The sequence below is a fragment of the Rhamphochromis longiceps genome, linkage group LG15, assembly GCF_057381845.1.
Source record: "Rhamphochromis longiceps isolate RC_006_pf linkage group LG15, R_longiceps_female_GT1.1, whole genome shotgun sequence".
Lineage (NCBI taxonomy): Eukaryota > Metazoa > Chordata > Actinopteri > Cichliformes > Cichlidae > Rhamphochromis > Rhamphochromis longiceps.
Window position 1 is genome coordinate 42,766,290 of NC_140571.1, and position 140,491 is coordinate 42,906,780.

Below are 140,491 nucleotides of genomic sequence, written 5' to 3' on the forward strand. Positions count from 1 at the left end.
GGGGATGTTGTGGCTGCTGATCCTAGTGTATTTGAGCTGGTGTAAAGCCCACAAATATGTTCCAAAAGAAGAAAGAGTGACTTTAAGAGCTGAAGCAAGCAAATTCAGTAGACGGGGGTAAGTAGGTGCAACAAAATGAAAAGGTTGCAGAATAAATCCTCACTGATTAGCCAATAACGGTGTAACAGATAAGAAACGTTCTCATCCCAGGTCATCAGTCACTGCTGTTCTGTCAGATAACTGCTGGTTATCATATTATGTTATACTGGACTACATAATAAATCGTCAGCCAGCTGATTGCAGTTTATGTCATACTTGGTAACATTTTTTACACTTACTAAAACAACTTGGTTAGTTTTAGAAAAGAGTTTAAACCTTGTCCATTATTGACCGATGCCACATGACATCTTGTGCATCTGACAGTGTTGACAAAAAGAACAGGCTGCAACATATTATTGAAAAGGCCTGCAGAACATAGAGCTGGTGTCTTTATACTAAATAACGAATTTCAAGGCAGAGATCAAGAAGTCAGTTTGATAACAAACTGTCTGTGCATGCTGGATGGCTATGACAGACATCCAAACCTGGACTTCAGTCAAATTTGCATCCTTTACTATAGTAAAAGGTTAAATTAATAATGTTAAGATGTATTTTTAGTGTTTAATTCAATGTCAGTGAGCCAGTAATTGCAGCTTTTTTGCTGCCTTTCTCTCAGTACTTAGATGCTTGTGTGTTTTGTGATGCTGGAGCGATCTCTATCTCTCATACACTCATCACCCCTCTCCTCCTCTCTCTGACTCATCGCTCTGATGCTCTCCTCTGCTCCTGAACCAACCTTACATGGTCAATGACGTGGTGGCAGGATCTCCCTACGTAACACACCAACGTGCCATTCAGCACAGCTTCGGCACCTTATCTAATATAGAGACCGCCGCCTGCCCAGCCGTCCAATCAGTGCACTCCATCTGTTTCCAGGGTGACGTGATGTAGAGAGTAGGGAGCTTCCTCACCGTTTGTGAACAGAAATAGCTGCTAGAGTGACACACTGAGCTTCTTTTTAAGTCTTCTAAAAATAACGCCGCTATTCTTGAGCTTTGGTGATCTGATGAGCAGGTCAACGCCACCAACGCCATCAGGAGCGCACATATCAAACGTTGCACAAGGGGGACGTGGGAATGCTGAACGTAAATGGCACAAATAGTACATCAAGCTTTCATAAGAAGCAACAGAATTTTCTAGATTCAAGGTAAAAACAAAAAACAGGGACAACTTCAGTTTTGTGTTTACATTCTTTTGCTTATGATGGCACACTTGCATGAATGAATGGAGAGCATTATATAATCTAGTGTATGTCTGAGACAAGAAGGCAAAGTTTGATCTATAATTGTTTAATCTGTGATCGTCATAACAGGCTGACAGAAATATTGTGTAATGGAAATCAAAACAAACATTTCCTGTTTTATTCTTGTTTCACTTCATTCTGTTCTGCTTGCTGACGTTGGCCCGTTTCCATTGTGTCCTCTTTGACCTGATGTTGTGATGTGTGAGTGAGATGTGGAGTCACACTTGGAGTTGTAAGAGAGTCAAGTATTATATTTACAAAAACCTCACATATGTTACAACACTGGTACAAAAAGAAAATATGCAACACTTTTCAAAACTGTGGACATTTTTAAAGCCATTTCAATGTGTTTATTACTGTAAAATGTCCTGAAATAATCACATATCAATTATTTCAGGACATTTTGCTTGTTTTTAGGGTTTTGCCTTTATGCCTGGTGTTCTGCCAGTCTGACTGCCTCCATGCATATATGCACAGCCTTGGACTGAAAGATTTGGATTCGATATAGTGTCATCAGATAAGCACAGTTGTGGAGGAGTCGGAAGTCTCGACATGTTGATACTGCAGTCAAACTGGATTACTGCACTGAAGGTATTTCATTGTGTCCTTGCTGTGAGGTATTTACACTCCCAGTTTCTTTTACTTAATGCACACACGCACAGGGATATCGTTGTGGGTGTGTAAAATGATTAATGCAGGCGGATACATTTCTTATTCACATCAGGGACACAGTGACCTCTGTGCTGCCACCACTGACGCCTCTGGATCAGATCAGTTTGCCTGCTTCAGGGCGTGAGCTCCTCATGTGTAACCCACTGCAACTGCACTTGCTTAATGTTAATGTTTACATAGTGCTGCTTTCATAACCGAGGATGACATGGCAGGCACCTGTAAAAATAATTGTGAATAAAACAAATTATAACATCTTCATACAAACATCTTAACTTTCAGCATGAATAAGTTCAAGTCTTGTCCAAATTGTGCTCAATTAAGCTGCACTTGCAGAAAATTATTCTAGCTGCTGAAAATAAAATTCACTGATTAAACTTCTTGGATATTCTTCTTGGTGTTTGGATCACCACATCACAGTGGAGTTGTTAAGATCAGTGACTCAGCAGACAGGTAGGTGCTTTAACTGCATCTGTCAGCCTCACCTGAATGAAATCACTCCTGTACCACGGTTTTATGAAGGGGGAAACTATCCATGTTTATTTCTGATGTTGATTTGAAGATTTTAACTTGGTAGTCTATGAGGATTGACTCATTTTGACTCTCTCAAATTATATGATTAGAGGGTTGAAATTTATTGGAAGCATAGTTTCAGTAAAAGGTCTGCAAACGAGTGTGAGTGAAAGCTGGACAGCACAGAGCAGATGCTTAACGTCAAGAGAAACTAAAACTTGATATTTGACATTGCACGGCTCAGATTGAAACAAGGATCAGAAATGACACCATCAGAGACGAGGTGTGAAAAAGCTTCGTCACAGCCACTCCATGACAGTGTGAGCAAAACACTGTGTAAATCTGAAAGCACTTATATGCCTCGTGTGTTTTGCCCAATGCAACTTGGCTTCCAGTCAGACAAGCTGACTGTAAACTAGCAGGACAGAGGCAATAACTAAGCTAGCATAGCACAGACGAAACAAAGCCTTTTTAGAAGCAAGTTTTCCCTTTTTGCAACCTCATTCACATGCCTCTCTTGTCTTGGCAGTTATTTTGATACAGCATGTTTAACTATAATTAGTAGTGTTCAGTTCATGATTCTTAGAATGCCGTACATAATGTCTCTAAAGACAACTGCAAGCAGAGAGGCTAACTGCACTATAACTGTACATGCTGTATTATTACACTGTGTGCGTCAGTACATTTCATACAATTCATTTCGTACAGTGCTATGTAATCAAATCAAATCAAATCAAATCACTTTTATTGTCACATCACATGTGCAGGCACACTGGCACAGCACATGCGAGTGAAATTCTTGTGTGCGAGCCCCACAAGCAACAGAGATGTGCAAACACAACAACACAAACGAGCAAAATACAAGAATGGCCAACCTGAAACTAATAAATATATGTACAATATATAATAGTGTATGCATTTATGCATGTACTGCCTTTAGCAACCAGCTGATCATGTCAGGACTAAATTCTTGCCGCACACTGTCTGAGCTGAGCTGCCAATCACCTGAAGAATTTGGGAGTGCTGGCTGTGTCTGGCCTTCAGGCCCCAGCAGGGACGGGTCGCTGCCAAAACAATCAAACCTGTGGCGTCAGCAAAGTGGTGGAGTCCCCATCAAATCCATAAGCGGGAGGAGTAACAGCAGGATGTGACATCAGGATGTGACATCATGGGCAGAACTGGCTGCAGGCCCAGCTTTAGTTTACTGCTCCGATTTCACACAGGCACACAACTGGAAGAACTCGGTGTTCTTTTTCATACACACAATGTCTCGTAGAAAAAGGTTCAGTATGCATAAAGAAGCCAAGAAAACTCCAGGGAAGTAGTAACAGGCTGTTCACATCTATTTTAAATCATGTTTGATGTCGTGAAATATAAATAATGTCAGAAATAAACCACAAATGTTATCAAAGAAGTATCATGTTAGCCCATGAGCTAGAGCCTTGAGTCCAGCGTGTAGTGCATTCAAACATTAATAAAACCCTGCTCCAGACCTCTGATATTTGATAGAGCAACATGGTCTAGGCTTAAAACACAGAGGGTCAGTACTTTCACTGTTTTAGACCCATGCTGTGGAAAAGGTTCTTCTTACTATCAGATCAACTCAATAAGTTCTCCATTCAAAAAAAACCTTCAAAACCCACTCGTGTAGACTGGCTTTTGTATAACATTTTATAACGTCTTGCCGGTGCTTTATACTGGTGACTTCTTTATTTTTTATTGTTTTTGTTTTTCATTGTTCCCCTGGTCAGACTTTATGTAAGTTATTGCTGCAAAGAACAGCATTAATAAAGCTTAAAAAACAAACAAAAAGCCTTATTATTGTCTATATCTTATCTTCTTCTTTTTCAAGCAAGGCAGCCACAAACCCACAGGACAGGAATAACCTACACACCGTCCAAGTATCACCATGGAAACCGAGATGGTGTGAAGATGTCCACCGACATACTCCTCCGTGTTTTCATCCATTTTTATCCTGCAGAGTCACAGACAAGATAAACCATTTATATGCATCATGCAAACAACTTAAAACCTAAGTTGGATTAACTACAGAACGGCACCACATTTCCACATCAAAGGCATTTTTTTGTCTGAAAAGTGGATGCAACAGTTTTCTAAGAAGATTTTCAAGGAAGCATTTTCCCATTGAGCTGCATCAGCTAAATGTAAAATCCAGATTATTTGTAAATGATTGCACTGTTTGCACTGGAACACTGTCAGCATTTTACAGATGTGCTGAGTTTCATTTAACCTCCTAAGACCCGAACTCTTCCACGGCATGCATTTTTGATTTCTCTTTGATATTTGGGCATATTTGGACCCAATGAATGTAAAAGAATGACCAGATTTTTTTTTTACCTGATTTTTGTTTCTAAGAAAAATGAGAGCCACATATGAGGATATTTGTTTAAAATTTCGATAGAACAATAGTAGTATAACATCCTTGTAAGTGGATATCAGGCCCTTGTAGAGCAAAATTCAGTATTTTGGTCTAAATAACCCAAAATGTGATGTCCACATATATGGACGCAGGTCCTAGGAGGTTAATATAGTTGAATCAGTTCTCTGATGACAAGATTGTGATACCAAAGATGTCCTCTGCATGTTTTTTAGACCAGTAGGACACGTTCAGAATAGAGAACTGAACCTTGTGCGAAATTAGTGGAATGTCCTTTAAAGAGTCCCCTTCATGGGGCCAGGAATAGATCATAATTTGAGGTCCACACTGATACTATCCAATAGAGAAAAGGCCACCATGAAAGAGAGATAGGACTACAAAAATTATAAGAATCAAACTGGACCCAGAACCATTTGTCTTTCTACAAATATAGGACCTTAAGCAGAACTTGATAAGTTTCCTGTGGAACTTATGGGGCCAGAATTTGTTGATGGACCCAACACTGCATGCTAGTTTTTCTAGACATTAATTCTAGATTCTGTGACAGAACTGTCCTCCTATGCTTCAGAAATGACACAAGACCCCTTTAAGGTAGTAAAACAAACCCACACTCATACATACACACTTCTTTTAGATGAACCACACAAAAATCGATTATATTTCCATCAAAACTTTATTGACCAAACAGAATAAGTCACAATGTGGTTTCACTTCTCACTTGTGGCAAATCCATCACATCAAGCAGACTCATATTTAATGTATTTAGATACATCAGTGTGTAAAATCACATCATGACAAAAGTTCATGTGCAGCAAACAGGTAAGCAGAACACCTGCCACACCTGCAGCGCAGATAGTCGGGAGCTTTACATGCAGCTCTTCAGTTCGTTCATGTGACCTCCATTTGCGTCACTCAAGTCCTGGTATTTCATCTTCACTTCCCCCTCTGCAGCTCCATGACTGAGACTTCCTGCTCAGTCTGGTCCAGCTTCCACAGCCACTACCAGTACCGACGTTTCACGTGCTCCACGAGGACAAAAAGACCTCCCCCATCGGGCTCGGATTTGGCTCGGTCCGGCACAGCACAACAACTCATACCGCGTTACTTCTGCGCAGGTTTGATTGTTTTCACTCTTTTCTCACCGCTCCCCGGCGGTCTGATTCGGTTTGGCTTGGCCCGGTTCCAGTCAACGATCTTGCAGCTCCAGGCAGGGCACCCACTGATTGCTGCATCGACTCTCCTCACAGAAACTGCCGACGTCTTGCAGGGCTTGGCACTGCAGAGGCTGCACTTGAGGGTTCTGCAAAACACGGTGGGGACGGACGGTTAGATTCTCGGAAACATTTTTTTTTTAAACTTACAAGAGTATAATATCATGAACTTGTATCATTTCTCGAGTAGCTCAAAGCAAGTTTACACTTACATTGACCAGAATGCAGTGCAGATCCCGGGGTTCATTGCTGTTGCTGTCCTCGGTGTCCTCCTTCAGCAGCTGAGCCAGCCGCCTCATGCCTGACACCCGCAGGATGTTGATGTCGTTGTCGCAGCAGAAAGCCTGCAACAGCGTGAAATGGATCTGCAGCGCTATGTCGTCTTCATCCTCCTCATCAGTTGCGAGGATGCACAGTACAACGCTGTCTGGGTCTCTGCATGCGGGACAGAAGGTGAAAGACCCGGTTAATGTCAGCGTCATTACATATTTCTCATATCAAAAGCTTTGGCGTGGTTAATTAAGGTGAGGAAAATCAAACTTATACTTACACATTCATGAGTTTGGCGGACTCGTAGACTCCAACCGTGAGACAATCCTGCTGCTGAGCAGCGACCAGTAGCTCCTCCAGAGCTTGACTCACCGTCTCCATCCTGCAGAGAAGCGGAGGCGGTTAGAAATGTGCGAACGACACGACTAAACTGTGGCAAACAACTCTAAAGTCTACATATAAGCATGCAGATGCAACCTTTAAAGTACAAGCCGGGATTATAAACTCAACTAGAACGCGATCTGTAATGTCAGATCAAATGTGCCAATGCGTAATTGCGCATCACACACAGCCGAAACTTACTTTTTTTCGGTGCTGTTTGATCCAACGACCTCTTCCAAAGTCATGTTGAAGTCAGTAAAATAATCCACAAGATCCAGGATAAGAAGAAATATCCACAGCGCGGGGATACGGCTGTACTATGAAATTCCTGATACAACGTCCAAACACAGTGGTATTCCAGATCGTGTAAAGGTCCTTTCAGAGTCCGTTAACTGAGTAACAAGTCCGATTACTGCGAGACCGCGAGCAGAAAGAAACTGTGCCTCTCTCAGCCGAAACTCTCTGTTATATTACTGCTTCGCGACCGTAGGCGTGGCCACGCCCAGCCTCTCGTTCGTTCATTGGTTTGCCGCTATGAATACATCCCCCGTTCTCTGCGCCTATTTGCTGAGAGCCAGAAGACGCTGGTGATCCCACGTTGGTGGTTTCGGAGAATCCCCCGCTCTCTCCCTCCTTTTCTTCCTACGCTTCTTTCGCCGCTCTGTCCCTCTCTCTCGGTTTGTTTACCGGCAGCTTTTCTTTATGAGTGGAGGAATTTCCAGAACTCTGTCCCCCCCCCCCCCCCCCCCCCGCTCCCTCGTCCCCACTGGCCGAATAAAAGAAAGCTTCACCGTGGCAATGCTCTCGCATCGTGTTCGTGCACAAACCCCCCAAATACACTTGCACACCCGCGGCGACGCACATGAAATTCAAATATATTTCAAATTATGTTATAAAAGGGAAGCTGGAGCAGCTGACCAGCCCCGTGTGCGAGCACGCGCTGAGCGGACATTGTGTAACGGCGTTGTGCAAGAGCAAGGTTATAAGAAATGGGAAAAGGCGCTGTCTGATAAGCACGAGGCGAAATTCACGAGAATCTCAGATGACACTGATGTTTCTCTTTTATATCACACATATTTTTTTTATCTTTTTTTTTCTTGCAAACCATTTGAGGCGCTATTGCAGCTGCAGAGCACGTGTTGTTCTGAAGCTTCAGCTCAGCACCACTACCTCCAACAGGATAAAAATAATCCTTCGATATAGGATCAGAGCTGTTTATCTGCTGAAGCCTGCAACAGCAGCGTGCAGAACGGAAGTGTGTTACAACAACATTCAAAACTGTTATCATAACCTTCATATTTCACATTCATGAAAGCAGGTTCCATTTTTCTGTCACATGCATTTTTAACATCACACGCAGAGCTGTCACACGCCTGATCGGTGGCCCTGTGTGTGATCAGGTCCACTTCACCGAGCCTGATATGAACTCTCTGCCCATTAAAACCAGGTCTCAGACTCCCTCCAGCGGCTCCATAATGCATCTGCTGTCAGCGGCGAAACCCCCAGAGAAGGCATGTTGGAACAGCACCCTGCAACAACCGTTTGGGTCACGCGCAGAGCAAGAGCGAGTCCCGGTCTTTGGAAAATATTGGGAATTCCTAAAGGGGAGGTTTAGTGAAAAACATTTTTAGGGGGTTTGATGTTTTGTTTTGTTTTTCGGGGACTTCCTGGGTCTGAATTTCCACGAAAATAAAATTGAAAACGAAACTATTTGCAGGCTTCACTTTACTATGTGCAGCAATTTATTTGAAATTTATCAAAATCCGCCTGTAATCTGTGCAAACTCTGTGTGCATAGGTAACAGGGCAGCCGCGGCTAAACAGTTTCAAATCCATTTATTAGGAACATCCACAAATATGTAGGATTGTTTAATAAACAATGAAATGTTGTCTATTGTCGCTTACATTGTAAGCACTTAACTGATTTAGCACTTGTCCACTGAAAGGCGCAGAAAATCTGTTGGCGTTGCCGTATGAACAGATTTTTCTGATGTTACTGCGCCACCTGGTGGAAAGATTCACACTTTACGTGTGCAAATAATTGTGTTATGGTTTTGTTATATTTTATAGTGTTTTCTTACAATTTCCAACAGAAATAGATACTAGTTAAATACATTAAATTATTATATTTATTGATATATTTAGATATTCATGGAAGAAAACAATATAAAATGAAAGAAAGCAATACAATAAATATTTATACACATAAACAATATGCCCACTACAATTTTTACTAAGCAAACATTGATGTGTTATTTTATGGATAAGATTAGTTTAAAAATGTAAATTTTTCATAGTCTGTGTATTGTTTTATGCAGATTTTACACTCCAGAATTCCCTCAATAAATAAGCAGTAACTAACAAATTATAGAAATATGGGTTTGATATAAAATCTCTTTTTCTGTTTCATTTCTTTCTGAGCATCAGTTGAGATCTGGTGACCGTGAAGGCCGTAACATATGATTTGTATGAGGGCTCACCAATAACTTTACAACAGGTATGCACTTTAAAGACGATATTTCTCCATGAGACTGAAATATCCATGAAACAGTGGAACAAATAAATGAAGCAAAGCATAACTTTAATGTTAAATAAAGTGCTAAGGGCAAAGTATTTTCATTCTTTCAAGTACATCATCAGTAATTATACAATACTACGATAAGTGCAAAATCTGCTATAAAGCATCCAAAATTCTCACCTTCCTATGATCTAATTACACTGTACTATTCAGGGTACCAGCTTTATTAGAAAGTATCCAAAGGGGCTCTTCAACTGGTGGGGAGGCTTTTACATCCTTGCAGAAGTTCACTGCTCTCCGGGAGTTCACTCTGCAGGTGGGAGAGAGATATAGGAGAGATGGAGAATGAACTTAACCTGGGTGTCTATTGTCTTGTGTAGTCTGGGAGATGAGTGGATGGGGTGGGTGCGGTTTTCTCTGTGGTGGGGTCGGGTGGGCTGCCCCGGATTCTGTGGAGCTGGGCGGTGCTGCTAGCTGTGGGCCCCGGTCCAGATGGGCCTGGACCCCTTGCCTTGGTGGGTTCCAGAGGGTGGGGGTGCCTACTAGGGTCAGCAGGGGAGCTGGCCCCAGGGAAGGACCATTTGCCCCTCCCTTCTTTCCCTCCACATCCCTGACTTCCTCCCTCTTCCCACTCCACCACACCCACCCACGCATGCAGGGCCTTGGAGTGCGGGTTTGTCACCAGGGTGCAGGGGAGGCCCCCCCACCCCCATTGCCCATCGGGGGGGGGGGGGCTGGGAGGAGGAGTTGGCCATCCGATTGGGGTCTGGGATGTGGGGCCTCCCTGCTAATGCGGAGTCGGGGGCGATCTGCTTGTCTCCACTCTGGGGAAAAGGGTGACACCTCCTGGGTTAGGGTGCATTTTCCCCCTCTAGGGGCAGGGGTACCTGGATCTGGAGTACATTTGGGGAGTGTGATTGTGTGTACAGTGTCTATTTATGTCTGTCTCCACGTTGGGTGAGTGCTGAGTATTTGCATATGTGTGCATGGGGGGGGTGGATGTTCGTATCTGTGTGTGCCTGTTCGTCCGTGTCTATATGTCACGTCGGGTCTTAGACGCCACCTTTCTGGGGACATCTCAGGCCCTCCAAGTTATGGAGGCCTATCTCCCCCCACCACTCTCCCTGCCGGTGGCAGATGCCCTCAGACGTCGGTGCATTGGTGGTTCTTGGTGTCCGGTGCTGGGCGCTCAGGTACGCACCGGCTCACTCCCGGTGGCTGCTTGTCGGGTCCTCGCGCCTGTGGCTCGGTCGGGCCCCTTCGGGGGGTGGGGTGCCCTTGGGCTCTGGGCCTGGGACTCGGTCACTCTGGCACAGCTGGCTGCTGGTGGAGCTCGCAGGCACATCACTGCAGCCCCCTCTGGCTTCTGCTCCACGACTGCTGGGTGACCCCTCGTCTGGGGCTCTCCTCAGCTCTTTCCGGGAGAGTGGCACCGTTGCCCCTTCATTGGTCTTCCTTGGACTCTTGTGCTCTGGGGGTCTCTGGATGTCTGGAGCCTGGATCTCCTCTATACCTGCTTCATGCCCTGGAGGACGGGGCTATGGCCCCCACACCCTCTAGCAGATCGTTACATAAAGAAACCTTTTGAATACAAGCACACTGATCCACACAGGTGTACACACAAACTGTATGGGGGAAAAAGTCCTCAATATGTCTCCTGAGAAAAAAAGGTTTTTATATAATTTTTTTTCTGTAGGATGTTGGATTGTGGCACTGTGTGACGGCCATCTGAGCCTCAGATTATGATCAGTGTCAGAAGAACTGAAATACATTTTGGTGCAAGACCAAATAGGCCTTAAAAAGTCTAAAGAATAGGTCATTAAATTCATCCATCCATTCGCTTCCGCTTATCCTTTTCAGGGTCGCGGGGGTCATTAAATTCAAATAAATAATAATGCTTATACAAGAAATACTTAATGAAATATTTGCAAGAATAATCTCCAAGCTTCTTGAAGGTCATTCAAAGTTATTCTTTGGATTGTGGCTTTTGCTCTGGGGAGGCCAATCCATGACTGAAAGTGTTCCATTGTTTGTTTGTTTTTCTCCTATCCATGTATGCTTTTACTGCATCTGTAGTATGTTTAGGATCATTGCCATAGTGAGAGATGAATTCATTGCCAATTAGATGCTTTCAAGATGGAATTACATGGTGATTCAAACTCTGAATCTGCTTTTGTGTTCGTAATACCATCAGATTTGGACAAAAAAATGTCAAGTTTGCATTCATATGGGAGGGGATAGCTCAGCAGGTAGAGCGTTCACCATATGATCGGAAGGTTGGGTTTCAAATCCAATCGAACCGGAACCCCTGAGCAAGGTGCCGTCCCTACACACTGCTCTCCGGCCACTTGATTGGTGGCTGCCCACTGCTTCACTGAGTGAATGGGTCAAATGCAGAGAGTAATTTAGTACTTTAGTAGTAGTAATTTAATACAGGGGATTAAAAAAGTATACCAAAAAAAGCATTTTACATAACAATACATGTATGAAGCTGATGACAGTGGAACAACTGAATATTTGTTGTACCTCCCGGAAGGAATAATGGAGTGACCCAAGCCACTGGACGCCATGCACTGATGGTTGCAAATCAGCTACAAAAGAAAACATACCCCATTTTGTCCCAGGAACACAAACATCTCTTCTGTTTTTTGTTTAAGGAGCACAAGACTAGGGATGGGTATCGTTTAGGTTTTATCCGATACCGGCGCCAAACCGGTACTTTTGAAATGGCGCCGGTGCTTAAACGGTGCTCGAACCGGTGCTTAAAGAATGGAGAACACAAACTTTGTCCAAAAACCTCTTAGAGACTTCTAAAAATAAAAACCTTTTTCTGCAAAATGATAACCAAGTCAGCCTTTTCCATTGATACAACATACCTCTTTTGGTTGGAACCGGTGCTTAAACAATGGAAAACACAAACTTTGTCCTAAAACCTCTCAGTTTTAGCTGTCTTTATTTTGTAAAAAGATAACAATGTTAGCCTTTTCTGCAGCTATAGGGCATATATGGCATCACTCAATCAAACAAGAAGACAGCCGAATGCAACTACGACGGTGTTTGCTAGTTCACCTTACATGCATTAATGTAATAACATATGGCTGGCTGTAGCTCAGGTGGCAGAGCAGGTCAGCCATTAATCAGAAGGTCGGTGGTTCGATCCCAGACTGCCTCCTGGCTGCATGCCAGGCAAGATACTAACCCCGTGTTTGCCCACTGGTGGCGCCAGTGTCCGGCAGCCTCGCCTCTGTCAGTGCGCCCCAGGGCAGCTGTGGCTACAATGTAGCTGCCATCACCAGTGTGTGAATGGGTAGATGACTGAATGTAGTGTGAAGCGCTTTGGGGTCCTTAGGGACTAGAAAAGCGCTATACAAATGCAGGCCATTTACCATTTAGCCTACTCAACATAAATTACACATGAACAACATGAAGCTACTCACGCAGAGAAGAACGGCTGCTGCTGCTGCATCATCATCCTCATCATTTCTGCTACACTGGCAGGGCTAGGGGGCAGGACTCTCCTCTTTGGGTTCTTGGGGGATGTTGCTAACTCCGGTCCGATAACAGGCACCACACCCGCAGCAGATGTGCTCGGATCAAATACGGTGCATTTCTCGGCTTTTAAAAAAAACACCAGGTGTTTCATCGGATTCGAGGTGTTACCTCCTTTGACACAGTATCAGCTTAAAGCACTTGTTGCTGCTGAGTTTGCATCTTTTGCTGTGAAGTACAGCCAGACTTTTGACCGCTTCGCCTTGGGCATATTTAATCTGTAGCTCTGCTCTAAAAGAACGTACGTACCTGGGCCCGCCTACTATCCTTGGAAACGTAAAATGATTGGCTAGAATCCAAAGTGTATCACAACTCAAGAAAAAAAAAAAGCACCAAAATAAAGCACCGAAATGTGCGCTGCTTTTCGGTCTGGTTACTACAGTTTATGTCAGAACCGGTGCCATGATACCGGTACCCATCCCTACACAAGACAACTTGTAAAAATGGACACACTGTCCCATATTAATACAACCCCTAACGATCCTCTAGGACAGCGGTCCCCAACCCCCAGTCCTCGGACCGGTACCGGTCTGTGAGTCGTTTGGTACCGGGCTGCGAGAGTTGAGGCTCAGGTGTGAAATGTATGGTTTTCAGGGTTTTTATCGGTTTTCAGCCTTATTTTGTTATTGTTTTTATCGTTAACTCTGTTTTCCTGGATCTTTTGAAATGTGTTATGAATAAATCTTTTTTTCGGTACCGGTACTAGTTTTATTGTGAAAATATTGTCGGGCATAAACAGGTCCGTGGCACAAAAAAGGTTGGGGTCCGCTGCTCTAGGGCTAACACACTCAACGATGTGCTAGCAACCTGTCCAGGGTTTACCCTGCTTCCCACTCTGTGACAGCTGGAATAGCTGGAAGAAATAGTTTGATCCATTACGTTAGCAGGGTTCTCTGCTGTTACACTGCAGACTGCTTCCCCTGAGTTGGGGCTGTCCCAAGCAAAGACATTTAAGTATCGATCTACTAGTCTACATGCCAACCATTACCCATGGTCATTAGCTCTGGGTAACTGCTGAAAAAAATGGACTTGAAATGGATCTTTACCCTGGTCTTCATCCTGTTTCGGGATTCTCTCTTTTTTGTGACATTGTTGCAGACTGATCCAAACAAAACAAAACAAAATAAAAAATATCTCTATCAAGAGCATAGCCACAGAATATTGTATGATCAACTGATGATATAAGTGATAAAATACACTGGCACGTGAGGGTGGTTCAAATACAAGTAAACTTCAATGAAGTTCTCAGCAAATAAGATCTTGCAATTTGCCAAATGTAACCAAAAAAAGACCTCACCACTAGATGGTAGTGTTTCACCAAAATGTTTTAATATGGTGGCCTAAGAAAACCAAGCATTTGCCCTGAGACTGTTGTAATGGTTAGCACTGTCGACTTACTGCAAGAGGGTTTTGGGTTCAAACTTCCTGTTCTTCTAGCGAAGTCTGCATGTTGGTGATGAGAGTCCAGGTGCTGCACTGTAGGACCCTATCCTCCTTTGTTCTTCTTCTTCTGCAGGGCTTAGAGCAGACTGGTTACCACACTGACTCACTAAGATAAAAGTTGGGGTTGTACAAAAGTTCACACTATTAGGGTGAATTTAAGCCAATTTCACAAACCAACTGCATAGAAGATGTCTCAGTTGTTGAATTCTTGATGACACGAATGGGACATTTTAGCTGTACTTACGATTATAATGTATAATTGCAGCTTTAAACGCATTGGGTCTACGTGTGTAACTGGATCTTGAAGTTATTTAAAGGAACAGTTCCGCTTCAAAATACAATATACCTTTTTCCTCTGGTCTCTTTCCACTTTTTTCCCCGTATTCTACGTTGCGTTATATTCAAAAGAAAGCGAATGTTTCTACATCTTCCAAACCGGATTATTATATCTTTTTTGTCTAAGTACTTTTAGCCCTAAAGTCCGATGCTCCTGCTCCTCACCTCTTTTTTTGTTAAGCTAATCGGTTCTGGTAATGATAAAGCACGTGTTCTTTTATCAGGTCCTCATTTTGGTTTTTAAAACAGGTTGAATGGTTGCTAATAGGCCTCATAAGGAACAAATGAGAAGCTTTCCACATGGAAAGAACCCGGGAGTGTCCCGTTATAGCTTCCATAACGAGCGGCCAGGACTGAGTCGAGCTTGGGCAGAAAGATAGCATTTTGTGGGAGAAGCAGAGGTGGAAAAATAAAACAAATAAACAAAAGAAAAACAAAATAAAACAAAATATTTGTAATAATGATACAAAGGAGTCGATGCCCTCTCCTAAGGCAGATTCATTTCTGGGACTAACAGATTTTCTTTTTTAAGTATGTATATAAAGTACAAAGGGTGATTGCTCCCCAAACTGGGCTTTGTGTCCATCTTTCTTTAAAAACACAACCAAACAAATATTTACAGGAACAAATGAAGTGATTCTGTCCATCTGCAAAGTAGCGTTTTCATTTGGGGAAACCTGCAGTCAGCCGAGACTGAAGAAGTCACCTGGATGAGTGACGAAATGTTTCTCCCACCGAAAACGCCATGTCCAGATGAACAGAATCGACTTGACCTGACCTGGACGACTGAGCATGCGTCCAGACATGTTTAAGTTTAATGCTTTCTTTTTATCGTGTGCATTTCCGTGGGTCGATATTCAGTACGAGCTACACTGTAAAAAAAATTGTAATATAAAAGTATTTTACGGTTTTGTACTGTTTTTCTAGAATATTATTAAATTTACATAGACTGTGATTTTACATTTCAAATGTAAAATAACATAAAATCACTGTAAATGTAATAAAACATCATTTTCTTGTTTGTTAAATGTATCTGTCTGTACATATGCATATTTAGATTGTTAAAATACATTCACAAATGTATCATAATTTCACAAATATTTGTCCGTTATTTGAAAGATTGAACTGTTAAATTCAAATGTAATGCTATGGAAAAATATATAAAATGATTCTGATAAACTTTTTTTTTTTTTACATCAAATAATGTTATTTAGGACGATCGTGGCTCAAGAGTTGGCAGTTTGCCTTGTGATCAGAAGGTTACCAGTTCGAGCCCCGACTCGGACACTCTCTGTCCTTGTGTCCTTGGGCAAGACACTTCACCTACCGGTGATGGCCAGAGGGGCCGATGGTGCGATATGGCAGCCTCGCTTCTGTCAGTCTGCCCCAGGGCAGCTGTGGCTACAACCGTAGCTGCCTCCACCAGTGTATGAATGTGAGAGTGAATGATTAGTGGAATTGTAAAGTACTTTGAGGGTCTCAAAAAGTGCTATATAAATGCAATCCATTATTATTATTTAAACCAACGGTTAACTGTATATTTCTGTAAATTTAAGTATTATTATTCATATTGCCGCATTGACCTTGTTTATAGGTAATTTCATTGTTTAATCATGTTAAAATGTTCCTAATTTAATGTTTAACCCTTTAAAGCCGGTCGAAGCGGCATGCTCTGTTTTGCATAACTATTTTTAAATAGTTTTAAAAAGCTAGCGCAATAATTTTTTTTTGCATATGAAACCGGAGGAGTTGTTCTTACGTCTTATGCCATCAGCTTGTCCTAGGTCACAGTTTCCTTCCACATATAGCTTTGCAAAAACTGCATAAAAAGCACTTGCAGCAACAAAAACATAACATTCCAGAAACACTCTTTGCCGATCTGATCAGCTGTTTGTAACACTTTCTACGTCCATCAGCCCGAACTATCACATGTCCACCATGACCTGCCCGAAACCGGAAGTGATGTCATTTTTGCGGAAAATGTAGTTTTCCGCAGTTTTCCGCAAAATGACTGTGCAAATTCCCTGCTGACTCGGCCTCAGGATGTCTAGAGGCAAGAATCAAGCGCACCCAAATGAGGGCATCAGTGATCATGTGCGCATCACGCAGAGGGAGAGTGAGAGACGAAAAGCAGCAGCAGAGCATGGCAGTGGTATCAGTTTATGTGATTCCGTGTGCGTTAATGAGACTGTAAGTGTTATTACCTTTGACAGGTTAACTGGTATGATAATAGTTATAGTCGTTTGTGTATGTTTAAGCTAAAGTTATGCCTCAGTACACTGCTACCACGTTAGTAGGTTTATTTAATTAATTAGCACTAAGTTAATACCAGTGGCCAGAATCTCCCCCAATGACTATATCCCGCGGTTAAGGGATTTTTCTGTTTATCGTTTAGTTTAACTGTTGTTAGCTTGCCACATGCTTGCCTTAGTACTAGCAACTGGGAAGATATGTGCTATTTAGCCAACTTCTGGTCTTACGGCGACCCCTTGTGGACATTGTAAAATATTGCTGTGTCTGAGTAGATGATGTGCTCTGATTGTTGCTTAGTTATCTTTGACCCTGCTAATTATAGTATTACCAGTTTCTGTTTCCAGACAACCATGCCTATAGTCACCTATAGTGCATCTGCCACGATTATAAGTGCATATCTGGCTGTATCATAGTTGGATATATCCTGGCAAGCCCTGCTGTAACCAGTTCTTCTGTGAAGCTTCATTAAAGACGGTGAACTAAACTCCTGGACTGCTGCAGTCTTTCTGACCGAAGACTTAGGCCAGACTTGTATACCCAGCACTTCCAATATATATTCTACAAGTGGTCCTTCGAGCCGGATGGTATACAAGCTGCGCTATGGCTACACCCAGAGAGTTCAACGACAACCAGCCTGCACTGAGTCCCCGTCCCAGCAGGCGCACCTCGCAAACAGAGGGCGCCCTTACTCCCAGCAAATGGGCGATAGAAAACCGATCGGTGCCTCTGCCTAGAGCAGGGCGATATGGCCAAAAATATTTATCACGATATATATTTGAAAATTTGCGATAACGATATAACTGACGATATAATTGTGGCGAGACAAAATACAACTCCACAACATTACTAGCGCAAAAACACAACCTTCCATTTATTTTCACTTAAACAAGAAGCTGGTTTTTATGTACATTAAAGCTTTATAAAAATGTAACAGTGCAAATGCAAATTCCTTGCTGAAAGTTTAACCAAAAGGCATTTCCAGTAGAAATGGGCTGACATGTCCTGAGCATAACCATGTATAATATCCACTGAAGTTAAAAAGAGGTGCTTTGCAACATTAAACTGCAGTGTGCAGTACGTATTTTTCGGACCATAAGGTGCACGGGATTATAAGGCACATTAAGCGAAACAAAGCAGTCAGATAAATCAAACTTTATTAAACTCATTCTTCTTGCTTCCTCCACTTCTGTACCATTGATTCATTAATGTTGAATTCTCTGGCAGCTGCTCTATTCCCATGTTGTTGCAGTATATTAATGACTGATCTCGTATTGTGGATGGATTATCTCAGTTGTTCTTCTGACTGAAGTTTGGTCCGTTTACAGCATCCTGCCATGCGATTGCATTTGTCTCTAACTATCAGAAACCTTAACGTTAACTTTTTTAAGTGGAAAAGTGTTAGTGTTCGTCCTCCAGCTTCACTGTTTATATTATGCTAACATAGCTGTGTTGCTAGCGATCACATAGCACATCATTATATACCAGCTAGCCCAACTTCAGTAACCCTACAAACGTCACTGCTGTTTAGTTTCCTGTCTTCATTTATGTAGGAAGTGATAGCAGAGCTGTACGTTTGATTTTTTTCAGAAATCTGTCTCTCAGTCAGAACATGCTAGCGAAACTAGCGAGCTAACTTCCGCTAGCTTCCGCTAGCTTCCTGCTAACTTCTAACTCGTTAAATGTAATAAATTTTGTTTTCATGGATGCCTGGAAGTTAAACTTCATAGTTACACCTGGTAAAGCAGCAATGCTGATCGTTTTATTAAAGATGAAAGAATTTAGACAGTTTTTAACTCTCAGTGATGTTGCAGTGTTCATTTGACCTGAAGGATATGGAGTTTAGGACCCAGATTACTCCCAGATTTAAGAGCATCTTAGTCCGACAATAACGACGGCCGCTTGCATGTTCTGCAAAAAAATGTGCTTTGTCATGTATCTGACGGACAAACACCAAACCAGTTCCACATCACTGAAGTTGCACCATTTTTACAAACCAATTCTGGTTCATTTGTTTCACTCAACAATCGGCCATGTGCGTATGAAAACAAAGGCACTGCGCATGCGCGTTTTACTCATATTCTATCGCGATATTTCTTTTTCCTATCGTTGCCTAACATTATACCGGTATTACCGTGAACGGTATAATATGGCCCAGCCCTACCTCTGCCATTCCCAATATGCCCTGGCTGATGTCGGGGCAGCATGAGTACCAGCAATTTTTTTTTTTTTTGCCGATGCCCGTGATGCCGCCCCGTGTCGCCCCTATCAAAAACCACTACTGGTCGCCCATATGTAACTATCAGACATTTACAGGCAGAGACAAAACCCAGAGGAGTCGTCTGGCTCCAAGGCCCCATTGATGGTTCTGTGACAAAGTGGGTGAGAAGACCATTTGTCTATATTCTTAGTTAACCATATTTCACATGTAATCAGCAATAGGCAAACATCTACTATCCCGGGTTTGTTTATGTTCTGCACTTTTACAGATTATATAATATAACATCTTGGTTTAAATCAATTCCTACAAGTTTGTTAAGTTAACATGTTCTTTATTTCAACTGTTAATTTGTATTGTTTAGAACTTACCTTACCTACCTGTCTTGCAAAAACAAAAGGAGGAAATGTAGTTTTACTTCCTGCTTTATACCTTCTGGTAGTGATGGCCCGCTTGAAGCTGGCGCTCCGGAGCGTGTGTCGAAAAAAACAACACACTGGTTCAGAAGCACTGTGTCGAGGCTTGCTTCGTTTGGCAAAAGTCACGTGACCAGTGACGTCCGAAGCTTCATTACGCACGTAACTGCTTCGGTACCTGATTTAAACGGATATAAGGAAGCGAATCATCCACGGGATTCGTGGAGTGTGTTGATGGTGACAGAGAGCGAAGAGGTGATCATTCCACTGACAGATATGGAGCCAGCGAGGAAGAGAGGACGTTCTGGCGTGTGGAAATATTTTGAGTTGATTTTGCTCAATTTATTTTATCTGCCGAAGTGAAAAACTTGAAATGTCCAAAATCATGTTTTCATAATGTAAATATCATTACAGCATATGACTTCAGGAACACTTCCATGTGAATTAAAGCTGATGAAGACTACAAAAATGTATTTGACACTATACGTACATGACATTGCTACAGTTTAGAAAATCATTTTGTTTATTGTTTTTAGGTGATAGTCTGCAGGACCCAGGAATACCTGCATATCTACCAGCTTGCAGTGTAGTTCCTGCACTCCACAGCCTCTTCTGTTCCATGCAAGTGGATTTTCTCCAGGGCAGGAGAAACTATTTCTAAGAAAAGAAACAGACTCAGCCAGCGCACAGTAACACTAATCCTCTTTTTAAATGTAAATAACAAAAGGGCTACCTTACATTGATCATGTTTTTACTTTGCAAGTTCTTGATTAGGGGTGGGTTTTGATTATCGCCTTTCTGATTACAATCCATGCTAAATTGAATAAAGTGATATTGATTCATTAAAATCCCGTGTCGATTTGTAAATTAACGTTATTATGCTTGAAACGCCAGCATCTCAGGTTAAACCTCACAACATGTCGTCAAACACCATGCAGCTAAAACAGTAACTGGGAGCAGGTTTACGGATTCTGCATACAAACGTGAACACAGAGCGCGGACCCGACGCGTCAGAGTCAGATTTTGATGTGTCGTCGGGTCCGCGCTGTGTTTGCCTCTTTTTTTTCGCTGGCTTCTGCAGCTGCAGGTTTCATAACTCTCTGTTTACATCTCTAATTAAGTCTCACATGTGTCAGCTTTCTTTTAATAGATACGAAATTATGGATATATACTGTTAAATGATCAGAATTTTAATATTTCTGACTGAGGCAAAACTTTCCAGATTCCAATCAAATTGAATCGGATCCTGTATCGAATCAAAATGATTCTACAAATCAGTGACGATGCAGCCGTACTCAGCTTCCTAAGCATTTTCCCTTTCCAGTTCACAATCAATCCCACCCCTAGGTCAAAAATATGTATAGGACAATTGGCCTAATCTAATATTTTGTATGAACCTGTCCAGCTGTCCAGTGATTAAATGACAAGTAGATGGAGGCAGGACTTCACAGCAGGGGCATACTCCATAATGTGCTGTGCACTCTCATATGTATATTATATATATTGCTCACTTGGAATCTGGAAAGTTTTGCCTCAGTCAGAAATATTAAAATTCTGATCATTTAACAGTATATATCCATAATTTCGTATCTATTAAAAGAAAGCTGACACATGTGAGACTTAATTAGAGATGTAAACAGAGAGTTATGAAACCTGCAGCTGCAGAAGCCAGCGAAAAAAAAGAGGCAAACACAGCGCGGACCCGACGACACATCAAAATCTGACTCTGACGCGTCGGGTCCGCGCTCTGTGTTCACGTTTGTATGCAGAATCCGTAAACCTGCTCCCAGTTACTGTTTTAGCTGCATGGTGTTTGACGACATGTTGTGAGGTTTAACCTGAGATGCTGGCGTTTCAGGCATAATAACGTTAATTTACAAATCGACACGGGATTTTAATGAATCAATATCACTTTATTCAATTTAGCATGGATTGTAATCAGAAAAGCGATAATCAAAACCCACCCCTAATCAAGAACTTGCAAAGTAAAAACATGATCAATGTAAGGTAGCCCTTTTGTTATTTACATTTAAAAAGAGGATTAGTGTTACTGTGCGCTGGCTGAGTCTGTTTCTTTTCTTAGAAATAGTTTCTCCTGCCCTGGAGAAAATCCACTTGCATGGAACAGAAGAGGCTGTGGAGTGCAGGAACTACACTGCAAGCTGGTAGATATGCAGGTATTCCTGGGTCCTGCAGACTATCACCTAAAAACAATAAACAAAATGATTTTCTAAACTGTAGCAATGTCATGTACGTATAGTGTCAAATACATTGTTGTAGTCTTCATTAGCTTTAATTCACATGGAAGTGTTCCTAAAGTCATATGCTGTAATGATATTTACATTATGAAAACATGATTTTGGACATTTCAAGTTTTTCACTTCGGCAGATAAAATGAATTGAGCAAAATCAACTCAAAATATTCCCACACGCCAGAACGTCCTCTCTTCCTCGCTGGCTCCATATCTGTCAGTGGAATGATCACCTCTTCGCTATCTGTCACCATCAACACACTCCACGAATCCCGTGGATGATTCGCTTCCTTATATCCGTTTAAATCAGGTACCGAAGCAGTTACGTGCGTAATGAAGCTTCGGGCGTCACTGGTCACGTGACTTTTGCCAAACGAAGCAAGCCTCGACACAGTGCTTCTGAACCAGTGTGTTGTTTTTTTCGACACACGCTCCGGAGCGCCAGCTTCAAGCGGGCCATCACTACTGGACAGCATCAGTCTCCTGCACTTCTTTGACCGCTTAAGTCGAGTCCTACCACAGGTTCTCTCAGGTGAATCCCTGTAACAGTGAGTCAGTCTGGCACTTTCCAACCTGTTTTCTTATCTGTCTTACAGATAGATCTTTATTGTCACTGTTTGGCGTCTCTCTGCAGCTTTTAGGTTTTTGCATTCAGATTTTTCGGATAAGACAATTAGATTAATAAAGATAAAATACGTTTAAGAGGTACCTGCACAGGGAATGTATCTACACAAAAGGACATGCACAAGTTATATACAGAAAATATAAAATAAAAGAAACGTTAATAAGTGGGTGGAGTGTGTTTCAGTGTGAAAACAGTCGTTCAGCTGAATTTGGTACTGAAAGAGCCGTGACAAATTAAGTTTCATATTTGCTTTGAGGTACACTGTCGGTGTTTGCGCTGTTCAGGGTCAGGGGGAACATTTGTTTCATTTTAGCTTTTGTTTTGTTTTTTTATGTTTATACATACAGAATTTCTATAACAAATGTAATGTATGAATTATTATTTAACCTGTAGAAGGATCTTTCTGACCCCAGTAGCAATTAACCTGTTAAGAAAATTTAAAATAAATAAGAGCAATAAAATTTTATTTTCCGTGCATTCTAAAAATTGCAAGTTGTTTTTTTGTTTTTGTTTTGTTTTTAGAAATATGACAAATAAAATGTTTTATTTTAAAACGGAAGTGTTTTACATTGCTCTCTGGAAGTCTAAATATTGATACTTGTAAGATTTGATTAATTCTCCTAACGGAAATGTTTAAACATGATGTTAAACATAACAGTTTTTTTTTCTTTCTCTTGGGGTGTTTTATTTATATCATTGTAAATCATGAAGTTGAATCCAGGAAACCCCAACCCATTTAAAAACCTCAGGAAGTCCACAAATGCACAACAAAAGAGAAAGAAATGAAACACTCTTTTATTGAATTATACATATGTTCATCTCACAATTCCAAAGACTAATCAACACGCATTTACGGAAACTGCTGATCTTCAATTTCGAGTTTAATTTCCTACACACTTCATATTAAGGCAGTGTCTAAATTATTTAGGGGGAAATGAGATCTGCAGAGACAATGCAGAGAGCAAGGTTCTCTGTCCCAGTTACACCCCACCACCGGCAGGGTGGGGGTAGGGGTCCGAGACCTGGTGTTGCTGTACGAAGTTCAGTTCAAGTCTGTAGGAGACGAGGGGGTAAGGGGGACGCACAGACATGTTTGTTTGACCTCAATTAAAGTTTTTATTTTACTTTTTAATTTCCAATTGTCGATAAATATTAGAATAATCGTGGGCTGGGTGCCTGGTCTAAAAGTTTGCTTCGGTCGAAGTAAGGTCAGGTAATTACACATGATTATAGCTGTATAACAGTGTCAGAACCTCCCGTCCAAAAAAGTGTAATTATACATTTCTTCCCGTTTAAAGAAGACATTTTCTGTTTCGGACTTTTGAATTTTGTACCAAGCATTCGCACACGTGACTTGCAAATACATTTTTAAAACCATTTAAAACTGTCTACCTTCAAACCGCCTGCTGTGTTCAGGTGGGCCAACCCACCCCACCTGAGTATAAATGAAGGACCTGATCCACTGGGCTCAGTTTCTCTTAAAGACATACACTCTGCTCCTGCTTTGGATCTCTGCACTTTTGCTACATCCAAGATGACCGAACAGTGGATGTAAGACTTCACGGGGGGGTTTCCACAGTTTGCTTGTGTTTCAGTTCAGTGAAACATTCTGCGGTGTCTGAAAAAGGATTTGATTTCTTTAATCACTATATTTGTTTACGCTAACTTGATTTTGTAAGTCTCAATTTTCCAAATTAAAACTTACATTGTATCTCAGTGGTGCGTAATTACGCACCCCTGCTACACGATACATTGTAAGTTTGCTCAAATTTCATCCCAGTTTCGGGTTTTTATAGCAGTTTCTAATGTTGAGTCATGGGTTAGGGTGTATTCTCATTGTTTGGGGTTATTTGTTGACTTTGGGGCTGTTTTGTCTTAGTTTGTGCGCATTTCTAACCGTCTGCGTATCTGTAGGATCAAGATGGTGGGTCAGGCTTTGGAGGAGCTGCTCGTGGAAGCTTATCACCAGAACTGCCTCAGAATCGGTGTACTTGAGTCCTACAAATACATGAAAGCGTTAGTATTTTAATTTTTACGTTTAAATATAGTTCAAATGCAGTAATTGATCTAATAGTGGAACAACGTGGCAATGGTGACATTAATGTCGTCCTGTTTCCCGCAGAAACCCGCACAGAGTCGTCCTGTGCGTCCTTGCCAGCGAAACAGAGGGTGACATTATGTTACAGATGAATCTAATCCAGCTAAAGGATATGTGCTACAAGAAGAACGTCAGCATCATGTGTTCGACAGACACGAGACGGCTGGCAGAGCTGGTGAACATGGATGACATCAACGGCAACGAGGCCTCGCGGGACCTGCACTGCATTCTGGTCACTGTAAGCCAAATTTCCATTTGTGCTGCTGCGCAGTTAACATGTTTGCCGATTATCTCTATTAAAATCGTTGTAATTTGTACACTTGGCTTCATGATAGGCTACTTCGAATAAGAAGCAAAGTGATGTGTTTTCCGGGAGTTTCACCGTCCTTCCTCGCTGTGTTTCGCAGGTCCCTCCAGTGAAGCCGCTTCCACGCCAGGCCCTGCAGATCCTCAGCAGCTTCTGCGAAGAAAGCCGACGGAGGGACTCGTCGGTGCATTGCCTTTCTTGTTACTACGTTTGTTCTTATCGCTACCCAAGCCGCAGTTGTTGTTGTTGTTGTCGTTGCTGTAAATAAAAGTGAAGGATTTAATTCTTCAGCGTGTTCGTTGTTTCTGAATCCACGTTCTAAAGTTGCAAAGAGAAAAAAAAATGGGGTAAAGGTGAAATCCTCAGTTTCAAACTTTCAATGTATTATTTTTAAAACGAGGGATTTACTGCCTCTTAAAGCGAAAACTGCACAAAGTCATATCTCTGCCAATGAAACGGATGCGCCAAAGCGTCCTGGGGCTGTCTTGATGAAAAATAAGAGAAAAACAAAAATTAAAATAAAACTAAAGCCAAATAAAGTTTATCATCTCGCTGTTTCATTTCATTGTCAGTGCTGTACAGAAATTTCACGACAACAAAATGCTTCAAGGCCAGATGACAAAAAATAATTAAACCAAACAGACTTCGGGCTATTCTCTGCTTGCAAATGTAACTAAAATAAATGTTTTAAGAAAATCTTTAGTTTTAGTTTTCATGTGATCTTGGAATTTTTATTGGCACTAAGTTTTTTTGTCACCTTTGTCTAACTATCGCACACTTTCTCTGCCGACAGAGACAGACAAACCCACATCCCCTCATAACGAGCAAACTGAAACTGAACAAAAAAAAAAAAAAAAAGACTGTGGACGCATTTCGGGTGCATGCCTGTAACAGCGACCCTGTTAGTAAATTTCACAGCTTCACCTTATCAGCGCCACTGATTAAGTCTTTAATCAATCAGGTGTTTTCCGCACGAGACCTTATTAGGGGCTTCATCAAGTTTAATGTTCTCATTCATTAAACACAATAGCCATGATTCAACTGAAACATTTCCTGGAGGTGTTTTCAGAAAACCCCAAAATCACTCAAAGACTGACATAAACTAACATAAAATGCCCCCACATCTTGTGTAAACTGGATTCCTTCACTTAATTGATCTTGTAATTTTATCTGATATTAACGTATTAATGTAATAAACACTGAATATGAAGATAAATACTTACAAGTGATAGAAACTGCAGAGATTTAAAATCATAAATCTTATCTAAATACACAGTCCAGAGATTGAGTACAGAGCCCAGATATTTCTGGGGGTCTTATCCCTGCAGGGACAGTGAACACATGATGTCCTTAATGTTTGAGTGAATCAGCCTAAAGAAACAATCAATGCACTTTCAACCAGCTATCAGCTACAGCTCACAGCTTTCTGCATTGTTTTCACCTTAATCTCTGCGAGCCCTTCACGCGTCCACCGGAACACTTTTCGAATTCACCAAACAAAAGAGCAGAACCCGTTTAAACCCACTCACTGTGCACATCTCCAAAAGGTCCATTCCAGGTCTACGTGACTTGATCAAAGAGGGAGAGGGCGCTTCCAGTCATGTTTGTCAAACATGCGTGATGTGAAGCATGACAGGAACAGAGACGCTGCACATACATTTGAAATATAGATATCAGAATATTATTTTGAATATTTTTGCGTGCCTCTTCTTGCAGTGGCTCATCCATAAAAAACAAAGCTAATATACAGCCTTATCTTGAGAGGTTATCCCTATGCTAAAATCATCTTCTCCAAAGTTTAATTATTATTTTTTAACGAGAAGGATTTAAGCAAACAAACTTGTGTGCAGAAAGAAGAGGAGGGAGACAGGGAGCGAAGTTTGAAAAGGGACGGGGGGTACAGCTGGCCAGTAACAGAGGGAGTGGTAAGGTGTGACGTCCCAGAGCAGGTATGAAAGTTTTGACCTGAAGAGACAGAGATTCGTCATTGCTCAATGACCACCGACTTGTCTCCGACTACTTCTTCTTCTTCTCTGGAATCCAGCAGCACACAGAAAAAGGTAAGATAGGCATGTTTGGTGCGTAATTACGCACTGACACAAGTTACATTTTGAATCCGGCTACAGTGCACTTTGATAAGCTTTTATGCCCTTGTTTAGAGCCTGTATTATACTTACTTTCCTTCGTGTTTCTGTAGATGGAGACCATCAGCCAGACTTTGGAACATGTATTGGTCACAGCTCATCATCAGAACTGTCTGACTGTGGGAGTTTATGAGTCTGCAAAATTCCTGAATGAGTAAGTATTAATGTAAAGCAATTCATTTGTACTGTCAGAATAATAGTGATTTTGACGCTATGTGGGGTTTATTATTCTCCTGTCCTACCCGCAGATACCCGGATGGCGCGGTGCTGTGTGTGCTGGCCCTTGATGAGGAGGATGAAGATGACGCTGCGCTGCAGATTCACTTCAAACTGCTGCAGGCTTTCTGCTACGACAATTACCTCGACATCCTGCGAGTGACGGGAATGAGGCGGCTCGCTCAGCTGCTAGAGGAAACCAGCAACAGAAGCGAATCCCGCGACCTGCATTGCATCTTGGTCACTGTAAGTCCAAACGCCTCATTCTGCTCCACTGCATTTGTCAAACTTTGCCAGTGTGGATCCCGACTTATTTTCTAGATAAACTCTGGTTAACATAAATATTCAACCATGCTTTGTTTTGCAGAACACTTCTGAACAGATTCTGCAGTGCGAGGCTCTTCAGCAGGTCGCCAGGTTCTGCGAGGAGAGCCGCCACAGGTACGAGTGTCTCCCCCACCTTGAGCTGCAGGACCGCTGACCTAAACTAGACCGCTGCAGAGCGGTTCGAATTAATGGAAACTGGCCCAAGTAGAGTAACGGGGTTTTGCTTTATCGGGAGTTCAGTTTGATCTGGTTCAGGACGGGAAGCTGAAGGCCACGAAGAGGTGTGTGAGAAAATGTCTAGACATGTGACCTGAGTGGACGGGTGGAAAACCGAGGAACTGCTCGTGAAACTCGAACAGCAGCCGGCAGAGGGTTCATCCAGACCCGTGTCAGATTTAATAGAGCAGTTGAGGACGATTTCGTTTTAAAACGCAATCATTTTGTTAAGCAGTGCATGCAAAATAAATTGCAGTTTATCAACTGAAAGAATGTGCTTCAGTATTCCCTACATTGCTCGTACATGATGGAATGTGGTCAGCTAACACAGTTTCACTCGTTCCCCTCTTTTTATTTTTCACTAATAAATCTAAAGTGTTTCATTCACATAATATTGTATAAAAAAATCACGTTGATGTTGATTAAACATCATTTTTGTAATTTACTGTCTGATGTCTAAATCTGTTGTCCGATGTTAATGAAGGCATCATACCCTTTTCTTCAATTCCACTGTGGGAGAGGTCGGTGTCATTTCTTTTCCAACACTAATTATATCTGTCTATCTTTATCCACCCTGAAGTTCCTGATTGTGTTTTAGTTCATTATTATCATAATTACGCCTGTCTTTACTAGATGCTGTGAACATGTGGTACGTGTGTGCCTTGAGGCGACTTTTGTTGTGATTTGGCGCTATATAAATAAAATTGAATTGAATTGAATATTAATGGAGCTGTTAATGCTAGATTGAACAGATAAGTCTTGCTAGCTTTTCTGCTTAGCTCTAGTCTTGCTAGAGATGCCGGACTAGAGCAGAGCAGATACTGAAGGACCCGTCCCATCCTGGCAACAAACTGTTCCAACTTCTGCAATCTGGTAGAAGGTTCCGCATCATCCGGGCAAGGACAGAGAGACTCAAGAGGAGCTTCTATCCCCAAGCCATCCGTGCCCTAAACACACACACCCGCCCTCTCACATCATCTATAATTGACTGAGACAGGACTCTTCCAGACACTAAACCAAGGCACAATGTACATTTCAATTCCTTTAATTTTAAATATGTTTATATTGTCTATCCTGTAAAATAGTCAGATGTCTATTCATATTAATGTACAGAATTCACCTGCTTGCTGCTACTACTACTTCAGGTTGGCCATTCTTGTATTTTGCTCGTTTGTGTTGTTGTGTTTGCACATCTCTGTTGCTTGTGGGGCTCGCACACAAGAATTTCACTCGCATGTGCTGTGCCAGTGTGCCTGCACATGTGATGTGACAATAAAAGTGATTTGATTTGATTTGCACATTCACCCAGTGTATATACTATATATATAATGTTCTTCCTCTAACCCCCCCATCATTTTTGCACATGTCGAGGAGCGTGTCAGGCTATTTCACTGTGTGTTATACTTGTATAACTACGCATGTGACAAATAAAGAACCTTGAACCTAGCTTGGAAGTTGTAGTGGGTTGAGTTAACTCTTGGATGCGTGCAAAGACTTCACACGTGAGGAAGTTGCTTGCTCCAAGAAAACAGGAATCGCCCAACGTGGGGCTCGAACCCACGACCCTGAGATTAAGAGTCTCATGCTCTACCGACTGAGCTAGCCGGGCGGTGTAGAAGGAAAACGATAAACCCGTCTCGATGTGTGTGTGTGTGTGTGTGTGTCTACCGGAGCTTTCTTCACGTGCTAAAGTCAAGACTGCAAGACCATGACTTAAGAAGATGGGTTTGTAAAAAGAAAACTTCCACAGTTTTCTGCCGCTGGTGCTAAATATGCGGGGAAAAAGCGGAAATAGAGGTCAGGTCAGTAACTTGGTCTAAGAATCGGTGTAAAATGGGACCGGAACATCCTGTCAATGCGTAATTACGAGTCATTGCAGAGATGGCACTCTCTGATAGGCATCTCCTTTATTTTACACACACTCTCTTTTTATTTATAAAAGAGAAAGCGCGTCTATCTGATTGGTCAAAAACTGTTGAGAAGGGACCGTGCTTTAGATTTAGCCCCCGGTGAGAGCGATTGTTTCTTTTCCTGGTTCACTCCCGCATTCCTGCACAAGTTGTGAACACACAACTCTCAAATCGTGTGAATCTATAACGTTTCTACTTTCATCCTGATGCTCGGTAGTGCAATTACCTATTAAAGTGAACTGAAATTAATTACTGTCCCCATACCATTTGCCAGCACAGGTCTTGTAAACAAAGGCAAAAACGAGGAAATACGCGTGCAGTCTTCTTCTGATGATTAGCTTCTGCAAAGGTAGCAAAAATCAGACGTAGGCGGACCACCTGTGAACATGGGGCAGAAAAAGCAGTTAAAACGAAAAAAACAAACTAATAATCAAACGTGATCTCCGCGTGCACAATGTGGGTTTGTCTGCAGCACCTCCAAGACCATAGTTACGTTTACAAAGCTAATCGCGTCAGTTCAGAGGATCTAGAATTGAAGAGTGGCAAGATCCTCAGTTTAAAGAAAAAAATGTGAAAAGGCTTTGACAGTTTTGTACCAGCAGCTACTGGAATTTCATCCTGGTGTAGACATATGAGTGAACAAAGGTGATTCGTTTTCTTTTTTTTCCCTTTTTTTGGTAATTTATCAGATTTGTGGGGTTGTAGTTAACGATGTTTCTGTAAAAAATTAATCTCTTCAGGTTTTATTGCACATTTGCTCATTTAGTTTCTAAGCATTTGACAATAGTAGTATTGAGACATTTAAAGACTGGATAGAAGAAACATTTATTGAAATAGCTCGCAAAAAAGTTTTCATTTGTGGAGACTTCAATATTGATTTGCTAAACCCAAATAAACATAAAACCACTGAGGAATTTATAAACACAATGCACTGTATGAATCTATTCCCTAAAATTACTAGACCTACCAGGATTACATCACATTGTGCAACTCTCATAGACAACATTTTTGCAAATGACATTGAAAATAAGACTGTAAGTGGACTCCTGATTAACGACATAAGTGACCATCTTCCAATTTTTACAATCTATGATAGGAATTACAAGATCAATAAAATGGACAGTAAAAAAGAGTACAGACGAGTAAGAACAGAAGAAAGAATGAATGCATTTAAAAAAGATTTATTGAAGGAAAACTGGGGTGAAGTATATCAGGAACAGGACGTTAATAGTGCTTATAATAAATTCCTTAGAATATTTACATTACTGTACAATACCAACTGTCCAATAAAGCAATATAGTAGGAAACAGAAATATATGGACTGTCCATGGATAACAAAAGGTCTGCAAAATGCATGTATAAAGAAAAATGCTCTATACAGAGAGTTCTTAAGAACGAGAACTAAAGATGCTGAAATCAGATACAAAAGATATAAAAATAGGTTAACTAATATATAGATTTAGTAAAAAGGAATACTATAAGAAGCAATTAGATATAAATAGAAATAATAATAAAAGATTATGGGAAATCCTGAACAGTGTTATAAAATGTGGGACTGGACAAAAGAACTATCCCAAGTATTTCATTTGTAATGACCATGAAGAATACAATATGGATGTTGTGGCAAATAGTCTCAATGAATTCTTTGTAACTGCTGGACCAAATTTAGCAAGAACAATCACTCATCCTGGGAAAGCACAGGAAAAACCCGATACACTGATTGACAGAAATCCATATTCTATGTTTCTCACAGCCGTTGATGAAAATGAAGTTCTTGAAATTGTCAAAAAATGTAAAAATCACAAATCTTTGGATTGTAATGATATTGATATGATAGTGGTTAAAAGAATCATTGAGGCTATTATAAAACCATTTACATACATCTGTAATTTATCATTTCAAACTGGTCGATTTCCAGACAGAATGAAAATAGCAAAAGTTATACCTCTATACAAATCTGGAAACAAACACCATTTCACAAACTACAGGCCTGTCTCTTTACTACCTCAATTCTCAAAAGTTCTTGAAAAACTGTTTAAAAACAGACTGGAAAAATTTATAGATAAACATAAACTACTCACTGAGAGTCAGTACGGATTCAGATCAAGCAGATCAACATCATCGGCACTATTAGATTCAATAGAATACATCACAAATTCCATAGACAAAAAGCAATATGTGGCTGGGTTATTCATAGACTTGACAAAGGCATTTGACACTATAGATCATGATATATTAATAAGAAAACTGGAACGTTATGGTGTCAGAGGGGTAGTTTTAGATTGGGTCCGGAGTTATTTAAGTGACAGAAAGCAGTTTGTGAAAATAAATGGTGGTTGCTCCTTATGTATGGACATTGCTTGTGGTGTACCCCAAGGGTCAGTTTTGGGTCCAAAATTCTTCAACTTGTACATTAACGACATCTGTAAAGTGTCCAAAGTATTAAAAATGGTTCTCTTTGCTGACGATACAAACATTTTTTGCTCTGGTGATGATCTGCAGAATTTATTGGAGGATATGACTAATGAAATAAGTAAAGTGAAGTTCTGGCTTGATAAAAACAAATTATCATTAAATTTGAATAAATCTAAACTTATGTTATTTGGAAATAGTAGTTTAAATACAAATGCAAAGATTCAAATAAATGGTGTTGATATTGAAAGAGTCAGTGAAAATAAATTTCTGGGGGTAATAATAGATGAAAAACTTAACTGGAGAGCTCACATAAGATATATTCATTCCAACGTATCACAAAGCATTGCAGTACTAAACAAGGCAAAACAGGTATTCGACAGAACATCACTTCATATTCTCTACTGTTCACTGGTTTCACCATACTTAAGCTATTGTGCAGAGGTCTGGGGCAATAACTATAAAACCACATTACATTCACTTTTTACTCTTCAAAAGAAAGCAATTCGAATCATCCACAATGCAGGTTATAGGGAACATACAAACTCACTATTTTTGCAGTCTGAAATATTGAAAATTGACGATATAGTGAAATTCCAAACAGCACAAATTCTATTCAAAGCAAAAAATAAAGAACTGCCAGGTAATATTCAGAGTATGTTTTTTTTGAAAGAAGGAAGTTATAATTTAAGGGGTTTTTGTAACTTCAAAACAATGAAGGTACGTACTACAAGAAAAGGCTTTTGTGTTTCTGTTCAAGGAGTGAAACTATGGAACAAACTGAATATGGAATTAAAGCAATGTCCAAACATAAAACTGTTCAAAAAGAGTTATAAAAATATGATCTTCTCGATCTATAAAGAAAAGGAAAATATTTAAATTAAGTGAATGTCTCTATTTAAAAACAAACAAACAAAAAATTCATGATGTGATATTATAGTATATAGTATATCAGAAATCTGTTCACTATTTTTATTACAAATTATATCAGTAAGGAAGCTGACTAAATATTCACTGATAATTTATGGGACAGGGGTGGGATTAAATAAGTGTATACTTCTTCCCACTCCCTTTCAACATGTAAATTAATCAGAATGGTTTTTTGTATGTAATTTGTATAGTATATATTTTTTTCTCTCATTTCTTTTCTAAATGTACTTGTATATTGTTCACATGTTGAAATAAATTACCAATCAATCAATCAATCAATAAGCTGAATGATAAAGATCAGAGATGAGCTCCCAATATGCCCTGGCGCAGCATGGGGATGATATGCCACTAAGGTGGCAGAGAAAAGGACACTAAAAAAACTGCTGGACATTATGAACAATGCTGGGCATCCTCTGCACACGGCCATTAACAACCAGAAGAGTCTGTTCAGTGACAGGTTGCTTCTCCCCAAGACAAGAACTAACAGACTTAAAAACTCCTTTGTCCCACACGCCATCAGACTGTTTAACTCCTCTCTGGAGGGGAGAGGGAGGGGAGACAGGAGGACAAAGGAGGGGGGAACAACTAAGCTGCAGTGCCTCTTCACCTCACTGTGCAATACCTTTTGTGCAATACTTTTGTTAATAGTCAACGGTGCAATAGACTCCATACTTGAAATGTGCAATTCACTTGTATTTTTATTTATTTTCATTCCTATTTATTCTATTTATCCCCTTCGTGTATATATATATAACTCTGTAACTCTGTAACTTCTGTCGGTGCTGTGTTTTTGGAAACCGAATTTCCCAGAGGAGCCCACCCGAGGGATTAATAAAGTTTTATCTTATCTTATCTTATGATATGAGGGAAACAATGAAAGTAATGTACTTTATAATTAAAAAAACTGATTTATGTAGAAGTTCGTGACGTTAAAAAAAACAAACAAGCAAAAAAAAAAAACAAACAAACGAAAAATGTGTTCTTAGATTTTTCCAGCTTCTTTATTAAAAGATTTATTTCCGGTCCCACATTTATTTTGAAATGCAGGACCGGAAGCTGTTTCGTTAACGCAGGTGCTGGCGCGTTTTTTGAAGGTTTGTGAAATGGTTGTATCTGTAACTATTTACAGCCATGACTGAACTGGCCGAAAACGGAGTCTGTCTGGTACGTGTTTATATTATTTATTTGTGTATTATGTGTATTTGCTATTTTAATGAACAAAACAGCCAGACGGCGACTAATAACAGTACAACAAACCTCAAAGGCAGCTAGCTAGCTACACACCAAACCGAGGGCCTGAAGGGTTGAAGATATTTTATAATGTGCTGAGTTTAGCCTGTGTGCTGGAGTAGCTAACAGTTTTCTGTCCTCAGGAGGAGTCCGTGAAAGACCAAAGTTCTCTGGCAGAAGTTTTCAGGGATGCCCTGGAAATATCCCAAGTGGGTTTGAAAGTTAAATATCTACATTATTCCACAAGTGGCCTTCATTTCACATTGTGGGTCACATACAGCACACTTTAATCTTAAGCGGGCCAGACCAGTGAAACTCCCCTGTCACCGTACAGAATCTATAATTGCACATTTATTCCCAAAGATATCCTAATACAGGGAAAAAAATCACATTTTTTGTTTGTTTGTTTGTTTTTTTAACACAAAGCTGCACCAAACTGCAAAGACCACCCATTAAATTATATTCAAAGTTAAGGGTATGCAATGCATAATAATAAATGTGATAATTTTTTTACTGTAAATTTCTGGGTTACCTCTGCAGTTTCTGTCAGTTTAACTGAAAGATTTGTTCTTCAACTTGGTTATGTTTTTACAGTATATTTTATTGAGGGAAAAAAGAGAGATGTGGCAGAGATGAAGACCCAACTCAGGTTGAGCAGTTTTGAGTCAAAGTTAGAGAAGATTGGCTGATATGGTTTGGAAATGTGTAGAGCTGGGATAGTGAATATTTTGGACAAAGGATGTTGAATATGGAGCTACCAGGATGGAGGAAAATAGCAAAACCTCAGAGAAGATTGACTGACGTAGTGAAGGAGGACACACACAGCGGGATATTGGGGATAGAGTGAGATGGAGGCAGATAATCTGCTGTGGTGACCCCTAAAGGGAGCGTCCAAATTAAAAGAAGACATTTGTTCAGCGTAACAGGCATTTCTGTTTTTAAGGATGTTACTTTCCAAAGAAATGGCACAAAGGAAAACAGAATCTGAGTATCTGAGCCAAAAGTTAAATGCTTTGTGCTTTAAATTGTAAATAAATAGACATTTCCACCATAACCAGTGGATAACTGCTTTATGAAGGTGACTAGAATGCGGTAAAATGGTCTTTTTCCAGCTTTTATAATACTGTGGCTTCCATGTCATAGTAAAAATTGTACAAATTTTGGATAAGGTGTGTGTGTGTGTGTATACACAGGATGTGACTTTGACAGGGCTTGAAGCCTCAGAGGATGCAGACAGCAGAGAGGAGCCAGAACATGGGGCTGGACAGAATGACGGACAGAAGGCCTGTCCATCTTCAGCTGACTCTGCTGATCCTGAGTCAAAGGTAATGACCTCACAGACAGGTGAGGGCTAATCTGCAGAAGCAGTTTTTAAGTGTAGCCCAGAGCTTCGGAGCAGATACGTGGGACTTTGCTGCACTCTGCAGACAGAGATCAAGAACTGCAGAGAAGTTGAGAGAACTACAAGTTTGTGAGCTTATAATTTTGTCACTTAAATTACTGTCTCAGAATTTGTTCTGTCTTTTCATAACTTGATGCAGGATCAACTAACAAACTACTCCCTGACCAATTAAAATAAAAAATTTAGTAAACACACCTATTGCTATTTTGGTGATTTCAATAAATAATATGTTGTGCAAAAAAACCCCTGTTATGTCTCACAGTGGGTCGTGGGAGCTCAGTGTCGGGCAGTGTGGTCTGTAGATGGGAAGGAGTATCCAGCAACTGTGGTGTCTGTGGATGGCAACAACTGCAGAGTTCATTTCACTGGCTATGGCAATGAGGAGGACATGGAACTGAGTGCGCTTAAGAGTCCTAATGCTACACCACAAATGGAGAACTCACATGCTCAGGTTAATGCACTTTAACATATTATGGCAATATTTAATGGGTTAAAGTGCAAGTCAGTGGTTGTTCTTGACTCCTCAGCTGTAAAAAGCTGATGGGGTATTGACCTTGATCTCTATGTCAGAGTGAGTTTTCTGAAAGTCTTGTTGAGGGGTATCACTGGCAGTTGTCAGTATTTTTAAAATCATCGTTTAAAAATTCTTTCGATACCTGCTTATTAGTTATTTGAGAAGAACAACTAAAGGCACATGGTAACAGCTGAGGAAGCTCTGCTTGGCTGTGGTATGTAGTCAAAAGATCAATCGGAAAAAATGTCTTAATTCAGTTTTGTTAAGCAACACATTCAGAGTGAAGAATGATTCATCATAGTTTGTGTGTTAACTTTCCTTAAATACTTCATCAAATATTGTCAGTATCTGTTGCTGTTGTTGTGATGATGATAATAGTAATAATAATAAATATTAAAAATATTAAGCAGTAAGTGGTTCCTCACTATTGACTGTTCCTTCCGTCGTCCTATGGTCACAATAACCCAGTGTAATGGGTGGGAAATATTATTATTGCATAAAGTGATACTCATCGTGTCTTGGGGACATCTGTTATGTCAGCTGATTGTGTCAAACACTCTGTGCACCCAACCCAATGAGGAATCAAATTTAGGGTTCAGCATCAACCTCACGTTGTTGGCTTGGCAAACCAACAGAGCATCTAATTCAAGCACCCTCTCCTCACAGTCCTCAAGACATCTGTAATTTATTAGTTCTCTGCAAACACCAGCTTTGCAAGTAACAATAAAGAGCCACTTACTGCTTAAGAGTGAAAGTGGACAGTTTTCCTTGTTTTCCTTCTGTTTTTCCTGAAACATAAAATGTATTGCTGCAGTCAGGACCAACACAAGAGTGACCATAAACTGCTTTTTAGTTTCCTTGTTTTCCGTTGACTTATTGGTTCTGTGACTTGGTAGCTAACATAAACTATCGACTACAGACAATCAGCCAATCTAGTGATGCCATTTAGGCAGGATGGTGGTATACATGCTTTAAGTACCATAACCTAAAACACTTTTTTTTTTTTTTTTTTTTTTGCTTCATGAACAGCGTTAAATCTGCGAGTTTTTTAGAGTAGTGCTGGTGTAAATTTAGCTTAATAAAAGTAGTTTTTTGTATCCACTTGATTGAATACAGAAAACCAGTTGGAATCACAATATACATCAAAGTACATCATTTTTTTAATGGTAAACGGCCTGTATTTGTATAGCGCTTTACTAGTCCCTAAGGACCCCAAAGCGCTTTACACTACATCCAGTCATCCACCCATTCACACACTGGTGATGGCAGCTACATTGTAGCCACAGCCACCCTGGGGTGCACTGACAGAGGCGAGGCTGCCGGACACTGGCGCCACCGGGCCCTCTGACCACCACCAGTAGGCAACGGGTGAAGTGTCTTGCCCAAGGACACAAACACCGAAACTGTCCAAGCCGGGGCTCGAACCGGCAACCTTCCGATTACAAGGCGAACTCCCAACTCTTGAGCCACGATCGCCCTGAAAATGTAAATCTGTATTCAGTAACTGGTTATATGTGTTTCAGGACTGGAAGCCTGGTTCTCAATGTCGGGCGGTGTATTCAGAGGATGGTTTGTTTTATCCTGCTGTGGTTCTGTGGGTAAAAGGTCAGCGCTGCCGCATTCGCTTTGATGACTACAACAATGAGGAGGAGCAAGATGTTAACTGCCTGCTGAGTCCCGATGAGCTCTATGGACCCAGCAGAGCCGCCACAATCAAGGTAGAGACCCACACCAGGCTCTGAGTGATGGGGAAATGTCTATAAAGAGTCTAGACAGTATTGACAAGTGAGACAGTCTAGATAAGATAAGATAACCTTTATTAGTCCCACACGTGGGAAATTTGTTTGTCTAAGAACCTTTCCTGGTCCAGATCACAGGTTAATACTAGAGATGGACCGATCCGATATTACGTGTCGGTATCGGTCCGATACTGACCTAAATTACTGGATCGGATATCGGAGAGAAATAAAAAATGTAATCCGATCCATTAAATATCACAAGAGCACCTCACAAAACTTGCGACATGGCATAACTCTGCTCATAACCGTAGCACGTCGGAGCAGTGTGGTCACGTGATAGAGCGGCTGTGGCGTGCGAGACCTGTTGTCTGGTTGAGCATTTGGAGCTTCGCTACCAACCCGGCATTTCATCTCCGACAAAGTGATCCCAGAGAGAAGTTAAGCAAGTGTGTAAGTTCATCTCTGAATGTTTGTAAAGCATTCCAGCGTTAAGCTTAACAACCGATATATGGAGCGACTGCCCCCCCCTCCCTGATCAATGATCAGCTGATCGGCTTTTCTGTCGCGAGTCCGTGTCTCTTCTTTGTTTTTGTCCCACTTTGCAGCAGAAAGAGGAAACCAGCGGCTGAACAACAGCAGCACGTTTAAGCTTGATCAGCTGTTGTTAGAATTTATTTAATATTTCTTTCTACACCAGGATCTTTTTCTACAGCTGACGGCTGTAACTGTGCAGGGGCGGATCTAGCAAAGTTTAGCCAGGGGGGCCGAGAGGGCATGAACAGGGAAAAGGGGGCACAAAGACATACTTTTCTTTCTTATTCTCATTTAAAATGTCGAGCTTTTAATAAATAATTATCTGAATCTTACACCCAAAGTTTTAATCTGATGTAAAATGTATAGAAGTCCATTACTGTATATACTAACTGTTAAGTCTAATATATATACCCTAGTAAGCTATAGTACTTCTTCCTTTGGGAAGGTACCATCTGTGTAGTCTGCAGTTCTGTTGAAGAAAGATGTTGAATCTATTTAATTATTGTGGAAAAATAATTGATTTCTGTGCATTTTTTTTCACACTGCATCAAATTAAAGTTGATTACGTCGATTAAGCATCATGAGGTGTAGCGTGGGGGGGTGGTTCCTTTTTTTTTTTCTTTTTTTTGCTGGGAGTTTGCAACCCTATTAATTAGATTGCTTACTCTTTAAAATACCAGAATAGGGAGGCTGGAGCAGGTTTAAGTTTATTAGATTGATCAGTTTTGCTGAACTATGAAATATTTTGGGTGCAGTGTGTTTTTTACATACAGGTGTAACAGAATAGCTTTAGTGTTTGTTTGTTTTTTTTTAAACTTGAATTTGAACTTATACAAAATGAAACAAGATATTAAAAAAACAGTTTTAATTAAAAAACACACTATATCAGATTTATATCCAAATTTATGATATCGGTATCGGACATAAAAAAGTGGTATCGTGCCATCTCCAGTTAATACCACCTCAGGTGGTTTTTCAGCTGTTTGTGCTGCTACTCAGTTGTTTTACAGAGGGTTATTACTTCAGTTGAAGTCAACTTTATAGCACCAAATCAAAGTGCTTTATATTATAAAGACCCTACAATTATACAGTAGCTCCTGTCTTTGATATGGATATGAACACTTGAGAAAAAATGTTTTGTTGTAGCGAAGCGGCAGTCTCAGTCAGCTCAACATTGCAGTTCCCTTAAAGATAACTTGAGGTTGGCTCTCGCTGTCTCTGCTTGAGTTTAGTGAAATTCTGGTATTATTTTTGTACGTTGTTTAGCTCTGATCGGCAGTTATCTGCACCTGTGCAGTATAGGTGGATATAACATGCTAATCAAGCTAGTCACCGAAGCTGTGATGTCTACCTTTTATATGTGATCTATGTTCAGGATGAAAGAAAGTGTTCAGGACTTTTCAAAGCAGTAGAGAAACAATAGTAACAAAAAATCATTTAGATTTATGGACCAACATTGTGTGCATTTTTAAAAAATAACTGAACCACTGCACGAATATGAAAGCAGTTAAACTAAAATAATAAAAAACAAAATACATTTCTTTATTAAAGGACTCTTTTAATTAGATGTAGCTCACTTCTGATCCTCCCTGCTGTCTGATGAGGGCAGAATCTCACCTCTTTGATGTGGTCTAAAAGCTTTTCTCATCATTGATATGAAGTGGAGGCGCAGTCTTTCTGTTTTAACTATTCAAAATGATGTTTTTGGGTTGTTTTGTTAGTTCTGCTCTCTTTTGTGTTTTTAATTTCATTGATCGGTGTCTTTATGCCCCATAAAGAAAAAAAGGTGTTGTGTTGTTCTCCTGTAGGCCAGCAACTGGAGGTCCAATTTAACAAGCAGGCGGAGAAGTAGGGAGAACCAAGGAGAACGAGGAGCAGAGAGGAGGTCTGCAGGGAAAGATGATCAGAACTACTCCAGAGTGAGTCTCCATTTGTGGTCAAGAATCTAAATAGTGATTCATGGGTGAGTGATCAAAACATTAGAGCCTTCAAGAGGTTTATAAAAGCCTAAAAAGTTGATTCTGTTCATCTGGATGTTTTCAGTTTGAGAAACGTTTCGTCATCATCAGGTGACGTCTTCAGTCTCAGCTGACTGCAGGTTTCAATCTTATAAACAGCACATTTGCATAATGACTGAAACCAGCCCACTGAAGGAACAATGGGCTGGGAGGGCAGTTCCTTAATCTTAATTATGCAAATTCTAATGACCACTGATCAATGGCCATGAGTCCCATTCACAGAGAGTTGGGGAATGGTGACAGATGTACCCTTAGGCCCCTCCTCCATTCAGAGATGGTCTTTCCCTTTTCACGTAAATGGCCTCCTTGACTCCGCCCTCAAACCAGCGTTCCTCCCTGTCCAGGATGTTACATCCTCATCATTGAAAGAGTGTCCACTGGCCTGTAGGTGTAAACAGACTGCAGAGTCCTGGCCTGACGAGGTGGCTCTGCTGTGTTGTACCATCTGCTTAGCCAGAGGTTGTTTGGTTTCCCCGATGTATAAATCCTGCCAATCCTCCTGGCACAGCGTTGGAGTGGACCAATTTTTGGCGCAGCGTGAGACTCTGTGTTTAGAAAAAAATACGTCTCAACTATTGTGATACTTCTGACACGTACGGGGTAGTGCTGGGCCATATCATACTGTTCACGGTAATAGCGGTATAATGTTGGGCAACAATAAGAAAATGAAATATCACGATAGAATATGGGTAAAACACGCATGCGCAGTGCCTTTGTTTTCATACACACATGGCGGCGGCGGGGAATGAGAAGGGCGAGAGCGGATCGTTGAATGAAACGGATGAACCAGAACTGGTTCTGGTTCAGAATGTACTGCGCTTCAACATAATGTTACCGTATTGTGTGTGTATAACCTCTTTTTAAGTGTTGTGGACATTATACATGGTTATGCTGAGGATATGTCGGCCAGTTTCCACTGGAAACGCCTTTTGGTTAAACTGTCAGCGAGGAATTTGCATTTGCACTGTTACATTTTTATATAACTTTAATGCAAAAAACAGCTGCTTGTTTAAGTGAAAATACATTGATGGGATTTTTTGCACTAATAAAGTTGTGGAGTTGTAAAGTATTTTGTCTCGTGTCAATTATATCGTCAGTTATATCGTTATCATAAATTTTCAAATGTATGTTGTGATAAATATTTTTGGTCACATTGCCCTGCTCTAGTACGGGATCACTGCTGTTTTTCGCTTAAGCTGTGATTGTGATTTTTATCAGTTACGTTATTCAGCTCCTGCTCAAACTGTACGATTGACTCGCAGGGGTGAGAAGTTCGTAGGTCTCACACTGTGCGTCCATAACATGAAGCTTAAAACACAAAATCTGTCTCTCCCTCTCTGTCTTTCACTCACACAGACACCAACATCAACTTTGCTAATGAAAAACATTGATCAGGCAGCTGTGATTGAGCAGCAAAGTCCATCCAACTATTTTCACGGTTGTTGTGGTCGTGATAATTTTGTGAGGCCACATCGAAAATGCTCGGATGAGCCAAAGTTCTACAAGTCGTGCCTCCATCGCTTGTGTCCAGATCACACGCTGCGCTGCCGTGCTGCTCCGACTTTTCAGGATTTCAGACAGGTTTGATTTTCTTACGACCAAACGATTGATGATCGGGAGCTGGTCGTGAGGTGTTAATCGCTTCTCGTTACCCCGTGTATACGAAACACGACACACGATTAAGGCCAAACTCGGGCCGATCCCCAAAACGGTCGCACGACTGAAAAATCGGCTCAAAATGGGCCAAAAATCGCACAGTGTGAGCCCAGCATTAGGCTGCGCTTCTCCTTCTTTCCTGGATCGGCTGGAGCTTTCTTTAGGCAAAGAACATTTCCAGCTGGGACAACCACCTTTACTCAGGACCTTCTTGGTGTGATCTGGGCTTTGATCAGTGGTTGTTGATCAATGGTCATGAGAATTTGCATATTAATGATTAAGGAACTGACCTCCCAGCCCATTGTTCCTTCAGTGGGCTGGTTTCAGTCATTATGCAAATGTCCTGTTTATAAGATTGAAGACTGAAGACGTCACCTGGATGATGACGAAACGTTTCTCAAACTGAAAACATCCAGATAACAAAATCAACTTTTGGGATTTACTTACCTGGATGACATCAGTATGCATCAAGACACTAGCACTACTGATGTTATCCTGAAACTGCAGACTAAGCAACCAAGATCATAACTAGTTTCTACTTCTAACTTAAAAAGTCATATAACCAATCATTTAAATGCCGGTTGGATTACTGATCACACTGTTCACTTTGATGTCAATTCAGCAAAGTTTAATAGATACACTACAAGTGTTTTCACTCAGTATAGCCTAATTTATTTATAATTTGTCTCATAGCTAGTATCTACTTTACAGAAAAGATTCCTCTGATATTTTGTGTTTTTTGTCTTGTGTTTTTGCAGGATAAGGAGAGACCTGGTGATCAGCGCAAAGTGGAGAAAGAAGCTGAGGAGAAGAAAGAAAGCCAGCAGACAGTAGGAGCAGAAAAGACAACCAGTCACAGCTTCCGTCCTTTTCCTCCTCCTCCTCATTTGGGCTCAGAGGTAAACCTACATTTATTCAAATTATGAGATTTTTTTCTTTCTTGAAAAATAAAAATAAATCCCAAATAAGTCCAGATGTTTTTAAATGCTCTGATTTTTCTCTAATGTCTCCGTCTTTGTTTTATAAACCTGTCTGTAGGAACTAGCAAAAGACTCAACAGCACCATCTGGTGACTAAAAAAGGAAGTGATTTTAATTTAGTACCGCAAAGTTAAATTTATAATAGCAATTTAAATAATAATATAGCAATATTTTGTCTCTGTGCGTTAACACAACATGGATACACAAAACATTGCAATGCTGTGCTGTATCCATTTTTTCTGCCATTTCTAATCGTTATCTGCTTAATGTGGACGTTGTTCACGTTTTCTTTTTCAGTGACACATGGAAATCAAATTCTCTTTACTTTGGATCAAGTTAATGTTTATCAATGTTGTTTTTAATGTAATAATAATGTTTCCTGTGCCGGTGTCTCCCTCGTCAGGATCGCGTGTCCTTCCTGGCTCCACCCCCTTTTCCTCCTCCTCCTCCCTCGTGGATGTTTGGTGGGAAAGAGTCTGATGGCTCTCCTGGCACTGATTCCACATCCAGCATGTTGATGTTGTGGTACATGTGTGGCTTCCACACGGGCAGCTTCATGGTCAGTAGCAGGTTATTAGACAGTGTCCCGATTTGTTGATGTTGGGCTGTATAAAGGGCTGTACACGCCCTGTATGCGTAAACAGAGTATATTATCATGCATCATGACAGTTAGCTGCAACACCTTTTATGGTATTGAAGTTTATACTTCACTAACGGTTCCAACGCTCTTTCACCCCCAGCTGTTTCCTGTTGTTCTCGTTATGGGGCCCATGGTCGTATATCACACGTCCTGAGGACATATGAAGAGTATAAAAAGCTCTTTATGAATGAATATGACCTGATAAATCACAAAATGTGTGACTGCCATTTAAACAAAACAAGTTGACAATTGTGACAAAAAATAATACATCTTCATCCATGTCTGTTGTCTTCATATATGAGGTATCTCTGAAGTACGCAGCACTTGAGAGGTCACGTGTTTTATCCAAACCATGTGACCAGTTGGTTTGATGGTACAGTTGTAATGAACTGCCAGTTAAGGGTATCACTGGATGTAGTGTTAGGGGAGGTTATAATAAACCTTAAAAAGTTGACCTCTGGTAATATTTTGCATATTAATCTCACAACTGCAGCTCATTGTGCTGAAATTATATAAAATCTGTTCCTTCAGAACAGCCAAACATAAATGGTGGATCTTACTTGACGTCACCTACTTTTTAGCCTGAAGTGACAATATCAAGACAAGTGGGTGGAGTTCCTCGTTAGCAAGCTTCATCCATAAACTGTTTGGCATTAAGTGAGTAACAGACAGTATAATGGTCCATTCACTGAAACACTGGAACAGTTAATCCTGAAAGCTGCGTTAGTTGTCAGATAATTGCATCAGAAATGCTACAAAGTCACCAGCAGCACAAACATGACCTGAGGTGAAGCCCAGTAGATGCTAGCTAGTAGAAAGCATCATGTGTTAGATGAATTATAGCAGCGGTCTCCAACCTTTTTTGCGCCACGGACCGGTTTATGCCCGACAATATTTTCACGGACCGGCCTTTAAGGTGTCGCGGATAAATACAACAAAATAAAACTAGTACCGGTACCGAAAAACAGAAGATTTATTCATAACACACGTGAAAAGACCCAGGAAAACAGAGTAAACGATAAAAACGATAACAAAATAACGCTGAAAACCGATAAAAACCCTGAAAACCAGACATTTCACACCTGAGCCTCAACTCTCGCGGCCCGGTACCAAACGACTCACGGACCGGCCCGGGGGTTGGGGACCGCTGAATTATAGAACGTAGAGATGTATTAAAAAAAAACAGTAAATGATACTGATTGCATTGAAATGTAACTGAGTAGTGAACACTGTAAGAGCTGGGGGTGACACTCAGGACTTTGCTTGTGTCATTAAATTAATTTTTTGTAGCTCAGTTATAAATATAAGAATGTGACACTTGCTTTTAAACTTATGTGTCGTGAATTTGTTTCAGGCTCAGCAGATGTTCAAGCCGGCCTCCAGAGACTGAGGTGAGAATCCACACTGAACATGTGCGCAGACTCAGACAGGCAGGAATAGAATGTCGTGATAATGCGCTTCACACAAAGGCATCACAGGAAAACATGTCAGTGTATATATAAAAAGTTTTTTAAGGTATATTTATGCCATGGAGTGTATACATAGCTTCATAGAGTAGTGGTTTACACTTTTGTAACGTGAAAGATCTCCAGTTTGAGTTTATTATATTTGTTTTCTATAACCAAAACTTCTATCTGGTCTTTAAGTGATGACGTGATGAACCCTTTCAGGTCCAAACTACTCTGTGTTTATTAAGGCTGTTGTGTTTTTAACATGTTTTAATGTTTTGTATCTTGTTCTGTTTAATCTCAACAAGCCCGTAAAAACAGTCAGTGATCACTGTCGGCCTCTCTCGGTTTTAATCATCACTGTTCATTTTACAGCTCAGTGTTTAAACCCTTACGATGTAGCTGCAGCCCAGCAGCAGTATATGAATGACTAACCTCGTACTGTGGATGGATTATCTCAGTTGTTCTCCTGACTGAAGTTTGGTCCTTTTACAGCATCCTGCCATGCCATTACATTTGTCTCTAACCATCAGGAACCCTCAGGTTAACTTTTATCCAGTGGAAAAGTGTTAGCTTCATCCTCCAGCTTCACTGTGTTTATGCTAAACATAGCTGTGTGGCTAGCAATCACGTAGCACATCATTATATACCAGCTAGCCCAACTTCAGTAACCCTACAAACGTCACTGCTGTTTAGTTTTCTGTCTTCATTTATGTTGGAAGTGATAGCAGAGCTGTACGTTTGAATTTATTCAGAAACCTCTCAGTCAGAACATGCTATATCATGCTTAGGTGGAAGCTAGCGAGCTAACTTCCTGCTAACTTCTAACTTTGTTAAATGTAATCAGTTCTATTTTCATGGATGCCTGGATGTTAAACTTCATTGTTACACCTGGTAAAGCAGCAACGCTGATCATTTTATTAAAGATGAAAGAATTTAGGCAGTTTGTAACTCTCAGTGATGCTGCAGTGTTCGTTTGACTTTATAACCTGCAGCAGAGTTTGGGCCTGACACGGCTGATGACGTCAGACTTAAAGACCAGATGGACGTTATTTTTCTGTCATTTAATTGTTCATCGGTCACTTAATTCCTCTGTTTAGCCTAAATGGCCATTGAGGAGGTCTTTATAAATAGGAAAAGCTTTAAAAGTCCCAACATTGGCTCAGATGACAGTTGCAAGTTATGGACCAGAGGCCTGTATTATAAGCATAATTTTGGCTTATTGGGGTTAACCCTGGGTGTTTTGTACTGTGAAGGTGGTTCACGTCTTACTGGGGTAAATCATCTTGGAAACGTATGCTATAGGCCTGTGGAGCAGGTTAGGTTCCAGATTAGAGGTAAGCAGATATGAAATCACGGCCTGCTGACCAATCGATTATCCAGATAATGGTGTCACTGTTCCTGGAAGATCTCTCTCACAGTAGCGTTTCTCTTCAGTTGTGTTTCTACAGACTTACCTGATTAAAAGGAAAAAGACAAAGTTTGAATGAGTGCAGGATCTGAGCAGCGCGACTGATCTTAAATGTATGCATTTATTTCTTTTATTTCTTTACTGTAGAGTCGAGAGAATCAAGGGACAAGATACAGTTGGGATGTTCATCTTTCATTCACAGCTCACGTGTATTCTGATTATTGTTTGTATTTCTACAAGTATCTTATTTGTTCTTAGTTGAATGTTGTCATGGAAACTGTGCACGTAGTGGAATTTTTGTTGTTGTTTATTTTTTTTGAAGCGAATATGAAGTGTTTGTTTCAAAGTTGCAGCTGTTGACAAATTAAATCAGATTATTTGGAGAAAAGAGTGTTTTGTTATTAAAAAGAAAGCTGGATTACCTCTGAGCGTCATCTTCTTCTGTGTCTTAAAAAACAGATCAACTTCCTGTGGCAGGTTCTGATCCTGCACATGGTTTTATTTTTGCCGGTTGACATTTGCTCCTCATTCATGCCACTGAACTTTACTCTAACCCCCTTTCTCTGCTTGCGTGACACATGTTGACTCGATTGATTAGATGTTAAAGCTTCTTATGTGCTTTGACGTAAACGGTGACACATGAAGACCTTTGGGCGTAGCACCTCTTCCTATCAAGCTGCTGTTTGTAAAGAGGCTTTATCCATAAATCACAGCAATAAGAACTGATCATTTTGAAACACTGATGAATTTGATTAGAGAAAATATTTAAAATTATTGTGTGGTGGTGTTGTATGGCAGCAGGAATCGTGTCATCTCTTAAGTCTGATTTTAATCCAATATTAAAAATGAAGATCTTGCTTTCATGTCCTGTTTGACAGAGCAGAGGTTCTTCTCACAGTTGACCTCAGATGTGAGATGGCTGATTGTCTCATTATTGAAAACTAAACATTGTCTGAGTGACGTCAGAGCTGCTCACTTAAAAACATCTGAGAATAAGCCTCAGAATCAGGGAGCACACTGAGCGTCGCTGGCCAGCATCTTTTAGTGTCCGTTACCTGTCGGCAGTCCTTCAGCACAATGGTCAGCAGCAGGATGCTGCTTCTCGGTGCCTCCTGCTGGCTGCTCGTTGTTTTAGGGAGTTGCGAGGAGCCAATCGAAGAGAGGTCAGCCGAATACGACGCCATCGAGACACAAGAAGAGAAAGAGCTGGTGAGTAGCAACGTCATGGCTGACTTATGATGGGTCATGATGATGCTATAAAGACAAAGGGGGCTGATTGTTGGGGCTGCAACAATTTTTTTTTCATTACAAATTTTGTTTCTGAATTGTTTTGTCTGTACTATTTAACCCTAACCCACAACAGCAACGCCTTTAGTAACAGAAAATCTGAAGCTGGGTCTGTCGTCCATTCTGCATGACCATGTTGTCCATCAGCTGCTGCCTGCAGTTTGAGTTTAGCAAATTTGAGATTTTGGTCAGTTGTATTATCTTGTTTTATTTGGCTTTCCTGCAAACAGGACTTGCAATAAATGTTAAAAATGAGTTGGCTTTGACTGATATAAACTAAATCCAGTACAAACTTCAGGGCTGAATATTCCCAGCCACCTTCTTGTACTGGCTGTATCATAAAGGCTTCCTTTGCAGTAAAAGAGAGGGGGGCTCAGTTATTCAACCATCATGCTGACATCATCATCTATAGCTGTTAAATTATGCTAACATTTTCTTCATTATGAGAAGTTGACTTGAAAATGTTACCAGTTTAATTGAAGCAGTTTAGTGTTACCATGCTAATGATTATCACGGGCAAAGCTGAATGCTTTAGGCCTCTTTAAGGCCCCCTCCTCTGCCTAAAAGCCGGATCTCTCAGAAACCTTAAGAGCAAACCGTAGTCTTTGACAGCTGTACTTGGTGCCAAGCAGCAGGATTTAGTTTACATGCTTTTCTCTTTATTTGAAATACTGTCCACATGTAGTATGAAAATTAGATATACAAGAATTGTAATAGTTATGAAGCAAAGTCTGAATTCATGCAATGTTTACAGCCCTTAAAAACGACAGAGTAGGTGCCACTGATCATTATCAATCCAAGGCTGATGATGGTAAATGCTCCTCTGGGATCTCAAATTAATTCGATGGGCGTAGCCATAAACACAATATGATGTTAGTTTCAGTTCTTCTGATTTCTGAGTCAGATTTTAACATGATCTCGTTTCCTCCTTAGATTGAAGCTCTGCAGGAAGTTCTGGAGAAGCTAAAGGGCAAACAGCTGCCATCCTCAGAGAAAAAACTCGGCTGGCTTGCTGCTGTAAGTACGATCGTTCATTTCTCCTTCCTCCTCCAGTGCTGATCAGATAGCTTGGGATTTATTTTAGGTGTTCAGGTTAGCAGATTTCCACCTCCAGAGTAAGCATGCACATTTCTCACACTGCTGTTCTAGAGCAGGATGCCATCCAAGTACCACTGATCCTGAGTGGATAAGACAATCGGCCTCGTGCCAAACTGAAATGCCTCCCATCTTCCACAAAAACGAAAGATTTACAGACACAAACCTTTTTGGTTTCTGGTGATTCACATCTCTTTTTATATGAATATGTAACAATGTACTTGTCAGGCTTTGTTTGTCCAACTAATACTGTACTAGCAAATATCATGATCAAACTGTATCCAGACTGAAAGTCATGTTGTGTTTTTGTATGTCAGTGTGATGCAGGTGAGCAGTGTGCAATACGTAAGGCTTCGAGAATCGGGAAGCTGTGTGGCTGTCCCGGAGGAACCGCTTGTAACTTCAGTGTCCTCAAGTGTCTGTAAAGTTCAAACACTAAAGTCCTGCTGTTCAGAGAATAAAGACACGTTTTTAAAATTGCCTCTCGTCTGTTTGTTTGTTTTTTATACAAACATTACCTCAAATAAAAAAAATCATCACTGACAATCGAAATTTGTTTCTTTTTTAGCTTTTTTATGAAGCAAAACTAACATGAACTTATTCACTCAATTTGCACAGATACTACTGTATTTATAATCATGATTACACATCACAGTTCAAAGTTATCTTTATTTATCAGTTTCTGGGTTATTTTAATGAACAACAGATGGAACGATATCGGGGACAGTCTTAAGTTTGTACTTTTGCCTTACAGGGATTATTTGCACATAGTCTGACCTCTACCTTTTGCATACATGCAAACACTGACTTGGATACTCATATTAAAAAGTTTCAATCACTGAAACAGTACATGTGAAAAAAATGACCAAAAGCAGAATAAGTCAACTTTAAAAGATTTTAAGATCACTTGGTAACAGCCAGAGTGTGTGGTGTTTGATGTTTAATGAAGCTGACGTCAGCACTGTAGCTGCCGGTGTGAAAAGCATTAAAAACAAAGTAACATCTGTGATAATCAAATTTCTGTCTGTACTTGTTTGAAGTATGTACAAAAACCAGATAATCAGACAGGGTCCAGTTTTTGCATTAAGTTGAAAATTGCAAATTACATTAAATTTTCTGGCGACAAAAAATTTGTTGTGACCAAATAGAACATTTAATACCTGAAAAAAGTTGCACACTGAACATGTTGTCATGTTTACCTTACAAGTACTTGAGTGAAATTAAAACCAGCAATATTTCCAGAACACTTACATTACTCCAAGTGCCTCAACCTTTACTGCAACAAACATTTCAGATGTTCAACCTCCATTTCAACAGTAACATTTGAGGATATCCTGCAAAACCAACAGCTGCAATATTAAAACACTAAAATAGATCCTCAGATTTGGACGAAGTAACATTCAGGTTATTTCAGTCGTCAAAATTTCCCAATGAAAGAGCAAAGCTTGAAATGTACAAAAAAAGCTACTTTAATCCAAAACTGAGAAAAAAAATATGGTGTTAACCTAAAACAATCCTCAGGTTTATTTAAATGGAACATTGACCCCCACCCCCTCTGCCTAAAACAAAAGCATCTAATGAAAGTCATGAAAAGCCTGTAAAAGTCTTTTGGATGAGTGAAGCTTCAAGCGCACAAAAAGGCATGCAAAAAGCAAAACATCGTTCACACACTTGAACCTGATCGCAGCTAGCAGTAAAAATCTGACCTTTATCTGATTTCATTTAATGGAAATGGTTGTTCTACAAATGGTCATATGTAACAGTAAAAAAGACAGTCAACAGCGTCCAGTGGGCAGTAAACGTCTCAGCTGTGGGGTAAAAAACAAAAAGCAAGGTTTGTGTCCATTCAGCGTGATGCATCCCCACGGTAACCAGTTCGTTTGTTACGCAAAACGTTTGTACAGCAGTCGGTATGTTAGTCCAGGCTCCGCTCCTCCTGCTGGACAGCAGTGCTCGCTGTTAGTACGACCGTTTTCCATGTTCAACTCCTACAAAGCAGAAAAAACAAGTTAAGTGATGGTTATCATTAATTAACCTAAAATGCATGTGTTTGAATGTGGGAGGGAGCTGGAACCCAGACAGAACCCACACTGGGGAGAACATGCAGACTCCACACACAAGAAACTAGCTGGACGATGGGAGTTGAACCCAGGACCTCTTTGCTGTAGAGGTGGCAGTGTTAAACCCTTTGTCACCTTACCACCAATAAAGTGGGTGTCTATTCACTCTGCATAATACAGTAAATAAATAATGAACATCTCCTGTGTGTCTTGATGCATGCTCAACCATCCAGGTAAGTCAGTCCCAAAAGTTGATTTTGTTATCTGGACGTTTTCAGTGGGAGAAACGTTTCGTCGCTGATCCAGGTGACGTCTTCAGTCTCAGCTGACTGCAGGTTTCAATCTTATAAACAGTACGTCTGCATAATGACTGAAACCAGCCCTCTGAAGGAACAATGGGCTGGGAGGTCAGTTTATGATCATTCAGATTCTCATGACCACTGATCAACATCTACAGACCAAAGATACATCTTTCGCCATCTTACAATGGTTTGATTGTAGCCATTCACCAACTCTCTATGAATGGTACTCATGGCCACTGATCAGTAGTTGTTGAGGCTGTTAAAATCTCCCAAATGGATAAAAAAAAAACTGAAGAAATTTAACTAAAACAGTGACATAGATATATGTCACATGCAGATTAAGAGCTTACTTCCTTTAACAAAAGATGCAAAAGAAACTTGGTCATAATAATAATAAAGACATTTGAGTCTACTTTACAAAGCAAATACCAGAGCTCTGCGTTCTACTGAATTTACTTTTTCTTCACATTAAAAAACAATACAGAAAAAATACATGAAAAAAGTTCCACATATATTCAAACCTAAAAACTGTTTTTCTCTCAGAATAACTAAGTTTGCCAGATTAAATTCCATTTGCTTGAAACTTAGCAAATGGAATTTGATTTAGGACAACAGAAATGTGTAAAACAATGAAAATCTATGAAATCTCACGTTGTGGTGGTGGCAGATGGCTGCCTGTCCCCTAGCCTGGCTCTGCCGGAGCTTTCTTCCTGTTTAAAGGAAGTTTTTCTTTCCCACTGTCGCCTAGTTCCTGCTCATAGGGGCCGTTTGTTTTCTGTTTTTTCTGTATTTATGTAGGATCTTTACCTTACAGTGTAAAGCTCCTTGAGGCAACTGTTGTGATTTGGCACGATTTATATATAAAACTGAATTTAACTGAAGTGTCTAGCTCCACCCCAACATTTAAAGGACTCAAAAATTTAAAGGACTTATAATTTAAGGATGCTCTTTTCTACGGCTTTTCTGCAGCCTCTTCGTTGCAGTGAGCAACTCCAGCCAGCAGATGGAGAACTATTTATTTTGTGAGTGTGTGTCTTTCTTAATGAGAACTTAACCTGTGTGATGAACTATGGTATTTTAGTAACTGCAGATTCATGCAGACTTTTGTCATCATTTTATGTTGTTGCATATTATAATGACATGTTTAATCATTTATTTTACACCATTAATGAGTTTTTTCTGTTGAACGTTTTTTGCAAGTGACAATAGATCATTCATTTCCATGTTGTTACATTTTTAAGCAAAAGAGTTTCAATCTGTGTTTGTTGCAGGATGCCAGCTGGTAAATACTAAAGACATAAAAACTAACACACACACACACACACACACACACACACACACACACACACACACACACACACACACACACACACACACACACACACAATAAATAAAACTAAAGTAAAATGAAAAATGTTTTTAACAATAAACTCTTAAGTGAAATAAGCAAATCTACTTAAACTCAACTTTAAATAATTTAGCAAAGATAAAACCAGGATGACTCCCTGCTACACCCTGTGCAGAACACGTTTGGGTGCAGCAGGTTGTTTAGGATCAGATTTGGCATCATGCATAAGGGATTAACATTGCAGTGAGACAGATGTGTAAGCATTGTTGCTACTCACAAGTTATCAGATGCAGAGCACTGCAGACAAGCAGCATCAGTGCAGGAATACCAGCAAACAGAGGAGCAGTGGAACTAGGGGCAGAGGTGGGGGCCCGTGGCTGTGTCAGCTGAGGAGCTTCAGATTTGGTCGCTGTACACTTCTGACTGTTAACACAAAAGCAGAGACAGAGTCAGAACTACCGCCTCATTCAGGAGAATCCCCCAATGATCAGTTTAGCTCACAGTGTGGACTCACAGCTGCTTCTGCACAGCCTGCTTGCTGGACTCACAGCCTTTGGTCTGAGCCTGAGCTGCCATCATGTTGCTCTCAGCAGCCTTCTGCAGACTCTCTGCAGCCTCGGTCTTATGAACGGCCTGGGTCAGGTTCTGCTCAAGGGTGTCAATTTGATCTGAGAACAGAAAACAGGGAAAGCTCCAGTGAATGCAAGGAACCATGCAAAAACAGATGAACCACACAAACAGCACACATACAGGATACTTCCAGATTCTGTTAAAAGGGGATTCTCCCTCCCCACTGTCGCCAAGTGCTTCCTTACATGGGATTGGCTGATAGCTGAGGTTATCTTATTATATTGTCTCACAACATAAAGGATCTTGAGAGGACTGCGGTTGGAAACAGGTGCTTTAAAAAAATGTAGATCTGTGAAGTAGAAATAAAACTCCAAGTCTACGTTCTGCTTAGTTTTCTGGACCTGTAGACAGTTTTCCAACCCAGCAACAGTAACTAACCAATCCTACATTTGTTTTCTTGGGAACTCCTCAGTCCGGACACGCTTTGAGGGTTTGTCTCAGGTCTGCGCCTGCATTAGCTTATAAGGAAACATGGAGTGGTATCAGAGAGCCTCCAGTGGGAGCTATGTGAGGAATGACCTGTGCTGTGCTGCCAGCACTCATCTTGTCTGGACTTTGACTTCGTCATTTGCAGAATGTTACTCAGGCTCAGTGAGATGATCATCATCAATCCTACAACCGGATTTTTTTTCTAGAGTTGTGGCATCATTTCACTTGTTTCCAACACACATTCATTTATTTCCTTTCATACTTAATTATTTCCAACATTCCTCCACTTCCAAAAACCAGGCTCCTAAAGTCTTCTGCGAAACAGCAAAATTATTTCAGTATGTTTAAAAAAAGCAGCAACATCTAAAGCTGGAAAATGAACCTAAATCAGAAGCCTAAAAAACTGCAGCCCAAACCTGGTAAACAACAATTTTGACTTTGTAGCAAATCCCATCCTTCATAACAGCTGTAAAGTATGTGAACTTTTAAGTAACTTACCAGTTTAAATAAAGTTTGCATTATTAGGCATTTGGCTTATTTGACTGACAGGTAGCTAGAGACATAGGGGGCTGTAGCTGTAGGTTCATAGCAATGACTGTATAAAAGTTTTCTACAGTCATTGGTGCATAGATGGTGTAAAAGATGAAAGTAGCTACCTAACATCATCCATTGGTTTCGTTGAGTCTGATTCTGAGATTAGGTTTTTTCCCATTGACATCTTGGTTTCAAAAACCAGAAGTGACAAGAAGGCACGGGTCTGATTGTGAAACCGCTTCCTAATGGCCTGAGACTGGAAACTTGTAAGTCAATGAGCATTCTTAAATTTTAAGCGTAACTTAATTTTTTTTATTCAGTATGACTCAAATGCAGTTATGTGATAAATAGCATGGCTCGCTGAATAACTGTCCAAGACATCTGCACTTTGGTTTTGGTGAAAAACAATTAGTGGGGTTTTATTAGTCTGTTTAATACATACATACAGCGTTTGGTGCAAACAGAAAAATTTCAGGGATCAAAAGCACACATTTTAAACGAAAACACGCCCTGGCTACATGTTTTTTCCTAGTCCGATGTTTTGTGACTGATTTCTTCCACACTGATTTGTTCATGTTAAATAGTGACTGATGTTTATCAGAGCAACCCTCTCCCTTCTAACACAATGCTCCTTTCATATCTCCTCCGTACAGGAATTTATTGTTTCCCTTCAACCGCTTGCTGCAGGAAGTCACCTCCATTAATGTATGTCTCCACTTCCCATCAGGCCGCTGTTCTTGCCCTGTTATTTTTTGAGATTCCTAGTCAAGAAAATTGCTTTCCTTCGTATGATAAAGATTAGTGTTTTATGGTACAGTATTAAAAAAAATCACTTAAACAATACAAAGAGTCCTTTAATGAAGTTTTAGTTTGACATCTGTTTTTTAATGAGCTCTTTTTAAAAAGGAACTACTTAAACCAAGTCCTGCTGCTTTGGTTCAAAACTCATAGTATGAACAGCTTTAAGAACTGATCTCATTGAACAAAAGTTAAGAATGTGAGTGCTGAGTTGACCAGCAGGAGAGAAGACATCTATGTGTCACCACAAAGTGGTGCCTCTGAACCTCAAACACTTTTTTAGTTTCATTTTCAGTTTACGATGAAACGAGACAAACAAGACTAAAGCAGATTATCTTTTGAGATGGTTATCTTATTTGTTGCCGTTTACTAGTTCAAACTGGTTTGACAAAGAAAAAATGCTGCTGTCATCCCTCTGACTACGCTATGGTTTTAGCATCTTTAGCTACCAGAAGTAGGCCCTCCAGGGCTAAATCAATAGGTTAAAATAAACACTGGGCACAGGTAATATTTTGGATCAGAATTTTTAAAAATGCATGTTTTCATTATCCAGGGTTAGAACATCTTAGATGACCCCATACTTAACTGATTAGTCAGTAATAGGTGGTTTGAATTAAGCTGCTGTGAAAGTGTTAATGACTAAACTTAATGACCAACCCAAAACCTTAGTCGATAGTGATTCTTTTCTGCATATTTGGTGTCCGGGACATTTTTACACTAAACATTAACATTACAGAGAATCCAGACATCATCTCCAAGACGCTCAGAAAGCCCAACTGCCTCAACAACAAACAGATCTCCATGAGTGCAACTCTCAAAATGACAATATATAGACTTTACACCTGCTTAAAGAAATCCTACGTCACATATATACTACCAGACAAAACCTTGGACACACCTTCCAATTTCATGGTTTTGCTTTATTTTCATGACTATTTACATTGTAGATTCTCACTGAAGGCATCAAAATGAACACATGGAATTATGTAGTAAAAAAAGTGTGAAATAACTCAAAACTTTCCGTCCTTAGCTTTGATTACTGCCTTGCACTCTCTTGGCATTTTCTCAATGAGCTTCATGAGGTCGTCACCTGAAATGGTTTCCAACAGTCTTGAAGGAGTTCCCAGAGAGGCGGAGCGCTTGTCGGCCCTTTAGCCTTCACTTTGTGGTCCACCTCATCCGAAACCATCTTGATTGGGTTAAGGTCGGGTGACTGTGGAAGCCAGACCATCACTTCTTGGTCAGTTAGCTCTTACACAGCCTGGAGGTGTGTTTGGGGTCATTGTCCTGTTGTAATATTAATGATGGACTAATTAAACGGAAACTGGATGGGATGGCATGTTGCTACAGGATGCTGTGTTAGCCATGCTGGTTCAGTGTGCCACCTGCAAAGCCCCCCCACACACCATCAAACCTCCTCCTCCATGTTTCACAGTGGGAACTATGCATGTAGAGATCATCCATTCACCTTTTCTGCATCGCACAAAGACACCGCAGGTGGAACCAAAGATCTCAAATGTGGACTCATCAGACCAAAGCTCAGATTTCCTCTGGTCTAATGTCCACTCGTTGTGTTTCTTGGCCCAAACAAATCTCTTCTGCTTGTAGCTTTTCCTTAGTCTTGGTTTATCAGCAGCTATTTGACCACAAACGCCTGATTCACAGTCTCCTCTGAATAGTTGATGTAAAGATGTGTCAGCTACTGAAACGCTCTGTGACATTTATCTGGGCTCTAATCTGAGCTGCTGCTAACTTGCGATTTCTGAGGCTGGTGAATTTATCCTCAGCAGCAGAGGTGACTCTTGGGCTTCCTTTCCTGGGGCGGTCCTCGTGTGATCATGTTTCGTTGTAGCGCTTGATGGTTCTGGTGGCTGCACTTGGGGACACATTTGAAATTTCGTGAATTTTCCGGACCGACCGACGTTGAGTTCTTAAAGTAATGATGAACTGTTGTTTCTCTCTACTTAGCAGATTGGTTCTTGCCATAATATGAATTATAACAATTGTTAAATAGGGTTGTCAGCTGTGCACCAACCTGCATAACACAACTGATGGTCCCACTCAAGGCAAAGAAATTCTACAAATGAACCCTGACAAGACACGGCTGTGAAGTAGAAACCATTTCAGGTGACTACATCATGAAGCTCACTGAGAGAAGGCGGCTACTTTAAGGAATATAAAATATAAAACATATCAATATCTTATCAATCTTTTCTTTGCTACATAATTCTATATATCTGGCTTCAAATTTTTGATTTCTTCAGTATGTATCTACAATGTAGGAAGTAGTATAAATAAAGAAAAACCATTAAATGAGGAGGCGTGTCTGAACCTTTGACTGGTAGTTTATACACCAAAAACACCACAAAGTGAACCACTTGCCTCCCTGAGAGAATGTGCACAAAAGAGGAAGTGAAACATAAATGGTTCCTAAACTCAAAACCATGCAGAGCTTCCTGTTGTAACACCTCAGTCGAAGGTTTTTTTTTACATAACTGTTTCAACAGCTTTAAAAGAATAACAAAGGATATGAAAGAACACCGATGGGCAGCTGTTTTACAGCGAGACATTGCCTGGCTTTGGAAAGAAAAACAAAACAACAAAAAATGATCTAATTAATTTTAGAAGCACCACACAATGCTGATGCAGTTCAACCATCAACCCTGCTGGTACTGAAATATCTCCAGCACTTGGATTCACACAGAATTTTGTAGTTTGTGTTGCTGCAAACAGCACAAAGAATCAAAGACAACTGTTGCACCAGGTTTTGGACCTGATCATTAGAGGAAACATGAAGATATGTAAGAGTTAAATTAAAATGCAGGTGTTGGAGTTTGTGACATGTTGAGCTGCTCTGTGAAGTCACTTCTGCCCTGCGAGCTGTTGGCATAGCGTTGTGATCCTTCAATACAGGGAAACCCACATTCCTCAGACCTGACGGGTCCCGCTGTTTGTTCTGAAAGTAATTACACCGGCAACAAAGGAACAATGCACCAGTGTTGTGTGTAAAGTTGCTACCTTGGCACCTCGTGTATTTATTTACACTCTGTCCTCATGGCAACAGTGGAGGAAAATATGGCTAAGAATAGGGCCGGGGAAAAGTCTCCTTTCATGGCAGTGATGGAGTTTTTCCTACCTCTCAGCAGGCCGAGCTGAACAGTGAGGTTCGCTTCTTTCTGTCGCAGTTCCTCAATGTCCTCCTGCATGATGGTCATGTTCCTGTTCAGGAGGACCTGTAGAATGAATTAAACACACCCCAAAGGGAGAAGAAGAAAAAGAAACCTTGGTGTTACTGTGAGTTAACAGTTCTGTGCATTGCGTTTGTGTAATGTTTAGCTTTTCCTATCAATAATATTTCATTTTATATCACAAATCCCTTGATTTTAACAGCAAGATTTCTGACCGTGGTTCTGTCAACTATCAGCAACTTGTAGCAAGAGGGTCAGTGGTTAGTTTAAGACTACGCCCTTTTTTTCTTATGCCTCCATCATTATCAACCACATATTTTATATATATTGTAATAATTTAAAACTTACAGCAAAATTCTGATCAAAATCTGTAGGAAAACGATGCCACTGCTCACCTAATGGCCCGAGTACACATCACTCTGAGGCTACGATGGTGTGGACAGAAACATGCAGCTTCACTAACCACTGGGTGGCATCACCAGGGTTATGTCCATGTTTTGTGTAAATTTACCACAAACAGTTTATTGGTGGTAAGAATTCATTTCTAGTCATACAATAGGATTCATATTTAGATTTAGTGAGTTTAAAAAAGTTCCTGTCTGAGACATTGTTGACTTTCTGAGTATTGTGAGAGAAAGATTTCACTCGTTTATTTTCAAGAAGCTTTAAAGATGTGGGGCATTGATTAGGTGTGAGGAGCGTGTTCCAACTGCTCATCCACTTTGTCACAAGGTGCTTCCTCCTCTTAGGAGGCAAGTATGTGGGCGTAAACAAACCTCACAGGTGTTTTGGATCAAAGGAAGCAATGAACCAAGAAACTGACAAGTAGATGAACCGGGACTACCTCTACTAACTAGTCACTAGTCTTTCAGTAGAACTCAAATGTTCACAACCAGCATGACAAGTTGACAGGTTCTTTATGTGTAACAACTAGAACTGCTGCCTCACCAAGAGTCACGTTGCAGTTTGAATCTCTGTACATGCAGTAAAGATTTTCAAGTTTAACAAAAGATTTATTTGTTTGTAAACAACGTTTTTCATGAAGTTGATTCTTTCCAACAATTTTATTGTTTTTATATATATGATTAGTTAAACCTGTAAATCAGCTGCTAAAATGTGTGCTGGGTCTTCATGCCATCTCAGTGACTGTTGGGTTTGGCACACATCATGACTCAGACTCTCCGACTGAAGGTTTTCTGTTGCCTTCTTCCTGCTGTGTGATGGCAGGATTCCTCTTTGCTCTTTGGGAGCATGCAACATGAACATTTTGAGCAATTGAGAAAATTTGGCAAAGCTTAAGTCAGCAGTAGAAACATGAATTTAATTATGAACTTTTTTTCAGTAAAACAAATCTAGATATTTTGACTTCACATAAATAATATATAGCTAGGACTTTTTTGTTTTCTGTAATGAACAGAGCTTCTATGTGGCAACAACTCAGTGTTTCATATCATTTTTGGTACGACATCAACTTGGACCAAACTTTGTGTTCTCAGAGCTAAGCTGGTGACTGAAAGCAGGGCAGCGCTGGCTTTTAGAAGAATTCCTTTCATCACAGGCAACAGTTATTATTAGATGTAAAGGACCAGTCCAAACAAATCTCTCCATCCTGAGAGGCCTTTTAATGATACAATATAACATAATCTGTCCACTCAGACTTCACTGATAATGACACTGATGCTGTGCAGAGGCAGAGATCTTTATTACGTCAATCTCTTATCAATACTGGAGCATAAGGACAGGTTTCCAAAATCCCCCTATTGTTATCACAATGACTCCTCAGTATGTAAAGTGAGAACTTTCATGTTAGTTCTCAAACGTGAGAACTAAAGTCAACCTCTGCAGTGGTTTTGTATCATCACTGGTCGGAAGTTGAGTTGTGCGTTGGTTATTTTGACATCTGTAAAATATGGTGTAGTGCACTGTGGGATTGTTAGACGATTATGTGTAGGTTTTAGCATAACAACATTAAAGATATCTGCATGACTCAGGTTGATCAAAGGAGCTTGCAAAGAAAAGCGTCTGGACTTCTTTAAGTTGCTTGAAGACGTTTCACCTTCATCCGAGAAGCTTCTTCAGTTCTAAGGTCAAATGGTGGAGAGTCCCAGATATAAACCTAGTGGGAGTTTCCCCCCACAGAGGGACAAAAGGACCCCCTGATGATCCTCTAATCGCCTGAGCCAAGGTGGGAAACTGGGCGTGGGTCACAATCAGCCAGAGTTTCGGGTGTGTTCATTGTGAAACCTGCCCCCACCTTATCATGTGATTTCCTGAGGTCAGATGGCCCAGGATGTGAGTGGGCGTTAAGGCATCTGGGAAGACAAAACGCCAAGACACAAACTTAACAATGTGGTGTTTGCTGTACAGTGCAGCGAAGAATGCCCAGACCTCTACATTGGAGAGACCAAACAGCCACTTCACAAGCGCATGGCACAACACAGAAGAGCCACCTCCACAGGACAAGACTCAGCAGTCCATCTGCATCTAGAGGTCAAAGGTCACTCTTTCGAGGATGCCAATGTTCACATTTTGGACAGATGGTTTGAAAGAGGAGTGAAAGAAGCATCTATGTCCACTGTGAGCGACCATCTTTGAACAGAGGCGGGGTTTACGACACCAACTCTCTGCCATCTATAATCCAGTTTTGAGATCCTTCCCAGACGCCTTAACGCCCACTCACATCCTGGGCCATCTGACCTCAGGAATTCGCATGATAAGGTGGGGCCAGGTTTCACAATGAACACACCCGAAACTTTGGCTGATTGGGACCCACACCCAGTTTCCCACCTTGGCTCAGGCGATTAGAGGATCATCAGGGGGTCCTTTTGTCCCTCTGTGGGGGGTCACTCCCACTAGGTTTATATCTGGGACTCTCCACCATTTGACCTTAGAACTGAAGAAGCTTCTCGGATGAGAGGTGAAACGTCTTCAAGCAACTTAAAGAAGTCCAGACGCTTTTCTTTGCAAGCTCCTTTGACTACGATGACCTGGATGACTGAGAACCTTCACAGACACGACTCAGGTTGATGGCGTTTCAGTGGTTCACTTTACCGTTTGATCAGTTTTTGGGTTTTTTCTTGTTTTCGTAGAACCTTTTTTGAAGGCTCGATGTAGGGATCTGGATTCCTTTCTGTTTGCTGTTCTTCTGCCCTCACAGCAGTGCTCCTTTCTGCTAACTGTGTGCTTTCTGATCTTTACCAATGTCTTAACATTCATACTGATTATTGATTTCAGATAGACAAGGAGTGCAAAAATGGTTCACGGGTAGGTGCTTCCAATGTTGCTGGTCTCATTGATAACTTTTACAGTAAAAAAAAAAAGTGCAATAACAATCACTTAAAGGAAGTTAATACCCAAGTCAAAAGACAAACATTACAGACAGCCTCAGCTGATTAACATGAAAACACACCAACTAAAATTAAACCCAGATCTCAAAATTTCACGTAACAACTGCAAATATCACATGTAGTCCAAACGTTTCACATCTGAGAGCTCAGAGCATGACTGGAAGGACTGAGCGACAGTTGTTCTTTACATGCAGAAAAGAAGAGCGTGTGTTTACGGCAGTGGAGTTTAACTGACACGTCCAGGCTTTTCCCTCGACAGAGGACGTTTTTGTCTTTCTTAATCCTGGAAAAAGGTTTTAGACAAATCCTAGGAAACTCCCACCTCTTACATTGTTGTTGCCTTTTTTTAACCAGTTTTTCTAATTAGATTTTCACTTACTCAGGTGCAGTTAACACTATTGCTTATTAGATGGCTAGAAGTAATGGTCATATAAGGTAACAGACTTTACTGCACGTCGCTCTGCACAGTCACACCCAAAGAACTAATCAGAATCAAGAAAAATCCAATCACGGTGGAGTTACAGGTTTTGGACTTTCAGCATGAGTGCTGCAGGCTTTATGGAGCCAGAAAGGACTCGGAAGGCGTTATCAGCCAGTGCTACCAAGTAGCCTCTGTTAGCAAGCCGCATCCATTTACTGGGTGGGTGTTTTATGCACACAGTCCTAAGTAACAAATACATAAAATATAAAACAAATAAATAAAAAAACACTACAATTTCATTTACTGTGAATTCAGCACAAACGTCTTGGACATGTTAGTAAAGTTAAGAATTATCTTTCAGATATCTCCTTTAAAAATCCTCCAAAAGGTCGTAAGTGTACTGGAGGAATTCCAGCTTTGGCCCCGTTGTTGTTAGATGCCCTCTGCATATTCACTGAATGTCCCGATTAACCAGCTGCAGTAATATAAGATAACCTTTCCTTTTTATAGACAGGTGAAATCTACATCAGAAGGATAGAGGTGGTGCAACTTTGTCAGGTCCCTTTGAAAACTTTGCATCCAAGGCTCAAAGCTTCTTAGGAGGATTTTGTTTGTTTGTTGTGCCTCACTTTTTACTTTTGCTTTCATTTGCTGGGAGGGTTTAGCCAGTACTTTGGGGTAAAACGAAACTCTTCACAATGGTAACCCTGTTTAGGTGGACTTTGCTAAAACTTTGTATGTCTGTGTGGGGATGCCACAGGAGACCTGCAAAAAGAAAAAGCCTGCACGGTTGACTTGACAGCATTAATTGCAGTGCTGGGGAAATGTTGATGAAGATAGTTGAGAATAACTGCTAACCTCTGAAAAGCAGCTGAAGGATATCTGACAGGATTTCTTCTACCAGCTTGAAGTTGAGCACAGGAAGCTGACAGGAAGGACAAAATAAACTTTGGTTTCTTTGGTACTTTCCAAAATGTCTGCTTTGTCAGTGTGGATGATCATCTTGCTATAATTCTCATAAACATGCATATTTAAGAGATCTTTGCTCATTGGCACTCAGCCCTAAAAGCAGCTTCAACATAAGATTCTGTTTCCTTGAGTTTCATTTTGCTTTTATGTTTGCGATGACCTGATTTGCGCACATCACAGTGGTGAGCATGTTTCTAGAAAAATGCTGCGTGTTTGTACATGCATCCATTTCCATAATCTCAATAGCTGTGGACAGCTAGCAGCAATGACGCCTGCAACTACTTCAGCACAAAAATGTGTGCAGAAGCCAAACATTTTTACTGGATGAGTAGAAAAGTCAGAGTCAAGAGGGGAGAAGTTAGACTGAGGAAAAAGTAAGGAGCAGGCAGGGAGGGAGGAGTGAAGGAGTGGAGAGTGGGAGTGAGTCAGGACGAACCACAGGAGGAGGGAGAGAGAAGGCAAACACTCATTTTTTCCAACCAGCGACTCTCAGAATACAGAGTTGGAAATGTTGGAAGCAACTGAATGCCTCTTATCCTATAAACACTGAGTCAAGCCTGCAGGGAGGAAAAAAGTTGTTGTACGCGAAGGAAAATCAGGTCTCCCAAAGTGGAAAGAGTTGAGCAAAGAGGAGGAGAGAATCCCACTCTGTTCATATCTGAGCTCATTTTCACACTCAGAGAAATCCTTGTTGCATCAAACTCAGCTCTGCACCGTCACTGTGGATATTTCACATTTTGACTCCTAAACATGCTAAACTCTGGTCTCCGTCTACCCTCTCTGATGACATTTATTGATATGTCTCAGCGTTTTTTCTTTTTGAGGACAGATGGAAGCCATTAGTGTTTTGGTGAGGTGGGTGGGGCAGCTTTGGTTTCAATTTTGCAAGCTGGATTAAAAAAAGATGCTATTTTCAGTATCAGTATTAAGTTTGTAATTTAAGTCAAACTATCATTCTTGGGAGCTTCCAGTGCATGCTGGGAAGTCTGCTGATGTTTGGGACTCATTGTGAGTTAAGCACAACTTCAGCTTCAGTCTAAAGCTGGCAAGAATAAAAAACTGAGGTGAATCTAATGCATTTCTATTTGGCTCTTTGCAGTGTCGACCGTATGACCGTAGGTTCTATTGGTGGTTGTGATGAAAGGAACCAATCAAAAAGGTTTTGACTTTTATTCCCGCAGTATCAAAGATAAAGAGAGCGTTTTTTTAAACCGGTTTAAAAGTCTAAAAAGTGAAAGGAGCATATTAGTCATTTAATTTAGTTGAAATTTGCCACCCAAACATCCACCTTTCCCCCCTTTCTACTTTGTGGAGCCTAGCTATGCCAGCTATCAAAGGGCAAGAGGCAGGTATGCCCTTCAGACAAATATTCCCACTAACATTCAATTAGGAATCATCATTAAACTGTGGGAGGAAGCAGGAGTACCCGGAGATGAGTAGAGCATGAACCTCCACACAGCAACACGGGACCTTCTTGGTGTACGAGAACAGTGCTAACCACTGTAGCAGCAGGCCAACCTACACAACATACTTCTATTAAAAAAGACGTAGAGCTTTTTAATTGTCGTGCACATGATATGGCAGGATAATATTTAGTAATTTGTTCATGTGCATATGACTGCAATGTTGCAGCTGAAAATTATTATAATGTCTTAGATACAATAAGAAGCTTCTGAAGGGTTTGTGGAGTTAAGGGTGTAGTAAGGCCAACCGACCATCGTGCAAACTAACCTCAAAGAAAATTACTCGTTGGTCCAACGATATATGAACATTTTCTAATATGAAGCAAAGGCTGGCTCACCATTTTAATGAAACAACCATACTATGCAAAGATAGGTACAGCAGGAGGGGAGCTTTGCATGGCTCTGATAACTGATCCAACTGGTGCTCTGTTATTCTATTCTATTCTTTTCTATTTCTTCAACTAAGTCTACATCATTGTAAACTACATAATCAGTCTGACATAAATGCCACCCATGGGTAGCAGAGGAGGTGCTGAAATGATAAATAAATGACTGAACTCACGTTTTCCTGCCGGCACTCCTCCAGTGTGACGTTGGTGGTATTGAGTTGGCCCAGGAGCACCAGGTTCTCAGCTCTCTGTTGCTCTGTCTTCCTCCTTTCCTCCAACACCATCCTCTCCAGAGCTTCTTTGTTCTTGTTATACACCACCTTTGCCCCTTCCATCTTCTCGGTGACCTCCTGCAATTCGGCGCGGCATTGGGCTGCGCCTTTCATGTCGGGAGATGTCGCCCACACCACGATCACGATGAGAGAGATGATGGACCAGAGCGCCAGCAGGGCAATCACCACACTCTTTACCATCTGGGAGGACTTGGAGGCGGCCGCCATCGGGGGGATTGGAGGCTATGAAAATGATGACAACGATGAAGAACGGTGGAGAACGGTGGAGCAGCTGCTCTCAGTAAGTCTCTCAGGTTGAAGTGAGCTGGAGTTTCCCTTCAGGCTGGGCAGGGACACAGGGAGGGGCTCCCTCACACGATGACAGGAGGACGGCAAACCTCACCATCTCCACCCCCAGGAACCATCCCACCCTGAACCTCGCCCTCCTTCTCTGTGTCGGTGTTATCAAACCCAGAGAGCATGCAGCGATCAACAGGAAAGTTACAACATCAGAGTGAAGCCAGCAGAGTTTAACACTCACACAGAGCTAAGTTGGAAAGTTACATGTAAAGAGAGAGGGAGGGTGTCTGTGGGTGTGTGGGTGTGTGGGTGTGTGTCGAACACTGAAGCTTTCTGTTTCTATTTCCCAGCTTGCCAGTGATGATCTTGGATGAACTCAAACTGCAAATATGCTCCAGGCAGAGAAATGAAACTCAGAAAAGAGAAACAGAGAAAAGAAAGACAAAGAAACGCAGCATCAGAAAGAAAACCTACTTTACAGCCGCATTCATGTTTTCATGCCAGCTGCTGGCACGTAGATCCCACAAGCCCCACCCTCTGATTCACAAGACCACAGCCCCCAATGCCCACCATGTCTACCTTCGCTGTGATTGGCTCAGGGGCAACAGTCTCTGTGGTTTAGCCAAACATCTTTTTAAACATCTGTAACTCCTACCAGGAGCTTTAAGGGACCCTGGTCCAGCTGTGGCTCCATGTCCCTGAATCACCTAGGGTTAGCCACTCCTTTAACAACACCCACCTACCCCACCCCGTCAGGACAGAGTTTTCAGGGATGGAGCCAAACACATGCAAGTTGTTTTCATAAAGAAGCCAGTGGATAATACTTCTCAGCATGTTTACGGGCAGTGTCTGCAGAATAGATGAAACAGGGAGACTTACTGAAAGCAAAGAGCCTTAAGACCAAACAACACTCACTTCTGGTAAATGGACCAGCTGCTCACAGCTGGAAAACACCAAACTATTGTTGCTGATGGGAGAGCTTTAAAGAGATTTTAGAATCAAAATGCATTACAGCTTAAATAAAAATGCTTCTTTTTTCAAATCTAACTGGAAATAACATTCATTTTCCTGTCCAAACAATAATGCACTGACCTCTGCCTTTAGTTCTGTGTTTGCTAACTGCTCTGACAGATAAACAGTTAGTGTAGTGAAGGTGTCCTGGGCCAAGTCCATAAATAGCAGAGAAAAACAGTGAGCAGGAAACAGTGGCTTTCTGCCATCATTGTCAATGATAAATATGCCTGTTCATCAGCACAGCTGCCATAGTGCTGGGTGGTTGAGTGCATCTATGAGGAGCGACAGCTGTACACAAAATCGGTTGCTGTACAATTTCAGCTCATTTTCAACCAGGTTGGTTTGTTTCAATCCTTTAATTATATTCATTATACAGGATGCTTAGTTTAACATGCACATTTTCATACTGAAAAATAATCCCATTGTTATTATTCTGCAGGTGTTTGTGTATCCTTCAGTTAAAAAGAGAAAACCGACTGAAAAATATAAAATATGTTTCTCTACAATTCACACCAATCGACTGTCCCATTAGAATTAGTTTTCAAACGAGAGCTGCGACTCATTTAGTCACATCAGAGCTACAGTCCAGTTTTAACTTCTTTTATAGAAATCGAGACTCAAAGGAAGTCAAGTTTAACAATGCTGTGGACCTCTGCATGCTTCGATAGCTACAATTCAGTTACACTAGTTAATTATATGTTAGTGCCATGAAAAAGATATTTACATTCACAGGTTTAGTTCATTTAGGGCTCCAAAAATATTAAATATACAAGGATGCAGAACAGTTGAGAGCACCAACCTTTCACTTTGGAGAAGCTGAAACTGATTATTTTTCTTGATTAAAGCAATAAATCATTCATTAAAATTACCGTATGTTTTTCTCATTTTGCCATCCTGAATGCAGGTTTTCAAAATCACCGTTTAAACTAAGAAACAGAGTAGCTATCACTTTAGCCAAATGGTGTGTATACCTTAAAATATGAACCACCTGCAAACACAAAACTATCTGAATTCTTCAAACCTTCAAAAGCTGCAGCAAAAGCCAACAGGAAATGTTTAATCAGCATCACTTTCTTGCCACCATATAAAGATTTGTGAACCGATTCAATTCTTTTTATTTATATAGGACCAATCACAACATCGGTCTCCTCGAGGGGCTTCGTGTTGTTAGGTAAAGACCCAATAATGCAGAGAAAACATGAGAACAGAGAAAGAAAACACTCCTCTGTTCTCAGATCTGATGTTTTTGGCTTGAAGGCAGACAGCCAGCTGACCTCTGACCCTCCTTTCTACTGTCCAAACAGAGGAAGTGCTGTGCATTCAGATGAGGTCAGGGGTTAACCGCACTCTCACACAGCATGGCAATACTAAGCCAAGACCGGAAATAATATGTCCATGATTGTATTTTTTAAATTAAATTAAGATAAGATAAGATAAGATAAGATAAGATAAGATAACCTTTATTAGTCCCACACGTGGGAAATTTGTTTTGTCACAGCAGGAAGTGGACAGTGCAAAAGTTATGAGGCAAAAATTAGAATACAATAAGAATAAATACAGTACACAACTGTACAGAATAGAATAAAATAATATACTATATACAGTAGAATAAAATAAAATAAATATACAATAAGATAAGAATAGAATACAAATACAAATACTATATACAACTGAGTAAAAATACAACCCTCTAGTTCCATATGATGAGAGTACTGGATACACGGTGTTGTACTCCGTCACTCTGGGATAATCTAAATGTGAATTTTGTCTTATGAATCAAGTGCCTTGTATTTGTTATTTATTGATGGTGCAGCAGTATTAACCAATGATAGAAACGTGGCGGTCAGAGACATGGTCGCATCAACTCAAACCTACAATTTTAAACTTCTTTAAAACCTTCTTTGAAATCTAAATGCATTTTAACATGTAGTTTCTAATAAGGTTCAGGTTGTTTTCCTCCCTTTCCTGGAAACGAGATGAGCCGATCAGTGCCACACATCCACAGTCGCTCTGATGGCCGCTTGGTGTTGGTGTCAAAAGTGAATCAATCTCCACTGACTCTGATTTTAAAATACAAAACTTTACAGCACAAATGAACACGTTTAAAGTTTAGTGCAAAAGCAGTCTCAGCAAAGTGAGCTAATTCAAACCAGGAACAGTGGTGCTGATGTTAGCAGCAGATATACCAAAAACAGAGGCTTAAGAGGAAGAGCAGCTAATCTACTCATCAATCCCGAGCTCTCCCTGTCTGCCAAAGCAACCTTGAATGTTGCTGAACCCTGAAATGCCCCCAATCCACCAGGAGTGTGAGCGTGTGCTTGGATGAATGTGTGTGTGAATGTGTGGGTGACTCAGGTAAACTAAAACAGTGTCATGTTGTCACACTTCCTGCTGGCTGTGTGTTAGTGGCTTCATATTCCAGCTTACCAATAAAAGCAGTGCTGTGCTCTGCAGCTGATTGTGTTGTCCAAAAACAACCAAAGTTTTCATTTCTGTTTCTAATTGTTTTGTTCAGCGTTGTGTTACTGCTGACACTAAGACATCACTAATGAGATAATGTGGTTCAGTTTAACAGAACGCATAAGAATCCAGCATGTCAGACAGTGAGTGAAGTACTGTCGCTTTGTGAGGAGAGATTTGTGCAACCCCTTGCACAAGCTCAGATTTGAAACAAGTTGTTTTTGGCTTGTGACAGTCTCCAGTCCCTGTGTGCCCTTTGAGGCTTCATCATCTCATGATTTCATACCTCGGACTGATTCCGAAGCAGTGATGATTTTACAGCACCACCTGCTGGAAGATCACATACTCTACACCTTCAAACTCCCAACACAGACAAGAGTTCAATAATTATTCATGGTATTATTTTATACACTGTGATCATTTAACAAAATTCTGTTAAAATTATATTTTAAAAAAATTGTGACCATCAATAGTGATCTGTGTATTCGTTCAGTTTCTGGGCCTTCAGCTGGCACTGCAATAAAAACAGGCATGATTCTGTGGTGAAAATGACTGAATGGGCTCCAGAACACTTCATTGTTTGTGAACACAGTTCACCATGCCATCGATAAATGCAGGTTAAAGTTCTATCATGGAAAGAAGAAGCCATTTGTTACCAGAAATGCGTCCTTCCTCTCTGGGCCAAAGCTTGTTTAAAATGTGGGGAAGTAGAAACCTGTTCTATGGTCAGAAGAATCGAGATTTGTAATTCTGTTTGTAAAACATGCATGCTGCATCCATCGAGGTAAAGGTCAGAGAAAGAGACCATATGGCTTGTTATCAGCACTCAGTCCACAGCCCGTATCTTTGTTGGTATAGGGGTGCATTAGTGCAGCGGTCCCCAACCCCCGGGCTTCGGACCGGTACAGGTGTTGTGCCAAACTAGGTATCCCCGACAGAATTTGTTTCCCCTGCGTAGGGAGCACACGCTGGACTGTCCAAATCACGGACAAACAGTATCCCACATTGTTGATTTTTCGTTTACAAACACTTCTTATAATGACCAACTACTCCTGACATTTTTGAGATGTTAGCTCTTTATACAACGAAGTTATAGTGGGATACAAATAATATCAGGCTGGTCCTGCCACAATTTGTTCCCCCTGTGTAAATCACGGACAAACAGGATCCCACATTGCTGATTTTTTGTTCACAAACACGCATTACTCCTGAAACTTTGGAGGATTTAGCTCTTTATATAGTGAAGTTACAGGAGAATAAAAATATTTATCAGCCAAAATGTTAATGGTTTATTAAAATAATCCCATCTGATACCTCGTGAGCAATAAATATATAATTTTCTGTTGTAACCTTCAAACTGAATGGTAACGTAACGATACTAATTTTTCACTTTTTCACAAAATGAAAACATCAGTACTTCCTGCATACTCCCAGCACAGGGGAAACAAATTATGTCGGGGATACCTACTTTGGGACACCGGTCTGTGAAAATATTGTCGGGCATAAACCGGTCCGTGGCGCAAAAAAGGTTGGAGACCGCTGCATTAGTGCATATGGAACTGGCAGCTTGCACGTCTAGATAAGCATGATCAGTGCTGAAAGGTGTGCAGAGCAATATATGCTGTCATGTCTGTGAAGGTTCTCAGTCATCCAGGTCATTGTAGTCAAAGGAGCTTGCAAAGAAAAGCGTCTGGACTTTTCACCTCTCATCCGAGAAGCTTCTTCAGTTCTAAGGTCAAATGGGTTGGGGTTTGACTGAACCAAAGCTTAGTGTTTTTATCACCTTTAATATTGTAGCAATACCTCGGATGGGCTTTTTTCTGTTTTTGCAGCTTAAGATTGGCTTGTTTCACCCATGGAGAGCTCCTTTGACTGTTATCGGTTCACCGCATAATCTTCCAAATGCAAACACAACACCTCAAATCAACTCTTTCAAGCCTTTTATCTGCTCAATTGATAATGACATAACAAAGGAATTCCTCACAGCTGCCCATGAAATATTCTTTGAGTCAGTTGTCTAATTACTTTCGGCGCCTTTAAAAAGATGGCGCATCGAACTGAAATGTGGATAGCCCCAAACGAAGGCTGAGAGTTATGTCCATGTCCATTATATGTTTCAGTCGACAGGTAAAAAAACAAACTTGTGTCAGTGTCCAAATATATCTGGACCTAACTATGTTAAATGTTAAAAGTATGTCTCTTCTGATTAGTACAAAACCTTCTTTGAAATATCTTGAAATTTTCAGCATTTTTTTTAAATGTAGCTAACATATGAATGAAGTGTTACCACATTTACATACATGAGAACTAAAGGTCTCACATGAGGGAAAAACATCCAGCGTTCACATACTGAGCCATGTGTTGTTATCCGTTAGTCTTGTTTTGAAACACTCTGCTGGTTTCACAGCAGCAGCAGCTTCCTCAGTCAGTTGATGATGGAGTCTCTGCTGGTCCGGGTGATCCTGCTCGCTCTCAGTGGTGAGTTCTACTTTCTGTCTTTTCTGTCGTCAATTAATGAATTCAAATTCACACTTCACTGACTCACCGACTTTAAAACTGGATGTTTAACGAAGACGCTGTCGACAGGCTGAAGCTCTGTTCGCCACTTTAGGCCAATTTAAAAGGATTTTATGGTGAAAATCTGTTCAAAATGAAGCTTCCTGTGTGCAGGATTAAGAGATTAGAGTGCAAAAGAGAAAATGTTTATTGGCTTACAGACTTACAGGTTTGATTGAATAAACATTCATTAAAAATTAATTTAGAAGGTTTTTCTCTGTTTTAAATCTTGGTCAAACAAACTAAACGCTGATGTTGTTTAAAGTTGAATGCAAAGAAAACAGGCACATTTTTTAATACGTTTCCAAAAGGTTAAAGTTTTTGATCATAATGGTAATATTTTGAGATTTTTTTTAACATACTTTAATTTTTAAGCTATTTTCTTCTTTAACATTTATTCAACAAATCTGGACCCAAACATTTCTGATTTTATGACATGTTATAACATTTTTTCCCATGTTAATTTTTTATTTTTAACACTCACTTTGTAGGTTTTGATTTTCCACTACAAGCTTTTTTTACGTGTTCATATTACTTTACACAACATTTCAGTATGTGAGGAATATCAAACGCTTTGATGCTGTTCATGTAAAGGTTTACAGAACCACGCAGCTGTCGATCCCTCATCGACCATCCAGGTGAGGCTTGGAGAGAATGCCACCCTGCAGTGCCCTCTGCTGGACACCTCCAATTTCACCATGCTCACCACCACCACTGCCCCGACCGCGCCCACCACCCTCAGCTGGTACAGGAAAGCACCAGGACAGGGACCACAGCTCCTTGTCTCCTTCAGGTCTATGGATAGACTCAAACTGAAATACGGCAACGGTGTTCCCCGCAGTAAAGTCTCTATAGCGGCCGATGGCTCACTGGTGGTGCAAGGCTCCAAGCAGAGCGACTCGGCGGTTTATTACTGTGGAATCAGCCGGGGAGATGACCGGAAGAAGGAACCAAGGCCACGGAGCCGCAGAAGGAAATAATGTCAGGAGTGAGGATCGGCTTTACTTGGCTGCTTGTTCAGACTGTTTCTCTGCTCTTCTTCAGTTCCCCTCATTTTTAAGCCTCATCTTTGAACATCATACGCAGAAGAATATCTGCACCCCATCTCACAGTTTAATAAATGTGCTTTTTTTGTGCAGTGACTGAAAACAGTGAGCTTACATGTACAACGGCCAAGTTTCTGAGATTTTTAATTAACTTGTGTTTGAATTAAGAGTGATTTAAAGGCTGTGCTTTTTCAATATCCATGCGCTCTCACAGTCCGGCCAAATGAAGCTGTTGCTGTAAAGGTATTTGCTTTGTGGCACTACTTTTTCTTTCCCCACCATTTCTGCTGGCAGATTTATTGCTAGATTATAGCATCAGCAAAGCTAAAAATGCATAAATAAAAACTGCCTTTCTTGTACATTGCAGTACGCTATCTTTTCTTTGATTCTGTCTTTGCCAAATACAGGAAACACACTTGTTCACCCAGCAAGAATGCTTGCTTCCTGTTGATACCTTCCATAATAAAAACTGTTGATCCAAACATAGTTTCAGCCTTGTGTGCCTGTTGTTGTGTCCTGTCTCTTCCCTGAACTCCTCTGCCACCCATTTCCCCTGAGAAACCATTGCACAGCTGCAGCAGTTAGCCAGGCTGTGTTTGGTCGGTGAATGTGCTCTGACAGCAGTGATGTGGTTTTGTTGGTGTCTACTGTGTTTTCAGCATAATTTAGTTGTTTGTTTGTGTGTGTGTGTGTGTGTGTGTGTGTGTGTGTGTGTGTGTGTGTGTGTGTGTGTGTGTGTGTGTGTGTTTTGATTTGGTGGATATGAACGTTCCCTTTCACTCCTGCTATTGTCCTTCTGTCACACTCCACCCTGTCTGCACGTTCCTCTTCACCTCTCCTGTGAATTGACTGCTGCTTTGGATGGCTGACCCCAGGTACTTAAACTCATCCACCTTCACCACCTGTGCTCTGTGCAGCTTCACTGTTATACCTTTTTCTCATTCACAGATGTGTGCTGTAATACCAGGACATTTCATTCCTTTTACTTACAGGCTTTCTTCTACCTGCTCTTTGCTGTTGTTACAGATCACAGTATCATCTGCAAACATATAGTTCACAGAGACTGTTGTCTGACCTCATCTGTCAACCTGTTCATCATCACCACTGCAAACAAGAAGCAGCTCAGAGTTGAGCCTTGGTGTAAAGTCAAAGCCTTCTGTCACTCTTACTGCACACCTCAGCGCTGCCTCTGCACAACCTTCATGTACTTCTCTGCCACTCCTAAATTTATACCATGAATGTCGAGGTTATCTGAAAGTTTTTTATAATCTCTTTTATATTAATAATATGCACAGGGAAACACATGTAACAACATTTTTTGACCTAATGAAGAATAGTTTAAAAAAAAGAGTTATTAGTTATTAAAGTAAAAAACTTCTCATTAGTAAGCAGAAACCTCTAGAGCTTGTCAAAATCTGACGCACCTCATATCATTAAATATCTAACCATATATATTTTACATTATTAAAATTGAAAATACAGATAAAGCATGACTTAAAGATTCATTGCTACAACTTACTTTTCACCCTTCTATTGTCCTTGAATTAAGGACAGCCTGCCTCTGTGCCATGGGGGCATGTAGGCCAGCTTAACTTGAGATTTATTTCTTCTTTAACCTAAACGTTTCACATTTAAAGCTCGAACCCAAGTGACTGAAAAATAGCTGTGATGTCATAAAAGCTGCAGGTGTTCAAGCAAGCAGACGAACAACATCTGCGCAGATGTCATGAAGTGAAGTATGCATCAAAATCATATTTCTAAGTGGATGCGCCCTTTAAAGACGTATTTTCCTGTAAGCTGCTATAACATGAAAATTTCTTTCAAGACAATCTTACACCATTTTAAAAACTCAGTACAAGATGGTAATAAAATTACAAATGTGTTTGATGCAGAGCTGTTATACTTCTGGTGTTTTTTGTGTTTGTGCTGTAAAACAAAAATCAAGTGAAATGTTAAATGAAATGTTTAATCACACGTAGTCTTTTAGTTTTATTTGCTCTGAAAGTTTTTGTCCTTAAAGTCCCCAAAGTAATTTTAGTATGTTTTATGTGAAATATTTTAAAAATACTCATCAACTCTTTTACTTGAAATAGGAAATAAACATTCAACATCAAGCATCTCAAGAAAATTATAATCAAAAACGTAATTGCCATAGTTACAATCAGCGCTGTATTTATTGCCAGTCTCCTTAAACTGTCAGTAATCTCTTGCATCAGTTACATTTTATTTAAATGTAACAAAGATCATATGTAACTTGAACTATATTATATTAGATTAGATTAGATTAGATTAGATTAGATTAGATTAGATTAGATTAGATTAGATTAGATTAGATGTTGTGTTACAGTGTATCTTTATGGGAAATGTTCAGCTAATAAATCATAAAAACAGTGTTTGTGAACATGCAAACTGACGGTTTCACTGGGATCTTATTTAGGGTCCAACAGTTGAATTAAGAAAAAACTGAAAATTTCCTGTTTTTCTGTCCTTCACCAACTGACTAAACCAACGGTCGATGTGATCCAAGAGCAGTTTCTCTCCTCTGGAGACTGTTGTTGTTCTGCTCCAGCAGTTTCTCATGTTTCTATTTTCCAGACCCTGAAGTTTCCTGATTTCACTGATGAGAGATGATACGACACAGGAGATCTGTGGGCATCAGAGTGACAGCAGGAACCACGGGGACACACTTATCAAAGGTAAATATCTAAGGTCGAGGCAGCTGAGAAATTAATATCAGTATTTAAGGAAAACGATATGATTTAGAAATGTTCTTGGAGTACCAGACTTTAATCTGAAAGATGCACAGGTATTATTCAACAGCATTATGAGTGGTGTAGGCTTTTTACTTTAATCTTTGTTTACCAGGATTTTTCTCTCTTCAGCTAAATCTTTAGTGGAATCGTCATGGAAACTGCAGTGACTTTCATCATCCTCATAAGGTAAGCTGCTGCACAGAATAGTGAACTGTTCCTTTAACACTCACGTTTGTTCCACTGTTAGTAATGGTGGTTTGCTGCTGCTGCAGCTGCTGCACTGTTTGCTCAGTTCCCACCAGACAGACTTTCTCTTTTTCGATGGTTTTTGGCCCTGGGACCCGGCTGGTGGTGCATGTTGATGAAGAAGTGGCTGACTTTGATGCTGATGATGACCTTCTCAACCATCAAAACAAGTCAACAGGTACAGCTCCACTAGACAAACTGCACCACGGTCAGCACTGTGTTCGTATTCTGTTTGGATTTTGAGAGCTTCTCTTTAGAAACTAACAAAAACATGGAAACATAAAACAAGATGAAAGATCGTCTTTGTTTCTTTGTTTTTCCCTTTAGACCAGTATGTCAGGGGTTTAATTATCTGTAGGGGAGACCGGGGATAGTTGTAACATTTTTGACATTTCTGTCTGTAAATTGAAGCTCTTTTAAGGTAGTGGATTCAAAATGTAATGCAAAGTCTGCTATTAAATAGTGCAGCTATTTTCTCTGCAGCACAATTACCCATTGCATGGTATGGCCTCAAACACAAAGAGTGAAATGTTACAATTAACCCCATAGTCTGGGTTAGTTGTAACATATCCTGGGGTGAAATGTAACACAATGAAATAAGGGTACTAACAAAACATTAACATGTAATCTTTGTTTATTCAACACATGAATGCACTTAGAGCCATTTATGTAGCTGTGTGTGTGTGTGTGTGTGTGTGTGTGTGTGTGTGTGTGTGTGTGTGTGTGTGTGTGTGTGTGTGTGTGTGTGTGTGTGTGTGTGACAGAATGCAGAAATCTAACTTTTGAACATATTCCAACCCCCCAAAAAAGACAAATTATAAAATTTTCTGCAACTGAATATTTCATTAATTTTGGTTGGTCTTCCTTGAGTTTGGCCTCATTGGCTCAGTGGGCATTAGAACCTACAACTCTTGCACCAATTTTGAACATAACAATGAAGCTGAAAAAATGTAGTTGTTCACCAGCATCACAATTCCATTACTTTTTATCATGGCTTACCTTGGTGTGGTTTGCAAAGTGCTTCAGAAAGATGAGGAAATCTGTTTCTTGCACCCATCCTGATTTATTTCCACTACCAGTACTTCCTACTGGTCCATCTCTGACACAGAGGTCTGCATAATGTATGTGTGGGAACACAAACAGTGGAGGAATTGTGTTGCCAATGGCATTAACCGCATATACAAATGCGACCAGTGAACCTCTCTCTGCTGATGTCGTTGCCCCAACTTGTTTAATATAAGTTAAAGTAATAGTGTGGTAACATCTGCGTTATTGTTACAACTAACCCAGACTGTAGCTGTTACAAATGACCCAGACTCCTATAGCCATGAACTAGCTAACATTACAGCCAACGGCTAAAACACTAGCACTAAAGACCTACACAGAATATATCCCCATAGACATACAAATAACATAATTTAAGTTTGATGAGTTTAACTGCAAAGCAGATAATGCTATTAGAAATTGAAATAAAGTAGAAAAACGTACTTTTTGGCATACAAATTACTTTTTTTCGTGTTAAATTGTCTGTGTTTGACGAAATGTGCTGATTTTTCACATGTGATAGCAGAACTGAATTGGGCATGCACAGGATGAGTCACATCATTTGAAACTTAGCCCTGATTGGAGAAATTGGAAGTGTTACAACTGACCCACGTTACAACTATCCCCGGTCTCCCCTATGTTGAGTCCAGGCCTCTCTGGACTTTAGAACTGAAAAACTAAGAATACAATGCCACGAATGGCTTGTTAAATATTTCAGATCATCAAACAACTTTTAATAGAAGACAAAGATAACCAGAGCAAATATAAAATGCAGTTTTTAGATGATGATTTCATTGAATAAGGGGAAAGAGTTATCCAAACCTACCTGCCACTGTGTGAAAAGAAATTTCCCCCTAAACTTAATAACTGCTTGTGCCATCGTTCAAGGTGTTGTGAAGGATTTTGCTCACTCTTACTTGTAGAAATACTTTAATTCAGCCACAATTGAGGTTTTCCAGCATGCACAGCCTGTTTAAGGTCACTTCAAAACATCTCAGTCTGATTTACGTCCAGATTTTGGCCACTTCAAAACTTCATTTTGGTTCTCTTTGGAGCCACAGATTCAGGGGTTGGACTTTGCGGTGAGTTTTGGATCCGGCTGCATAACCCAAGTCTGCGTGAGCTTCAGTTCACAAACTGATGACCAGAGATTCTCCTTCAGGAATTTCTGGTAGAGAGTAGAACTTACGGGTATGTCCAGGAAAGAAAATTGCCCTGAGGCAGCAAAAAAGCCCAAGACCATCACAAAGCAGCCCCGAGACATCACCCCCGCGTTTGAGTCTTCATAGGATTTTCTTTTTATGAAATGCTGTGGTAGTTTTACCCCAGATATAACAGAATACAAACCTTCCCAAAAGTTCGACTTTTGTCTCGAGAGTCCACTGAACACTTTCCCAAAAGTCTTACAGGTGTTGATGTTTTTATTGGAAAATTTGAGATGAGACTGGAAACCCCCCCATTTACAGCGGTCCAGGAGAGCTTTTTCCGGACGATCTGATATCCTTGTGTTGGTGTTGTTCCCTCGTCATCATAAATAATTTTGTTCCAGGTTCAACATTGCAAGTGACCACTCACCTTCTGCTGAACAAACGCCTTAAAAAAATCTACTTCACTTGCGAGAAGAGAAAGCGCCTCTGTAAGGACAATATGTATAATGCTTACTGTTTATGAAAGGAAAGTATCCTGAAATGCAAAGAATTCAAGTTCCTGGATCGGCGGACAGAAGCGGTTTCTCTTCTCGCAAGTGAAATTGACTTTTTTTAAGGCGGTATTTTTCAAAGGCACAAAAGGGGGACATCACAACAATGTGATTGGTCACTTGCAATGTTGAACCTGGAACAACATTTATTATGATGATGAGGGAACAACACCGACACTCGGATATCAGATCATCCGCTTTTTCCACCCTTCATAGATGGAAATAATCATTTTAAAACTATTTTGCTTTGACTTGGATAATCTTAAAATTTATGCAGCTTTGACCTTAAAAGATGTTTTAACATTAATCCCTGAGACAACATTGTTGAACTTTTTCAGTTGAGTAGCTACCACTTCCCCTACTTTATCTAATAAGGGAAGTTTGAGGGTCTGACACATGTAACTATGCAAAAAAGAAAAACCCATTAAAACTCAGGAAGGGGGCAGATACTTTTTCATGGCACTGTAGAAATCACAGTAAGCAGTACAAAGGTGCCTGTCTGGGATCTGATGTTTGTGTTGTTGTTTCAGTGCATTTTACCTAATAATGGAAGTTTGGAAATTCATCTAAAATATTAAACACATCCATACAGTTCTGCCATTTTCTTCTGTTAACATGGAAAAAAATACTACAATGTTCTTTGTTTCCAGGTTCCTCCAACACGCCGTCTATTCAGTTGTTGTCGTCCGTGCGGCTCTCTCAGCATCCACGATCTGCTCCCCTCCTGGTCTGCCTTCTGACTGGACTAACCTCTCCTCAGCAGCACATCCTGTGGGGCCTGAATGATATGGTGCTGACATCAGTACGCCCTGAGCGGCCATGGAAGAAGTCAAAGCGGGGCTACAGCGCCACCTCAGTGAGGGAGGTGTCAACGGCAGACTGGAGGCTCACATCTTCATACTGGTGTGGAACAACGCAAGGAGGGAAAATGTACAGACAGAAACTCTGCTCAGAGGCTGAGTAATGGCTTGGAGGCCACAGGTTCAATTCCTGGAATGACATTTAGGCGTCCTTGATCACGATTTGAGCTCATATTACTTAAACTCAGTATTTTTCTGATGGGAACGTTTATATAAGGTAAAACAAACAAACATAATTATGAGGAATAATTCATGAAACAATAAAACTGATGGTAAAATTGTATTATTACAATTGCTGTTTCTCAGATTCTCTGCTATGAAGGTGTAGAGAGGAAATCACAGCAAATAATTAAATGAATCCAAAGAAACCTTAAACTGGTATTCTTACTGGACATGATGGTCAGGCTGATATCTTCTGTTTGAATTTAATTAATGGGCAGCACAGTGGCACAGTGGTTAGCACTGTTGCCTGGGTTCAATTCCACCATCAGGCCGGGGTCTTTCTGTGTGGAGTTTGCATGTTCTCCCCGTGTTTGCGTGGGTTCCCTCCGGGTACTCCGGCTTCCTCCCACCGTCCAAAGACATCCACTTTGTGGGGAAAGGTTCACTGAAAAATCTAAATTGCCCATAGCTGTGAATGTGAGTGCGAATGGTTGTCTGTCTCTGTGTCCCTGCGACAGACTGGCGACCTGTCCAGGGTGCACCCCGCCCCTTGCCCTATGACAGCTGGGATAGGCTCCAGCGCCCCCCGTGACCCTGAAAAGGATGCGCGGCAGTGACTGGATGGATGGATGGGTTAATCGGTAACAAATCCAGGCTTTTATACAGAAAGACACACGGTAACCTGAAGCACATATTTCATGTTTCATAGTCATATTTAGTGTGTTATTTAGCCGCAGCATGATGGAACAGTGGTTGTTGCATCACAGCAAGAAGGTCTCAAGTTTGATTCCACTGTGTAGCCAGAACTTTTATGTGTGGAGTTTGCGTGTTCCCCCATGTCTGTGTGGTCCCATGCAATTAGTGAGGGTAGGTTAATTGGCTCTAAATTGCTCATGGGGGTGAGTGTGAATGGTTGTCTGTGTTAACCTGTCCAGGTTGTACCCCACCTCTCTCCCTGTGGTTTTCATGGTTCAAAGGAGAAAGGGCACGACTTCCACTTGCATTCTCTGGTTGCTTACCAAGTCCTCAGTGTGCCCCTAGCATGGGAAACTGTACATTTTAACACTGGATGACTTCACATGTAGTCTGTACTAAAAAGTTGTAACAAAAAATCAAAGCAATCGATTCTGTGATGTTGAAAACGTCACCGTGCTCTCTGATGCATTTTGTCCTAATCATTGTTGGAAATGTGAATGCAAGAATTGTTTTATATTATCTTTCTATAAATATGAAGAAAAGTGAACAGAAACTCTCAAAACGAAACCTTTGACCTTTCACCCCGAAGCCCGTGAGCTAACTGGTCAACACACAGGTCAGGTCAAACAACAGAACCTGGTCAGGAAAGTTCACTGACAGAGTATAAACGTGGATATACTCAAAGGCATGTTTGCATTTCTGAATTGAAATGCATGTAGATTTTTCTCTAACCAACAGATAATGCTCAGTGGGTTAACACAAATTACATTTTATTATTAGTCTTTTATTTATCCAGGTAAAAATCTCATTGAGATTAGAAATCTTATTTTGAAGAAAGATCTGTCATCATGGCAACAGAAGTCAAAAATAAACCATATAAGTACATAGCATTTATATTTGTTTTATATTTATATGTTATTTTTTATTTTTTTACATAATTGATTTACAATCAGGTTGCACTGACTCTGTGTAATATCCTGAACTTAACCCATTCCAGCCTCCTCTTTCCTCTTTCTGATTCTAAATCTTTCCAAGGAATTCTATTATATTGAAAGCGACACTTGAATTTAGACGCCATGATAGCATTTTCACACTAGAATTCTCTATTTTATTTAAAAGTAGAAAGAGTATGACGAACAAAACGTGTGTATGATGAGCACACTCATTTGTCACCAAAAGAAATACCAGAAAATACCAGAATACCGTCAACACTGCATCCATCTGTCCTCCAAACGTCTTTGGCTGACAGCAAAGGTGTGGAAAGAAGACCAGAAGCAATGAGTGATTCATATCCTTTACTGTACATGTGATGCAAAACCCTGCCTGAAACATCCTGCAGCAAAAGTTCATTCAAACAGACCTCAGATCAGCTGAGCAGCTGTTACAGAGTCCTGCAGGATTCAAACTCCCTGTTTGCTTCTTCAATCTGATGTGATCAAAGGAAGTTAAATAATACATGCAAAGATACACGTGTAACAGCTCAGACTGTTACACTGTCACTTTATATGTCAGCTGTCAGAATCTTTAAAAAAAAGGTACAATTATACTCAAACACAAAACAAATACCATTTACAGTTGTAGCCCCACCCACTTCAACCCCACCCTGCAAATCTCTAACAGGCTAGATAAATAGAAGCAAAATGTTCATGTTCTTACAGAAGCGTATAGATATAAATCAAATATACAGTTACATGCGTTCACCGTGACTGCTAGTTATCCAGTGTGTTCCGTCTGGCAAGAAGCTTTAAACACCTGTGCTCAGGTAAACGTGGCATCCAGCTGTGACACATCTGTCCAACGGAAAACTCGTGCTTTAACTGAATGGTTTAAAGAGGAACCAAATCACAAACTGAAATTCAAATCCAAAATATATGTTTTGTGACTGACAGTCTGAAACTGCAGGTTTGATATTTCCTTTTTAATGATTCATTACTTCCCATGTAACCATGTGAAAACCCGGGTGAGTGGTCTGAATTGAAGAGAATGATTTGATGCATAAATGCAAATATATTTTTTATCTAAATAAAATATGGGACAGCGATTAGACAGACTGTTGAATTTATGAGATGGTAAGCTTGTGATCAGCATGTCCATCCATTCATCAGTTTTCATCAATTGTGGGAGCAGTGTTGGTTACAGCTGTGGTTCCTCTTTAAAAAAGAAAAGCCCTTCAGGAACAAATGTGCTCCTCTTCATAATCTAGGATTTTGTATGGTGGCTGAGACAGAACACAAAGCAGAGACCTTTAGGCAGCTGTAAACACCACAGTTTACTGCTTAATGAGACTTTACTGCATCTCTTCACGTTTCTTCTTAAAGTGCTTTAAAATGAGATTCTTTTAACTCAGTTCTGAAAAGAATTGAGTCAAAAGAATCAAAAGATAGCTAAATCACATACCAGATATATGCATTGCTTCAACATATTAATATTATTTACAAATTTGATATATAATGACGTTCATCCAGCCTGGTGTGCTGCAGACATAATTAGCTTCTTTTAAAATAAAAGATTTGATCCTAAAATCAGCAGGGCGTCTGTGTGGGTGATTTAACCGCTGAGAATCAAAGCTGTGAGATATTAGCTTTAGTTATCTTCCAGACATGATGCTGTGATGCAGGTTTGCTGTTTGCAAAGTGAAAACGTCTCGATAAAGTAGAGACTGGACTGGTTTTATGTGAAGCGGTTCACTGTGGACTGAGCTCTCTGCTGAGAAACAACTGGAGGCGGATTCAACTGTAGATGATGTCATTCAGATGCAGTTAAGCATCCTTCTTTCACTTTCAGAAGCACAGTGAGAGAATACTGCATCATTCACCTTACGCTAATGGATGCAGCTTACGAACCAAGCTTGCTAGTGTCAGCTGATACATGAGCTATCCACCCTCTCATCTATTCAAAAAACCAACGTCGTGTCCATTCTTCATATGCAGTACAAGAAAACTGCTTGCCTGCAGTGAGACAAGGAACGAATGCAGAAAACAATGAAGTAAGAGGCATCCCGGCTTGGACATCTTGGCAAGGCTCTCCATGATTTTTCGGAGATCGTGGCCTTGCTATCAGATGCTGATAAACAACATCTGAAGCAGCCAGTTCATCGCGAGCCTCCTGACCAGCCTCACTCAGTGATTAAGCAAACAAATGAATTGCTCTGTGTGAGCATATGTGCGGTCAGTTAAGAGGAATTTCCTTCACTGGCTCGTGATAAATTCAGGACTTGTTGACTAATGAGCTGTGGTGTCGTGAGTGGACATTGGACACATCAAACAAAATGTTTGAGAAACCGCTCGGTAGCCAATGTAGTGTTCTTACAAACTCCTCTAACATCTCCAAAACCTCACAGCGATTAACTACTGTGGAACCAGCAAACAGTATAATGTTTCCTGCTAGGTAGCATACACTGTTGGCTGGCTTAAAGTGCTTGCTTGTGTTTTCTCAGACTTTCTGTTGGTTCTGTCTTGGCCACCATAACTTTAAGTGTAAATGTAAATTGGATCTTTCTTGTCTCATCTCATTTTCTTTCCAGATCTGCATCTTTTCATTTCATTTTGGAAGCCCCTGTACAAAAAGAGGTAGAACGTGTGGTTTTAGATCGGATGAAAGGGGTTTATTTTCCACGAAGGTCAAATTTGGTATATTTGGGAGCTTAAACACTGAACATGTTTCTTAGCGAGTCGAGCAGTAAAATTGTTAGTAATAACTTGTCTAAAACCAAACTACAGTATGTACAGTGCAAATAAGATCGCATCGTCACTGCTGATAAAGTGTAAACAACACAACGTTTTACGAGAAGATCACAAACACGAGTTACTTACCTGAACGCTACACACTGGAGGAACTCTATTTACTCATACAGCTGCGTAATCACGGCAGCGGGTGTCGGCGGTAAATAGTAAAAAGGATTAAAAAACTCAGAGTTTTACAGCAACATGAAAGTCTGAAGCGTCTGAGCGCGCATGCTAAAAAAAGGGATGCAGAAGAAGAAGAAAAAGCCGAGAAATGAAGCTGCGCTCTCTCTCCTTGTCCATGAATAAAGAGCATCCGTTCATGCAGGTGAGCGCCAAGTCATTGTGTACGTTTAATAAAATACAATCAGTCTCTGTCCTGAGCATCACAGGAAAAGTCCGCTTTCTGCGTCAGGAGAAGAAGAAGCCCAAACATAATACTCAAGTCTCAGTTTGTCCCAGAGCAGGACTTAAAGGAAAAGATCAGCATGGATTTCAGTTTCATGTTTTTGTGTTAAGTATGGAGGAAATTCCACCTACACCTGCCAACAGACAGAAAGCATGAACATTAAACCTGGGATAGGATAGAAATAATTGATTATTGCCTCTTTGTGGAAATTGAACGAATTCCTTTTTCTTTTCAATTAGATTGTTAAATGTTTAGCTGCAGTAAAGGTCGGCCTGCGGTGCCACTCAGTTAGGGAATCCATACATTATCTGAATGTTGGACTTGAACTTGATTTTGTTAAACCCAAGCTGTGGTGCAAATCTAAATCACAGCAGGCACAATCACAATCTAGGCCCACAAACAGTCAGCTCTTTGCCAGATCTCACCCAAATGTTACCACAGAAACGCTAAAGAAAAGAAACAGAGTCAAAATTTGATCCTAATTCCTCAGGTACCGGATACATTCATCAAGCCCACATGATAGCAGTCCAAGTCTGTTTACGAGATCTGGGCTGTTAAGTCTGAAGGTGGTGGAAAGTGGACTTAAAGCTAGCTGCTTCTTTATTGCCAGTATTATGCTATGCTAAGCTAACTGTAGGACATGTGAGTCATAGTCAAATTTAGCAAAAGTGTTTGGTGCAAAATGTTGTAATGTCCCTTTAATGTGGGAGTCTGCAAAGACCAAAATAAATGTTTGCAGCAAAAATGAAGCACTTTTTTCCTCCCTGAAGAAAACCTGTCGTTTATTTCTCCGGCGATTAACCTCTTTGATGTTAGATGCAGATTTTGTAGGTGAATCTGGGTTATTAAAAACTCTGTATTAATACACTGCTCAGTCAATAACTGCATTTAGTTGCAGTAATCCAGAAACTTTCTGGGTGTTAGTTTTTACTTTTCTAATGTGTGCTCCATTAAAGTTTACTTTGAACGCCACAGTGGCCTATTTCTGAAGTTTCCCCAAATCTCTACAACTGAGATAGTAAGTGCAGAGTTAGCAGAGTTAAAAATACTCCTCAATTCATCCTGTCAGAAATGAGCTATTCATCCGTCCCCCACACCCCCACCCAAAAAACACTTTCTTCAAATCTGCTAACTTCTGTAAGCCTGACACTAGGTAAGCATATACTGCCTGTAGCAGATGAAAACATAAAGATTTTGAACATTAAAAAATAATACATTTAAAAAGAAATACAAAAAACAGCAGAAAACAGTTTTGAGTTCTGAGTTTTTTGCATATATGGATAACTTTTACATACGTTCACCTTTTTATTTGAAATGTTAGCCATGTTTAATATTAACAGCTCAAACTGTAACATATTACAGAAAATAACAAAAAATAAGAACTTAAAAAATAATAGCTCCCTTTTGATACCGGTTGTAAGTAAGAAGGTGTGATAACAGACGCCATCGTCCAGTGTCACTGATCGAGTGCTTCATTTTGGTTGTAAACACACACGTCACTGGTTCATTTCTGTGGTAAGACAAATAAATTGTAGCTCTTACGAGTTATTTTATTATTCGAATTTTTTCCAAATATGTTGAGTCTTTGCAAAAATATATTGAGTCTTGCTGATGTGCTGAATAATTCAGAGCTACTTGATGAAGTGCTGTAGTGGGTGAGCTAAATGCTAACACACCCTCCAGTCCAAATGTGCACGGCCTTGATAACTGCTCCCCAGCATGCTGGTTATTTGTCACTGACTTAGCTTAACACGTCCACTGTCTCAGTGAAAATGAGCAAACAAGCTCGACAGTGCTGCTGAGATTGAAGTGCTTAACAGACAATTCACATTTATTACATTTCTTGTGTTTTTAGTCAACCCTCACATAAACGAGTGCTGATGGGGGAAATTATTTTTACTTCTCCTAAATAATCGAAGGCCTTTATACTTTTATACTAAAAAACAGAAGATAAAACACCTGCCCATCTTCAGAAATGTCCAGCGACCCCTCCATGAATCCGTATCTGTTAGCATGTAAGCCAAAGAGATCCCAGACGTGTGGTGATGCGGGTTAAATGTGAGCTGCAGATTTTGGGTTTACTGTAATTTGGTCCAAATAAGTTCATTTAGCTGCTGAAAGCTGAACGTTTTTTACTTCTGTGTGAAACTGAAGCAGAGTCGAGAATTTTTTTAATTTTGCCATGTGATCACTGGCAGTGGGTGGTCTTACTGGTAGGCTCCGCCCCAGATGTGAAGCCATTGCTGAGGTTGTTGGGACTCGGGGGTGAGCCCAGTGTGGGTGTGGCCCCAACTCTGGGGGTTGGCTCTATGACAGAGCAGCTTTTCTGCGGCGGCCGGGGTTGGACCAGCATGCTTTTAGGGATTACAGATACTTGTCGCAGCCCATCAGCGCGCAGTGGCGGTCTGGTGGGGATGGGCCCTGCGGGTGTGACATCAGAGCTGGGTAGTTTGGGGCTGTGTGGAGGAGAGGGGCTGAGGGCGTTTGGGTCAGCAGACTTCGATTCAACTTCCTGTGGCAACTGCTGGTCAGGAGGTGGAGCCTCTTTGTCTTTTTGGGTGGAGCATGCAGACTCAGGAGGCGGGTCCTGCTGCATGCTGCTCTGCCTGGAAGCCCCTGAACCTGGAATGTCACAGCTGTCTGTGCGACGCCGCGAACCTTCATGCATCCGACTTGTGGCCACGACAGCTTTCATGGCCGCCTGTCAGCACACAGAACAGTGAGTGAGCATTCAGGATCTTTTAAAAGTCTTTAAAGCAGATTTGTCAACTATGTTGAGTTGATATTTGCTTTCAGCTTCCTCTTCCCTGTTAAATATGTTTCTCTATTACCCTGTCCTGTAATTTCAATAAATTCAAAATGCCATGTAGAAAAAATATGATTTTGTTACCAACTGCCCGCTCGAATGTAAATCCTGTGATTGTTGAATTTACATTTTTATGCTGCACCCAGGCTCACCAGAGCCAGCTTTACTAAGATCTTTACTGACCTCATTCATGAAGTTTGAATCATCTGAAAGCCAACTCTTGGTGGGTGGAATCTGGAGCCCCGGTGAAGTTTCACCTGCAGTTTAACTAGTCTATGTGTGTGTATATAAAAGTTTAGGCCACATAGTATACAGGTGCAGATGCTCTGAGCAGATTTCATTTTGGGCTTTATGTACAAGAGTCATTCCCTAGTTTATCTCCCAAAATGTCAACTCAAATCTTAAAATGACAGAAAAGTCTTCTATGACCTTTGATGCCCACAAAACCAATCACTGTGAAATGAAACTATGACAAAGGACCAGCCTTAAGTTTGCGTCGAGCGTTGAACTCCTGTAGTTTCCTCTGGGTAGTATCCATATGAGAGAACCGGGCAGCTTTGCCCAGCACCCAGGGGTGCTGCAGGGCCTCCCGGACACTGAGGCGCTTGTGAGGGTCGAGGACAATCAGCTTACTGACCTGCGGACAAATCAGACAGGACAAACCGAGGCCTTCAAACAAGTCCAAGTCCAATCTATGAATAAATGTTAAGATTCAAGATGTAGAATCAGGCTCATGTGAATTATCAAGTCATTCACTTCATTCTGAATTCAAATCACACCAAGAAATGGATCTTTAGTCATCCAGAGGTAAAGGCCAAGACAATTTAGTGTGTCAAGTCATTCCATAAATCTCAATATCATTTCAAACAAGTCTCCACTCAAGTCAAGTCTAGTTTTAGTTTAGCATAAGCCTTAGTCGTGTTAGTCGACACCAACCAAAGATCCAACATGTACCAAGCCGTCCAAAAACAGCATCACAAATATACATCCAAGTCCAAAGTGATTCCAGACAAGTTAATATAAAGTGTGAAGTCCCAGTGATGTCACCAATCCCAGTCAATGCCCAGTATAAAGTCTTTCAGGTCAGTTTAAGTTTCTACTACGCTGTCCTGGGCAGCGAGAGTTTAAAACATGTCTGAGAGCTTTAAAATAAAGTGTGAGGTCCTGCACTTCTTCACATTTAACATAAATAATAATGTCAAATCATTGGTGTAACTCACCAGATCCTTAGCATTGAGGGAGACCTCGTCCCACCACGGAGAAACAAACTCATAGTCACAGTTGAGGATGCGACTATACATGTACTGATCCCCTCTTGGGTCGAAGAAGGGCTCAAACCCACAGAGTCTGGGGAAACAAACCAAAGGAAAGAGTCTAGGAAAGGACGCTTATTTTGCCACATCCCTTCTAGATGAGAAACCACAGCAGTGTGTCGGTCTCAGATCCATTTGAAGGCAGCATTAAAAGCTTAATTGCTGTCTGAGGAAAGCAGATAAACAGGATGCAGACTTTCACATTATGTCATTGTGTTAAATGGCTGTCATGAATCAGATGGGCCATAAAACTTATATACTGATGAGAGTGAGTCAGCGATGAATATTTTAGTATATATGTGTGAGTGTACGCTTGGACTGGCAGCAAGGTGTTAATGGACTCACAGGATGTAGAGGATCACGCCCACCGACCACATGTCCACCTCAGGGCCGTAGGCATTTCCCCGCAGGATCTCTGGAGCTGCAAGCAGAGGAGTCTGTTAGACAGCAGATGGCTGACAGAAGCTCTAACAGAGAGTTTTTGAAATCCCACAGAGAACACGCCACAGGGAACGCCTTACTGCCCACTCGCATATATCACTGCAACGCAGGTGAATAAACACATCTACTACTGATACTACACCTACTACAGCAACATCTACAGACACCATCCAGAGCGTCAGCTGCCATATCGTCACCACTTTAACTTTCCCCACACCTCAAAGTGCTGCTCATTGGCTGTTACTACACCACCAAGTCCTGCTGCTGTGCCATGTCGTATCACTGAGATTAAAGGTCCCACACTATGCTGGAGTGTTTGAGTCTTCCTCAAACACGATGTGCTGCTGTGGGAGAGACACCATCCAGTCATTCTGTGTTTGGTCCTAAAAATCTGGTGTTTAAACAGAAATCCTCTCTGGATGGTGTTACATGTCCAGTACTACCGTGAGCAACACTGCAGTCGTTTTTGAGGATGTACTAATTAACTGACAACATTGTCAAAAATAGAAGCATCCTGCTCAGAGCAATGCTGAAAAATAATTTTAACGTTGTAACTTCTCATTATCTGGTTGTCCTTCAGCCTTCAGCCGATTAGAAGGATCACAGTGAAAATTGAGAATTTTCACATGACACTCGTAGCACTTCTCCATCACTCTTCTCTCATTCACTCGTTTATGCTTCTTTGCAGTAGTTTGTGTTGTCCTGTTTGTTGTTTCTGTGAGCTGAGTCTTATTTTTGCCATCGACTGTTTGCTCTGAGCCCGGGCTGGTCGCAGCAGATGGCAGCCCCACCCTGAGCCTTTTTCTGCTGGAAGTTTCTTCCTATTAAAAGGCAAATTTTTCTCTCTCTGATTGCCAAGTGCTGTTTATATCGGATCGTTTGACTATTTTGTGCTGTAGGCTTTCAACCTACAGTACAAAGGACTTTGAGATGACTAATGTTGTGTGATTGGAGGCCATATAGATAAGAATACAGTGAGCTTAAGTGAATGTGGTATTCATAGCTACGCTACACCAATTTTTGTACTCACCGCAATACCCCGGAGTACCGCAGACTGTCTTCATGGTCACCTGGTCATCTACGATTTTTGAAAGACCAAAGTCAGCTGTAAAAGAAGAGAATATTTTCTTTCATTCAGACTGAAGCGAGATAAAAACCTTGTAATGCATTTGTTTTGTTCAGTTTCCTGTTTCTATATTAAGAGAAATGAGGGGGTGAAGCAGTGGAGGTGGAGGAAAATGTGTTTTTCTGCAGGCAAGTCTCTGAACTAAAGGAAGGTGTTGGTGGAGAAGAGTTTCACTCGAAAGGAACGGAGGCTTCCATCTGTATCTGTTAGCCGAGGGCTCGCTGGCCATCTGGACGCAGGAGCTCCTCCAAAAATGAACCAAATTCTGAGCCAACAATATGTTTCTGTGAGTTTTTACCTCTCGGACTAAACAAGCTCGAAATATGATGCAGTCACAAGTTTAATGCCTCAAATGCAGCCAAAGACACTGAAGGTTGAGCTGTATGCAAAACCTCAGTTTAAGACTGATGCTAAATCTGTATGCAAATGTTTGGGCTCTCACAGCAAACTCCAGTGTTCATGCATATTTTCAGGGCCACAAGACGACCGCGGTTTGTGGTTATTTTAAGAATGCTGATTTTTATTTTACATACAGTATAAGCACAATAGGAGCTGACATAATTGAGATGATAGGAGCAGATTTGAAAACAGTCTTTAGGGCAGTTACTGACATGTTATTTGCAAATGTTTAAAATTGAAGTAAACAAAGCAATAATTTCCTGTTGTTATGAGCCAGGAAACGAGTTTTGTTTTACTTTCATGTGTTTTAGATCATCGATGTCTCATCACAGTCATACTCGGCATTTCCAAACTGCACTGTTTCACCACTGATGATAACAGACAGCGTGGTCGATAATAACAGAAAAATATTTTCCACAACTTGTGTTGGAACATGATAAACTTGTCATTTCATTCTGTTGTATTCAGATGTGGAGGGTATGTAGAGAGTTTGTTACCTATCTTCAGCGGAGCATCCAGAGACAGGTCGGCGTACAGCAGGTTCTCTGGTTTAAGGTCACGATGCACAACACCGTTCTCATGTAAATACTAAAGCACAGAGAAGAAAAGCATGAAAAACGTGGGAAAGATGATCCAGTTGTTGCCTCATCAAGCGGAAACTTCCTGGACTGAAAAATGAAGCCAGAGCTTAAGTGCATTTACTCTAATGGCCACTTGAAGCTTGAGGCTGGTCCAAAAGCGAGTCAGTCCCCATGGACTCCCAATTTAAAATCCCCAACTTTGCAGCAAAAATAAACACGTTTCTAGCCTTAGAACTGGAATAGAGCCCAATATCAAAACTTTATCAAGGCGTAGTTTGCATCACAGGGCCATGGCCTCATCTCTTGACTATTCTTGTGGTGATGGTGCCTTTTACAGCATTTTAGTGCAATTATCTGGTAAATAACAAAACGGTGTACTGTTGATTATTCTAAAGGACCAGGTTTTTTTTGTATGTTATTTACAAATAAAGACAAGCAATCTAGCTGAAAGGGTGTTTTTCTTGTTTCCACAGACGCGCTCTTGTTTTTCTTTCCACAGTGACACACAGTGCTTGTTCATAGGGCGATCTTTGATTGTTGGGATTACCTCTGTATCATTATAGGGTCTTTACCCTGCAATATAAAGCATCTCAGGGTAAATGTTGTTGTGATTTGGCATTATATAAATGAAATTAAATAGATTATAACAGCTAGATGTGCTTTGTTGCTTGGTTTGGAGACAGTGGCACTTTAAAAAGACAGGAAACTGAGCTGGAGGTGGCTATGGTGAAGATTTTCCAAAGAGCTGGATGGACAGCATTAGGAATGAGTACATCAGAGGAACAGCTCAGGTTGAGCAGCAAAGATGTGCGTAGGAGAGATGGTTTATATATAGGACAAAGGATGTTGAAGATTGAGCTGCCAAACAGGAGGAAAAGAGCCACAGAGAAGGTTCACGTTACGGCTTGATGTTGAATCACAAAATCAGTTGCTGACATTGTGAGGAAGTCAAAGAGCCTCCTTCATGCTGGTGAAGGTGTGGGGTTGTAATTCAGAACAGGCAGACGGGCTCTGTGTCGTTTTCCACTTCTGCTTTTAAATATGGATTTCTTTTTATATTTTGTTTCTAACTTCAAACACAACCTTGTAGGGTCTTTACTCAGATGCTGAGAATCTGCTGTTAAAGCTGTTGCTGTGTTCAGGGGCTGCGGGATGTTTCTGTGCTACAGATTAATGCCACTCACATCACATACAACAAATACAACAGTACTGTAATCCTGCCCCCCCCCCCACACACACATACACATAAAGGGGCGTATGTTTCTCTTGTAGATGTAGGTCAGCTGTGGTCAGTGTGTGCGAGTGTGTGCGTGCGTTAATCCTCTCTGGTTTTAATCTGTTCAGCAGCAGGATGGAAGCAGCTGTTACATAAGAGACCTGCAGCCACTGCACGCTGCTGCCATGTGCAACAACACTGATACCAGCAACACCTGCAACTAAATCAACCACGGCTACAGCAACTCCTGCAACTAAACAGGGTAATTTATGCAATTAATAATGTCACTTGCTATATATATAAATTACTGTAACTATGCCAACCACTGCAACTCATGCCGTACCTCCTACTAGACATGTCAATTACTGGCACTAAAACAAACCTGGTAACTACAGCAACGTATGTGACTTTAAATTAGCCAGCTATGTAACCAAGCAACCCAAAACACTTGCAGCTAAATCTAATCTATTGCTACAGCAGTAAGCCTGGTACCAAAAATCGCAAATCCTGCCAAAGCAGCAACACCTGCAAGTAAAGAATTAAAACCTTGCAAATATAGCAACAACTTCTGCAGCTAAACCAACAAACAAACAACCTCCTCCCACAGCTAAACATGGTCGTTACCACAACTCATTCAACCTTTGCAACTACAGCAATACCTCCAACTGAGCCATGCTCAGAAACTATATATATATATTAGGGGTGCAACGATATTCGTATCGATATTGAACCGTTCGATACAGTGCTTTCGGTTCGGTACGCATATGTATCGAACAATACAACATTTGTAATTTATTTTATCAACTTTCCTTCTGACAATGCTGTCTGTGTTGAGCGCTCAGTGAATCTGTGTTCGACTACTCCGCCTAGGCTGCACTGTCGAGCGCAGATCCACTGAGCGCTCAACACAGACAGCATAGTCAGAAGGAAGAGCGCAGGGCACCTCCCCCACCCTCCCCCACCCTCATTCAGATCTGGCGTTTGGAATTATTTTGGTTTTCATGTGACGTATGACCCTGAAGGTAAGCGCGTCATGGACTAAAGTAAAACAGTATGTTGGATGTGCCATGCAATGCTCAATTACATGGGTGGGAACTAGTGTGTTAGCGCAGTTAGCTCGTTAACGTGTTGGCCGTCTAGCCCCATGCACGGGGCGATCGGCGGTAGCTCGTTAACGGAGATTTGCCGTGTTGTGGCGTTAAGGTCATTTCAACGAGATTAACCTGAAAGCACTAGTGGGAACACAACGAATATGACTGCACATTTACTCCGACATCATCCTAGTGCAAAGACAAAAACAACAAGCATGCTACTAACTTTAGCCGAGTCATTTAGACAGCTGTTAGCACATGATTCTCCTTATGCTGCTGAGAATATAGCCCAGAAGAAGCGGATAGTATAGCTTTTATTTTGGAAAGAGCCATTTCTCTGTAATAAACTCTCTTTTCCAAAGATGAGTGATTCCTCAATCAGATACAGGGCTCGCAATATCGCTAGCCCGACGTCCTGGGGCTAGCGATTTTTTCAGTCGGGCTACCAAAATCTATCTCTTCCCTGCCCGTCCGGCTATTGTAGGAAGGAAAAATATATGTCAATGCTTTTGCATTCTTTCAGAAATGTAGCTGGGTAATTATGTCATTGGCATCGGTGAGCCACTGTCAATATGTGACATATTGAAATCGTGTTTGAATTTGCGCTTGTTTTTTGCTTTCACTTTGCAATCGTGCAAACTGTGTATAGAGAGCGACAGCACTGATTGGTGAGTGATGATAATTTGTGCACCAATTCCTCTGACATCGTCTTATCAATCGTTAGCTTACTATGCAAACATGACAAGTGAAATCTCCCGCAGCTTAAACATGTGAGAGGTTGATCGCGCAGAGAATCGCTGAGCTTATGTGAGTGTGTGTGTAAAAGCAGCAGTTCTGCTGAGCCAAATAAGACAGGTCAGGGTGAAGAAGTGACAGCCAAAGAAAAGCTTACCACAAAACGGAAAAGTTATGACAAATCAGACTATAAGGCAAAAAGAAAGTGCAGCTTTATGGTTTCATGGACAAAATAATTTCTGTGGCTGCAATATGACGAGCTAAATAACCAGGGCTGCACATAAGTGGTCCGCAGGTGTGCATTCGCTGTCAAAATAAAAAACACGCACAAGGGTTAGGGTTAAATTTAAAAACTGTACTTTTGAGTTAAAATATATATTTATAATTTTAATAAATGACAAATTAAAAAGGCATGAACATTTTTTTGTATCGAAAAAATATCGAACCGTGACACCAAAGTATCGAACCAAACCGAACCGTGAATTTTGTGTATCGTTGCACCCCTAATATATATATATATATATATATATATATATATATATATATATATCTAGTGGGCTACTGGAACAAGAAGGCAAGGGACGAAAAAAGGAGGAGATAGAAGCCACTGACATAAAGACAAGAAAGCTCCTTACCATGCATGGAGGGTTTCACCCCAAGTCCAGCACCCTGAGGCTGTACGCTAAGCGGAAGGAAGGGGGCCGGGGACTGGTGAGTGTCAGCACCACAGTCCAGGATGAGACAAGGAACATCCAAGAATACATTGGGAAGATGGCCCCAACTGACCGAGTGCTCAGTGAATACCTCAGGCAGCAGAAACCCAAGAAAGAGGAGGGAGACGAGGAACCATCATGGAAGGACAGGCCCCTGCACGGTATGTACCACCGGCAGATAGAGGAGGTGGCTGATATCCAGAAATCCTACCAGTGGCTGGACAAAGCTGGACTGAAAGACAGCACAGAGGCACTAATCATGGCAGCACAAGAACAAGCTCTGAGTACAAGATCCATAGAGGCTGGGGTCTATCACACCAGGCAAGACCCCAGGTGCAGGCTGTGTAAAGATGCCCCAGAGACAATCCAGCACATAACAGCAGGGTGCAAGATGCTAGCAGGCAAGGCATACATGGAACGCCATAACCAAGTGGCCGGCATAGTGTACAGGAACATCTGTGCCGAGTATAACCTAGAAGTCCCGAGGTCAAAATGGGAGATGCCCCCAAGGGTGGTGGAGAATGACCGAGCTAAGATCCTGTGGGACTTCCAGATACAGACGGACAAAATGGTGGTGGCTAACCAACCGGACATAGTGGTGGTAGACAAACAGAAGAAGACGGCCGTAGTGATCGATGTAGCGGTTCCGAATGACAGCAATATCAGGAAGAAGGAACACGAGAAGCTGGAGGAATACCAAGGGCTCAGAGAAGAGCTCGAGAGGATGTGGAGGGTGAAGGCAACGGTGGTCCCCGTGGTAATCGGAGCACTAGGTGCGGTGACTCCCAAGCTAGGCGAGTGGCTCCAGCAGATCCCGGGAACAACATCGGAGATCTCTGTCCAGAAGAGCGCAGTCCTGGGAACAGCTAAGATACTGCGCAGGACCCTCAAGCTCCCAGGCCTCTGGTAGAGGACCCGAGCTTGAAGGATAAACCGCCCGTAGGGGCGTGCTGGATGTTTAAAATTATCTCAACAGTATGTTTATACATCAACAGTATAAACACATCAACACCTGTGTTGGGTCCCCTGAGTTTGCCTTGACAGGCAGACACGCCTCCCAGCCTGAGTGTGTTTTGCATTATGCTTACAGAAAGAACCGCAGCTGCAACAAAAAGCTTCAGACGATCATCAAAAGATTGGGATGTCTCATGCTGGCGATAATGACATGTTATTATGATTCACTCGCTTCTTTAATCAGCTCATTCTGTGTGTCTGTGTTCAGTACAGTGTTGTATAAGCATGTCAGTGAATGCTTCTTGGTTTTGTATTAAGCATAGCACGCTGACCTTTAAATATGATTTCTTTGCCACTTCAACATTTGATCAAATCTGTTGAGAAACAGGAAGATTGTGATTCATCAGTTGGAGGAGGGCTCACGCCTACACGAGGAAAAAAATCCTCTTCTGAATGGCAAGATAGCAGACTCCTGTTAGAGCCGTATAATGTTTCTGTGCTAATGAAATGTCACATCTAGTTCTTTCAGATAAATATCAGCTTAATACGTTTCTAGTCAGCCTGTGACCAAAAAAACGGTAAATTAGCTCCATCAGATGAGGATAAAAGCCCAACACCTTTGACAGTGTTGATTTAATTTTACATACATTGCCTCTACGGATTTGACGACCTGCTCTCCATGAAACCTTTCAGATCTATAAACAGACTGTTTAAAGCTGAGGTTTGGTGTGAGGCTGCACAGACTGAGCAGAGCTGGTGGGGGCGAGCAGTAATCTAATGAGCAGAGGGGTGGATGGAGGTAAATGATCCACAGACAGCAGAGACGCTGCAGCTGATTGATCAGAAGCAGAAAACCCAGACAGAGCTCAGGTTCCCAGACCTTCTTCCATTTTAAGCCTTAAAATAACAGCAATTACTGCATGTCAAAAGAAGCTAAACGTGGAAACTACTGCAACTGAATTAACGACTACATCAAAAGAAGCACCTGCAACCAAACATGGCAATTGATGCGACACTGTAACTAAACATAGCAACCACATCAAACAAACAAACTAGTGGAATGACAGAAGCTGGAAATAAATATGGCAACTACTGCAAAATAATGCAGCCAAACAACTACGCGTCAACGGAGGAAACTGCAACTAAACATAGCAACTGCTGCAACCACACCAAGCAGTTACGAAGTATAAAGTATAGCAACACCAGCCAAATAGATCAAATTGAGCCTCAATGCCAGCTGTCAGCAGCTACTCTAAATAAACCTGCGACTACTGAAAATGTGATTAAGCATCACTACTGTGCAACTAAACCAATTACTGTAGTATCAGCAGCACCTGCAGCACGGAAGCTACTGCAACCAAACAACAACCATGAAACCAGCTACTGCAGTGGCAGCAAGACCTACAGCTACACAAGGAATCCACTCCAACTAAGCCAACCAATTTAAGCAACACATGTAACCAAACACAGGTCAAAAAATAAGCCTCTCCTGCAAGTACATCAACTACTGTAACAAAGGCAGCACCAGGGATTAAACATGGGAAGTACAGCAACTAAACCAAACAGCAGCTAAAGCTTTGCTTTTAAATTAATAACAGCAGCATTTGGGCCTGTAAGGGTTATTTATAGGCAAAGAGTCTGTTTTTGTAATTCCTCTCAGGATTTCTGTAGTTCCTCTCATTGCTCGTAGCCTGTAGAGGCCTTTGTTTCCACAATAATTCAATTTTTTATTACAATTTAATAAAACGTTGTCAAAGTCAAACCAGACACTGAATACAGCATCTTACCGCCACAGCCTCCAGAATCTGCTTGATGACATGAGCGGCATCTCTCTCACTGTAGTAACCACGTTCCACAATCCTGGAAACAAAAATACAGTCAAAGATAAAATGACATGAAAATCAAGAGCAGCATCTCTTTATCTGTTCTCTGATTGGTTACACTTTACTAATGTACGTGTTTGTCTGGTTCGGTTTTCCAACAGAGATGTTGGAACAAGCTGTTAGTTCTTTCATTCTCTTTGACTTTTGCATCTCAGTTTGGAAGTCTCAGGACAAAATGAGCAAACCGCTGTAGCTGTAGCTGTAGCTGTTGTAGCCTGTAAAAATGGCAACTTATGCAGTCAAAACAACCACATCACATTACACCAACAACGCCACCGAAACACAGCAACACCTGCTTCAACTAAACATGTTAATTTATGTAAATGACCAATCGCTGACACGGAAACTTCAGTAACACCTCCAGTAAACATGACAAGTTCTTTAATAACAGCATGAGTAACTTAACACAGGGGCCTCTGTGCCCAAACATAGAACTTCAGTTACAGAAACGTCTGTAACCGGACACAGCAACTCCTAAAACCCCCAAAGTACAGCAACATCTAACCATGGCAACCACTGCAACTACAGGAAAACTGCCAAGTTAAGTGATTGGTTCATTAGCAGGAATTGTGCTCTTAACTATAGCAACCAAACATCACAACTTTTGCAGCAAAACCAGCCTCTGCCACTACAGCCACACTGCCAACCCTGAACAAAACCATATACCAAAAATAGACGATTGCAACTTTCACTACTCCACCAATCACAACAGCTGCTGCAGCAAATCTAAACACACCAACTCAACATCTGTAACTAAACATAACAACAAAATGGATTGAGCCAAACTCCACTATTCACCATCTCGATCAACACCTGCAACTGACCAACCAACACAACTGATGCAGCATGTGCAACCACTGATGATACAGCAATGCATATACCTACACACACCACTGAAACTAATGTAACAAATGCAGCACAGCAACTACTGCCATTACAACTGCACAACAGCTACTGTAACTGAACTGCAGACTACAGCCCAACTTGTAATCAAAGATTTCTCAAACTAAGCCAACCAGTGATACTTTCAATTAAACACAAAAACTACAGCAATGTCAGTAGGACAGCTAAAGCAGCTAATGTGAGTGTGTACGTACCGGTCAAAGAGCTCTCCTCCAGTCACCAACTCCAGCACCAGAGCAATGTCTGTGTCTGTCTCAAAGATCTCCTTCAGCTGGATCTGAGCCACAGGAAAGCACAAGAAGCCAGAAATATATTAAAAATACATGAGCGAGTACTGAGAGTCATATATGTAAATAACAATGTCCATATAAAAATAGAACTTCTGTGGGACTGTTGTTATTTGCTCAAATTACTGGTAATTGAATAATTCACTGTAAGAGTGCAAAAATGTCCAGTTTTGTCAAAGCCATTGGTGTTCCTCAGTGACACATGAAGATGTCGTATAGAATAGCATCCTGGGTTTGGTTGTGTCATTCCCAACTCTAATGTGAACGATATAAGCACAATCTTTTCCTAAACCCTTTCAGGATTTTAAGTGTCTGAACCTACTAATTATCTATCAGCGTAAAACCTAAACCTAACCTAACTAAGCACTTTATAGAACCTAATCTTAACCAAGTTGTTCCTATTCATCCATCCCTCCATCCAATAATTCATTTCAGGGTGGATTAGATGTTAATTAATACAACTTAATCCCAGCCTAGGCCTGTAAACCTTTTCAAGGATCCTTCAGAGCCTAAACCCAGCCTTTAAAGCCTAAGTAGCTTTTAGTGCCAAAGCCTAACCACCAGGTAAACAACAGGCACTAACTGAAACTGCACTAATAGTGAAGGCAAAACCAACTGATTCTGCCTCTGGTACATAAACACTCAATATCACTTAAAACATGCTTGAGAAGAGCAAACACTTTGAAGTATTTTTGAACTTTCCAAGCAGGAACATAGTAACGAGATTTTTTTCATGTTTCCAGTCATCATTGTCCCAGATTCAACAAATAAAGAAACAAACATGAAACAGACAATAGACAGTTCAATACTTAAAGTACAATAAAAAAAGCACACCCATCACGTACTTTGATGTGGTGCAGTTTATCGACCTGCTTTTAAAATAGTACTAAGAAAAGAAAAACAGAACTGATGCGTCAGTCTTGTCTTAAATAAAATATTAGAATACATGCTATAGCTTGCATACTTGGTAGATGAACTCTGGGCCATGCTCAGACTGAAATAAAGTTGAATCTAAATTCTTACAAGCTCATAAACAAGTGTTTTAGCTCACATTAAAGGGTCGTGTTTAAAATCAGTGATACAAAGAAAAGAGAGATTTATGGGGAAAATTTTAGAGTCGACTGAAAATAAGAGAGATTATTCAGTCACACCAGACCAGGTGAACATGAACAATAAAAATGAACTGATTTATTCTGCATATTATAAATTAAGTCATTAATTCATGTCCTGGCAGAACCCGAAGTGTCTGTTTTGGTGTTTTCTTCCATATTTTCATATTTTGCACTTATTTCAACTATTTGTGACTCACATGAATGGACCAAGAATAATTCCTCAAAGTTGTCCGCTGGACATTCTGGACTTTGTTTACACTAATTCGATTAGATGTGTGGTCATCTAATCGAATCACTTCATCACTAAATCACTTTAAGCATATTTGCACTGCACAAGACACAAATGTGGACACTGGACATTTTATATATATAAAAAAACACCCAGCACGCCCCTGCGGGCGGTTTATCCTTCAAGCTCGGGTCCTCTACCAGAGGCCTGGGAGCTTGAGGGTCCTGCGCAGTATCTTAGCTGTTCCCAGGACTGCGCTCTTCTGGACAGAGATCTCCGATGTTATTCCCGGGATCTGCTGGAGCCACTCGCCTAGCTTGGGAGTCACCGCACCTAGTGCTCCGATTACCACGGGGACCACCATTACCTTCACCCTCCACATCCTCTCGAGCTCTTCTCTGAGCCCTTGGTATTTCTCCAGCTTCTCGTGTTCCTTCTTCCTGATATTGCTGTCATTCGGAACCGCTACATCGATCACTACGGCCATCTTCTTCTGTTTGTCTACCACCACTATGTCCGGTTGGTTAGCCACCACCATTTTGTCCGTCTGTATCTGGAAGTCCCACAGGATCTTAGCTCGGTCATTCTCCACCACCCTTGGGGGCATCTCCCATTTTGACCTCGGGACTTCCAGGTTATACTCGGCACAGATGTTCCTGTACACTATGCCGGCCACTTGGTTATGGCGTTCCATGTATGCCTTGCCTGCTAGCATCTTGCACCCTGCTGTTATGTGCTGGATTGTCTCTGGGGCATCTTTACACAGCCTGCACCTGGGGTCTTGCCTTGTGTGATAGACCCCAGCCTCTATGGATCTTGTGCTCAGAGCTTGTTCTTGTGCTGCCATGATTAGTGCCTCTGTGCTGTCTTTCAGTCCAGCTTTGTCCAGCCACTGGTAGGATTTCTGGATATCAGCCACCTCCTCTATCTGCCGGTGGTACATACCGTGCAGGGGCCTGTCCTTCCATGATGGTTCCTCGTCTCCCTCCTCTTTCTTGGGTTTCTGCTGCCTGAGGTATTCACTGAGCACTCGGTCAGTTGGGGCCATCTTCCTAATGTATTCTTGGATGTTCGTTGTCTCATCCTGGACTGTGGTGCTGACACTCACCAGTCCCCGGCCCCCTTCCTTCCGCTTAGCGTACAGCCTCAGGGTGCTGGATTTGGGGTGAAACCCTCCATGCATGGTAAGGAGCTTTCTTGTCTCAGTGGCTTCTATCTCCTCCTTTGGCCAGCCTATTACCCCAGCAGGGTACCTGATCACAGGCAGGGCGTACGTGTTGATGGCCCAGATCTTGTTCTTACCATTCAGCTGACTCCTCAGGACTTGCCTGACCCTCTGCAGGTACTTGGTGGTTGCAGCTTTTCTAGCGGCCTCTTCATGGTTCCCATTCGCCTGTGGGATCCCCAAGTACTTGTAACTGTCCTCTATGTCTGCAATGTTGCCTTCTGGTAGTTCAATCCCCTCAGTTCTGACTACCTTCCCTCTCTTTGTTACCATCCGACTACACTTCTCCAGTCCGAACGACATTCCAATGTCATTGCTGTATAGCCTGGTAGTGTGGATCAGTGAATCGATGTCTCGTTCACTCTTGGCATACAGCTTGATGTCATCCATGTACAGGAGGTGGCTGACAACTGCTCCGTTCTGTAGTCGGTATCCGTAGCCAGTCTTGTTAATGATCTCACTGAGGGGGTTCAGGCCTATGCAGAACAGCAGTGGGGACAGAGCATCTCCTTGGTAGATCCCGCACTTGATGGTGACTTGTGCTATGGGCTTGGAGTTGGCCTCTAGTGTTGTACGCCACATCCCCATTGAGTTCCTGATGAAGGCTCTTAGGGTCCCGTTGATCTTGTACAATTCTAGGCATTCCAGTATCCAGCTGTGGGGCATTGAGTCATAGGCCTTCTTGTAATCAATCCAGGCAGTGCACAGGTTGGTCAGTCTGGTCTTGCAGTCTCGGCTGATTGTTCTGTCTACCAGTAGCTGGTGTTTTGCGCCTCTGGTATTCTTGCCAATTCCTTTCTGTGTCCCGCTCATGTATTGACCCATGTGCCTGTTCATCTTAGCCGATATGATGCCTGACAGGAGCTTCCATGTAGTACTGAGGCAGGTTATTGGTCGGTAGTTGGAGGGGACCGGTCCCTTCTTGGGGTCCTTGGGGATCAGGACCGTCCGGCCTTCGGTTAGCCATTCCGGGTGTCTCTCGTTAACTAGCAGCTGGTTCATTTGTGCTGCCAGACGCTCGTGGAGTGCAGTCAGCTTCTTCAGCCAGTAGGCGTGAACCATGTCGGGCCCTGGTGCTGTCCAACTCTTCATACTGGAGACCCTTTCTTGGATATCTGCCACTGTGATGGTTACTGGACCCTGTTCAGGGAGGTCGCTGTGGTCAGCCCTCAGATCCTCTAGCCACTGAGCATTGCCGTTATGGGTTGCATCCTTCTCCCATATGCTCTTCCAGTATTGCTCCGTCTCCAGCCTTGGTGGTGCTGTTCTCTTATTGTTCCCTTGCCACTGAGAGTACACCTTTGCTGGTTCTGTGGAGAACAGCTGGTTTATTCTCCTGCCTTCTATCTCTCTGGTGTACCTCCTCAAGCGGCTGGCCAAGGCTGTGAGTCTTTGCTTGGCAGTTTCCAAGGCCTCAGGTATGGACAGCTTGCTGTATTTCTTAGGCACCTTATTTGTCGCACCTTTCTGCAACTCCGTTAGTTGGCTAACCTCCCTCCGTGCTACTTTGATCTTGCCCTCTAGCCTCCTTCTCCATGGAGGGTACTGCCCCTTGTCGCTGTTCAACTTGTAGCCAAGCATCTCACTGATCACTGTTGCCGTATTGTAGATCAGCTTGTTAGTGTCGGTAATCGTGGTTGTAGGTATTGCCCGTAGTGCTGCATTAACATCATCTAGCAGACCTTCTGAGGGAACTTCACGTAATCTTGGTAACCGGCTATGCGGGATCCAGGTTTCAAGCTTGGCCATGATCCTATTTTTCAGGTCAGTTCCTCTCGCACTCAACGATCCTTCTCCTATCGCACTTGGGGCTATGTACCCAATCTCGGGTGGGGGTGATGATATCTCCCCCCTGACCTGGCGTCCTGACTCCTCCTTGCCGTAGCATTTGTGTTGTACCTCGTCAATCTCTAGCTGTGAGAGCAGTCCCTTCTTTCGAATGTTGGAACACTGAGCTACTAGTTGTTTCGCCGTCATTGTGGATGTTGGGTATCGAAGAATCCATAGGTCCCTCATCCTATTCATGTAGCCCCTTCCGCCGGGGTTACTTGCATAGTAGCATTCCAACAACGCCCTGTTTTCGTTTCTTGCCTTCTTGTTCCAGTAGCCCACTTTTCGTCAGGGTGCCCTGGTTCCTCAACACCTGACGCGGACCTTGTTGATCCGGGCGACGTCCGAGCCGGCATGCCTTCATATTTATCTGTCTCGCTCATGTCTGCGGTAGGCTTGCTTAGCATAGGGGGTCTAGCCTTAGGACCCTTACTGGATACAGACGCCCCAGGCAGGAATCGAACTTGCGATCCTCTGTTCCAAAGGCGTGTAGTCTAACCACTACGCTATCCAGCTGCTATATATAGGGCTTATATATATATATATATATATATATATATATATATAGATATATATATATATATATATATAGATATATATATAGATATATATATATATATATATATATATAGATATATATATAGATATATATATATATATATATATATATAGATATATATATATATATAGATATATATATATATATATATAATTTTTTTTTTCTTCATACATTCTTATATATTTCTATACTGTGTATTTGTGTATTGTGTATTTTGTTGTACAGTTATTTTATTTTCAACTTTAATTTTTATATTTTATCTTATTCCTTCCCAGTTAAATTTACCCTTTTTAATTTTCATATTTATTTCTTATTCATAGCCTTTTCTTTTTTTCTTTAGGTCACGAGCAGTTGTGTAAGCATTTCACTGCATATCGTACCGTGTATGACTGTATGTGACAAATAAAATTTGAATTTGAATTTGATTTGAAAGTTCACAACTCTACAATGCTTTTATCCAACGACATTAAAAGCTGGAGGAAAGTTTTGATTAAGTAATACATATAAATATTCTACGAGTGACCTGACTTGAACTAGACCGCTCACAGTCTGGGAGCTTATTGGCTGTCATCTGATAGATCATTTGGGGTCTAGTGGATCTCTGGGCTAAGACTTCCATTTCCACCCATCAAATAATTCTTTACAAATGCAGGTCCACGTTTAAGTTTCTGATGGTTTTGAAAATGCATTTCAGAAAAACGTTTACCTGTTTGCAGCCAAATGGAACCAAGGCTGGGTCCAAGAACAACCCAATTCCCACAGACTCCCTTAAACAAGCATCGTTACAGCTCGGCACAAAACCTAGTTTAGGCACTCAACCCTCTTTTCCATTCAGTTTAGTTTCATTTAGATAGTGCCAAACCACTCAAAGTGCTCTATAATGTAGGGTAAAGACCCTACAGTTATAGAGAGAAAACCCCAATAACATATATCGCATATACTTACAATGTTTGGGTGAGAAAGACGCAGCAGAACGCCGATTTCAGTGCGAACAATTTTCTTGTCAATCTGCAACAGAAGAAACATTATCAGAATGGACGGATTTACCCTTATAAGTCAAAATATAACAAATGTCTTCTGCTGAAACAGTGTTACCCTACAGATTTTTGAAGGTTTCCTGTATATCACAAAGATATTAGCAGCAGATCCGTCCGGGACGTTGGATTGGTAGCCACCAAGAATCAGAAGAACCCCATCAAACACAGTTTGGCAAACCAACACTTTGGCTCCTAGACTTTGACTTGCACTGTTCTAACTGGACAGTCTACGTTATTTTCTTCATCATTTCTTGCTAATAATGTTTCGACTCATCTGTGCACATGTTATATATTGTTGGACTGCTAAAGTCTCCATCATGCTGGTTCACTGACCGTTTTCTTGAGGACTTTGACAGCGTAGGGCTTCTGGGTCTGTTTCTCCTCACAGCGATACACAATAGAAGTCGCTCCTCTGGAAGGAAACACAAAACAGTTAAACCTGAACACTGCAAAGACCTGTGTGTACAACATGGAAACCAGTCTGAGCTACTGAAAAGGAGGAACTGAGATTCTTTAATTGGAGCCAAACAGGCACTTGAACTAAGTACTAAAATTTAGTTTCATTTTCAGGAAACACTGATAATTATTCTACTGTATGAATGACACAACATTTAGACTTTTTACTGGTTCCTGCTGGTACTTAAATGTTGGTGCAGTGAAAAAAACCCAAGAAACTAGTGTTTGTTCCACTGAAGGGCATTCAGACATGTTCCACTAGACCGAGGTAGGCAACTCCAGGCCTCGAGGGCCGGTGTCCTGCAGGTTTTAGATCTCACCCTGGGTCAACACACCTGAATCACATGATGAGCTCATTAACAGGCCTCTGGAGAAGTTCAAGACATGCTGAGGAAGTAATTTAGCCATTTGAATCAGCTGTGTTGGATCAAGGACACATCTAAAACCTGCAGGACACCGGCCCTCGAGGCCTGGAGTTGGACACCCCTGCACTAGACTATACGACGGAGAATTAGGGCCACATTAAGAAAAAAAAAAAAGAATGTCCATTTTTATATTAAAGTCAAAATTTCAAGATTAATTTGAAATGCGGAGATTACAGTTGTCATGTAAAGCCAAACATCTGCCATGGCTCCTGTTCCCTCTACAAAATGCCTCGTGTGGATGAGTTAGTGAAACAAATTGATCGTTGTGTCTTGTTATACCGCATACATCCTCTTTATTGCACGAGGGTGTAACCATCAATATTCTCACAGCTGTCCACTGCCAGCCATTTCAACTCTTCCAGGTTTGTGTGGGGTTTTCTTTCTTTACAACCCCCACCACACTGTTCTTGTGCTAAAAGAGAAATAATTTCTCTTTTCAAAATAATTTCCTTAATTTTGAAGTACAATTTCACGACCTCATCTACACGAGGCTTTTTATAGAACTACAGCAGCTGTGGCAGCTCCACATTTTACACATCTCACACATTTCTCTCAAAATAGTATTTTTTAAACCAATTAACATAGAGGCCTCGAATCTGTAGGTACTTTTGGTCCTACAAGAGGAAGTCCTTGTGTTTGAAACATGCACAACGGGTTCATCCATCCAATAATGCCCCAGCAGATTCTGCAATAGAATCTGGCAGTATGAAACTCAACTTATCTGTTACTCAAATTAAAAAGGTTTAGATAAGGTTTAACAGCTGGTGGACGTATACAAAAAAAATCAAGTTGAGTTTTTATTTGAGATGTTTTATTCCCATCTTTTCTGTTATGAGTGTGCTTTTTTCTTTTCACACCTGCCTGTTAAAGTTAGACTTAAGTTAGATTATAGCTGGAACAGAGTTGGGTTTCAGTTAGGATTAGAGTAAGATTACTTAAGGGTAAGTCCAATTAAGACATGGGATCACAACCACAACTCTGTGTGTATGTGTGTGTGTGGTTAGGGATCTGGTATTCTGCCGGGACAGATGGAGCAAACAGATCCATCTGAGAAGCAACCACAGACACTCTCTCTCTCTCTCTCTCTCTCTCTCTCTCTCTCTCACAGTACTGGCTGGTCTCCATGGCAACAGGACACCTGGTAATAGAACTGGTGGCGGCATGCTCACACGTTTGATTTCACTGCTGACATCATTTTCATCATTTTCTGCAGATCTGCTGTCAGTGTTGTGGGTGTTGGTGTTTGCTGAGATAACAACAAACACAGTGTGTAAATACACACAGTCCACCGCACGCTGTAAACATTCAAACAACGAACAAACTGCCCGAGCTCCAAACAGTCTGCAGGTCTCTTTCACGACTCATCTTTGTTGTCTTTTAGCTCAAATTCCATGTTTGCTCTGACTTTTTATGGTTTTTAAACATGAGCCACCCAGACTGGCAGACACTGAAGCGTCAGAGCATCTGGAGCAAAAGCACAGCAGTATAAATGTACAGGATTAAAACTGCTGCAGTCAAAGTAGAGACGTGTAAGCTAAATGTACTTTAAGCAACCGAAGTACTTATTGATCAATGCAAGACATTTGAATGTATTTATTTCTATGTTGTCATTTTTTATGTTTCAAAATATCCACATCAATACTGACTTGAAAACCTGGAAGATATTAATATGATTTATTAATAAAAATCTGTAAAGTGTTCAAATATATTAATAAAATGTTTGACAAACTGTATTGTAAATTGTTCAAAAAAACTTGTATCGGCAAATGGAAATAATTCCCCTATCATCAAAAAGTAAGTATGAAATTGGATAGATGCCAGTACAATATTCCAATTTACCACCTAGATAGAGCTAAAAGCTAAATAACCAAATCAAATACTAGTCTTAAAAATGCAAAACCTCTTTGATAAAAAATATACCTCATTTTGAAAATCATTACAAATATGTATAGATACATACACCAGATAGATAGATTATACGCGTGCACCAAGCACGTGATGCAGCTGTGTTTTACTGTTATCAATATTTTTAACAACCTTCACTTAAATCTGCTTAAAGTGGCGCAGTCTGAAATCTTATATTGGTTACACAACGTGAATGTGCAGACAGCAAGATGCTGCGCATAAAACACATTTTCACTCTGTGATTACACAAGAAGACAAAGATTGCTGACAACATTTTGACACCAAAGCTCAAGCTTCGTTTTCTTGCTTCGGTGTTTCCCGTTAAATTCCAACAGGAACCAGTATTTAACCGGTACCTCATTCAAATGAGTAACTCTGTAATCCACGGGATGGATTATAAAGTGTGGCCAAAGTTAATCCTGAAGGATCACATGGACCCCTCATGCAGGCAACTTTGGCCCAATGAAGTGTCCATATGAACTCATCGGTTTTCCCCTGCCCCCCCATAATGTGGTCCAGACCTGCCCAGCTCCGAGCTCAGGGTGTAGAATTCCTCCACAGTCCCGTCCCGCCTTGATCCGTCCACCCAGAACTCCACCGGCTCCGAACCAGGCCGGGACGTCGGCATGATGATAGCAGACCTCCCCCAAACCAGCACCAAGAAGACCGGGACCGAGTCAAAGATCACACCAGTTCCGGGACCGGTTCAGACCGGGCCAGATGTGACCCGATCAGAACCAGGAACAGAGTAATCCCGATCAGATCTCAGATTTAAATCCAGCTCGGTAAAACCCAGATTAGAGTCACGGAGGGGGGATGATTCATGATCCTGATGGGCTTTAATCCAGACCAGCAGGGGGAGGAGGAGGAGGGGGATCCGCCTGCTCCTTCAAACTCTCAATCAGGACCGTTTATCTGTGAGGAAAGGGCAAAAACTAAAAGAAGAAAACAAATACACCGAACCCCCGGTGATGAGCACGGCTCTTTAATCCAGACTGAAGCTGGAGCCGGGATCCAGACGCTCCAGGTCCAGATGTGTCGCAGCTTCCATCGGGCCCTAAAAACCTCTCAGACGTCGGATCAGCTCAGTCCATCCCCATCCTCCCGGGTTTAGGCTTAGTACCTCCGTGTTTTCACTGGCAGAAACGGACCGTCCGTCTCTCCGGAGCGCAGCAGCCTCCCTCCGGAGATGCAGCCCACAGAACCACCACAGCAACACCGAAGAGCGGGTACGTGTCGGGAAACAGACTGCGAACACCGGGGTGAGTAGGTGGAGGGTGTCAGCGTTCGATGCTCAGGGGTCTGATTCCCGGGTAGGGCTGCTCCAGATGTCTGATGGATCTGCGGAGGGAGAGAGATGCTGCTGTAATCTCACAGCCCCGCCCCACCGCCACCCCGCAGACCAATCACAGCCCCGCGGGGGAGCCGAGTCGCACTCCTATTGGACCACCATCCTCTCAGTCACCGAAGTTCTGTCAGCAGCCTAAATACAGAAATAACCTAAATACATAAATGTACATTAGCGTGACATGTGGAGACTTTGATTCTGCGCGAATCAAACCACTCTTTCACACGTGCCCAGCGCCGCAGAAGCACAGCGCTGACACACTGAGGTGCTTCCTTCTTTGCATCTCATCAGTTTCTGGTCAGGTTTTAACGCACAAACAGGAGACGCACTCCACAGCTTTATTTGCAGTTTGATATAGTGTTGTGCTAAGGATTATTATTGTTTCTAAGATAACCTCTATATTTCAAAGACATCATACTGTGGTAACCTTGCGGCAACAGCTTCCTAACTTAAACAAGCTGCAGGACTTTTATTTGAGCACTCCAGAGGGTGCAAAAATTAAAGAGACATTAAAAATATTATCAAACTGAATTCCGGGACTCCATAAAGATATTTGTGAACATGAAAGGATGAGTGCACAACACTAAATACATCATTATATGAAAAGAGAAGCCAGTGAGAAATGCTTTAAACCTGCAGTCCGTCTAATATCCACCAGATGGCGCCTCTCCTGATTGTACAGAAGTCCACAGTAAACTAAAAAAATTCCAGTAAAGTAAATAGAATATACAAAAGAAATACCAAACTATTTAAAATACATCAGGTGGTCTTAATTATTTTCAGCCTCGGTCGTTGTGTCCTTGGGCAAGAAGCTTCACCCGTTGACTGGTGGTGGTCAGAGGGCCCGGTGTCGCCAGTGTCCGGCAGCCAGGGCAGCTGTGGCTACAATGTAGCTGCCATCAGCAGTGTGTGAATGGCTGAATCTACACTTTGGGGTCCATAGGGACAAGCGCTATACAAATACAGACCGTTTACCCTCTGTGCGTGTGTGCGTGTGTGTGTTTCTATCATTGTCACATTTGATTAAACAAATAAAAACTACACTGTAAACAGTATAAAAGTTCGCATGAACCAGCAAGTTTTTAATACAAATCTCTGAATTACATTCAGTGACTCAGACAACAGTGTGAGAACAGTGACAACAGCTGGTTTTGTATCCTTGTTGTGTGTCTGCGTGTCTTTATACTCATCAGTGATCAATTTGTGTTATACTGGTTCTTTTTGAGTCCCTTTGTAGGTTTGTGAGATAGGGTAAGATATAGGTTACATTATTTATCCTAGAACTTGTTACAGCAGCCTATTAAACATAACGTATAACAAATAAGCTTAGATAAAGTATAAATGCTTAAAAATAAAATAAATTACAATCTAAAACACAAAAAAACTTTAGCGTCCATTTTTATATTTGTATAATTTTTAAAGTGTTGGGTTCATGGTGTATTTTGTGGTACAGTGCTGCGTAAACCCCGCGCCTCCTTCTGCGGATTGGTTTGCAATGATTGGTCGGTGAGCGGTAACGTGCGGCCCTACGACTGCGACTCCATCTTTGTTGTGACGTCGACCCTTGCTGGACGTAAACTTCCTTGTTGGGATTGTCAACAGTGTGGCGGTAGAGTTTAGCTAACGCTACGTGTATCTGGGACTCTGCTTCCGAACCGCTTCGAAAGTCGTTAAGCTTCCTTTCTTATTTTTTGTTTTGAGAGTTTTCAAATATAAAATGACTTTTTATCGAAGTCTCTCAGCGGTTCTTGTATCGGTATGCTGGGTTCTCTTGTCCGTGGCGGAGGAGGTGAAGAACAGCACCGAAACTCGTAGAACCGCCGCGACGAACTCCAGCAGGGTTAACGCCATAAACGGCACCAGCAAGGGTCCGCTTAATACCTTCAACGTGGACAGCTCGATGATCCAGAGGGCCCTCTACGTCCTCGTTGGCATCACTATAATCGGCGTCCTCTACTTCCTCATCCGAGCCGTGCGGTGAGAACTACAATTTAATTCAAGATCAAAAATCATTGCTTCTTACAGTCGCTACGCAGTCACAATTTCGGCCTAAAATGTCCAAAATAATTAGAAATATTTACGGATCAGGTGAAAGCCGAATTGAAGAGCACATTTTCCAGCTTCAAAAAATCACTTTACAGTACTTCAGTAACTTTTGAGAAGCGAAGAAAGTTTAAAAAACTGGATTTATGAATGGAGTCTGCTGATTATAAGGTGCTGCACGTTTATTGTTAGCTTTTTGACATAGATTGCATTCTCGGGGTACACGGTTGTGTATATTACTGTATCTGACAAGTTATTAGAGAAATCCAAAAGTAAGAATAGAGTAACATACATAAAGCCGAATTCCCTCCATAAATCTAACAACTTAAAACTTTGTATAAGCTGTTTTTATGTGTTGTAAATGACTATATATAAGTCCTGCATTATGTTTTAGTAACCATTTTTAGTTCGGCATACACTCCAAACTCCTATCACTTCTCTCAGTGTAACCGTTTCTGATAACAGGAGGTGGAACTTGGCCTCTCGTTTCATCCGACGTAGTCTTTGGTGAGAAGTACGTTTTTAATTTGAAGTCAGCAAACCTGCTCCTTACAGACGGAGACTATGCAGTCAGAATCGAGGGCCAACTGTCACAATAATTACAAATATTTACAGAAGCCAAACGGAGGCTCCTGCAGTTTTAGGAAGTCACGTGAGACACATTTACAACGTGTCCTCAACTTGAGAAGCGGAGAAACTTTAAAACTGTGAATAGTGGGGCTTAATGTTTGTCCACATATGAGGATTGGCAATTTCTAAACTTACACTAGAGCAAGCCTTTTAGTGGCCACTCTTCAGTCCCGCCATTAGTTTGTCAGTAAGTCAGAGCCAGTTGGACACATTGTGTAACCTCAGTCTGAACTTCATCAACCTGAAGGTTTAGTGACAGGCTGCTGGCCTTTGGTCTCTCCCATCATTTAAAGCTGTGGTGTTCATATGAAATCACAGGTTTGGTTCCCACCTGAGTGATGTCACACCAAACGTCATTGTAAATTCAGTCGTTTTAAGCTCTGTCTCATATTAGCGATGTGACACACCTGTGCAGAGTGTCAGTCATGCGTTTGTGTGAAGTTGCTGGACTCACTGTGTGGTTCAGGAGGTAACACTTAACACTAATCCTGGTCTACCAGTGTCTCAATTTGTTTTGGCCATCACTTGGCCTTGTTCTGAGTTTAAGTGCCTTTACATTAAGAATGTCATTCTCCTAACATTTCACATTCAGTTCATAAATATCATAATTCACCCGTGTTTTTTTTAAGTGCTGTACATTACAACTACCTGTTTGGAGCACAGTGGCGTCGAGTTAATAGTAAATTTCTGTTTTGTGATGATGTCGTCAGGCTGAAGAAGCCCACCCACAGAAAGAAGTATGGTCTACTGTCCAATGAGGACGATGCTGTGGAGATGGATGCGGTGGACAGCGACGAGGACGACACGCTGTACGAATCTCGCAGCCTCCGCAGGTCAGAGGTTAACAGGCAACAGCAGTAACGCTGAAATAGAACCAGAACCTGATTTTAAGGCTAATACCAGTAAAAGTTTATTTTTATTTTTTATCTGATGTTCATCAGCAAAAGTAAAAAACATAGAATCATGAAAACACAAAGTTGTCAAAACAATAAATAAATACATTTGATTATTTTGAATAGTTTGATTATTTAAATAATCCAGAGACGCTGACTGGAATTGTTCCAAAGTCTGAACTTTGCTGACTTTGATTTACAGTCAGTCTGATTGGTGTTATCTTTGTCTCTGTTCAGATGAGTCCTGGTCTTTGTCCTCTGACGGATCAGCCCGTATTGATTACAGATTGAGAGAGGGTGGGAGAAGTGACCAACGACTTGCTGAGACAAGTGGAAATAACAAACAAACTGACCAAATAGTCACTGAAGAAAAATGCCAAATCTCAGCTGCTCAAGGAAGATGAGCAGAATAATCAAATTTTTGTTCTTTTAAATGTGGTGTCGGATGAAATGCAGACATGACGGATCAGTGGATCCTCATGAGGCCAAATGTTCCTTTTCTGTTCGTTACTCCTCTTAATATTATTTCAGAGTGTTTTTCTAAGAGTTTATTTGGTGTGTTTTTCCACTCTGAGCTTTTCTGCTCTGACTACATGCTTTATACTACTGCAGACTGATGGCAGGCAGCAGCAATGGTGGTGTGAAATGCTGCAATTGATCAGGATTTGTTGTCCTGACAGACGGTCAGCCTGCCCTGAAACAGTGTTTCACATCGGCTGTGTTGAGACTAAAAGGGTGAATGTGAAGCTTTTGTATAACTCTGATTCCTGATGACATTTTTTTCTCTGTGGACAAGATTCACACTTCTTAACAAAACATTAAAATCTGATTTTTGAATATAAAAAAGTCTTATCATCTGTTTTTGTTTTTGAACATGAGTCTTTATTGGCTACTTTATTTTTTATCATGTCGTGTCAGGTGACATGATATGATATAAAATTAAAATATCTGTAGTTAAAAAAAATGTGCTTACAGTATTGGAAAAAATAATTTTGTAAAAGCGCTGCAGAAGTGAAAATACATGAAGTAAAGAGTACATGAAGTTTTAGTAAAATATGTAAAAATGTTGTAACCATAAATATAAAATATTGGAAAATACTTTTGCCAAGCAAAATACTTCTGGAATATGTAAAAAATAAATAAGTTATTATTTTTACCAAGTAGCTCTTAGGTCCTAAATTAGAAACAGGGATGGATGAGGATCTCAAAGCAGCGGCTGAGTCTGTGTAACTGCTTGTTTGTTTTTTTTAAATAATTTAATCATTACTTAGAGGGCTTGAGCTTCAAAATGAAGCTGTAGTAGCAGGCGTTCACCACAAGATGTCGCCAGTGTTACTGTTTCAAACATTAAGCTAAAGGCAACGTTAATAGCAAAGCACCTGTCGTATAGGAATCATATTAGCACAGCCTGAAACAGAAAACTGAACATCAGAAAAAGATCAGATTTGAATGATAACGCGGGACAAATATTATGAATGAACATCCAAAACAATCTTTGCAAAAGGTATTCAAATAAGGAAACAATCGAAACAACGTTAAGCAAAGTGTGAGAAATACTTCATTTTATGTATGTGTACACACACACACACACACACACACACACACACACACACACACACACACAGGGTCACCTGTCATAAAATTAGAAAACACAAACAATTCAATTCAATTCTATTGATATAGCGCCAAATCACAACAAAAGTTGCCTCAAGGCGGTTCATAGATACAGAGAAAAACCCAACAATCATATGACCCCCTATGAACAGCACTTTGGCGACAGTGGGAAGGAAAAACTCCTTTTTAACAGGAAGAAACCTCCGGCAGAACCAGGCTCAGGGAGGGGCGGGGCCATCTGCTGTGATTGGTTGGGGTGAGAGAAGGAAGACAGGATAAAGACATGCTGTGGAAGAGAGACAGAGGTTAATAACAGATATGATTCAATGCAGAGAGGTCTGTTAATACATAGTGAGTGAGAAAGGTGACTGGAAAGGAAAAACTCAATGCATCATGGGAATCCCCGGCAGCCTACGTCTATTGCAGCATAACTAAGGGAGGATTCAGGGTCACCTGGTCCAGCCCTAACTATATGCTTTAGCAAAAAGGAAAGTTTGAAGCCTAATCTTGAAAGTAGAGATAGTGTCTGTCTCCTGAATCCAAACTGGAAGCTGGTTCCACAGAAGAGGGGCCTGAAAACTGAAGGCTCTGCCTCCCATTCTACTTTTAAATACTCTAGGAACAACAAGTAGGCCTGCAGAGCGAGAGCGAAGTGCTCTAATAGGGTGATATGGTACTACAAGGTCATTAAGATAAGATGGGGCCTGATTATTTAAGACCTTGTATGTGAGGAGCAGGATTTTGAATTCTGGATTTAACAGGAAGCCAAAACAGGAGAAATCTGCTCTCTCTTTCTAGTCCCTGTCAGGACTCTTGCTGCAGCATTTTGGATTAGCTGAAGGCTTTCAGGGAGTTTTTAGGACTTCCTGATAATAATGAATTACAGTCGTCCAGCCTGGAAGTAATAAATGCATGAACTAGTTTTTCAGCGTCACTCTGAGACAGGATATTTCTAACTTTAGAGATGTTGCACAAATGGAAGTAAATAAATTGTTGTAAATAAATAACTTTATTTTGGTATCTTAATAAAAACTAATTTGCTTTTCTGTTATCTTCAATCAATAAACAAATTGAAAAGAAATCACCCACAAATCCTCATGTGGAAATAATTTTTTTGTCACCATAACTGAAAGAATTTTCTCTCCCTGTTCTTCCACCTGTTGCTGCTTTGTTACTAAACTCACTGAAAACAGGCTAATTCTGAGATAATAAAACAGGAAGTGGCGATTTTTCCCACCTCACGGTCTGTCGGGGTCACTGATAGCAGGGTGACTGCTGAACTGCCACTGTAACAAGCTAATGATGAGTGGGCGTGGTGCTGAAGACTGATAAACGTCTCAGCCTATCAGACGGTCCCCAGAGAGACCACAATAACAACAGTACAACTCAACAGGTCCCAGAGGAGCAGAGGGGCGTGTTTCAATTAGAGAAAGCTGAGTATATGTGTGTGTGTTTGTGAGATGCTGGCTTATCCTCGGTTCCCACCTTAGTCTCTCTGTTTTCACACAGTTTATCTGATCAGGTGTCAATAAATCTGCTGAAGACCGTCACTAATTTTAGCTAAATCAACCTGCAGTTATTGTTCACCTGTTAGAAATATGGCTGCACCTCCAGTTTCCAGCAGACACTGTGATAGTGGGAAACATGACATCAGAACAGCCAACTAAATAGACAGATGTAAGATTATTGTTCTGAGCATCAAGGGGCAGTTTCAGAGCCAGATCGAGCTGGATCAAAGGTTTCTAAGAGGGCGGAGCATGGAGCCCAAAAACACTTCATGGATCCAAAGCAGGATCCGGAGGATAAAGGTGACATCATCAGAAGTCCAATACATCAAGTTGTGTTAGCTGAGAGATTAAAAAACCAAGACCCAACTGGCTGACACGCAGTGCTCACTAACTGCTTACTCAAATGTACTCGATTGAAGGATCATCAGCAAGTGTGAACACATGTATAAAACCAGATGTTGACACTTTGCTGGCCTGCAATGCTCAGAGAAACTGCAGAAAACGGATGCATCTCAGACTCAAAACTGTGTCTGAACAAACCACAAGACTTCTGGAATAATGTCCTTTGCAAAGATGAGGCCAAAGTGCAGAGGACCAAGTTTGGTGAAAAGCAAACACAGCAAACCAGCACAAACACCTCAATCCACCTGCCAAGTGGGGTGATGGACAGGTCATGATTTGGCTCTTCTTTTGGAGCCACAGTAAGGTTGTCACATTGGCCCAAACTAATGCACCAAGAGTGAAATGAAGCTGAGGCAAACTGAAGTGGACAGAGTGCAGATGATGCAAGAGAATTTTTAATCATTCTCTGCTGTGACTCCACTTTAAATCTAAATGAGGTGATGGAGGAATCCATCCTTTAGAGCTATGCTGTATCCTCCGGTTTGCGTATTTTTGGAGAATGATTCATCCTGAAGCAGATTAATGAGCCTCAAACCCACCTCGGAGCTTTGAAAGGGGGAGCTGGTTTTCAGTGGACTTTCCTCCACAGCCACCTGACCTTAACCCCACTGGATATTCAGGAGGAAGCCAAACAGAGAAACAGTGGTGGGAACTGAGGATGAGCCGATATCTCTCTGTCACAGACAGACACACACACACACACACACACACACACACACACACACACACACACACACACACACACACACACACACACACAGAGCTCTCTAATTGAAACACGCCCCTCTGCTCCTCTGAGTTGTCCTGTTGTTATTGCCATCTCCCTCAGGGCCGTCCGATTGGGTGAGATGTTTATCAGTCATCTCCTCAACTCATCATGGCCTTGTTACAGTGGCACAGTGACAGTCTACTCCGCCCCATCACCCCAACCCCCCTGCTCCCCAACACACAGACGCACACACACAGACGCACACACACACCTCCACAGTGAGTTCAGGTGCTTTGCTGTGTTAGAGCACTAATAATGCTGCAACAAAATTTGACATTGAACTTAATTTAAATAATTTTTTTAAAAGAAAAAAACATCACATGTTACAATATAACAACAAGAATGTTTACTTATGCACTGTTACTTTCAAAACAGTATTTCAAAACATATTTATTTTCCTTAGAAAGAATGAATCATTTATATTTACACACAATAACAGAATTATGTCAGAACAAAATGACCATGTTAGATATTACGATCCCCTAAAACCTGTTTATCGAGCTATATCCAGAGCACAAACCTCTGCTGTGCAATGATGTGCAAACTTTATAAAGATCAAAGGTTGTAAAATTATGTGAAAACTGAGAGTTAACTTCCAGTTTATGCACAATAGGAAAACCCAAGCTTCATCAGAAAACCCGTCCATCCATTCTCGTCTCCGTTTCGGGGTCGTGGGGGTCTGGAGCCTATCCCAGCTGTCTTAGCCAGTCTGTTGCAGAGCTAACACACACAGACAGACAACCATTCACATTCCACCTACTGGCAATTTAGAATTACCAGTTAGCCTAACCCCACTCACTGCATGTCTTTGGACTGTGGGGAAGCCAGAGTGCCCAGTAGTGATGGGATTTCCAGCTCTTTTTAGAGAACTGGCTCTTTTGGCTCCGAACCGGCTCTTCAGGTTGTTTTGTTGCTTTAATTAATTTATTATTAACAATAATATAAAATTATGCACAAAAGGAATTACTAATGTAAAAAAAAGTGGTTTTATTTATATATGTTTATACATAAATATATGCGGTGGCCCCTAGAGACAAAACACGTACAAACTCCAAAACACATTTCTAGCATGAACTGAACTTCCAAAACAGGATCACCTAAATTACACAATTGAAATCATGAAAGCATGTGTGTATTGTTTGTGTATTTATACACAAGCATTCATATATATTCAAATAATTAAAAAAAAAAAAAAAAGTTCATTTACCTGTTACTACCACACACCAAATCTGGTCGTTGGTACTTGCTGGCTTGTGTAGCCACAAGATAACAAAAGCTCAACACTGCCCCCTAGCATCCTGGAGCACTTCTTTTGTCTTTTGTACTTGTTTTGAGTTTGTATGTGCTTTGTCTGTAGGGGCCACCGTAAATATACTTTTATTTATTCACTCCACATAAAATGTAATAAATAAATCATATAATACAAAAAACAACTATTCACATTTACACCTTTTAACTTTTAACTATTTAAATTTTCAGCTTTTTCCCTTTACAAATTTAAAGTGAAACAACACAAAACACTGCAAACCACAACACAATTAAATATAAATTATAATATGAAAACAAAAAGAAGATGCACATTCTCTGTCATATGGGCCTGCATGAATAAACTTTCTGAATCCTTTATCATCTGCAACTGAAAATAGTTGTGGATGATTACTATACCTTTCTAATGTGACGTTGTTGTCCCTGGCTCTCTTTCTCTCTCTCTGGCTCTGTTCCTGTGCTACTGAGTGTAACTACCGCCCCTCCCCCCTCTGCCCAGCGTAAAGCACAAGGCTCGCGTGCAGAGTGAAGCGGAAAAAAGTGCGAGAGAGAGAGAGAGAAAAAAACCCCACGGCTCGCGATAAGGAGCTGGCTCGCGTCGTTCAAGTCAAAGACCCGGCTCTAAGAGCCATTTCGTTCACGACCGACCCATCACTAGTACCCAGAGAGAAGATGCAAACTCCACAGAGAAAGGCCCCGGCCATACAGTGGAATTGAACTTACCACCTTCTTGCTGTGAAGCAACAATGCTAACCACTGCTGCCTCTTGAGAAAACATCATGCAGAAAAAACCCAACAGTAATCAGTTTAGATTTGAAAAACAGAATTGTTGATGGTCACAAAGCAGCAGATGGATATACCAAGTTATCACAGCATTTCTGTTAGAGGCATCGTCAAGGAGCTCACATCGGCCCTCACATCGGCCCTCACAGTGCAGAGCAAGTGTGGCAGAAGCAGGAAGAGAAAATTTCAAAGACTCTGGAAAGAAAACTAGTGAGCAATGTGTCTAAAGACCCCAGACCTCCACTTCTGCAAAAGAGACACCCTTAAGTCAGACTGAAGTATGCCGAGGACTTCTTGGACAAAGACTATATGAGTATGTGATGATATCAGTTTATTGCAGCTCTTCACTCAATCATCAGGTGCAAATTTAGAAAAAAATAAATGAAGAATTTATGATAGTCTTGCACGAGTGAATCAGCAGGTTGTCATTAATGAAGAGGAAAAGCATCAGTTTCTCTGTATTTTTATTTCTCTGTATTCAGATATGAGCATCACACCTGCGCATCATCACAGATTTCATCAGTAGACAAAAAGACATTTTTATTAACATTAAAATCACCAAAGGTTCCTCATGAAAGAACCTGAATCTGGTTACTGGTTCTTCTGCTTCATGGCAGAACATCACCCTGAATATCAAACATAAAACACACAAACAACATGGAAAGCACACGTCTAATAACACTGATACATGTGAATATCACATGAACTTTTTTCATTAGTGAATTACTAAATGCAGAATAATTCATATTTATGGATAATTCCATGTGTGCTTTTAAAGCTACCAGCCATCACTCTGTGCTTTTATTTAGCTACACTAACATCTCAATCATGTATTAAATGGCCTTTAAAATCCACATTTCCCTTTCACTCTGTTCACCTCACTGAGGAAGAATATCATCAGTTTAACCCAAAACATTTACAATATGAACAGATGTTCCCAATGCCAGTACGTCTGACCTGTAATCATTTATTCATGAAGATCAATAATTCATCTGTCTGCTGCATGAAGTGTCGTGTATCATTTTTGTGATTTTCTAAAACCAGTCAGAAATAATGCAGAGGCATTGTCTGACAAAAAGCTTGTAAACGACGAAGGTTTCTGTCTTGTTAGTGTTCCCTGTTTACATCTTTGTGTTTGAGCCTGAATCAGCTGACTGACGACAAACAGCAGAACTGGAGCACAGGAGCATCAGTCTGACCCCAGACTGCAGGGGCCTTCACATCTGGAGTGATGAAACAGTCTCAGCTGATCTCTGCTCGACCTGCTCAGCTGTACCTGCTGGTACTGGAGCTGCCTCTGCTCCCCCATCAGCCCATCAGAGTCTCCCTCTGATGAACTCTCGCAGGTGGAGTTAGGTGATGGTGTCCCCTGCAGTCTGTCCTCCTCCAGCCTCACAGCCTGGCTCTGTGGGGCCCCGCTGAGGTCTTGCTCAGTCAGTAGATGGTCCAGAAAGCTGATGTACCTGAGGGCGAGGCGTAGGATCTCGTTCTTGCTGAGCTTCCTGTCTGGGGGGTGGGTGGGTATGAGACGTCGCAGCTCTGCGAATGCACCATTCACGTTCTGCTGGCGCCATCGTTCTCGACTGTTGGTGAAAATCCGACGTACCACTCTGGGACGGGTACCTGAGGGGAGAGCAAAGAAGGATCAGCTGGAGAACCACATCTAAGGATGTAAGGTTGGGTACAAAGTAGCTGAGTGACCCTCAACTGGTGACAGCACAAGCATGTGCAGTGACAAAAAAACAACTGTTTTGTTCTAGTAGGAAAAATCTAATAAAAGAACCAAATAAATAAAAGAGACAGAAGTGAAGGAAACAGAGACGAACACCTGACAAAGACTGACTCACACTAAACACACAACATGAAGACAAGGATTACAAAATACAGGTGAAGTCAGAAAAGAACGAAGAAGGGAAGTGGAAAAAAACTGAAAGCTGCATGAATTGGGGAGGGAGAAACAGTGAGACAAACAGAGGAAAGACGGGAAGCAAAGAAGAGAGAATCTTCAAAAACACAAGGACAAGGATTCACAACTGAAACCACTGAACAGTGGAGAGAACACGACACCTTAAACAGAACCACGTGAAGAAGAAACACAATCTCACTCTGTCTGTAAAACATCTTTTTATGCAGCATCATCGTCAAGGTTTTATCTTTAATAGAAAGGAAAACTGCGAAGCTTTTTACAAATTAAAACAGCCCTCTTTCATCTTATAGGATACTTGTCTGATTTATTTATAATTTACGGTTGAAAACAGCTGCTAGTATTGATAACCACTTATAACTGATAAGTGGACCTTTTGAATGTGATATTATTTTTCTTAAATGCTGAATTAAGTAAAGCTTAATGCTGCTAAGATGTCTTTTGTCAGCTCTATAGAAGAGCACACTAACATGCGTGTCTCCATATCTGGTGATGCAGTGAACTCACCCTCAGTGAGGTTCCTCTCACACGGAGCCGCTCTGAGCTTCAGGGCGATGCGTGGATCTGGATCACTGCACACAGACACACAGACACGTTGGTGAGGAGCAGAAAAATCCTCCTTGGTGATGAATTATGGAAACTCATATTTTATTTTAAAAATGGTTTCAATAGAATGCAGATGCCAGCAACATGCTGAAACAAATGCACCATAATCGTTATAATGGCGTTCTCCCTGTCTTGTAAAACTGTGTAAATACCGCAGATCAAAAAGCCAATAACAGGTAATAACTGCGGCTTATGTAAAACAAGCAGCTTTTTAGTGCAAACACATTGACTGTTGTAAACTCCAACATCTATTAATCTTTACAGTAACAAAAATGGTTGTTTTAAGCCGTTTACAGTTCATTAATAAACGCCGGTCTCACCTGCGGAAGGTGTGGAGGTCCTGGACATCTTCGTGCAGCATGTCTCTTGCGAACAGAAGCAGCAGAAGTGAAGGAGACTGGTGGCTAATCGGGGTTCAGTTGGCAGTTCGGGCTCCGTTGACCTTCCCTCGGCTCTGTGGAGAGTCAGTGTCGGTCGCCTCTTTTTATATCCACGGACCCTCCCACCCCCACCTCCCCGTGTCCCGGCGCGTCGTTTCCTCGGAGCCCCCTTTGATAAAGACAGTCCCATTAAAGTCATTAAACCCAGGGTCCCAGGAAGCAGCTCTCCAGGGACCTGCAGGGTCCTTGGTCCGCCTCCCCCCTCCCCCCCTCTGTAGGAGTCGTGTTTTCCTCCGTCACGACTCCACAGCCTTCGGCGCCACCGCTGCCAGCCGGACCCAGTACGCACAGACCATCAAGGCTGGTCCTGTGCTAAAACTTCTCAGTGACTGAAACACTAACTGAAGTAGCCTACGTATTGAAGTAAAACCAAACATGCCACATATGATTCATCGCCATATGACTGTTTCTGTTTAAACTGTCTTTTCTTGGCAGCTCTGGGGGTTTCTCGCTTTTGTTTGCGGGGTTAAAAAAACTGAAAGTCTCAGACTTATTGTTGAGTAGCTTTGATGCGCCTCTCAGGTGAGCCGAAATTTTAAGGGGAATTTTTATTTTATTTATACACTCCTCGGAAGTTCTATCTGTTCACATTTCTGCACCAAAATACGTTTACAGCTATTATAGGACACGTCAGTAAGAGGGAAACGGCACGATTTAATAATATTAAGAAGACTTAATGAAATGCTGGTAAACTGGGATTTTGTTTTAATCTTTGCCAAGCAGGACAACTTAAAAATCAGAGACAAAGGAGGAAAACATGCTAAATGCTCACACTGAGCCATGTTGTCCAAGGTCAGTTACAAACAGGAATATAACGTCTTCAATAGCATCAGCCTATAAAAGTAAAAATGTAACTGTTTTCATTATTGATTTATTGATCGATCAGTTTCTGTACGTGGCTAGACTGCGCAATGGGAATTAAATTCAAATTCAAATTCAAATTTTATTTGTCACGTACACAGTCATACACAGTACGATATGTAGTGAAATGCTTACACAACTGCTCGTGACCTAAAGAGAACAAAAAAGGAAAAGGCTATGAATAAGATAGGAAATAAATATGAAAAATTAAAAAGGGTCAATTTAACTAGGAAGGAATAAAATATAAATTAAGGTTAAAAATGAAATAACTGTACAACACAAATTAGAATGAAGGGTAAATTTAACTGGGAAGAATAAGATAAAGATAAATATATAAATTAAAGTTGAAAATAAAATAACTGTACAACAAAATACACAATATAGAACTATATAAGAATGTATGAAGGAATATAAATAAATATATACACAATAACAGCAGCTGTACAAGTATTAACTGGAAATGAAGAATATAGTGACCAGTGTTGTGCAAAACCAAAGTCCAGAAAGTCCAGTGTGTGTGTAAGAACCATATGTGTGGGTCAGTACTGTGTGGTGGTGTGATTGAGAGACCGTATCGCCTGCGGGAAGAAGCTCCTCCTCAGTCTCTCTGTGTTGGTCTTCAGGGAGCGGAATCGCTTTCCTGACCTCAACAGAGAGAACAGTCTGTTGTTGGGATGGCTGAGGTCCTTCTTATTGGTGGTTGTTAAACTTCTATCAATCGCCTTTTACTTAATTATCTTATAATTTGTATTTATGACTCGTGTGCAGCCGGAAGCGTTGCAGGTGTCGTGTGGTTCCAGCTGAGCAGTTCACTCACGAGCTGTTAGACTCGTCTATCTGATGTTTGACGCCATCAAACGGCCGCTTCGCTTTCCGTTAAACGTCTCTACCTGCGCCCAGGGGTGCCCAACTCCAGGCCTCGAGTTCCGGTGTCCTGCAGGCTTCAGATGTGTCCTTGATCCACTACAGCTGATTTAAATTACCAAATGACCTTCTCAACAGGTCTTGAATTTCTTCAGAGGCCTGGTAATGAACTAATCGTTTGATTCAGGTGTGTTGACCCAGAGTGAGATCTAAAACCTGCAGGACACCGGCACTCGAGGCCTGGAGTTGGACACCCCTGCCTGCGCCGGAGGCTGCGAGGTGTTCAGACAGACAGGTGAGGAGATGTCTGCAGTCAGGGAGGTGACAAAGTTAGGCTGAGCCACAGACACACGGCAGTGAGACTCGTGATTAAAAACCTGCACGAGTTACATCCTTAACTATCCACAAACATTAGTGATTAATGACCATCGTAGATTAAAACGCTTAATGAGGACTATTGCAAACAATGTGCTTTTATTTTTTATGGTGTTTATTTTCATTAAAGTTTGTAGAGTTGATGTGGAGGTTAAATAAAATCAGCTGTTTGAATCTCTCTAATTGTCTGTGATGATGTTGACGTGGTTTTTGTTTTGTCCTTTATTACTTCCATTATAAATCTCAACTTCTTCCTTTATGGAAGAAAGTTTATTTTTATGATGCTTTTTCTGGTTTCAGTTCACATAAATTAATCTGTGTTACTTCTGGTCTGTGATATTTAATTGAGTGAAATAAAACGTATCAAATGCAACTGTGTGAAATAAACAGGAATCCCGTTCATCATAATGATGACATCTACTGTTTGCTGATAACTCGTATAAATGAAGTCATCTCGTTTCAGAGGCGGAAATTTACTGAGCCACAGGAACAGCTTCAGAAACTGATTCAGGACTTTGAGCATATCGTTTCTTTATCTGGCTTCTCTTAGTCTAATATTACCAATCACATGAAACTGGTTATGAAATTGATTAGTCGTAAGTAACCCACAGCGCCTACACACTGTCACATGACCCACATCAGCTGGCGCGAGGTCCCTCTCCTGATTCGCTGCGTCCCCGCCGCGGCAAAGATGCCTTGAGTTCGGCTGCGCTGTCTGTTATTTAACTGCCTTCCGTCGTGCAGTTTCCGTATTTGTTTGAAGTGTACAGATGAAGCTATGGATGAAATATTGTACTGTTATGAAATGTGACAATGCAATGATCAGATTCACGCTATAGAAGTGTGGAATCATTGTATATTAAACTGAATTCAAATCGAAATGGACATTTTCTGTCCCTGCAGGTCAGATGTGTTTGTTGTTGTGCTTCTTCGTATTCACCCCCCCCCCTTCATCCTATTTGTTTTGTTCCACTTCCGCTTTTTCCCAATTTGTTCAATATATATTTGGTTTTCTTTGACAGATTTTCTGTGTCTGGTCTCATCATTCACACCACCTGGGCTCCATTCTGTGCATCAGTCAGTTACATCCACCCGCTGCATATATAGCTGGACTGGTGCTTTTTCGTTTTTATGGGCCGATGTTTTGTTGTTTGTTTGTTTTGGGGTCTTTTTTGTAACGGCATAAACAATGAAAGGTGGTGGATTGGCTAATTGGTCATGATCGACTCTGGGCTGGATAGATTACAGCCGATGAGGTCGAACTTTGAAGTTTCGCATTGAGCTCAAAAGGAGCAGTTTGTCCCGGACTTCAGCTGGAATAGAAAAAGACACAAAGCTGCAGTTATTCTGTCTTTGCGCTGCAGCTGCCTCCTCTCCTCTCATCCTCTCCTGTTTCTACTTCAATCATGAAACTGATCAATGATCAGCTGATCGCTTTTCTCTTGTTTGTTTATCTCCCACTTTGCGCCAGAAAGAGGAAACCAGCGGATGTCGCGCTAAACAACAGCAGCACCTTTAAGCTTGATCAGCTGTTGTTAGAATTGATTTAATATTAATTTCTAGTATCAGCTGATGTTTGCTGGAGCCACAGCTGTAAAGCTGCTGGTCATGATGTCATGCTCAAAAATGTTTTGTCTCACTCTCATTTCTTCTTGTTGCGTGTTTAAGCTCTACTTGGAACCTTGTTAAGATCCAACCATGCAAAATCTGATCTATTTATTAATGTTTTTGTTGCCATTTTTCAAGTGGTCTTTAATGTTTGATCAGGACTGAATCAAATTTGATGTGTAACAGCGCCATGTTGTGGCCAAAGAGAGTAGAAAAGAACTACCATTGATGATCAGGTGAAACAGAAGTTAAAGACAGTAGTTATGGACACTAAAAATGAATTAAGCATTTGTTTTATTACCACAATGGTCAAAGGGGAAGAAGAGTGAGCTATCAGCTGGGCAGTGGTGGATAAAATTTGGCCAGTTTTAACCCAAAGCCCACAACACAAACGCACATACCTGTAAGAATGACACAAACAAACCTAAACAACTGTGCAAAACGGCACCAATAAAAAGGTCAAAAAAATAAATTTGACACAAACCTGTAAATAAATAAAATCTGTAAAATATATACATCTTTTAGGCTTTTCCAGAAAGTTAAAAAATAAAAGAAGCGTTGGCTTAAAATAGGCCGGTTGCCAATAAGTGTTATGAAACTGAGTTCAGATTCACTCTGCAGAGGCGACAGATGTGTCACAGTCCAAACACACCACAGTGTGAGTCCGAAGAAGCTTTTCTCTGAGTGAACGCAGTGCGCGTCTGAGGTTGTGAGTGAGTAATTATATATCAGAAATAATAATATATTTAAAAACAGCAACAACAACAAAACCCACTAGTATGTATTGTAAGTGTCACCTGGGAGTTCGCTGGTGATTGGCAGAGTGGGTGCGTGGGGTGAGGTCGGCGCTCTTCTGTGGAAAAATCCAGAGGCGATTAACGCGCTCTGGTGCGAGTGGGTGTATTGTTCGGTAAGAGACTTTTGCCATTTCGTTTGGATCACTTATTGTTGTAGGTGCCGATTTTTAATGCGTGTTGTTGGACTTTTTTAGTGTGACCACGAGTTTTAATGGAGGAATTGATCGACTGCGCGCAGGGAAACCGATCGTTGGTATATTTGTTTGTTTTAGTTCTGTGATTTTTGAATGGTTTAATAAAACGGATATTTTATTTGGTAACATTTTAAACCATAATGTTGTTTTTCAGCTGTTGTTGTGCTGCCTCATCTGTCCTTTTGTCGTTCTTTTCATTGATTTGTAATTTTGTTTTGGTCCGTGCAGCCTTAAAGGCGGTTAATGCTTGAGAGTGAGCCGTGTGAGGACTAACCTCTCTTTTTGTTTGTGCCACTTCCTTTAACATCAACACATAGCGCTGATTCCCAGCTGTGCTGAGACCTGGATTGTTTGCCGTCTCATGTGCAGCGGGGATATCAGCAGGATGTGTTGTAAGTGCCGTCTGGAAATAACTGGGAAAACTATGTTTAATTAATGTAACAAATTATCAGTTTATTTCTTTGCCCCTTTTATTCGGTACCTTTGTCCTCGGTTACAGTATTTTTCCCCTCATGCGCGGTATTTGCACAGAGGTGGAGCCGCGCATGGACTCAGACTGACTGGACGCAACATTGAGCAGTTGCACCCTCTTGTGGCTGAAGTTGGTATTACATGAAAGTGCCCTTCTAACGCAATGAATTCGCTTCAAATCTCAAAAAGCCAAATCTGATGAGCTGCAATCTCACTCACACTGAGCACCTTTAAACATATGTTGGTAGAATATGACATGCCAGCATGTTTTTGCACTCTTACACCTCTGAGTTAAATTTATTTTCTAATTAGTAATTTTATTTGACTTTTTTTTAGTTTCAGTTAATTTCTAGAGTGGATTTTATTTGAAACTGTTTAGTTTTACTTCAGTTTTTATTAGTTTCAGTCTCTGTGATGATTACTGTAAGGAGGGCATATATCAGAGGCAAAATAAGGAAAACCAGTGCAGGTATTATACTATGCTACAATATTCAAAATACTTTATTTTAGTTACTTTTAGTAGTAATAGTAGTTTTTATTTAACTATAATAACCAGGCTCTGATATTAACATAAACGTCCTTACATCACAGGACAGGAACCTGCCCGAGGACCTTCAGGCTTTAAAATTTGAGTCTGAACTTAAGTGAAAGTTGTTGGGTCATTGGACGTTCAGCACAAAGACAGTTACATCTGCAAACTCAGAGACGAGTATTGGAAGCGATTTGTGACAGAAGGACAGCAGCAAGAGTGAAGGGGAAGTCATTTAGTAATGAAACAGGAAACGGCTTACCTCAATTATATGGATAAGATCAAGACAGACAACTGGTGCTTAAGCAGATTTCTTTACTGAAACGAACACATGACTTTTTACAAAATGTTTCGATGATAATCTGGAAGTATTTTCATATTTTCCTTCAAGAGGAGACGACGAGAGTGGACCGGTCTCTCCTGTGTCGACAGGTAACATCTTAAAATGACATTTACACAGAACAGCTTTTACAAAACAACAACAAAATAGAATTGAAAGAAAATCCCGTCCCCACTCGCTCTCGTAAAACTCTTTTGATAGTTTCTGAATAAAACAAATTCATTCTGCACCGGCCTGATGGAGACGAACTCTGTGACGCCCGAGGCTCGGCCGGGAGGAGGAGGGGAGCACACAATCCATAAGACATCTTATAAATGTACAATTAACATTCTTAAACATTAACAAATTTAGCACACAGCTGTTCAAATGTCCTCGCAAATTTAAATAAAAGTGCAAAGCACAGTTTTCAGTAGGAGAGAGAGGAAACAAAGCGCATTAAAAATCCAAATGGACTCTTTAAAATTCATCTCTATAGTGTAGAAAAAATAGAACATACATCGGCAACCTCGACGGCTGCAGGGTCACTGCAGACTCTTATTAACGCAGAGGCTGCTTTCTCAAAGCACCTTTAATAAATAGGCAGGTAAAAACATGAAAAAGCGAATTTCAGTTCTGCTAAATGTGAAGGAATGCAGTTAATGACAAGGAGGCAATTTCAGTGAGTTAGATGGCACCGCTCCCAAAGAGAAATAGGTCATCAGTTTCTGTATCCTGCAGCCGGGAATGCTGGGAAAAGTTACAGGGAGATTCTTTCAAACAGCATCAAAGTAAACTCCTCTGAACTCTGAAATATTACACTTATTAGTCTTTTCCACATACAAACTTTACGTGGTCGTGTTGCTCAAGTATATTTATTGACAAATTTAAGCATTGAATTTATTTTCTTGCCACCTGTACTGGGACAGTCCTCTCGCCCTTATAAGAAGTTCAGCTGCTACGGTTCATCTTGTTTTCCCTTCCTGACGCCTTCACAGGGTCCTTGTTGTACTAAATATCAGTGCGCTGCTCCTCCACAGAGGATGTCACCCTGCTGACAGACTCCAGCTTTGCTGTTGGACTGCAGCTGCTGACGACCTACTGCAAGCTGAAGGGACACCAGAACCAGTAGAAGGTGTACTGGTTCATGTGCCACTACATCAAGCTCACTGAGGATGTTAGAGCTGAACGAGGACTACCAGCTGCAGTCCAATGAAACCAAAGTCCACCCACAGGAAGAGGCTCTTTGGAGAATCAACAGACTTCACTGATATGTTGTTTATTTGTCCCCAAGTACTTGTAGTGGAAAACATTTAGTTTACTGCTGTTACTGAACTCGAAACGCCATAAAAATGCTCACTATGTGTCTAAAACCCGTCAGATTAGGAGTCGTCTGATCAGAGTAGAAATACAGGTTATTGACAGATTTAAGGCAAAGTTTTTGTTGGTACTTTAAGTACTGATTAAGTCTCGGTACAGAAACTCGGGCGTTCCAGCTGCACTACAGATAAACACTGAGGTTGCAGTTTAAAATAATCTCCTTGTAACAAGATCGCCTGACAAAGAGGTGATCAGAGTGTCGTTGGACTGAACACCAGTCCAGATGTGCTGGAAGGTTTGCCAGTGAGAGTAACTGTGTAACCTGCACTGTGGCTTAATAGACTCCTGTTTCTATTGGGTTAAAGGGGGGTGGGGGTGGGGGGGTGGGGGGGGTTGGGGATTTTTCCAAATGTCATCATTGGGAAATTTAATTCTCCAACTCTGCAAATCATTTACATCTGTGGATGCCAAATGGAAGAAGATCAACCGATTGGCTAGTTTAGCTTGTTAACGAGTGATGAATTACATTATGCAACAATGTAGCCCCGAGTAAGAAATCTGGCGGTCAGCGAGGTCTGATCACCTGCTTGTTAAAGTGAACATTTGCCTCGGTTCAGGCTTCTGTCACAGACGTCACAGATCAACAGTTTCTCTAAACCTTTAAAAATACCATCAGGACAGCTTGAAGAACCTTCTAAGGTTGGGAACTGTCCCGACTCTTCAACGTCACTCCTGCATCTTTGAAACGCTATTTAAGGAAACAAATGGTTTCCTCTGACCACAATCTGTGGTAGTACATGAGCCTCACAAGCTGGAAGTCTGATGGTTTGTGGCAAATTTGCACATTCTTATGAAGTTGATCCACTTTTAGTGAAGTAGGGGGTGCCGTTCATTCTGTAACACTGTGGCGCTGCTGCGTGCAAGCAAGTTGTGTTCAATTAGATTAGCATGGCAGTATTTCAGTCTAACCTCCTCAAAGTTTGAAACCCGGCAAGTTTCAGGGGTAAAGTTTTTAAAAGCTCAATCAGTTAACCAACTGATCTTTTGAGTAACTGGTAGAAGAAGAATAAAGTTAATTCAGCTCTTCGATCAGACTCCTTAAATAATTAACTGTAAACGTTAAGATGTTTGATGTCTCTGCGTTTCCACTGCTGCAGCTAACAGCAGGTGTGAGCCGTCAGCTGATTCTGAAAATACAATCGTTTTGCAATAGTTTCAACTCTAAACACAAAAACCCTCAAAGAAGCTGCTGCTGTCAGCAAAAATGGAAGATTTCTGCACTTAATGTTAAACATCTCCATAAATGACCTTTAAGACGAGAAGTATGTCTGTGATGCTCGTTCTCAGTGTGAGCAGGAAGTGCTCAGCCTCCCCCCTCAGAAGCTGCCTGCCTTACTGCTGTGGCCCTGGCTTCAGTGACGCTACCACATATTTAAGAACCAGTAACTGGGGAAATATTTCTGTGAAGGAAATCTTGGCGTGCACATATAGCACCAGCCCCTTCCACACGCCTTCCTTCAGTAAGTCCAACTGTTGGAACAGTTGAGTGTTTTGGTTTTTCTCTACTGTAGAGAAGAGAACTGGACCAGTGGCAAACACAGGATGTGCAGTCAGGCGTGTTTGTTCCTGTGCTACAACAGTCGAGTGTAGGGTAATAAATCATCAAGTGAAATTTAAGAGTGAACATTTTGGACAATGCTGGTCGTTCTAACGAACTCAGACAGTCAGAAACTGTAAATCCGAGCGTATAAAAAGTTGCTGACCTGTTACTTGCCGGGCTCAGTGTATCACAGGCACTAATGGTAAAGGACAAAATGAAATAAAGCTGAGTTTGCTTTAAGCTTAGATCAACACTAAGGAGACTGAAATGTTTAGAGCAGATTCAAAACCTCATTTTTTTAAATTGACATCTTTGTGTCAAAATGCTACTTGACTGATGTAATGCTTTTTGTTGTATTGCTTCCTTCTGATGCGTGCTGCCGGGCGTGGATTCAGCCCGTCTGTGGACTTGTGTGGAAAAAACTGAATGAAACAATACTGCAGTTTCCTCGACTTACAGACAGGAGAGGAAAAAAGAGAACAGTCCAAAGCGGGTCCTGAAGGAAGTCATCTGGAGCTACACTCTCTCTGCGGCTAGCTGCTAAGTTAAGGTACAGTGAGCACAGTTCAGTCTGTCAGTGCTGCTGGTGAGTGGGTGGGCAGACAGGAAGTGGCCGTTACTCCATGATGGCTCTGTAGATCACAGGCTCGATGTAGTCCCCCCTGTAACGGGAGTTGATTACTCTCTGTCTCTTTGACTCCTGAATGATTTCCTTCTCCTCGAAGATCCCGTCGAACCTCATGTCCGATGCTTTCGACTGTAAAGAGATGGTACCGTCACTGAAAGTGCTTCTTCATTTTGATGAACTTCCAAGTAAACTGAAAGGAACACTGAATGGGACAGACGGGAGAACGTACCAGTCTGGTTTTAACTCTCTTGGGGAGTTCTTCATCCAGACTGTAGACATCATCTCTCTTGGCTGTTAGTTGTGATCCGTCCTCAAATTCCACCTGCAGTCCAGAAACATTGAGTCAGGACACAAACAGATAACAACATTCAGCTTGTTGAACAACGTCTTTGCAATCTGCTGCTGATTTACTAGAAGTTTCCAGGAACAGCCAGAAGACGACTGCCTTTAAAGCCGAGCAGGTGACTCGTTTTATGTGAAGCTGTAAAGCATTTTGATTTCTTACTACGCGTCCAACCTACTCTGAAAATATTCCCCAATCAGAAATACGAGGCATGACGGAGATGTGCTCGCCAGCGAACGCATCCTTCCTTACTGGAAGTCAGAAATGGTTCCCGCCTGCGTTCCCGTCTCTGCTGTTACACACTGAAGAGTTTTTTCTTTACATGATTAAAAACTGGAGAAAGAAGACAAAAAAAATCTTACCAGGTACATTTGAATGACGTGAGCTGCCACAAACTTGGCCCCGTACACCAGGCCGTCCGTCCATCTCACCTGAACCACCTCACCCTGCGGCGGTGGTCCAAGCTGAGCGCAGTCTCGGTTCTAACAGGCAAAAAACAAACCAAGTTCAAAGAAACGTGAAAGGAGGATAAATATCTGATGCAACCTGACATGAAATATGGCAGTGTCAGCTGTTCTGATGCTCGGGTCAAGTGTGAAGCACTAGATGATGTTTGGATTACTCCAGAGGCTTATAATCAGGAACTGCTGTGTAACATGACTGTCAAAGGTGTGTGGTGGCTTTAAGGCGAGCACAGGTGGATGAACTGTCTGCCTGCAGGGACAAGCTGTGAAAATATCCCAAATATAGTGCAGGGTTAAACCGCTGCCGTCTACTGCAGTGACACACACGCTGTGGATAACTCAGGGTGTCGACGTGCATTTACACGTCTGAACAAATGTCTGCTAAAAGAAAGCAAACACACGAGCATCGCCTTTGACATCCAGCACAGTTTGCTTCATATTCATGGCTCATACCAGCTTCACAGTCTCACAACGAGTGGTTGTTGTTTCACAGGCTAACCAGGAGGCTGCCCAGCGTCTTCATCATCTTCATCATGACCACACCACTGTATTACACTGGCAACATTTCTGAATTTAAGGTTTTTTTACGTTAACTTCCTTTAAACAGTTTCAGCTTTGCCGGTTTTAAGCTAAAACTGTTAGCTAATCTCTGCGACTCACTGTTTTGACGCTGGGATGTTACTGCCAACTAACTGCTGTACAAAGTCGACATCTAGGCTTGTTTACAAGGATACACAATATATGGACACTGGGTCCCTTTGCCACATGAAACCAGCCTTTGCAAACACCTGTGAACGAGCTAACGGCTCACTGGCTCTGAGCGCGGTACAGTAATGGGACGCCATCGCTGCAGCGAGTCAGGTTGTGAAGAGGGCGGTTCAGCCTCTCCACACCAGCAGGCAGCTTATTGGAGACAGCTGATCGACATTTCCTCACATTAAGTTTATTTAAATTCTGTGTGGTCTCCTTTATTAAAGAGACCACTCCCTGAGAGTATGTTTAACCACTTTGTGTTCTTTACAAAATGAAAAGACGTAGAAGGTAGTGGAACGTACCACGATGTCCTCGGGGAAAAGGTTATCGCTAAAAGAACCATCGTCAAAGTTGACCTCGTAGAACGTCTCTTTGGACAGCTGCACCACGTCACACTGGTAGTAGCGCCCATTCTTGTGCTTGCATATGACCTTCTGTCCCACGGTCAGCTCGTGCATGGCTGCCTTATTGCGCTGTCAAAGGGAAAAAAGTATTTTTATGCGTGCGACTGCAAACGGCTTCATAAATCTGATATTTGGGGAAGTTTGGGGTATAAAATAACGTTTGTTTGTTTTTTACCTCAATCTGAGCGGGACCTTTGTGTCGACAGCAGGTAACGTGTACCACAAACGGCCATTCATCTGGCTGCATCAGCACCCCGGCGGCCTGCGCACAGGTGGGGTGATAGGCGGTGGGGCAGCGCCCGTGAGAGCACTGCACGCAACAGCCGGACGCCTTCTTCATCCGCTTCTTACAGTAGTAACATTTCTGTTTGAAGTGAAAGAAAATTCGTTTTAGTCTATGAAATTATTTTTTATTAACAAAACTTCAAGGAACAAACTGCCCTCATACCAAGTATTAAATGTACCTGGTAACTCATCTCCAAGATCTTCCCTCTTCTTTCACACATTTCCATTTCAAACATATGAACAGTTACGGCCACATCAGGGACACTGTCGTGTCACTAGAAGCTCCCTTGTACTTGGTATTTAACAGCAGGAACTGTCTGCAAGTACGCCATAAAATTAGTCCCCCCTAGTAATATCCTAAAATCAGTAAATTGGTTGATAACAAAGTGACGCTGAGCAGGTGACATGAAAGCACTACTACCAACATACAGAATTCATCTTATGTGCCATCATGTTAGGAGCTACACTGTCAGGAAATCTAAGATATTTTAACCTCTTTAGAGTTTAACCGTAACACAGCTGTTTTTCTGCTATCTCGAACAACTGTACTGTATCTAGCTGCATCATGACTGTGGAGGGGCGTGGTCTGCAGTGCTGCTGCAGGGGAGGCGGACGCACCTGAGCGGCATCTGCAATCACACCTGGCCAGCTTAAAGTCTGTACTGGGTCCTGTCTGTTGTCAATGTTGTTGGTGTGTGTGGCTGCAAAGCTGCAGCCATCTGTGTGTCACAGCAACCGTGCAAATAAAAGTAAATGCTGAAAAGCATGAATGTGTGGGCAGGTCTGCTGTGGGTCGTTTCCAGGGGTGCCAAAACCCAGGATGGGGGCACGCCCGACCCAGTACTGGGCCAGCCAGGAGAGGAGCTGGCCCAAATGGGGACCACGTGGAGGGAGCAGGTGGCAACAATGGGAAGAACTGCAGCTTAGACTGGGTCCTGGCCGACGCCACCCACACCCGCGACCCTCGACTGTGTGGGAGTGCACCCGCGCCGGCCCCTAGAGTGAGACCAGCCAACCTGTCTTTGCACCTGTACCCACTCCTCGGGTAGGAGCGGCTGGTGCCCGGCAGTGGCCCGACCCGGTTTCTTCTCCCCGAAGGAGGGTAGCCGAGCAACCTCCACCCCCACCACCTACCCAGCTGGGGCCAGAGGACGAGGCGCACGAGGGACCTCACCCGCCGGAGATGGAGGTCGGGGCGTGCGAGGGTCCTGCTAAGCCTGAAGTCGGCATGCTGGCCAGACCGGCCTCACCTCCACCAGAGGCCTGCCCACCGGCCGCCCGCCAACCCGTCTGGGAGCCTCGGCTCACGGCCACACCTGCCGCACCGCCACCTCCGGACCCACCTCGTCACCAGCGCCGATGGATACGCGGGCGACCACCTGAACTGACACCTCCCTGTCGCTGGGCCAGAGTCCAGACGCACCTGAGCGTCATCCGCAATCACACCTCGCCAGCTTAAAGTCTGTACTGGGTCCTGAAATGCTTCTAATCACAATCTGTAGCAGACGACTACATAAAGAAACCCGTGTCACACTTTTTAGTGTCATCTCTTCAGAACAACAGTGTTTCTTCTAAAGAGATATAACTAATGATAAACTGCTGTCATCTGTGTAGAGGAAGTGTTAAACGTCCTAAGATTTCAGCTTCTCTCTCTGTTCGTGACATTATTTGTACTTGCTGGTATCTTTGTTTTGTTCACGTTGTTTGTTTGGAGGCCGCACTTTCACTCTAATTAGCAGCTTTCAGACTCGAATTTCCTTCTTCATAAAAATGTGAACTTACCAGTTTGAATCTCTGCAGTGGGATCCCACTCAAGTCCACAGGACTTCTTTCTGTGATGTTGACAAAGCGTGCCTCCAGCACAGCAACCGCACACAGCACGTGTACCCACCTGCAACACACAAACACACCCCCACAAAGAGGTCACACCCGACCACAGGCAGCATCAGTTTGATGTTGTTTGTTTTCTTCATCTGTTTTTATGGTTCTAATTATCCAAGCAAAGATACAGCAAAATGAATCAGATGGCAGGGGACTCAATTTTGTGCGCATCATCACACAAAACAATGAAGTCAAGTCCATTACTGAATCACACCCACGTTTCCCCACTTACACTTTACTTGCAGGCCGTCTAGATGTAATAAGGGCCTCCAGGCACCAAGATAGCAACTCATTTTAACATTTTAATGTTTTCTTTTTTAAAATAACCGTCTCACAGACTGACAAAATCCCCACCTGATTTACTCAAGAATAATCCCCTTGAATTTATCTTTCAGTTCCTGCTAACATGCACGCTCTTATCCTTCCAATTTCATGATTTCCTACCACCTGGCTTCTTGGCCAGGCCCTGAATTATATTCAACTTCTTGCGGAGACAGAGATCTCATGTGGCTGGTAAAAGCTACCTGCTGCATTTTCTCTGACAGAAAGAGAGGAAAATAAAACAAGAGGATTTCTGTTTCTAAGAACAGAATTTAATCTCGAGATGCACCACATGATCAGATGTGCTCACTCACTAATGTATCTTAAATGACTTACTTGTTATTGTTGGCTTTCTGCAAAGCTCCGCCCCTCAATGAACACAGGCAGCAATTCTACAAAAAAGAGCGAGATGATCAAAATGATGAAAATACAGAACATCTGGTAGCTAACATCTAAATATGGATTTAATAAATCAATGTCTATGATGTGGTTGGAGATATCAAACACAATGTGTCTGATCTAAAAGTTTATTCAAACACGTGGGAGGTAAAATTAGGGACCCAATGGATCTGTTCAAGTTCCTCACTGTCACATTACAGCTTAAGTATTCGTCTTTTACATATTAATGAACATCTGTTACAGTCAAGTCACATTAAGTTCACACAGTTGTGATGAAGTCAGCCTGCAGCAGTTTCAGGTTCTGTCACAGCAGAGCTCAAGAAAAGGTGCAAACCTGAAAACGACTGCACACACACTTCTTCCTCTCCGTGATGAATTTTTGAAACACTGAATTTATTTTCTAAACTGTGATGAACGAGGCAGTTAATTCAGTGTTTAATCACATGATCAAACATGACAACCACACATGTAGGCAGAAATATTTCAATCCTGATGAATAAATAACAAATACTCCATCTCCCTCTGTCTATATATCGTCCCTGCCTGGGGACGGGACGGCAACGGGGAGCCAGGATGACGGGTCAGGGGGGAGATAACTGCTTTATTTGTGTGTGTGTGTGTGTGTGTGTGTGTGTGTGTGTGTGTGTGTGTGTGTGTGTGTGTGTGTGTGTTGTATTCATAAATAGTAATTAGTAGCCTAATCCTTTCTTCATTCAGTAACCCTGCACTACCAAAGTGTTAGAGTATAAATCTAATGGACTCAAAGCAGTCTCTCCTTCGAGTCTCTATTTATAATAATGTGTTTCATGCAGTGGTGCATATCAGTACATTATCAAGATGCAAGCTAATTATAAACTGATGTATCTGATTGTTTTAGGCAAGTAATCTTTTGCTTGTAACTGCAACGGTATCAAATGATCTGCCTACAAGTTGTAAAAAGTGACGCTTTTCTTCTCTCTGGTGTAGAAAACAGGTAACTGTAAAACCATCACATCTACTAAATTAATATAATTCAACACCCTTAAAAAAACACTACACGTTAATTAATGTAATTCATGTTACACGTTAATGGTGCAAATAGTGATTGTGTAAAATATCTTTTCATGATTTGGAATGTGGGACTTGTGAAGAAGCAGGATGGACAGTTCCACTTTTAGAAGCCGTTAGGAAACAAATCCCTTGACTACCAACTGGATTCATGCTAACTTGCACGGCTCAATACAGAGTAAAAACAGCCACAATTATTGGCTGACCTCAGTCATGGCGTTGGCCTTGCAGCGTGCACACTTCCACTCCTTGTTCACACTGGCTGGATCGACACCGTAACAGGCTGGAAGATAGAAATGCAAACTTTGAGATGTCAGTGAAACACTGAAGAACTATGAAAAGCTTTAATGATTCCATTTTTATAACATGATTAATAACTGATGATATGATAAATGCTGTGTATGAAATGTCCTCTGTTTTGTTTGGCCTTTGCATCGGTTCAAACTCGTAATGAAATGATTACTCAGGAGCGTAAAAGACTTCATATTCTATTTTGTTCTTTGAATTTAATTCCTCGTTGTTCTCTGGTCATTTCGATAAACTATTTTGAAACAAAAATTCTTCTTCTCGCTGAAACATCATTTGTGCGTATAGTGGTCACACTTAAAGACTCGTTTTAAAGCAGGAAAAGCCTCTGATGAAAACACTCATATGTCAAACAAGGCTAGGTTAGATATAAACTAACACTCCTACTTGAGGAGTGCGTGTGTGTGCAGGCGCACATGCGTGTACTGACATGTATGAACTCTCACGCTGCACTGTGAGCAACTGATGAGGAGACTGGTTCCATCTTCTTCCAGACGAGGAGTGACCGGTTGCTCTTCACACTCAGCGTCGTCCTCTGTGGTGGTGGTGAAACACATCTCAGGAATCAGAGGTTTGGTTCGCATCCGCTCCCCGGCCACCACCACGTGCGTGTCGATGCTGTTCGCACACTCAGTCTGACAGCAGTCACAACAAACACATGTGGACTCTGTTAAGAGTTGCTGTTTGTCTCTCGAAACACACAATTTACTGCTTTCATCTTCAGCCGCAGAGGTTTAAATGCTCCGTAATCTTGCGCGCCCTGATTAGCTGTCAAAAATACTATTTTTGGAGTCGCTCCATATTCAAACCTGATTATGATCAATCAAACATCTAAGAAGCAAAACAGTCACACATTAAGGTACAGCGCTAATATTAGCAGACTGGAAACCAGTACTGAAGATGAGATGTTTGTAGGATGAAAGAAGGGAAAATAGTTGAGGAAAAAGGTAAATATAGATGATATGACACGACATTCAGTCTATGAATGGAACGTTTGAAGATTTCACAGATGACGGACTTTTGTTTAAAATGGAAAATCTGGAGTCTGTTCAAGTTTGCACGAACAGCCATAAAGAGGATCAATGCCAAGTACGAGAGTTGGACTGGACGAACATATCAACGACAGCCCTAATTTTGGGGGGGAAATTAGTTCGTCCATGTTTGAACTTCTGTGTTGTAAACGGGCAAATCAGTCCGTGCATGATTACATTGCCCATCAAAAAGTCTGCGCGTGCGCGAATGTATCGCCCATCGTTGATTATTGGACTGACAGGTGTCGGTGGGAAATCTTTACATATGGCCCAACACTACCAAGTACATTCATTGAATTCATGTAGATGCAGTTTGGTAAATGAAGTTGCCGTGAGGCTGGATTTACTCTGTACTGTGATGTATCAGAAGATACAGTCTGGACCAATTAAAACAGTGTAAACTTCCCATGATGCAACTGTTCTGATAAAAATCCCTTTTAGCAAACCTCACCTGGCTTGGCTCATCTCACCAAAGAACACTATATTACTTGCATGTTCAGATGCTGCGGGGGCCTGTACCATATCTGGTTTTGTCTCGGTGGACTGGTGAGGAGCAGGTCTGCTCTGCTGCGAATTACCTGGTGGTACGTGTGGAAGAGCAAACAGATGGAGCAGTATGGAGGCTTGGAGCCTATTCGCTGGTTGTACTCCCTCTCTTTCTTCAGGTTGGGTGGCCTGCTTTGCCACAGGTGAGCCAGAGGCTTGGCCCAGCCCTCACCCTCCACACCCCCTGCCTCCACTGGGGGCGGCTCTTCTGGAGTCTCTGAGGCACAAAAAGCAAAGACAACACATTTAGCTAAAACAGCATTAGGAATGACAGAGGCCTGGTTTGTTTAGTTTCACTAATCTAATTCTGTTATTGGCTTTGAAGTCAAAGGTGGCTTAATTACCTCTCAAATATAAACTACATGCAGATAATGGGACCTTAAAGTGTTCAGACACACCTTCATCACTCATGCCGTCTTTTATGAGTGGATGGTGTCCTGGAAGCTGCCCAAGGTCAGTCTCAAAGTCTCGAAGTCCTGCCATCGCTTTTGCCACCTGCTGGAGAGAAACAGCATTTTCAAAAGGCCACACAGCTAGTTTGCAGTTGATCATGTTTGCACCATATATGCATCATTCTCCAGAGGCCTGCGCCTTCATCATTTTAGGGTGTTTTTATATTAATAATATCTGAGCATGAAAGTAAAAAAGGCTTACACACCACTAGATGACGAGACTGGGCTGCACCAGAATTCTTAGTTAGCGATGGTATAGTTAAAGTAATGCAGTTATTCAATGTTCAAAGTCGTGGAAAGTAGCAAAGAGTGTTGATGGCTGCATGTATGCATTTGGACAAACACACGAACCAAAGACTGGAGAAAATGTTTAGAACAGTACAAAGATCACACATCTTGGAATGACAAAGCCAGAAAAGTGCAAAAACTACAGCAGTGGGTAACTTACAATGTTAAATACATGTCCACTCACTGCTTTGCCAACATGACAGTTGTCCTCCTCGGTTTCATGGTCGCTATCCTCACTCGTCTTCTCCTCTCTGTACAGCACTTCTCCGTCGCCGTAGTCACCTTTGGCATAGCTGTGGACGTGCAGGACGTCTGCGGGACTCAGCGTCCTCTGAAACACTTTGCTGCAGCTGTTGTCCAGTGGAGGCTCCTCGCTTCCAGCGGTCTCCTCAGCGCCCAGAGAAACCACCTGGTTCTCAGTGGACTCGGGAGGAAAGACCTCCATAGCCACCACGCAGTTCTTCTCTTTTTTCAGCGGACTTCGTCTGTTTGAAGTTTTCTTGGCATTGGCTTTGGACTGAGCTTTAGGCTGGGGTTTGGTCCCTTTCTCCTTCTTCACCTCCTTGACTTTCACTGTGTCTGAAAGAGATTCATTGAGATACACAGACTAGCACTTTGCCCCCAAACTTTTACAGGACATGGGTTCAGTGTGCCACAGAGTCTTTTTATAATCTTCACTTTATTTCACATATTCAAGTTATTTTTACTTCCAATAGTGTTAACATGCTGCACAGGTCATAAACAAGAGGTCTTTAAAATTTTAATTGTAAGTGGGCTGAAGCAGTTAAAAGTAGTCTAACATAAACGCTGTAATTTGATTATTTTAATAAACATGTAACTTGGATGCTGGCATGACCACAGTGCACACGTCTGCTGTTGCTCACAGTGGTCCAAGTGTCGGCTCAGGGAGTTTGTGTGAGGGAACATTGGTGTGA

General features: G+C 41.5%; 11 protein-coding genes and 1 non-coding gene across 20 annotated transcripts in view; 6 read left to right on the plus strand and 6 right to left on the minus strand.

Annotated features, from left to right (window-relative positions):
* Nucleotides 1–5,568: 5,568 nt before the first annotated feature.
* On the minus strand, nucleotides 5,569–7,228 carry LOC146653270 (growth arrest and DNA damage-inducible protein GADD45 beta-like). The gene is made up of 4 exons (XM_085382620.1): nucleotides 6,986–7,228; nucleotides 6,684–6,785; nucleotides 6,346–6,568; nucleotides 5,569–6,222 (listed from the first exon to the last, which is right to left on the minus strand). The coding sequence occupies exons 1-4, from the start codon at nucleotides 7,027–7,029 to the stop codon at nucleotides 6,109–6,111; spliced, it is 483 nt and encodes a 160-aa protein (XP_085238746.1). The 5' UTR covers nucleotides 7,030–7,228; the 3' UTR covers nucleotides 5,569–6,108.
* A 14,937-nt stretch (nucleotides 7,229–22,165) lies between these two features.
* On the plus strand, nucleotides 22,166–25,125 carry LOC146653271 (growth arrest and DNA damage-inducible protein GADD45 gamma-like). Of its 3 annotated transcripts, none has more exons than XM_085382832.1 (4): nucleotides 22,166–22,297; nucleotides 24,305–24,406; nucleotides 24,513–24,726; nucleotides 24,896–25,124. In XM_085382832.1, exons 2-4 carry the CDS (start codon nucleotides 24,312–24,314, stop codon nucleotides 25,061–25,063), a joined length of 477 nt encoding a protein of 158 aa, XP_085238958.1. In that variant the 5' UTR covers nucleotides 22,166–22,297; nucleotides 24,305–24,311; the 3' UTR covers nucleotides 25,064–25,124. The 3 variants fall into 3 exon arrangements, with proteins under 3 accessions (XP_085238958.1, XP_085238959.1, XP_085238957.1); XM_085382833.1 differs by having other exon boundaries at nucleotides 22,173–22,313; nucleotides 24,896–25,125; XM_085382831.1 differs by lacking the exon at nucleotides 22,166–22,297 and adding an exon at nucleotides 23,466–23,941 and having other exon boundaries at nucleotides 24,896–25,110.
* A 1,266-nt stretch (nucleotides 25,126–26,391) lies between these two features.
* LOC146653272 (growth arrest and DNA damage-inducible protein GADD45 beta-like) lies at nucleotides 26,392–29,059 on the plus strand. Its single transcript, XM_085381681.1, has 4 exons — nucleotides 26,392–26,855; nucleotides 26,993–27,093; nucleotides 27,188–27,401; nucleotides 27,523–29,059. Exons 1-4 carry the CDS (start codon nucleotides 26,790–26,792, stop codon nucleotides 27,634–27,636), a joined length of 495 nt encoding a protein of 164 aa, XP_085237807.1. The 5' UTR covers nucleotides 26,392–26,789; the 3' UTR covers nucleotides 27,637–29,059.
* A 175-nt stretch (nucleotides 29,060–29,234) lies between these two features.
* Nucleotides 29,235–29,307, minus strand: trnak-cuu (transfer RNA lysine (anticodon CUU)). Its single transcript has one exon. It is a non-coding gene; the product is annotated as a tRNA-Lys (tRNA).
* A 4,692-nt stretch (nucleotides 29,308–33,999) lies between these two features.
* Nucleotides 34,000–46,928, plus strand: LOC146653274 (uncharacterized). 3 transcript variants are annotated; one of them, XM_085382303.1, is made up of 10 exons: nucleotides 34,000–34,114; nucleotides 34,324–34,389; nucleotides 35,374–35,505; nucleotides 35,845–36,033; nucleotides 37,620–37,814; nucleotides 40,178–40,288; nucleotides 42,802–42,942; nucleotides 43,427–43,582; nucleotides 45,018–45,054; nucleotides 46,670–46,923. In XM_085382303.1, the coding sequence occupies exons 1-9, from the start codon at nucleotides 34,082–34,084 to the stop codon at nucleotides 45,051–45,053; spliced, it is 1,059 nt and encodes a 352-aa protein (XP_085238429.1). In that variant the 5' UTR covers nucleotides 34,000–34,081; the 3' UTR covers nucleotide 45,054; nucleotides 46,670–46,923. The 3 variants fall into 3 exon arrangements, with proteins under 3 accessions (XP_085238429.1, XP_085238431.1, XP_085238430.1); XM_085382305.1 differs by lacking the exon at nucleotides 35,845–36,033 and having other exon boundaries at nucleotides 46,670–46,928; XM_085382304.1 differs by lacking the exon at nucleotides 34,324–34,389 and having other exon boundaries at nucleotides 34,009–34,114.
* A 170-nt stretch (nucleotides 46,929–47,098) lies between these two features.
* Nucleotides 47,099–49,488, plus strand: LOC146653275 (cocaine- and amphetamine-regulated transcript protein-like). The gene is made up of 3 exons (XM_085382308.1): nucleotides 47,099–47,731; nucleotides 48,743–48,826; nucleotides 49,222–49,488. The coding sequence occupies exons 1-3, from the start codon at nucleotides 47,600–47,602 to the stop codon at nucleotides 49,327–49,329; spliced, it is 324 nt and encodes a 107-aa protein (XP_085238434.1). The 5' UTR covers nucleotides 47,099–47,599; the 3' UTR covers nucleotides 49,330–49,488.
* A 15-nt stretch (nucleotides 49,489–49,503) lies between these two features.
* On the minus strand, nucleotides 49,504–65,438 carry LOC146653276 (uncharacterized). The gene is made up of 5 exons (XM_085382307.1): nucleotides 64,956–65,438; nucleotides 58,142–58,238; nucleotides 53,129–53,282; nucleotides 52,892–53,037; nucleotides 49,504–50,892 (listed from the first exon to the last, which is right to left on the minus strand). Coding segments are annotated over exons 1-5 (726 nt in total). The 5' UTR covers nucleotides 65,283–65,438; the 3' UTR covers nucleotides 49,504–50,890.
* Nucleotides 65,439–71,240: 5,802 nt separating this feature from the next.
* Nucleotides 71,241–72,907, plus strand: sid1 (secreted immunoglobulin domain 1). The gene is made up of 2 exons (XM_085383222.1): nucleotides 71,241–71,306; nucleotides 71,979–72,907. Exons 1-2 carry the CDS (start codon nucleotides 71,261–71,263, stop codon nucleotides 72,362–72,364), a joined length of 432 nt encoding a protein of 143 aa, XP_085239348.1. The 5' UTR covers nucleotides 71,241–71,260; the 3' UTR covers nucleotides 72,365–72,907.
* Nucleotides 72,908–85,964: 13,057 nt separating this feature from the next.
* LOC146653278 (calcium/calmodulin-dependent protein kinase type IV-like) lies at nucleotides 85,965–108,569 on the minus strand. The gene is made up of 11 exons (XM_085382339.1): nucleotides 107,769–108,569; nucleotides 104,795–104,873; nucleotides 104,370–104,432; nucleotides 98,377–98,459; nucleotides 97,184–97,256; nucleotides 90,604–90,694; nucleotides 89,612–89,686; nucleotides 88,486–88,561; nucleotides 88,048–88,174; nucleotides 87,312–87,464; nucleotides 85,965–86,722 (listed from the first exon to the last, which is right to left on the minus strand). Exons 1-11 carry the CDS (start codon nucleotides 107,873–107,875, stop codon nucleotides 86,210–86,212), a joined length of 1,440 nt encoding a protein of 479 aa, XP_085238465.1. The 5' UTR covers nucleotides 107,876–108,569; the 3' UTR covers nucleotides 85,965–86,209.
* A 1,588-nt stretch (nucleotides 108,570–110,157) lies between these two features.
* On the plus strand, nucleotides 110,158–112,999 carry fam174c (family with sequence similarity 174 member C). The gene is made up of 3 exons (XM_085382340.1): nucleotides 110,158–110,572; nucleotides 111,979–112,101; nucleotides 112,399–112,999. Exons 1-3 carry the CDS (start codon nucleotides 110,313–110,315, stop codon nucleotides 112,400–112,402), a joined length of 387 nt encoding a protein of 128 aa, XP_085238466.1. The 5' UTR covers nucleotides 110,158–110,312; the 3' UTR covers nucleotides 112,403–112,999.
* Nucleotides 113,000–118,950: 5,951 nt separating this feature from the next.
* LOC146653280 (T-cell acute lymphocytic leukemia protein 1 homolog) lies at nucleotides 118,951–121,509 on the minus strand. Of its 2 annotated transcripts, XM_085382011.1 has the most exons (3): nucleotides 121,354–121,509; nucleotides 120,935–120,999; nucleotides 118,951–120,126 (listed from the first exon to the last, which is right to left on the minus strand). In XM_085382011.1, the coding sequence occupies exons 1-3, from the start codon at nucleotides 121,392–121,394 to the stop codon at nucleotides 119,693–119,695; spliced, it is 540 nt and encodes a 179-aa protein (XP_085238137.1). In that variant the 5' UTR covers nucleotides 121,395–121,509; the 3' UTR covers nucleotides 118,951–119,692. The 2 variants fall into 2 exon arrangements, with proteins under 2 accessions (XP_085238137.1, XP_085238138.1); XM_085382012.1 differs by lacking the exon at nucleotides 120,935–120,999 and having other exon boundaries at nucleotides 121,354–121,503.
* Nucleotides 121,510–127,451: 5,942 nt separating this feature from the next.
* kdm4aa (lysine (K)-specific demethylase 4A, genome duplicate a) overlaps nucleotides 127,452–140,491 on the minus strand; it is a 20,597-nt gene continuing 7,557 nt past the window's right edge. Inside the window, exons 11-22 of one of the 4 annotated variants that reach the window (XM_085381375.1) lie at nucleotides 139,741–140,135; nucleotides 139,215–139,311; nucleotides 138,849–139,033; nucleotides 137,670–137,874; nucleotides 137,140–137,216; nucleotides 135,824–135,879; nucleotides 135,068–135,176; nucleotides 133,176–133,364; nucleotides 132,899–133,069; nucleotides 131,742–131,861; nucleotides 131,266–131,358; nucleotides 127,452–131,165 (exon numbers count right to left, since the gene is read on the minus strand). In XM_085381375.1, the coding sequence (XP_085237501.1) occupies nucleotides 131,025–131,165; nucleotides 131,266–131,358; nucleotides 131,742–131,861; nucleotides 132,899–133,069; nucleotides 133,176–133,364; nucleotides 135,068–135,176; nucleotides 135,824–135,879; nucleotides 137,140–137,216; nucleotides 137,670–137,874; nucleotides 138,849–139,033; nucleotides 139,215–139,311; nucleotides 139,741–140,135 (1,838 nt within the window). In that variant the 3' untranslated portion in view covers nucleotides 127,452–131,024. Of the gene's footprint in view, nucleotides 131,166–131,265; nucleotides 131,359–131,741; nucleotides 131,862–132,898; nucleotides 133,070–133,175; nucleotides 133,365–135,067; nucleotides 135,177–135,823; nucleotides 135,880–137,139; nucleotides 137,217–137,669; nucleotides 137,875–138,848; nucleotides 139,034–139,214; nucleotides 139,315–139,716; nucleotides 140,136–140,491 lie in introns of all 4 variants that reach the window. The other 3 variants (XM_085381374.1, XM_085381373.1, XM_085381372.1) reach the window with 3 other exon arrangements.

What these genes read in the sequence shown, in the direction of transcription:
- LOC146653270 (XM_085382620.1), bottom strand. Translation starts at nt 7,029, where the DNA reads ATGACTTTGGAAGAGGTCGTTGGATCAAACAGCACCGAAAAAAA. An exon ending in TCAAACAGCACCGAAAAAAA is followed by an intron (nt 6,786 to 6,985) that starts GTAAGTTTCGGC and finishes GCTTCTCTGCAG; the next exon opens with GATGGAGACGGTGAGTCAAG. An exon ending in TGCACTGCATTCTGGTCAAT is followed by an intron (nt 6,223 to 6,345) that starts GTAAGTGTAAAC and finishes CGTGTTTTGCAG; the next exon opens with AACCCTCAAGTGCAGCCTCT.
- LOC146653271 (XM_085382831.1), top strand. An exon ending in TCCTACAAATACATGAAAGC is followed by an intron (nt 24,407 to 24,512) that starts GTTAGTATTTTA and finishes TGTTTCCCGCAG; the next exon opens with AAACCCGCACAGAGTCGTCC. An exon ending in TGCACTGCATTCTGGTCACT is followed by an intron (nt 24,727 to 24,895) that starts GTAAGCCAAATT and finishes TGTGTTTCGCAG; the next exon opens with GTCCCTCCAGTGAAGCCGCT.
- LOC146653272 (XM_085381681.1), top strand. Translation starts at nt 26,790, where the DNA reads ATGACCACCGACTTGTCTCCGACTACTTCTTCTTCTTCTCTGGAATCC. An exon ending in CCAGCAGCACACAGAAAAAG is followed by an intron (nt 26,856 to 26,992) that starts GTAAGATAGGCA and finishes GTGTTTCTGTAG; the next exon opens with ATGGAGACCATCAGCCAGAC. An exon ending in TGCATTGCATCTTGGTCACT is followed by an intron (nt 27,402 to 27,522) that starts GTAAGTCCAAAC and finishes TTTGTTTTGCAG; the next exon opens with AACACTTCTGAACAGATTCT.
- LOC146653274 (XM_085382303.1), top strand. Translation starts at nt 34,082, where the DNA reads ATGACTGAACTGGCCGAAAACGGAGTCTGTCTG. An exon ending in ATGCCCTGGAAATATCCCAA is followed by an intron (nt 34,390 to 35,373) that starts GTGGGTTTGAAA and finishes GTGTATACACAG; the next exon opens with GATGTGACTTTGACAGGGCT. An exon ending in CTGCTGATCCTGAGTCAAAG is followed by an intron (nt 35,506 to 35,844) that starts GTAATGACCTCA and finishes TATGTCTCACAG; the next exon opens with TGGGTCGTGGGAGCTCAGTG.
- LOC146653275 (XM_085382308.1), top strand. Translation starts at nt 47,600, where the DNA reads ATGGTCAGCAGCAGGATGCTGCTTCTCGGTGCCTCCTGCTGGCTGCTC. An exon ending in CACAAGAAGAGAAAGAGCTG is followed by an intron (nt 47,732 to 48,742) that starts GTGAGTAGCAAC and finishes TTTCCTCCTTAG; the next exon opens with ATTGAAGCTCTGCAGGAAGT. An exon ending in AACTCGGCTGGCTTGCTGCT is followed by an intron (nt 48,827 to 49,221) that starts GTAAGTACGATC and finishes TTTGTATGTCAG; the next exon opens with TGTGATGCAGGTGAGCAGTG.
- LOC146653276 (XM_085382307.1), bottom strand. Translation starts at nt 65,282, where the DNA reads ATGGCGGCCGCCTCCAAGTCCTCCCAGATGGTAAAGAGTGTGGTGATT. An exon ending in AGGAGTGCCGGCAGGAAAAC is followed by an intron (nt 58,239 to 64,955) that starts GTGAGTTCAGTC and finishes TTCATTCTACAG; the next exon opens with GTCCTCCTGAACAGGAACAT. An exon ending in CAGGCTGTGCAGAAGCAGCT is followed by an intron (nt 53,038 to 53,128) that starts GTGAGTCCACAC and finishes TTGTGTTAACAG; the next exon opens with TCAGAAGTGTACAGCGACCA.
- sid1 (XM_085383222.1), top strand. Translation starts at nt 71,261, where the DNA reads ATGATGGAGTCTCTGCTGGTCCGGGTGATCCTGCTCGCTCTCAGTG. An exon ending in GATCCTGCTCGCTCTCAGTG is followed by an intron (nt 71,307 to 71,978) that starts GTGAGTTCTACT and finishes GTTCATGTAAAG; the next exon opens with GTTTACAGAACCACGCAGCT.
- LOC146653278 (XM_085382339.1), bottom strand. Translation starts at nt 107,875, where the DNA reads ATGCCGACGTCCCGGCCTGGTTCGGAGCCGGTGGAGTTCTGGGTGGAC. An exon ending in CTGAGCTCGGAGCTGGGCAG is followed by an intron (nt 104,874 to 107,768) that starts GTCTGGACCACA and finishes GTTTCCTTCCAG; the next exon opens with AGGAGCGACTTCTATTGTGT. An exon ending in ACGCTCGACGCAAACTTAAG is followed by an intron (nt 86,723 to 87,311) that starts GCTGGTCCTTTG and finishes GTGTGCTGACAG; the next exon opens with GCGGCCATGAAAGCTGTCGT.
- fam174c (XM_085382340.1), top strand. Translation starts at nt 110,313, where the DNA reads ATGACTTTTTATCGAAGTCTCTCAGCGGTTCTTGTATCGGTATGCTGG. An exon ending in TTCCTCATCCGAGCCGTGCG is followed by an intron (nt 110,573 to 111,978) that starts GTGAGAACTACA and finishes TGATGTCGTCAG; the next exon opens with GCTGAAGAAGCCCACCCACA.
- LOC146653280 (XM_085382011.1), bottom strand. Translation starts at nt 121,394, where the DNA reads ATGCTGCACGAAGATGTCCAGGACCTCCACACCTTCCGCAG. An exon ending in GACCTCCACACCTTCCGCAG is followed by an intron (nt 121,000 to 121,353) that starts GTGAGACCGGCG and finishes GTCTGTGTGCAG; the next exon opens with TGATCCAGATCCACGCATCG. An exon ending in TGAGAGGAACCTCACTGAGG is followed by an intron (nt 120,127 to 120,934) that starts GTGAGTTCACTG and finishes CTCTCCCCTCAG; the next exon opens with GTACCCGTCCCAGAGTGGTA.